Here is a 144,179-nt window from a genome sequence, read left to right as displayed (position 1 = left end):
GAAGCACACTGCCTGCAACAGGCGTAGACTCACCAACTTTAAGGGCATTTAAATGTTCATAGGATAGACATATGGATGAAAATGGAATAGTGTAGGATAGATGGGCTTCGGATTGGTTCCACAGGTTGGTGCAACATCAAGGGCTGAAGTGCCTGTACTGTGCTGTAATGTTCTACATTCTATGTTCAAACTATGCAAAGGAGCAGCAGTGTGTACTATCTACAAATTGTGCCGCAGAAATTCACTAAAGATCCTCAGACAGCGCCTTCCAAATCCACGACCCATTCCATCTTAAAGGGCAAGGACAGCAGATACATGGGAACACCACCCCCTGTAAGTTCCCCTCCGAGCCTCTCACCATCCTGACTTGGAAATATATCGCCGTTCCTTCACTGTCACTGGGTCACCATCCTGGAATTCCCTCCCTCAGAGCATTGTGGGTCCATCTACAGCACGTGGACTGCAGCGGTTCAAGAAGGCAGCTCACCCCCACTCTCTCAATATCCTTGTGCATTTTCTGCACAATGTTTGTGTGCAGTGGTGTTCTGGGGATTCACTTTGATTTCTGGAGACTCAGGGGTAAGGTCTTCAGTGCTGGGGTCTTGCTGATCTCAGTGTTTCTTCAGATATCAGGTGTAAAGGCTTTGTGGGTGCAGGGGGAGGAGCTCCTATAACACACCAGTTGAGAAGTCAGACAATTGAATAACAGAAGTTTGACAATTGGAATAGTTGCATTGATTCCTGGGATAATGCAGTGTGTGCGCAGGTTCTATTTATCCAATGCCCTTATGCTTATTGCCTCAATTTTAAATCTGGAATTGTTTATTTTCCAGTCCTGTCCTCACTTCACTGTCTCTAATTGCCTAAATAATCACTTTCCCGAACACTTCAAGATTTCAATGCCTTGCCCCAGTTCTGTTTATTTTGAGTATCTCCAATTTGAAACACTCAACATTGACGGACATGCCTTTAGCAGCCTGAGCCCTTGTCTCTGTTATTCCTTCCCCAAACCTGCCTGCCTTTCTACCTCTTTAAATTGTTGCTCATTGAGCCATACAACTCAAAGGAAGCATTTTGGCCCATCTGCACCATATTACTTGCACCATGACAAATCTGATTAATCTGTTCGCCAGTCCGCATGGCTCTTTGTGAAGAATTCTGGGATGTTCATTATTGTTGATGTGGACAATTATTGCTCATTCATAGTTATCCAGAGAATATAATAATGCAGGTTTTCCACACTCTATGGTTTGATATCAGCGGTTGCTTTGATTTTGATGTTTAATTTTGATTTGACTTTGAATTTATTGTCATGTGTATTTTACATAAGAATGCACTTAAAATACAGTGAAAAGCTTTCATTTGTTGCCACAATACAGTGTATAGAGTCATAGAGATGTACAGCATAGAAACAGACCCTTCGGTCCAAAACATCCATGCCGACCAGATATCCCAACCCAATCTAGTCCCGCCTGCTAGCATCCACCCCATATCTTTCCAAACCCTTCCTATTCATATACCCATCCAGATGCTTCCAACCTCACAGTCCGAGAACCCCACACTGCCCGATTCTACCTCCTTCCCAAGATCCACAAGCCTGACCACCCTGGCCAACTCATTGTCTCAGCATGCTCCTGCCCCACTGAACTCATCTCTACCTACCTCGACACTGTCCTATCCCCCCTAGTCCAGGAACTCCTGACATACGTTCGAGACACCACCCACGCCCTCCACCTCTCCAAAACCTCTGTTTCCCCGGCCCCCAACGCCTCATCTTCACCATGGATATCCAATCCTTCTACACCTCCATCCGCCATGACCAGGGCCTCCAAGCCCTCTGTTTCTTCCTCTCCCGACGTCCCCAACAGTACCATTCCACCAACACTCTCATTCGTTTGGCCGAACTGGTCCTCACCCTTAACAATTTTTCCTTCGAATCCTCCCACTTCCTCCAGACCAAAGGGGTAGCCATGGGCACCCGTATGGGCCCCAGCTATGCCTGTCTCTTTGTTGGCTATGTAGAATAGTCCATTTTCCGTAATTACATTGGCACCACTCCCCACCTCTTCCTCCGCTACATTGAGGACTGCATTGGCGCCACCTTGTGCGCCCGCGAGGAGGTTGAGCAAGTCATCAACTTCACTAACACATTCCACCCTGACCTTAAATTTACCTGGACCATCTCTGACACCTCCCTCCCCTTCCTGAACCTCTCCATCTCCATTAATGATGACCGACTTGACACCGACATTTTTTACAAACCCACCGACTCTCACAGCTACCTGGATTACACTTCTTCCCACCCTACCTCTTGCAAAAATGCCATCCCGTATTCCCAATTCCTCTGCCTCTGCCGTATCTGCTCCCAGGAGGACCAATTCCACCACAGAACACACCAGATGGCCTCCTTCTTTAGAGACTGCAATTTCCCTTCCCACGTGGTTAAAGATGCCCTCCAACGCATCTCGTCCACATCCCGCACCTCCGCCCTCAGACCCCACCCCTCCAACCATAATAAGGACAGAATGCCCCTGGTGCTCACCTTACACCCTACCAACCTTCGCATAAACCAAATCATCCGCCGACATTTCCGTCACTTCCAAACGGACCCCACCACCAGGGATATATTTCCATCCCCACCCCTTTCCACCTTCCGCAAAGACCGTTCCCTTCGTGACTACCTGGTCAGGTCCATGCCCCCCAACAACCCATCCTGGCACCTTCCCCTGCCACCGCAGGAATTGCAAAACCTGCACCCACACCTCCTCCGTCACCTCCATCCAAGGCCCTAAAGGAGCCTTCCACATCCATCAAAGTTTTACCTGCACATCCACTAATATCATTTATTGTATCCGTTGCTCCTGATGCGGTCTCCTTTACATTGGGGAGACTGGGCGCCTCCTAGCAGAGCGCTTTAGGGAACATCTCCGGGACACCCGCACCAATCAACCACACCGCCCCGTGGTCCAACATTTCAACTCCCCCTCCCACTCTGCCGAGGACATGGAGGTCCTGGGCCTCCTTCACCGCCGCTCCCTCACCACCAGACGCCTGGAGGAAGAACGCCTCATCTTCTGCCTCAGAACACTTCAACCCCAGGGCATCAATGTGGACTTCAACAGTTTCCTCATTTCCCCTTCCCCCACCTCACCCTAGTTCCAAACTTCTAGCTCAGCACTGTCACCATGTCCTCTGCACTTGTCCTACCTGCCTATCTTCCTTTCCATCTATCCACTCCACCCTCCCCCCCCACCGACCTATCACCTTCATCCCCACACCCACTCAACTATTATACTCTATGCTACTTTCTCCCCACCCCCACCCTCCTCTCACTTATCTCTCCACCCTTCAGGGTCTCTGCCTGTATTCCTGATGAAGGGCTTTTGCCCGAAACGTCGATTTTACTGCTCCTCGGATGCTGCCTGAACTGCTGTGCTCTTCCAGCACCACTAATCCAGAATCTGGTTTCCAGCATCTGCAGTCATTTTTTTTACCTGCCTTGTAAATGTTGCAATTGTCCCAGCCTCCACCACTTCCTCTGGCAGCTCATTCCACACACATACTGCTCTCTGTGTGAAAATGTTGCCCCTTAGGTCCCTTTTGTATCTTTCCCCTCTCACCCTAAACCTATGCCCTCTAGTTCTGGACTCCCCACCCCAGTGAAAAGGCTTTGTCTATTTATCCTATCCATGCCCCTCATGATTTTATAAGCGTCTGTAAGTGGTAATAGGGGACTCCATCGTGAGAGGAACTGACCGGGGTTTTTGTGGCAGCAGACGGGATTTAAGGATGGTGTGTTGCCTTCCTGGTGCTAGAGTGAAAGACATCGCGGACAGAGTGCAGGTCATCCTCAAGGACGAGGGTGAAGAGCCCGAGGTGGTGGTACACGTCGGCACAAATGATGTCGGGAAGAAGAGGAGGAACATACTACAGCGAGACTTCGGAGAACTAGGAAGAAGGCTAAAAAGCAGGACGTCCAAGGTGGTTATCTCCAGTTTGCTTCCAGTTCCTCGGGCTAGTGTGGCCAGAAACCGGGAGATAATGGACTTGAACGTGTGGTTGGGGAACTGGTGCAGGAAGCAAGGTTTCAAGTTCTTGGATCACTGGGGTATATTTTATGGTAACCATAAATTCTACAAGAGAGACGGCTTGCACCTTAATAGATCAGGGATCAGCATTCTGGCAGGCAGGTTTTCTGCTGCAACACCGCTACATTTAAACTAAGTAGCGGGGGGGAGGGGACAAGCTGGATGTTTAAAAAGGAAATTGAAGGGGTAGTTAGAACAAGAGAAGTCAAGAAAGACAACTGTATCAAGGAGGCAAAAAACTGGAAAAGGCATCATGCTGTAAAGTTGAGTGAAATAAGGGTTGAGGGGATGGGTGAGAGCAGTAACAGATTAAAAATTCTATATATGAATGCACGAAGCATTAGACACAAGGTGGATGAGCTTGAGGCTCTTTTGGAAATTGGCAGATACGATATTGTGGGGATAACTGAGACGTGGCTTCATGGGGACAGGGCCTGGGAAATGAATATTCAAGGCTACACGTGCTATCGTAAGGACAGACTGACGGGCAGAGGGGGTGGGGTGGCCTTGTTGGTAAGGGAGGATATTCAGTCCCTTGCGTGGGGGGACCTAGAGTCAGGGGATGTAGAGTCAGTGTGGATAGAGCTTCAAAACACTAAGGGTAAAAAGACCCTCATGGGAGTCATCTACAGGCCCCCAAACAGTAGTCTGGATGTCGGATGTAAGTTGAATCAGGAGCTGAAATTGGCTTGTCGCAAAGATGTTACTACAGTTGTTATGGGGGATTTTAACATGCAGGTAGACTGGGAGAATCAGGATGGTATCGGGCCTCAAGAAAGAGACTTTGTGGAGTGCCTCAGAGATGGATTTTTAGAGCAGCTGGTGCTGGAGCCGACCAGGGATAAGGCGATTCTGGATCTGGTATTGTGTAACGAACCTGAATTGGTCAGTGACCTCGAAGTGAAGGAGCCATTGGGAAGTAGTGACCATAATACAATAAGCTTCAATCTGCAATTTGAGAGGGAGTGGGTACAATCGGAAGTGACAATATTTCAGTTGAATAAAGGGAAATATGGAGCTATGAGGGAGCAACTGGCCAAAGTTCAATGGTGCAATACCTTAACAGGGAAGACCGTGGAGGAACAATGGCGGATATTTCTGTGTATTATGCAGAAGTTGCAGGATCAGTTCATTCCTAAAAGGAAGAAAGATCCCAGGAGGAGACATGGGTGGCCGTGGCTGTCGAGGGAAGTAAAGAAACATATAAAGTTAAAAGAGAAAAAGTATAACTTAGCGAAGATAAGTGGGAAAACTGAGGACTGGGTAGCTTTTAAAGAACAACAGAGGATTACTAAGAAGGAAATACGCAGAGAAAAAATGAGGTACGAAGGTAAACTGGCCAAGAATATAAAGGAGGATAGTAAAAGCTTTTTTAGGTATGTCCAAGGCAAAAAAATGGTTAGGACAAAAATTGGGCCCTTGAAGACAGAAACAGGGGAATATATTACTGGGAACAAAGAAATGGCAGAGGAATTAAATGGGTACTTCAGATCTGTGTTCACTGGGGAAGACACAAGCAATCTCCCTGAGGTAACAGTGGCTGAAGGACCTGAACTTAAGGGAATTTATATTTGCCAGGATTTGGTGTTGGAGAGACTGTTAGGTCTGAAGGTTGATAAGTCTCCGGGACCTGATGGCCTGCATCCCAGGGTACTGAAGGAGGTGGCTCGGGAAATCGTGGATGCGCTGGTGATTATTTTCCAGAGTTCAATAGAATCGGGGTCGGTTCCTGAGGATTGGAGGGCGGCTAATGTTGTGCCACTTTTTAAGAAGGGTGGGCGGGAGAAAGCAGGAAATTATAGACCAATTAGTCTGACCTCAGTGGTGGGAAAGATGCTGGAGTCTATTATAAAGGATGAAATTACGGCACATCTGGATAATAGTAACAGGATAGGACAGAGTCAGCATGGATTTATGAAGGGGAAATCATGCTTGACTAATCTTCTTGAATTTTTTGAGGATGTAACTCGGAAGATGGACGAGGGAGATCCAGTGGATGTAGTGTACCTGGACTTTCAGAAAGCTTTTGATAAAGTCCCACACAAGAGGTTAGTGAGTAAAATTAGGGCGCACGGTATTGGGGGCAAAGTACTAGATTGGATAGAGAATTGGTTGGCTAATAGGAAACAAAGGGTAGTGATTAACGGCTCCATTTCGGAATGGCAGGCAGTGACCAGTGGGGTACCGCAGGGATCCGTGCTGGGACCGCAGCTTTTTACAATATATGTAAATGATATAGAAGATGGTATCAGCAATAACATTAGCAAATTTGCTGATGATACAAAGCTGGGTGGTAGGGTGAAATGTGATGAGGATGTTAGGAGATTACAGGGTGACCTGGACAAGTTAGGTGAGTGGGCAGATGCATGGCAGATGCAGTTTAATGTGGATAAATGTATGGTTATCCACTTTGGTGGCAAGAACAGGAAGGCAGATTACTACCTCAATGGTATCAAATTAGGTAAAGGGGCTGTTCAGAGAGATCTGGGTGTTTTTGTCCACCAGTCAATGAAGGCAAGCATGCAGGTACAGCAGGTCGTGAAGAAGGCTAATTGCATGCTGGCCTTCATAACAAGAGGGATTGAGTATAGAAGCAAAGAGGTGCTTCTGCAGCTGTACAGGGCCCTGGTGAGACCACACCTGGAGTACTGTGTACAGTTCTGGTCTCCAAATTTGAGGAAAGACATTCTGGCTATTGAGGGAGTGCAGCGTAGGTTCACGAGGTCAATTCCTGGAATGGCAGGATTGCCTTACACGGAAAGACTGAAGCGACTGGGCTTGTATACCCTTGAGTTTAGAAGACTGAGAGGGGATCTGATTGAAATGTATAGGATTATGAAAGGATTGGACACTCTGGCAGGAGGAAACATATTTCCGCTGATGGGGGAGTGCCGAACCAGAGGACACAACTTAAAAATACGGGGTAGACCATTTAGGACAGAGATGAGGAGAAACTACTTCACCCAGAGAGTGGTGGCTGTGTGGAATGCTCTGCCCCAGAGGGCAGTGGAGGCCCAGTCTCTGGATTCATTTAAGAAAGAATTGGATAGAGCTCTTAAAGATAGTGGAGTCAAGGGTTATGGAGATAAGGCTGGAACAGGATACTGATTGGGAATGATCAGCCATGATCATATTGAATGGCGGTGCAGGCTCGAAGGGCTGAATGGCCTACTCCTGCATCTATTGTCTATTGTCTATTGTCTATTGTCTATTGTAAGGTCAGCCCTCAGCCTCTGATGCTCCAGGAAAACAGCCCCAGCTTGTTCAGCCTCTCCCTGTAGGTCAAATTCTCCAACATCCTTGTAAATCTTTTCTGAACACTTCCAAATTTCATTTAGGATAATTAAGAATAAGAGAAAAAAGTAGTAAAATACAGACTGAAGAGAGTTCATCACTCCTGAGCCAGCTCGTCAATGATGCCCATGCTGTCATCCCTCTGCCATGGTCTCGCCACGTCTTGCACCGGACCCACCAACGTCGAAGTTATGTGTCTCACCATGGGGCCCACCTCAGTGACGTAGCTGCTTTGTTTGGAAGGGTGACCTGGAGGAGGGGAGCCAGGGCATTGGTGGAAGGTAGGGTTCGAGGAGAGTCATGGCAAAGGGCAGGGGCTTGGGCAAGTCACCAGGTACCAGCACTGAGGTAAATAATGGCTGGGCTTGGCACCAGAAACAGAAAACACGGACAGAGGCAGGAGTTTGAGGGAAGAGGTGTTCGGTGATGTCAGCGTGGGGAGATGTTGCACAGGGGGATGTTAAATTCGTTGACGGTTTATGAGCCGAGATGGATTTTTAAAAAAATTCAAGCTCTGATCAGTCTACCCTCATCATTTTGCTGAGCTACATTCTCACAATCTTCCAGAGGGAGTCTCAGACCATCAATATAAACGGGCAGCACGGTGGCTCAGTGGTTAGCCCTGCTGCCTTGCAGCTTCAGGGTCCCAGGTTCGATTCCAGCCTCAGACGACTGTCTGTGTGGTGTTTGCACATTCTCCCTGTGTCTGTGTGGGTTTCCTCTGGGTGCTCCAGTTTCCTCCCACAGTCCAAAGATGTGCAGGTCAGGTGAATTGGCCATGCTAAATTGCCTGTAGTGTTAGGTGCATTTGTCAGAGGGAAATGGGTCTGGGTGGGTTACTCTTCGGAGGGTCAGTGTGGACTTGTTGGGCTGAAGGGCCTGTTTCTACACTGTAGGGAATCTAATCAAACAGACCTTGCAGTTTGAGTGCAGAACTTCTACTTGATCAAGATCTCTTCCTCACTCCATTGAATGTGCAGATGCTGGTTTGATAATCCTCCCATACATTACAGGAGTATTCTGTGCTGAACACATCGAGCCCATTTTCTATTCATCAATTGTACATCTTTCACACTAACCTTAGTCTCCATGATAGCAGCTTGAATCCAAGGCATTTTCTTTAAAAACTCTTTATTTTCAGCCTAGTTGACACAGAGTTTCCCTTAGACTCGGGTAGATTCTCTAATTCCCTCCAAATCTGTCTACACCTGACACTGACACCATCATTTCATCATTATTCATGCTGCTGATGTCTTGTTATGTCAAACATTTCCCCTCCTTCAGTCATTGTCCTTTCAGTTTGTACTGATAACACAGCAGAACAGCAGCTTCCAAGAGCTGCTCCTCACCTCCTACGGTTAGCTACACGGGGAGAGGAAAACCGACCAAAATCTCAGATTGACCAGCAATTGAGATTTTATCGAGGAGAAAGTAAATAAGGGGAGACTGTGCCCACAAGGAGGAGGGTTGATAAGCCGAGGGCAGAGTTTTGAGGCGATTGGCCAACAGCCAGAGTGGGAGATGCCTTCATTGCTGCCTTGTTTTATTCAATGGGACATAGTAACCTTACACAGCAAGCAATAATTAGAAACAGCTCCAAGGAGATCTCTGCAAAGTGCTGCATTAGACCAAAGCCTGCAGCTCTCCGGATAAAAACAAATATATCTAACTGTTCAGCTGGAATCTCAGGGTCTTTAACTGCAGCGAATGTTAAATTGCCTCGAAATGTCAACTTCAGTCAGGCATTCTTTATGAGTTTGACATAAAGGTCATGTTGAATCATTTTGTTCCCAGTTGTGTTTGTGGTTAAGATTGTAACATCACTGAGAAGGGAGGTGGCAGTGAGATACCAGGCAATTCTGGGTTGTGTTCTCTGAAAAAAATACAAGACTGGCTCCCCTAGCCAAGCTGTTCCAGTACAGTTTCAACTCAGGCATCTACCTGACAATGTGGAAAACTCCTCAGATATGCCCTTTATACAAATAAACAGGACAAATCCAACCCAGCCAATCCCTGCCCCATCAGTGTACTCTCGATCATCAGTAAAGTGATGGAAGGGGTCACCAACAGGGCTATCAAGCAGCATCTGCTCAGCAATAACCTGCTCAGTGACACCCAGTTTGGGATCCCCCCAGGGTCACTCAGCTCCTGACCTCATTACAGCCTTGGGTCAAACATGGACAAAAGAGCTGGATTCCAGAGGAGAGGGAGAGGGATAGCTCTTAACATCAAGGCTGCATTTGACCGAGTGTGGCATCAAGGAGCCCTAGCAAAACTGGAATCAATGGGTATCAGGGGGCAAACTCTGCAGTCAGGGAGCCTGCCCTGAGATATCAGTGCAGGGTGTACACAATGGAAGCCTGGAGAAGCCAGCAATGAATGGGAGTGGTCAGGATTCACTCCAGTGCACATATCAGGAATTCCTGGCCTCTCGTTTCAGTAATAAGATTGAATAATAACAAGATGCATGTAAATAGATGCAACCAGGCTGCTGGCTCTTCACCAGCAAGATTCGCATTTCACTGTTCAATACTCATTGGAGATTTGGACTTCGTGTTCTCAACACTGAGGGTCTCATTCCTGCCAATCTCACCCGTTTCCCAACATTCACAGCAATTCCCACATTGGTGATGGAAGGTGCCATTCAATTGAGAATCATAAAGAAAAGTCTTCAGTCAGAGCGTGTTGAGAAGGTGGAGCAGGAAGTGTTTGAAGTAAGTATTCATGGATATGTTTAATGAGGAGCTAAACCACAGAAGGCAGATGCAACAGAGGATTGTGCTGATAAATTGACAGGAGGATCACCATCACAAAGGAGTCAGGCTGAATGGCCTGTTTCTGTGAATTTGAAATAAATTCTGCATTGTTTGAACTCACAGCAATTTCTTTTGTCTCAGAGAGCACAATTCTTTAACTCAAACAAGCATTGCAACTCTCTCTTCCGTAACCTGACGGCATTTTCCACTGCTTCAGGCAGCCTTGCAGCTTCCTGTTTATCTCAAAGATTCACAGAACTGCCCTCCTGCGAGTGACTGAGTGGACATGTTATCTCTTAGTCACCCTGGGAGACTTGTTAGCCAGCACACACCCTACATGAAGCTCTGTTGAGTGTGTGGAGGTCTAATCATGTCTAGCCAGCTAAAGGGCAGACCTACAACTGCCTGTTAAAGCATTCTCTCCCTGGAGACAATTTCTTGTTCTTGCAGGTCTTTCCAACAATCTTGCATTGCTGGAAATATCATCTGACTCTCACACCTTGCAGCTCAGTCACAAGTTCCACACCCCACCACTCTCGCAGTCAGACTGAAACAATGAGAGGGGTCTTGTGGAGCTGTTGGGGGTTCTGGCCACTGGCTGGACAGCTGGAGAAACCCCCGTGCCATCACTGCCTCCCGAGTAACACACAGCCAGTGAAGAACCCAATGGCATTAAGACCACTTTGGCACTGTGCTTTCTTTGCTTGCTGACTACTTTAAGCACAGTAGGCCTGTGACAGTTCTCATTGCTGTTTACCACATCAATGCATCCTCCTAAAAATCAGAATTATTGTATTGCAGAAGGAGGCCATTTGGCCCGTCATGCCTGCACTGACTTCAAACAAGCAACATTACCTTGTGCCAATGTCCTGCTTTCTCCCCATATCCACTAATTATCACCAAATTCCCCACATGAATGCTTCCATTTAACCAGTTTCCACCACACCTGCAAACAGTGCATCCTAGATCTCAACTAAAAAAAAAGACAAAGTCACCATAGCCCTACCAGACCATTAGGCTGTTTTCTCATCAGAGGAAGAGACAACTGGGAGTGGTTTAACCTGGGGGTCACCATTTCTCAGGCAAGGGTTGAGGTTCAGAAGGAGAGTCCTTCACGGTCCCTTCAGCCAGTGAGAGAACTGAACCCACACTGTTGGTGTTACTCTGCATCACAAACCAGCTGTCCAAGCTAAACCAACCCCCAGGCTACATGCTATGGGAAAAGGCTTATTTTTGCACCTCCTGATATTCTTTGCCCAGTTGGTTTAATACACATTGCCTTGTTCCAAAATCTAATCTTATAATTTCTGAATTGCATCCTGTTAGACCACACAGCGTCAGCTACTGAAGAAACCACTTTATATTACTAACAGGATTTTGACTGAACAAAGAATTATGTTCTGAGTAAAAATGAGAGCTGGAGTGAGCTGGTTTAATTATTTAATAGCTGCTCGGTAAAGTTGGTCATTTAGGGAACTGAAGACATTGAAAATGACAAGTAGCATGAGGCTAACCTATCATTCTGTCCCTGTGAAACAGCTTCTCATGAATGTGGATGTGAAATAAATAGGAATTTATTCTCCTGATTTTAACCTGTTAACTCCGAGAGTTTATAAATCACAGGACCAAGTAACAAACCAAATGAGAATGCTAACTATTTACAAACTCCCTCCCAGGGTAATGACATTATGGAGAAAGTGAAGACTGCAGATGTTGGAAATCAGAGTTGAGAGTGTGGTGCTGGAAAAGCACAGCAGATCAGGCACCATCCGAGGAGCAGGAGAGTCGATGTTTCAGGCAAAAGCCCTTCATCAGGATTCCTGACGAAGGGCTTTTCTCCTGCTTCTCCTGCTCCTCAGATGCTGTCTGACCTGCTGTGGTTTAGAGCCCCCAAACTAAACTCATCCCACCTGCCTGCTCCTGGCTCATCTCCCTCAAAACCTTTCCATGTATTTATCAAAGTGTGTTTTAAACATTGTAATTGTAACCATAGCCAGCCTTACGTGAACCACCATCGCTGTAAAAATGTTGCCCCCACATCTTTTTAAAATCTCCCTCCTTCATCCTCAAAATCTGCCCCCTCATCTTGAAATCCCTCATCCTAGGGAAAAGAAAACTACCATTAACTTTATCTATACCTCTCAGTATTTTATCAACTTCTATCAGGTTGCCTGTAAACCTCCTACATTCCAGTGAAAAAGGTCCCAGCCTTTGTTTATAAATCAAACCTTTCATACCCAGCAACATCCTGGTAAATCTCTTCTGAACCCTCTTCCACTTAATAATCAGGATGTGGGGGTGCCAGTGTTGGACTGGAGTGGGCAAAATTAAAAATCACACAAGACCAGGTTATAGTCCACCAAGTTTATTTGGAAGCACTAGCTTTCGGAGTGCTGCTCCTTTACCAGGTAGCTAGTGGGGCAGGATCAGACGACACAGAATTTATAGTAAAAGATCGAAGTGTCACTAAACTGATGCGATGTATTGAACAAACCTAGATTGCTGTTAAATCTTCAATCACTTAGAATGGAGATGCAGGTTTCAATTGATTAATATGTAAATCCCAAAACTTCTTTAAAGTCACGGGCCTGAGATAACTTATGGTTTTATCAGTATCTAAAGAAAAGTGACATTTCAGCTCACACACACACTCACACTCTCTCCCTCACACACACGCACACAGACACATGTAAATCTATGGGGTGAATTTGCATTTACAGATTTGTTTTCATAGAATAGAATCCCTACAGTAAGGAAACAGACCCTTCAGCCTGTAAGTCCAAACCCTCCGAAAAGTAACCCAACCAGACACTATTCCCCTGCTCTATTACTCTACATTTACCCTTGACTAATGCACCTAATCTACATATCCCTGAACACTATGGGCAATTTAACATGGCCAATCCACCTGACCTGCACATCTTTTGCTTGTGGGAGGAAACCAGAGGACCCAGAGGAAACCCATGCAGACATGGGGAATGTACAAATGCCACACAGACAGTGAGTGAGGCTGGAATCAAACCCAGTTCCCTGGTGCTGTGAGGCAGCAGTGCTAACCACTGAGCCACTGTGCTGCCCTTGTATTTGCAGATACATTCTACTTTGTTCAAAAAGCACACAATCTGTCGGCAGTCAGTCCATATGACATTTTATAAATTCTTATCTTGGAAACAGAATCAGTCTGACTCAAGATTGGGATACAGACTCTAGTCTCACACCTTTAATGTATTTGAGCTGATATGTCACCTTTTGTTTTATATACTGATAAACCTTATGTTATCTCAGGAATGTAATTTGAAAGAAGTTCTGGGATTTACATATTAATGAATCGAAATTGGAATGAAATTGCATCCCCATTCTAAGTGAATGAAAACTTGACAGCAATCTTGGTTTGTTCAATACATCGTATCAGCTGTATGACATTTTAATCTTTTACTATAAATTCTGTGTCCTATGATCCTGCCCCACGAGCTATCTAATGAAGGAGCAGTGCTCTGAAAGCTTGTACTTCCTTCAGCCTCTCGAGCAGATTCTATCATTGTGTTAGATCACAGCTAATCTATATCCTAGATTATTTATTTACCTCAGATTGATAATCCTTGATATCTTAATACTGTTGTTTTCTCTCTAATTAGTCCCACTCACCTGCTCTTTCTCACAGTCCTACAACATTTTTGCATTAATGTCTCACATTCTTTTTTGAAAGTTCACATTTAATCTGTTTCCACTGCACTTTCAGAGATAGTGCATTCCAGGTGAAAACAGCTCGTTGTGTGAAAACAATTCCCCTCAATGCCTTTCTTATGTCCATTATTGTTAATGCTTGTCCCTGTGGTTTTCCCTATCATTGGAGATAGTTTCTCTGAGTTTAGAAAAGGACGTCAGACATGGGAGCGGAAGTTGGCCCTGACGCCTGGAGGAAGAACACCTCATCTTCCACCTCGGAACACTTCAACCACAGGGCATCAACGTGGATTTCACCAGTTTCCTCATTTCCCCTCCCCCCACCTCACCCCAGCTCCAACCTTCCAGCTCAGCACCGCCCTCATGACCTGTCCTACCTGCCTATCTTCCTTCCCACCTATCCACTCCACGCTCCTCTCTGACCTATCACCTTCATCCCCACCCCCATTCACCCATTGTACTCTTTGCTACCTTCCCCCACCCTCCCCTCTGACCTATCACCTCCATTCCCACCCCCCATTCACCTATTGTACTCTATGCTACTTTCTCCCCACCCCCACCCCCCCCCCCCCCCCCCTCATTAATCTCTCCACTCTGCAGGCACCCTGCCTCTATTCCTGATGAAGGGCTTTTGCCCGAAACGTCAATTTTCCTGCTCCTCGGATGCTGCCTGAACTGCTGTGCTTTTCTAGCACCACTCTAATCTAGACCCTAATTTGGCCCATTGAGCCTGCTCTACTAGTCAATGAGATAATGGCTGATCTGATAACCCTCACTTCTACTTTGCTGCCTTTCCTCATAACCCATGGTTCACCTTATTGATTAAAAAGCTATCTCAGCCTTGAATGTATTGAATGACACAGCCTCAACAGCCCTTAGTAAAGAATCCCACAGGTTCATTATCTCAGAGAGAAAAAAAACATCCTCTGTTCTGCTCTAAATGGGCAATCCCTTTATCCTCTGGTCCTAGACTCTCCCACAAAGAGTTGAGAGTGCAGCAGGTCAGGCAGCATCCGAGGAACAGGGGAATCGACATTTTGGGCATAAGCCCTTCATCAGGAATGAAGGCTCCCATAAAGAGGAAATAACCTCTCAGCATCTAGAGTTTGGGAGAATATTTGTAGCTTGGGTGCTTGTTGTTGTGGTTCTGTTTGCCGAGCTGGGAATTTGTCTTGCAAACGTTTTGTCCCCTGTCTCGGTGACATCCTCAGTGCTTGGGAGCCTCCTGTGAAGCGCTTCTGTGATGTTTCCTCCAGCATTTATAGTCGCTTGTCTCTGCCGCTTCCGGTTGTCAGTTCCAGCTGTCCGCTGCAGTGGTCGGTATATTGGGTCCAGGTCGATGTGTTTTGATAGAATCTGTGGATGCCTCTAGGAATTCCCTGGCTGTTCTCGGTTTGGCTTGCCCTATAATAGGAGTGTTGTCCCAGTCGAATTCATGTTGCTTGTCATCTGCATGTGTGGCTGGTCGTGTCGTTTCGTGGCTAGTTGGTGTTCATGGATGCGGATCGTTAGCTGTCTTCCTGTTTGTCCTATGTAGTGTTTTGTGCAGTCCTTGCATGGGACTTTGTACACGACATTGTTTTTTGTACACTACACTGAAACACCTGATCAGCGGATCCAGACAATCTATACAATCAACACAGGAATTCTTGGACATCATCAGAAATATACACATAGACAAGGAAGAAAACATGTTCTCATTCGATGTAACGGCACTGTTCACCTCTATCGACAAAACCCTAGCCAGAGAAACAATAGCCAACCTGCTGGACATACAGAACAGACAACAGGACGGTGAACCTATCAACAAAGACTGCATACTCAAACTACTGGACCTGTGCCTCACAACACACTTTACATTCAACAACCAAATAAATGAATAAATCAACGGCACACCCATGGGCTCACCCATCTCTGGACTCATAGCAGAAGCAGTAATGCAAAGGTTAGAACAAACAGTCTTACCGCAAATTCAACCCAAACTCTGGGTCAGATATGTAGATGACACCTTTTGTAATCATTAAAAACACAGAAATAGAGAACACACACCGGATCATCAACGCCACACTGACAGGAATCTGATTCACTAGAGAGGAAGAAAAGGACAACCAACTCCCAATCCTAGACGTGATGGTACAGAGAACACCGAACGGAGAATTCACCACCAAGGTATACAGGAAAGACACACACACAGACCAAGTCCTGAACTATGAAAGCAACCACCCCAACACACACAAACGAAGTTGCATCAAGGGGGCCACAAAAGGGCCACAACACACTGCAGCACACCAGAACTGCAAAAAGAGGAAGAAGAACACCTATACAATGTATTCGCCAAAAACGGATACCCGCGCAATTTCATCAACAGATGCTTAAGGGAAAGACAACGGAACGAGGACATGCCGCAACCCAAAGGACAAGCCACACTACCATACACCAGGAGCATTTCTGAACTGACAGCCAGACTACTGCGACCACTAGGACTCATAACAGCACACAAACCAACAGCCACTCTCAGACAACAACTCACCAGGATGAAGGACCCGATACCCAGCATGAGCAAAACCAATGTAGTGTACAAAATCCCATGCAAGGACTGTACAAAACACTACATAGGACAAACAGGAAGACAGCTAACAATCCGCATCCATGAACACCAACTAGCCACGAAACGACACGACCAGCTATCCTTAGTAGCCACACACACAGATGACAAACAACATGAATTTGACTGGGACAACACTACCATTATAGAGCAAGCCAAACCGAGAACAGCCAGGGAATTCCTAGAGGCATGGCACTCATCCACAGATTCAATCAATAAGCACATCGACCTGGACCCAATATACCGACCACTGCAACGGACAGCTGGAACTGACAACTGGAAGCGGCAGAGACAAGCCACTATAAATGCCGGAGGAAACATCACAGAAGCGCTTCACAGGAGGCTCCCAAGCACTGAGGATGTCACCTAGACAGGGGACGAAACGTTTGCAACACAAATTCCCAACTCGGCGAACAGAACCACAACAACTCTCAGCATCTACTCTGTCACCCTAATATAGAAATCCTTCACAATTTTGAACTCTCTATTGCACTCCGTGTAAACCTCTACCACTCTAACAGGAATAATCGCAGTCTGTCCAGTCTCTCCACATGTACTAAAGCCTCTCTTCCATGACAAATTTGTTTTATAGTTTCTATCTTCCTAAAATAGTGTTCATTATTTTCACTGAAAATTCTTTCTTCAAGGAAGTTTCCACAATGTCACCCAAATCATGGTGTGTGTAGACTCAGGTATGACTGGAAGTTTGGAGACTGCATATTATTAATCGTTGAGAATTTAAACTGTCTGATCAGTGATTGTTCAGGATTGGGAGATCTCAACTTCAATTCAGACTTGTTTTAAATAAATCTTGCATTCTTTCCCTCAAGTGGAAGAATCACACTTCAACCAATCATCCTTTTGAAAATGCCTAACTTGAGAGTGTTTGAACCGACGACAGAGGGGGAGTGAACATCACCATCTCAGAATTAATAGCCATTTCCAGGAAAGCACCGTTGCTCCAATAAATGTCTCCATCAAAAACGACCACCTCATCTCCATTTAATTGTCCAGTGATGTACAATCACTCCTATCCCGACGGGAGCCACTGACTCCCTTTATCCCAGTGATCAATTGAAATCCATTGACCAACTACTCTTTCCTGGTTCTAATCTTATTGAGTCAAATTTTCTTCCTGCCCTGGGATCCCTCCCTCTGGTACGATTGTCCATGCGGTGACAACAGGGAGTGTTCATGCAGAACGAGTAATCTAAAGAGCCAGGCTGAAGTCCTGCGTTCAAATCCCACAACAGCAATTGGTGGAATTTGAATGAGATTAATAAAATTGCTAATAAAATTTCTAATTGCAAAGTAATTTCATGGAAGCATCATCAACTTGTAAAAACCCATCTGGTTCACTAATATCCTTTAGAGAAGGAAACCACCATCCTTACCCAATCTGGCCTACATGTGACTCCAGATCCACAGTAATGCAGTTGAGTCATAGGGATCTACAGCACAGAAAAAGGCTCTTCAGCCCATTGAATCTGTGCCAATTTAAAAAAACAGCCACATAACTATTCTAATCCTGTTTCCCAGCATTTGGCCCATTGTCTTGTATGCCTTGGCACTGCATACACACATACAAATACAACTTAAAGGTGAAGAGGGTCTCTGCCTCTCCCACCCTTACAGCCAGTGAGTTCCATTTTTTTTTAAATGGCAAATTTTTATTAAATTTACATTTTTCCATCTGCTAGAGAGGGATGATGAACCTTGTCTCCTGACGTTTTGGCTTATTAGCCCAGTGGCATTGCCAGTAGGTTCCTGCTACCTCTCAATCTTTCCCAGTAGGGAGGTGAGGTTGGGTCAAGGTAGGGATTGGAAGGGCTGAAAGAGTTGCAAGGAGGTCAAAGAGACCTCCTGGAGTTGTGCTATGAGCTAAAGAACAGGATCTCTAACTCCGCAAAAATCTCACAAATCCTCAGGGACCACTGTGACAACATTCCCATTCACCTTGTTCCAGACCAAGTGGAATTGGTGCATCACAAGCCCTGGTTGGATGAAGGGGCATCGCTATGATAGCTTACAAATTCAAATAAGCCTGCTGCACTATAACTTGGTGTTGTGTGACTTTTGACCATTTCCACCCAGCGCACAGGACCAATGGGAAAACCACATCTCCAAGAACCCAAGAGTGAGACCAAGTAGAGGCAGTAAAATATAGTGTCCTCGCCCCCTTACAACCCTCTGGGACCTCTCGTTTTGGCTCCGGTTTTGGCTTTTTGCGCAACACCACTCCCATTTACTTTGCTTGACTATTGATAGTCATACCCTCAACCAGAGAGGCGTCACCTCTGGAATCCCCTTTTTAAACCTCACTCTCCTCCTGCATGGGAAGGTGCCGGGAGTGGAGGTTGGGTTGGTGGGGGGGTGTGTGGGCCTGACGAGGGAGTCACGGAGGGAGTGGTCTTTTTGGAATGCAGATAGGGGAGGGGAGGGGTCCGTTTGGAGGTGGTGGAAATGATGACGGATGATACGATGTCTATGGAGGTTGGTGGGGTGGTAGGTGAGGACCAGTGGGGTTCTGTCCTGGTGGCGATTGGAGGGGCGGGCTCAAGGGCGGAGGAGCGTTCCAAAAAAACCACTCCCTCCGTGACTCCCTCATCAGGTCCACACCCCCCACCAACCCAACCTCCACTCCCGACACCTTCCCCTGCAACCGCAAGAAATGCAAAACTTGCGCCCACACCTCCCCCTTTACTTCCCTCCAAGGTCCCAAAGGGATCCTTCCATATCCGCCAAAAATTCACCTGCACATCCACACACATCACTTACTGCATCTGCTGCATCCGATGTGGCCTCCTCTATATTGGGGAGACAGGCCGCCGACTTGCGGAACGTTTCAGAGAACACCTCTGGGACACCCGGACCAACCAACCCAACCACCCCGTAGCTCAACACTTCAACTCCCCCTCCCACTTCACCAAGGACATGCAGGTCCTTGGACTCCTCCATCGCCAGACCATAGCAACACGACGGCTGGAGGAAGAGAGTCTCATCTTCCGCCTAGGAACCTTCCAACCACAAGGGATGAACTCAGATTTCTCCAGTTTCCTCATTTCCCCTCCCTCCACCTTGTCTCAGTCCCAACCCTTGAACTCAACACCACCTTCCTAACCTGCAATCTTCTTCCTGACCTCTCCGCCCCCACCCCCACTCTGGCCTATCACCCTCACCTTAACCTCCTTCCACCTATCGCATTTCCAATGCCCCTCCCCCAAGTCCCTCCTCCCTACCTTTTATCTTAGCCTGCTTGGCACACCCTCCTCATTCCTGAAGAAGGGCTTATGCCTGAAACGTCGATTCTCCTGTTCCTTGGATGCTGCCTGACCTGCTGTGCTTTTCCAGCACACATTTTTCAGCTCTGATCTCCAGCATCTGCAGTCCTCACTTTCTCCTACAGTGCTACTCCGTTCAGGGGCACTTAAGGCCTTGCCTGTAGGTTCACAGTCTGTGAATTATGTTTTTTTTAACATGGCTTGGGATGTTTTATTTTCACGGTGCTGCAGAGATGTAGGTTGTAGTTGTTGGTGGAAACAGAAGGTCTTAGAAATGTCAGGTTATTGTTTATCTGGAGGAGCTACTTTGCCCCTCTAAACGAGTGGAATTACAGCAGAAACAGAAACTGGAAGTGATAGAAATCCTGAGCAGGTCTGGCCGTGTCTGTGCAGACAAGAACAGGGTGAACATCTCATTCCAATGTGTCTCCTCTTCTGTATCAATCCCTGATTTTCAGCCCTGTGCCTGGAGTCCTCAACACCAGCTGACACTGAGTACAATACCATCAGCAAAACAAAACCCTGCTCAGACTGTCTCTCTGCCAAGACACTAAATCTTTCTTCTGGCAAGTTTTACAGCAAAAGCACAACCTTTGCAACAAATAATGTTAATGATGTTTCTCACAGTCATCAAGTCACTAAAGTAACCACAGTGCCAACACTAACTAACCGGATTGGGGAAGACATTTTCGCAGAGAGAGAGCTGGGTGGAGTTTGAGCGAACCTTTTACTGAACACTGCACTGCTGGAGGTCAAAGAATCAGAGTCAAGGACACAGACCCTTCAATCCAACTCGTCCATTTAGACCAGGTATCCTAAATTAATCTAGTCCCACTTGCCAGCACTTAGCCCTTATCCCTCTAAATCCTCCCTATTCATATACCCATCCAGATGACTGTTAAATGTTGCGATTGTACCAACGTCCACCACTTCCTCTGGCAGCTCATTTCACTCATGCACCATTCTGTGCGTGAAAATGTTGCCCCTTAGATCACTTTTATATCATTCCACTCTCATCCAAACCTATGCCCTCTAGTTCTGATCTCTCCCATCCCAGGGTAAAGGCCTTCTCTATTTACCCTATCCATATCCCTCATTATTTTATAAACCTCTATAAGATCACCCCTCAGCCTCCGAGGCTCCAGGGATAACAGTCCCAGCCTATTTAACCTCTCCCTTTAGCTCAAAATCTCCAACCCTGGCAACGTCCTTGCAAATCTTTTCTGAACCCTTTCAAGTTTCACAACATCCTTCCAATAGGAAGGAGACCAGAATTGCACACAATATTCCAAAAGTGGCCTAATCAACATCTTGTACAGCCACAACAAGACCTCCGAACTCCTGTACTCAATACTCTGACCCATAAAGGAAGGTATATCAAATGGCTTCTTCCCTATCCCATTGACCTGTGACTCTACTTTCAAGGAACCATGAACATGCTGTCAAAGGTCACTTTGTTCAGCAACACTCCCTAGGGCCTTACCATTAAGTGTATAAGTCCTGCTAAGATTTGCTTTCCCAAAATGCAGCACCTCACATTTATCTAAATTAAACTCCATCTGTCACCTCTCAGCCCATTGGCCCATCTGATCAAGATCACGTTGTACTCTTGAGGTAACCTTCTTCGCTGTCCACTACACCTCCAATTTTGGTGTCATCTGCAAACTTGCTAACTGTACCTCTTACGCTCACATCCAAATCATTTATATAAATGATGAAACGTAGTGGACCCAGCACCGATCCTTGTGGCACTCCACTGGTCACAGGCCTCTAGTCTGAAAAACAACCTTTCACCACCACCCTCTGTCTTCTACCTTTGAGTCAGTTCTGTATCCAAATGGCTAGTTCTCCCTGTATTTTTTGAGATCTAAGCTTGCTAACCAGTCTCCCATGGGGGACCTTGTTGAACGCACTACTGAAGTCCATATAGATCATGTCCACCACTCTGCCCTCATCAATCCTTCTTGTTATTTCTTCAAAAACCCAATCACGTCCGTGAGATATGATTTCCCACACACAAAGCCGTGCTGACTATCCCTAATCACTCCTTGTTTTCCAAATACATGTACATCCTGTCCCTCAGGATACCCTGCAATAACTTGCTCACCACTGCGGTCACGCTCACCGGTCTATAGTTCTTTGGTTTGTCCTTACCACTTTTCTTAAATAATGGTACCATGTTAGTCAACCTCCAGTCTTCCGGCACCTCCCCTGTGATTATCGATGATACAAATATCTCAGCAAGAGGCCCAGCAATCACTTCCCTAGCTTCCCACAGAGTTCCAGGGTACACCTGATCAGGTCCTGGGGACTTATCCACTTTTATGCGTTAAGACATCCAGCACTTCTGCCTCTGTAGTATGGACATTTTCAAAATGTCACCATCTATTTCCCTACATTCCATACCTTCCATGTCCTTCTCCACAATAAACACTGATGCAAAATAATTTTTTAGTATTTACCCCATCTCTTGTAGCTCCACACGTAGGCCTCCTTGCTGATCTTTGAGGGAGCCTATTCTCTCCCTAGTTACCCTTTTGTCCTTAATGTCTCTGTAATAACCCTTTGGATTCTCCTTAATTCTATTTGCCAAACCTATCTCATGTCCCCTTTTTGCCCTCCTGATTTCCCTCTTAAATATACTCCTACTGCCTTTATACTCTTCTAAGGATTCACTCGATCTCTCCTGTCTATACCTTACATGTGCTTCCTTCCTTTTCTTAACCAAACCCTAAATTTCTTTAGTCATCCAGCATTCCCTATACCTACCAGCCTTACCTTTCACCCTGACAGGAATATACTGTCTCTGGTCTATTGTTATCCTGTTTCTGAAGGCTTCCCATTTTCCAGCCGTCCCTTTACCTGCAAACATCTGCCTCCAATCAGCTTTCGAAAGTTCTTACCTAATACCATCAAAATTAGCCTTTCTCCAATTTAGAACTTCAACTTTTAGATCTGGTCTATCCTTTTCCATCGCTGTTTTAAAACTAATAGAATTATGGTGGTAATGCCAGCCTCTTGGCTAGCCCAGGATTTTCACTGCAGTGGCGACTGGATCAAAAGCTGCCTGGGCCCTCAGCTTGGAAAGGCTTTCAAAATCTCTTGGCTTGCCTTCCATAACTTAAAAAAACTCTTTAAACTGACTTCTTTGACCAAGCTTTTAGTCCCCTACCCTAACATCTCTTCATGTGGTTAGTTTTGTTGGATGATCATCCCTGTGACACACTTCGGGATTCTTGGCTTCATTAAAATGTATTGATATAAACTTTAGCTGTTGTTGCAGAAATAGAAAGCTATGATCCTGTCTGCTTCTCAGGCAGCCCTTCATAACAAGTGGGATAAATATTTACCAGGACATAGTGATAAACTCCTCTGGTCTTCAAAATGTGCCTAGGGAACTTCTACATCCATCAGAGAGAGAGGATGCACGGGCCTTGGTTTTAATGCTTCGCCCAAAGACACAGCTTCAGCAGAGCAGCTCTCCCTCGATGCTGTACCTTGAGGACTAACCTAAGATTTTATATCCTCAGCCCTGAAATGGAATTGAATGTTGAATCTCTCCTCATTCAGGGTTAGATTGCTATACTGAGCTAACACTAACACATACGCAGAAAGAATCAATGAGCAGGTGTAGGCACAATGGACCAAATAGTGTTCTGCTCTTTTGTCAGATTCTATGATTTACTTTCCAGTGCCCTCAGTTGGGAAGATATTTATCTCCTTGAATGCAAAGTCATCGAAGGAAGGTGCAGCCTGTGCTCTGATGCCACTGAACCATTTTGTCTGATACCCGACTCCTGCCAATGATGCAAATGAAGATTAACGGCAATTTTAAAAACTGCCCACCTTTGTGGAAACTTGAAAATCCTTACAATGGGGGGATGATTGATCTGAGGTTGACACAAATACACATAGGAGTTTGCTTCCTTTAAACACTAGTATAAGTCTTGGTGAAAAGACTCAGGTTAATTTGTCAGCAGAGATGACCTGGTCTGGATGCAAATGGACACACTCACAGAATATATTCCAAACAAAATCCCATACCTTTACCTGAACTCACACCTCAGGGGATATGGTTCCCCACAATGTCCCTGACAAAACCCTTTCACTATTTTAAACACCTTGACTAGCTCATCCTTCAATCTTTATTCATTTAAGAGAATATAAGCCAGATTTAAGCAGACCGCCATCGTAAATTTTGTAGAACTGACTGATGGATTCTGCTAAATCCTATCCCCAGCTCATTTACAAGTTAAAGGAAGGTCCCATGACAAAAAAGCACACACTCTGTCCACATTGAGGTCGCACCAGTAATTGCACTGATAATTGCTATGTTCAGATCAGTAACCAGTTCAATGGGATAAACATGACCATGTCACAGGGTCAAGGTCAAATAACCCCAATCCTCCCACATCTGAAATACTGCGGCCTAATTAAGGTGAACTCGCTCCAGATTAGTGAACTGAATAACGATGCATTAATCAATTAACTGAGGTGCACCTATCATTTCTGTTAAAATAACTTTTTTAAAAAAACACCTCATTGCCTGTAGTATACAGGAAGTTAAGAACTTTATCAACAGTTTAAAGCAGATTGTTAGTTACATCATGTAAAAGCTCCGACTCTGTGAACAGACCTAGACTTATAGCTAAACTTTGCTGTTGAGTTGTAAAATGATGCATGGGCTTACAATGATATAAATCTAAAAAACAGAATCCTGCAGATGCTGGACGTTACAGCATAAGGTCAGGCAGTACCTGTGGAGTGAGAAACCAAATTAACAGTATGGGTCAACGTCCTTTCATCCCAATTGAACTACATTTATATAACAACGTAAAAGAGTAAAACATTCCCAAGGCATGGCATAGGAGTATAAACGGTCCAAATGGGCCACATCAGGGGCATTAGTTCATCTGATGGATCTGGAGCTAGGGCAGACAGATACATGAACACAGAAAGTACTCATATAAACTCAGTCCTCACAAGGAGATAATGGAGTGATCTTGAAACTCTCTTCAAAAGGTACTGGGAGCAGAACTGTCAAACATTTCCAACTGTTTTATTTAGTTCTGTTCTGTTTTTGTACAGGTCAAAGACAAAAAAAAAGGTTACAGCACACACAGAAATAAAGACGTAAATGAAAATGTTTCCAGCATTTTAACATTGTGGAATAACAAAACACACTTTGAACAGTTCCGACCTGAACAATGTAAGTCGAGAGCTGAGGATCAAGCTTTTAGGAAATTTATCAAACAAAAACTACACATCAATAACAAAGAAATTACCAAGGAACGGTTGTCTTGGAAACAGTTGATGTTTCGAGTACAGTAAATCACTCCAATTTGCTTGCAATCCTCTCTGGCTTGAAGCAATAAATACTAACTGCTAACATTTATCTTACACAATTCAGGGTTAAGTCAAATGTTTGGTGGCATTGATATCTTTGCAATATATATATATTTTTGTGTACACACAGTGGCTAATTTTCAAGTATTTATGCAAGATAGAGGGAAGAAAAGAAAATCATTGGTTGACAATGTGGCCTTGAAATTCATTATCCATTCAAGTGACAATTTGCTACAGTGTGGAACTGCAAGCACTCAATTATGTACACACACTTATCCATTCAAACCCCTCACCATTCTCATCCTCATGAGCTTCATTTACCTACTGAAACAAAGTATTCACACACACCATCACGCACTCAGGTGCACACTCAATTATCTCACAAAAAACAAAACAATAAGTCCACGAAGAACAATCTACAGGGTGCGATTGTCTGCTGTTGTTGCTAGTTTGTGAAATTCTCTTCAGAAATGTCTCCCAGGCAGAGTTCAACCGAGAAAAGATTCGGGTGTGCATACACACACACACACACACACACACATACACTCTTTCTCTGTCAGCCCATACTGTACAGTACCAACTACATACTGAAATTCTCAGATAGTGCAACACATGAACAGATGAGAAATGGCAGGGTCTGAGGGGGCTAGAAGGGTTGGGAGAAAGGAAACAGGGCTGACTGGATTTACACTTTGCGTTCCATCCTTCTGTACTTACATCACATGGGCCACTGCGTGGTTCAAGTTCATAACCATGTAAAGCTAATATAAAGTGCACTTCTACCTTACAGGCTAGTGGGGGGTGGGGGGGGGGGTTACTCGGGAGTGTGTTTGTGTGTGTGTGTGCACAATTAACACTTCAGACAAAAAAAGTGAAGAAAGTGCTTCAAGGCAGCATTCAATGGAAAACAACAAAAAAATCAACAGCTTAGTCACTCTGCAAATATCTCACTGACGTTTTGCAAGGCAAGTGTTTAATCTTCTTCTTTAGCAATCAACTAATGCTTTCCGTTTACTTGTTAATCACCAGACCACAGGGTCCAGGCTGAAGAGTCTTCAGGTAGGCCCAAATGCAATGTCAGAGAGAATTCCCACGGCAAGTATTCCTCTTCCATCAGGTGCCTTGTGAAGAGCTGTTGAAGGCTCCTCTTCATCAGAAGAATTCCACGGAACACAGAAGGTGTTCCTGTAATGGGGCACAGTTCATGAGAGGAGAGGGAGGCGAGCGGGAGGGGAAAGAAGGTTTCCACTTCAAGTCCCCAGTGAGTCACTCGGTTCGCAGGATTACACGATAAAACTCCAAACTGCTCCGAGGGATGACTGGGATGGTTCGGATCCAGTATCCAAGATATCCTGGACACTGCAAAACCCAAGACGAGGGAAAGTGCTCCAGTGTGTAGTGTCACGCGCACAGTCCTGGCTGTAATGCAGACAGTCTGCGTTCAATGCTCTGTTTACCTAGTAACAAGACAGCCAATGACAGTTTCTGTTAGTTGCAGAGGAATAAAGCACAGTGGACCATCAGCTGATATGTTTGCATATGATGTACATTACTCAGTGATCGTGACTCCTTATGAGGACAGGTCCCCAATACAGTACTCAGCAACATTAGATTCCTGACTGTCAGTGACATGAAAAATTTGGAAATGTCTTTTACTCGAAAAGGCTATTGAGATGTCAGTGGGACTGGCAGGCAGGGGGCAGAGGACATTCGACACAGACAAGAATGAAGTAATTAATTTTTATAGGCAGAATCGCAGGAAAGCAGTGTAAATGAAAGGGTACTATTCGAAAGGGGAGTTAAGGGAGCAGAGGAATCTCAGTGTATGTATGTGTGAGTCATTAAAAGTAAGAGAGTGGTGTAAAAGCATTTTTAAAAAATGTACAGTGGTCTTTATGGATAGTTTGTGCCAAAGGGCCTGTCTCCATGCAAAAGTGATGACTGCAGATACTGGAAATCAGAGTCTAGATTAGGGTGGTGCTGGAAAAGCACAGCCAGTCAGGCAGCATCTGAGGAGCAGGAAAATCGGGGAAAAGTCCTGATGAAGGGTTTTGCCCGAAATGTCAATTTTTCTTGCACCTCGGATGCTGCCTGACTGGCTGTACTTTTCCAGCACCACTCTAATCTAAATCCTGTCTCCGTGCAGTAGGACTCTATGACTCAAGGAGCATTGAGTACAAGACCAAAAAGGTTATGCTGAACTCACAGAGATCTCTCCTAACCACACAGATCACCGAAGGCACTACAAAACCCTGGAGTAAGCACGATTCAAACTTGGTCTCCCAATCCAGAGGTAAGGACACTACCACTGTGCCACACAAGTCCCAACTTGAGAAATTACAATTTGAGCTTCATCAAAAGTACTGCACCCCAGAGTACTTGGTACCTGGTTTCAGGAAGGTAAAGAGGGGACAGAAACAATTCTCGAGAATGGTTTCAGGGATGAGAAACTTCAGTGCTGAGGATAAACTGGAGAATTTGGGGCTGTTTTCCCTGGAAAACAAAACCTGAGCAGAGATTTCAGAGAAGGTTTAAAATCAGGAAGTACCTGGTATATGTATGCAGGGAGTAACCATTCTCACTCGTTAACAGATCAAGAACCAGAAGGCAGAGATTTAAACTAATTGGTAAAAGAAGCAAAACTGAGAGAAGGAAAAGCAGGTTCATGCAGCGAGTGGTCAGGTCTGGAAAATACTTCACCTGTAGGTACATCCCAGCCCAAACTTTCTAAAGAGAATTAATCTGTTCGACAGGATGGCACGCCCCCAGTGGCTAACCCTCTGTCAGTGCGGCACTCCCTCAGCACTGACCCTCCAACAGTGCAGCACTCCCTCAGCACTGACCCTTCGACAGCGCGGCGCTCCCTCAGTACTGATCCTCCGACAGCGTGGTGCTCCCTCAGCACTGACCCTCCGACAGCGTGGTGCTCCCTCAGCACTGACCCTCCGACAGTGCAGCACTCCCTCAGCACTGACCCTTCGACAGCGCGGCACTCCCTCAGTACTGATCCTCCGACAGCATGGCGCTCCCTTAGCACTGACCCTTTGACATCGCGGTGCTCCCTCAGCACTGATCCTTTGACAGTGTAGCACTCCCTCAGTACTGACCCTTTGAAAGTGCGGTGCTCCCTCAGTATTGACCCTTTGACAGTGCAGCACTCCCTCAGTACTGACCCTCCGACAGTGCGGCACTCCCTCAGCACTGACCCTCCGACAGTGCGGCGCTCCCTCAGCACTGACCCTCCAACAGTGCAGCACTCCCTCAGTACTGACCCTCCGACAGTGTGGCAGTCCCTCAGCACTGACCCTCCAACAGTGTGGCACTCTTTCACAACTGCCCCTGTGATTGTGCAGTATTGGTTTATATCCAATACAGCAGTATTGGCTTGAATTGGAGGAGTTCAGAGATAGAAGATAGAACAGTACAGCACAGTACACGCCCTTTGGCCCTTGATCTTGTGTTGACCTTTTATCCTACCCTAAGGTCAAACTAACCATATACTCTACATTTTACTATCATTCATGTGCCTATGCAAGAGTCACTTAAATGTTGCTTAGTCGTGTGCAGGGATGAGGTGGCTGGATTGTGTGTCAAATGGGAGGGTTTATAACAGACGGTGAAGTAACAGACTTGATGTATAAGTAGGAACTCTCTATATGCATTGAACCTGTCCTCACCACCCTACCTTATAATATCGGTTTCTGAGCAGGCAGATGAGTGAAATGGAATTGGAATGTTTGCTTAATGAACCTGGTATTCATTGATTGCAGTTAAAATGTTTCTAACAAAACTTGCTCAAGAACAGTATGCTAATCATTGCAAACAAAACAATTGCACTTGGAAAGTTACGCCATTGTAAAACCGTGTTTAGTTTGTGCTTTCAGGATTACATTGAGTCTTGTTAGGATCATGAAGGGCATGTCCGTAAGATATCAGAGCAGAATTAGGCCATTCAGCCCATTGAGTCTGTTCCACCATTCGACCAGGGCTGTCAACCCCATTCTTCTTCCTCCTCCCCATAACCCTTGATCCCCTTACTAATGAAGACCCTATCTATCTCTATCTTAAAGATACTCAATGATTTGCCCTCCACAGCCCTCTGTGGCAATGAGTCCCACAGAGTCACCACCCTCTGGCTGAAGAACTTCCTCCCCATTTCCATTCTAAAGGGTCTTCCCTTCACTCTGAGGCTGTGCCCTCAGGTCCCAGTCTCTCTTACAGGAAACATCTTCTCCACATCCACTCTATCCAGATCTCTCAGTATTCTATAAGTTTCAAACAGATTCCCCATCTCATTCTGCAGCCTCCACCACTTCCTCATGCACCACTTTCTGTGTGAAAAAGTTGCCCCTTTGGTCCCTTTTAAATTTTTCCCCTCTCACTTTAAATCTATGCCCTCTAGTTTTGAACTTCCCCATTCCAGGGAAGAGACTTTGTCCATTTATCCTATCCATGCCCCTCAAAAGGTCACCCCTCAGCCTCTGATGCTCCAGGGAAAACAGTTCCAGCCTATTCAGCCTCTCCCTATAGCTCAAACCCTCCAACCCTTGCGACATCCTTGTAAATCTTTTCTGAACCATTTCAAGTTTGACAACATCTTTCTGATAGGAGGGAGACCAGAATTACACACAACATTCCAAAAGTGGCCTAACCAATGACCATTATAGCCGCAACATGACCTCCCAACTCCTACACTCAATGCACTGACCAATAAAGGAAAGCCTACCAAACGCTTTCTTCACTATCCTATCTACCTGTGACTCCACTTTCAAGGAGCTATGAACCTGCACTCCAAGGTCTCTTTGTTCAGTAACACTCTCTAGGACCTTACTGTTAAATGTATACGTCCTGCTAAGATTTGCTTTCCCAAAATGCACCACCTCACATTTATCTAAATTAAACTCCAGCTGCCACTCCTCAGCCCACTGGCCCATCTGGTCCAGATCCTGTTGTAATCTGAGGTAATCTTCTTCGCTGTCCACTACACCTCCAATTCTGGTGTCATCTGCAAACTTACTAACTATATCTCCTGTGTTCACATCCAAATCATTTATATAAATGACAAAAAGCAGTGGACCCAGTACTGATCCTTGTGGCACACAAGTCACAGGCCTCCAGTCTGAAAAGCAACCCTCCACCAGTACCCTCCATCTTCTACCTTCAAGCCAGTTTTTTGTCTAAATAGCTCGTTCTCCCTGTATTCCATGTGATATGCTAACCAGTGTACCATGAGGAACCTTGTCGAGTGCTTTACTGAAGTTATCCCCTAATCCTTCTAATCTCATTGAATACAGACAGACCCAGTGCCCTTAACCATATCTCATTTGACAAGCCCTTCATTCAAGAGTCATTCTTATAAACCTCCTCTGGACCCCCTCCAACACCAGCACATCCTTCCTTAGACACAGGGCCCAAAACTGCTCTCAGTATTCTAAATGCAGTCTGACCAGAGTCTTATACAGCCTCAGCAGTACATCTCTGCTCTTATATTCTAGCTCCCTGGAAATAAATGCTAATGTTGCATTCCCCTTCCTAACTGCCACCTGAACCTGCATGTTAACCTTAAGAGGTTTAGGGTGTAGGTTTGCTCACTGAGCTGTAGGTTTGATATCCAGACGTTTCATTACCTGGCTAGGTAACATCATCAGTGGCGACCTCCAAGTGAAGCGAAGCTGTTGTCTCCTGCTTTCTATTTATACCTTTCTCCTGGATGGGGTTCCTGGGGTTTGTGGTGATCAAACCTACAGCTCAGCAAGCAAACCTACACCCTAAACCTCAAACTGAGCTACAGACCTTCACAAACTTTGTGAAAACCTTAAGAGAATCTTGAACTAAGACTCCCAAGTCCCTTTGTGTTTCAGATTTCCAAAGGCTTTGCCTTTTTTGCAAATAAACTATGTATTCTTCCTACCTAAGTATTCCATCTGCCCTCTGTCCTAACCTGTCCCCTGGACTGTAATGATTTAATAGAAGACTCTTACATTTGCTGATGTTGTCCACATCTTCCTGTTCCGTGATTATCTGAGAGAGACCCTCCATTAGCAGCAGTGCCTTGTGGTAGCGCTGGATACAGTCCTCTCCCTGCTGAAACATCTCATCCAATGCTGTGGACTGAACCTAAAATCAGACCAAAACACTACCATCATCCTCTTGCTTCAATCTCTGGGTTGGACGTACCTGTCATTTGACTGATATGCAGGTGAGGGCCTTCCAGCCTCTAAACAAATTGCCCTTTAATCTGAAATTGCTGTAAAAACTCCACAGGTCAGGTCGTATGTATTGAGAGAGAAATTGAATTAACATCTCGAGTCTAGTGACCCCTCTTCAGAAATGAAAGGACTTGTGAAGTGGTGGTTTAGTAGCTGCTGACAGAGAGAGGGGAGGAGGAGTGAGTGGAACAGACAGTGAGGGTGCCCAGGGCAAAAGACAAAGGCAGTGGTAAAGGAGTGAAAGAGATGTAAAATAGGTGCAAATGTTAGATTGGAAAGGAGAAAATATGTTATCTCTACCAACAGCAAAGCTAATTAGAGACAAATGAGAGCCAGCTATGGGAGGGTCAGAGTGTGGAAAATGGAGGAGAGGGTTCCTCCTGATTGTGAAACTCAATACTGAATCTTAGAGGCTATAAAATATTTCAGAGCAGAAGCTCTGTACTCCATTCTCCTTATATCCTCCACCTTCCTCAGGTTGTCTTTACTCTCAGCAGAGTGAACACAGTTTTGTTTTTGCAATCTAACATTTACACCAATTTCACATCTCTTTGTTTTTTGCAGCATCGCCATCTGTTCCACTGGCTCCTCCTCCCCGTCTGTTAGCAACAACAAAACTACCACTTTTCAACTTCTCAGGGTCGCTGACTCAAAACATTAACTCTGTTTCTCTCTCCACAGATGTTGACAGCTCTGCTGAGTTTCTCCAATGTCATGTAAAAATGTGAGAGGCACATCTGGGGATAATCCTCCCCTGTCCCTCCCTAAGAATTTGAGAGTTAGAATTCGAGACCTTTCCTGCATCAGGGAAGAAGCATTCACCATGTGAGGCTGTCATTGTTCACACTATTTCCCTGACTATTCCCATTTCTGCCAATCTCTCCACATTCTCTCTCAGGTCTCTGGACCTGTACACCAGCTTGTCATATATACAGACACTGAAAGGTCTCTTCCATATCTGAGTTTCTCATCTTTAAGGAGCCTGTCTTTAATGATTCAAGGTGAATAACCTTTAACTCCCCCTCGTTTATCTCCAGCTGCCAGAGCTTTATCCCTGACTTAATCTGTCCGTTTGTAATTCACTATTTCCAACTACACAGTTAGTGTTGTCTCTTCAGTTACTGTCTGTTTGGTGACAGGGCAAGCAAACAAATTGAGATGGAAGATCAGTCATGAACAGTCTTGAGGGACCGAATGGTCTCATCCTATGTGCTTGTATATAAATCTTTATCCTCTCATCTATGTGCAACTCAGCTCAGACTGTGGCAGCTGAGGGCTCAGTACTAATCCCTGGTGAGTAACATTCATCATGCCCACAGTTAGCTCCCAATACCATCTCTTGCCTTCCAGCCAGTTTCTAACAAGGCTGTCTGTAGCCCTCTGTGCTTTCACTTTTCCTCATTACACTGTTTGAACATTGCTATCAACAGCATCTGGCAACACATTCTAATGCACTGTGCTAGTGAGGTCATCAGAATTCTGCTAAATTCATCAGAAATGACTGACCCTTCACAAATCCACCCTGGCACACTGCAGCAACTTGCAAGGTCAGTCACCCTGACCCTAATGACATCCTCACAGCCAAAGGCAAACAGACACTGAAGTATTTACCAGATTTCTGTCTTATTTCTGGAGTGAGGTTAACAATTTTACCAAATACAATTCCGAACCAAGATTCAAAATAATGAGACAAATGCATTGGATTTTCTCCATTTGTTTTCTCTGATACGTTTGGGTGGAAACCATCAAATCCTGGGGACGGTTCTCCTTAAGTCTCATTACTTTCTCCATTCCTATTCTGCACTTATTTTTAATCCACTCAGTTCCTTCCATCGATTCCTTTTTATGTTCCTTTGAATCGCTGAAATTTTATCCTTTCCTCCTTTGTGGAGACAGATATTGTCATTAAAGTTTCGCGTTTTTTGAACTACAGCTGCGTCTGTTCTTAATGGGGCCACATTTCCCTGCTTTCTGTATTGGTTTTTATTCTTTTATGGGATGTGGGCATCACTGGCAAAGTCGTATTTATTGCCTAGCCCTAATTACCTTTAAGCTAAGTGCCCTTTTCAGAGTTAGTGGGCAGTTACTAGCCCCTTACAGAGGGTAGTTAAGAGTCATCACATCAGTGTGGGTCTGGAGTCACATGTAGGCCTGACCAGGAAAGGATGGCAGATTTCCTTCCATTAGTGAACCAGGTGAGTTTTTACAACAGTTAATAATAAATTCCTGGTCGGTGTCACTGAAATTTGGCATTAATTACAGATTTTCTAAAACTGAATTTTCAAATTCTACCAGTAGCCAAAGTGGAATTTGAACTTGTGACCCCAGAACATTAAAAGCAAAATACAGAGGATGCTGAAACCTGAGACAAGAATGGAAACTCAGCAGGTCTAGCAGCATCTATAGAGACAGAGAGAGAAAGAGAGAGAGAAAGAAAGAGATAGAGAGAGAGAGAGAGCAAGAGCGAGAGTGTTAACATTTCAAGTGCAGTAACCCTCCTTCAGAACTCCCCAGACGACCAGTCTGTGCCTCACAATCACTAGTTCATTGACATTAAGACAACACAACCCTCTGCCCTTTGTTCTCTCAAATATTTATAAAAGCTTTTGCTGTTATTTTTGCAAATGTTTCCCCACATGGGGACAATCTAGAACAAGATTAGATTCCCTACAATATGGAAACAGGCCCTTTGGCCCAACAAGGCCACACCAACCCTCTGAAGAGCAGCCCACCCAGACCCATTCCCCTACATTTATCTCTGACAAATGCACCTAACACTATGGGCAATTCATCTGAATGAATCTTCTTCATCTGACCTGAACATCTTTGGAAACCCACACACAGGGAGAATGTGCAAACTCCACACAGACAGTTGCTTCGAGGCTGGAATCGAAACTGGGACCCTGGTGCTGTGAGGCAGCAGTGCTAATCACTGAGCCACCATACCTATCTAACTAGAGGTGATAGTTTTGGGATAATGAACAGCAGATTTAAAACAGAGTTGAGGTGGAATTACTCCTGTCAAAGGGTTGTGAACCTGTGGAATTCGCTTCCCCCAGAGTGCGATATATACTGGGACATTGAGTAAATATGAGGAGATAGACAGGTTTTTAATTAGTGAATGGTTGAAAGGTTTCAGGGAGCAGACAGGAAAAGGGATTTCAGGCTGAGATTACTCAGCCATGATGCTTTGAATGGCAGGACAGGTTCAAGGGGCTGAATGGCTCCTCCTGTTCCTAGTTCTGATGCTCTCTGGCAACTTGTTTTTTTTTCTGATTTTGCACCATATTCATCTCTTGGCTGTAAACACAAGGATAGGGACTCAAGAGAGAAACACAGGGCTAGTGCCAAGGGCAGAGCTCAGCCCTCTGCACCCTCCAACATTCTGCCCACTCTGCCTCATTCTCACCCCTGAAGCCCTCTCTGCTGCCTCCAGTCTTCCCTCCCTATCTCCCTAGCAGTAGGTTGAGAACGAGTCCTCAGTTGGCAAGGAGCAGTGTGAAAGTGGTTATACCCCGGGTAGGAGAGACAGAGATATTTTTACCATCTGCACAGTATGACTGTAAATCAGCTTTGCCGCAGTGATGCTGTTTATTCTGTCCATGAGCCGTTGTTTATGAATGAAAAAGCGCTGGAGTCTGACCGTGAGACAGCGACAGTGAGACACACAGGATTTGTAGTGTTCGTTCAGCTTCTTCACCACTGCAGAGATACAAAGATCCACTTTCTTATTTCAATTTTAGGTTCAAGTCACGTTCTATTCTGGAATCATTATTACTGAGATAATATACCCTCCAAGCCACTCACCATCCTGACTTGGAAATATATAGCCATTCCTTTACTGTCACTGGGTCAAAATTCTGGAACTCCCCCACTAAGGGACATTGTGGGTCTTCCTACTGCATATGGACAGCAGTGGTTCAAAAGTGCACTTTCATAGTTCCTTGAAAGTGGAGTCGCAGGTAGACAGGATAATGAAGAAGGCGTTTGGTATGCTTTCCTTTATTGGTCAGAGTATTGAGTACAGGAGTTGGGAGGTCATGTTGCGGCTGTACAGGACATTGTTGAAATATTGCGTGCAATTCTGGTCTCCTTCCTATTGGAAATATGTCATGAAACTTGAAAGGGTTCAGAAAAGATTTACAAGGATATTGCCAGGTTGCAGGATTTGAGCTATAGGGAGAGGCTGAACAGGATGGAGCTGTTTTCCTTGGAGCGTCAGAGGCTGAGGGGTGACCTTATAGAAGTTTCCAAAATTATGAGGGGCATGGATAGGGTAAATAGACAAAGTCTTTTTCCTGGGGTCGGGGAGTCCAGAACTAGAGGGCATAGGTTTAGGGTGAGAGGGGAAAGATATAAAAGAGACCTAAGGGGCAACGTTTTCACGCAGAGGGTGGTACGTGTGTGGAATGAGCTGCCAGACGATGTGGTGGAGGCTGGTACAATTGCAACATACCTGGTCAGCATGGGCGAGTTGGACCGAAGGGTCTCTTTCCGTGCTGTAAGTCTCTGTGACTCTCAAAAGAATACAGAGATTCCACCACCAGAGCTTATTTAGTATCTGAGGTACAGTGCTGCACTGCAGAATTGGAACATGATTGAAACTTAGGTTCATGACAGGGATATTAGTAACTTGTCACATTGCACAGTACACGGTGCAGCATCGCTGACTCCACCCTGGCCTCACGTTCAGACCAGGCACAGTGTTGAGCCACTTCAGGACTAGGCTGGAGAAGGTCTGGCAGCTCCCAGGACAGGACAGACCTTTACAGGGCTGACAGCTCGGCTTCAAACCAATGGCCATTTCTTACAAGAAAAAGTGAATCAACTGAGTGAGAAGGGAGAGTGGGATTAATTACCTTTCAAAGAACCAGCAAAGGCATGATGGGGGAATGGCCATCGTCTTTGTGCTCTCATTCTGGTACTCTCTAAGTCCTGGCCAGACTTGCTGAGATGACTTGGTTAGATTTAATGCTGACTAAATGGTTTCTGTAACCTTTCCCAAACCAACTTTCTCCAAAACACACAGAGTGTATCCAGGGCGTTGTTGTCATGGAGTGTTCCATTCGAGCTGGTCCTTTCACTGCTTGTGACCAGTTTGGTACGTGGGCCAGGGGATTACCCACAGTGGGCAGAGCCAGCTTACCTTGTTTGACAGTTGATGATGGACACAGCTTGCCAGCCTTGATCTGATTCTTGCTCATGTGTAAAGCTGATGCCAGGAGTTCCGTCACCTTCATATAGAGAACCAGCTGCTCCGCATAGCTGCAATCATCAGAAACAAACAGGAACAGGGCAGTCAGCAAGAGATACTGCGTGTGCGTGTGTGTGAAAGAGAGCGCGAGACAGAGAATGTGCACATGTGAGAGAGAGGGAGAGAGTGTGTGTTTATTTGACAGAGAGAGCGTATGCACGTGTCAGAGAGAGAGGGAGATAGTGTGCGTACATGTGAGGGTGAGAGTGTGTGCGTGAGAGAGAGAGAGCCAGAGTGTGAGTGTGAGTGTGAGAGAGAGAGTGTGTGTGTGCGTGCGAGAGAGAGAAGGGTGCATATGTGAATGAGTGAGAGAGAGAGAAAGAGAGAGAAAAAGAGAGAATGTGCGCGTGAGAGAGAGGGAGAGAGTGTGTGTAGCATGTGTGTGTAAGAGGGAGAGTATGCACGCGTGTGTGCGTGTGAGGGAGTATGTGTGTGTGAGAAAGAGAGAATGTGTATGTGGGAGTGAGAATGTGAGTGTATTTGTGTGCATGGGAGAGAGAAAGGGGGAGGGGGAGGGGGAGAGAGAGAGAGAGAGAGAGAGAGGGCTGAAGATGTGCATCAGTCCAACGACACGTGAGTGCATCACTGCAAGTTCTTATTCTTGAAAGTAATTTCTGCTGATGTCTTGGAGTCAGATGTTTCTGATTCAATGTCAAAGATTCAATTTCTGTAAGGCCTTTAATGCAGAGAAACATCAGTTGGTTCTCAGCAGGAGTATAATCAGAAAACGTCTAACTCTGAGTAGGGAAGGTGCATGAAAGATTGCTCTAGCAGGTCGGTTCAAGGAGAGTCTCAATGAAAGATAGTGAGGAAGAGAGATTTAAGGAAGGAGTTCCAGAGTTTAGGGCCCAGACAGCTGAAGGCACAGATACCACTGACACAGCGACAGGAATCAGGGATCTCCAGTTAGGGAGGGATGTAGGGGCTGGAGGGGGGTTACAGAGATAGGGAGGGATGTAGGGGCTGGAGGGGGTTACAGTCATAGGGAGGGGGTATAGGGGCTGGAGGAGGTGACAGAGATAGGGAGGGGTGTAGGGGCTGGAGGGGGTTACAGTCATAGGAAGGGGGTGTAGGGGCTGGAGGGGGTTACAGAGATAGGGAGGGGGTGTAGGGGCTGGAGGGGGTTACAGAGATAGGGAGGGATGTAGGGGCTGGAGGGGGTTATAGAGATAGGGAGGGATGTAGGGGCTGGAGGGGGTTATAGAGATAGGGAGGGATGTAGGGGCTGGAGGGGGTTACAGTCATATGGAGGGATATAGGGGATGGAGGGGGTTACAGTCATAGGGAGGGATATAGGGGCTGGAGGGGGTTACAGAGATAGGGACGGAGTGTAGGGGCTGGAGGAGGTGACAGAGATAGGGAGGGGGTGCAGGGGCTGGAGGAGGTTACAGAGATAGGGAGGGGTATGGGGCTGGAGGAGGTGACAGACATAGGGAGAGGTGTAAGGGCTGGAGGGGGTTACAGCGATAGGGAGGGGGTGTATGGGCTGGAGGAGGTGACAGTGATAGGGAGGGATGTAGGGGCTGGAGGAGGTGACAGTGATAGGGAGGGATGTAGGGGCTGGAGATGGTGACAGAGCGATTTGGGAATGAAGGAATGGAGGGGTTTGAAAGACAGTAGTGTGTGATGTACTGGGTCATCCTGAATGACATTGAGCGGATACTGTAGATGCCGGAACCTCCTGCCCCCTGTGTTTGAGACTCACCTCCACTCCTTACTCAGCAGACTAATCTGATCGGCGACCACACTCTCCTGGAGCTGGCTGGCCGAGCTGACTGAGCTGCACACCATCTCAAAGGGGTTACCCTTAGCCGAGGCTATCTCCATTACACAGCGAACAAAGACCAGGGTGAATCGCAGGTTCTTCAGTATCTCGGTGTGTTCCTGCTGTGGATGACACAGACTCTTGATATAAACCCTGGAACTGACAGACACTAAACCCAACAACCAGCTACAGGGAAATCAAACAAGCAACTGCGGACTCTGGGGGTCGGAAACACATTACAACAGAAATCGCAGGAGAAACTCAGCAGGTCAGGCAACTTCTGTGGAGGGAAAGCAGAGTTAATGTTTTGAGTGTAGTGACTGGCCACACTAGCTGTGTAGTCTTCATTATTAAAAACCTGTTATTTGCAAAAGACAAGTCAATGCTTAAAGTTATGAGTCTGCTGTATTTGATTTAATTGAGATTAGCACAGCATGGAAACAGACCCTTCAGTCCATCCCGCCCATGCTGACCAGATAGCCCAATCCAATCTAGTCCCACCTGCCAGCACTCGGCCCACATCCCTCCAAACCCTTCCTATTCATATACCCATCCAAATGCCTTTTAAATGTTGTAACTGTACCAGCCTCCACCACTTCCTCTGGCAGCTCATTCCATACACGTACCACCCTCTGCGTGAAAAGGTTGCCCCTTAGGTCTCTTTTATATCTTTCCCCTCTCACCCTAAACCTATGCCCTCTAGTTCTGGACTCCCCCACCCCAGGGAAGAGACTTTGTCTATTTATCCTATCCATGCCCCTCATGATTTTATAAACCTCTATAAGGTATAAGAAATAAAACGGTTTGTCGCTATCACAGCTCCCAATCTCCCCAGCATTCCCACATGGAGAGCATCATTGAGGTTTTCCCGGGGATGGGATGTGGGAGTTAGATTTGGTAATTCCCCTAATTACCACGGAACTGAATGTCTTGTTCTGCCATTCCAGAGGCTTCATTTAAAAGACAACAATATTGCTGTGGGTCTGGAGCCACATGGAAGCCAGACCCAGGTAAGGCTGGCACATTTCCTTCCCTGATTGCCATTGGTGACCCAACTGCATTTTTAAAACACAGTCACCATGAGGCAAAATTATCCCAATATTGTTGAAGTTAAAGTTCACTGTGTGTCATCGTGGGATTTAAAGTCTGATCCCCTGAACACCTGCAGGCCAGTGATATTACCACGACCACCTTCAGGACAGATGCCATGCTAACTGGTCAGGAGTACATCTCAGTTCAGTTGGATAATACTTGCTTGTTTCTGAGTCAAAGGTAGTGGAGTACATCCCACCCCAGACACGTTAGCTAATAAGTGGGGCAGGCAGTGCCGAGGGAGTGCTGCACTGCTGGGACACGCTGACCTTCAGATCATCCCTACTTTCAAGGTGAATGGAACAGATCTCAGAGCCCTGTTGAAATGAAAAGCAGGGCATTCTTACTGATAACTTGGGCCTTTATTTTTATCCCTGCCCCAAAGTACATAAGATGCATAGGAATCTAATTGCAGTTTATGGGGTTTTACTGTGCGCAAATCATGTTCTTGTTCTTCATTCATTCAACGTGGGTCTCACTGGCTGGGCCCAGCATTTATTACCATCCCTAGTTACCCTTTGAGAAGGTGCTGGTGAGCTGCTTTCTTGAACCCCTGCAGTCCATGTGCTGTAGGTAGACCCACAATGCTCTTAGGGAGAGAATTCCAGGATTTTGACCCAGTGACAGTGAAGGAACAGTGATACATTTTCATGTCAGGATGGGGAGTAGCTCAGAGGGGAACTTGCAGGGGGTGGTGTTCCCATGTATCTGCTGCCCCTTGTCCTGCCCGATGGAAGTGGTTGTGGGTTTGGAAGGTGCTGTCTGAGGATCTTTAGTGAACTTCTGCAGTGTATCTTGTAGATGGTACACACTGCTCCTACTGACCGTGCAGGGAGTGGATGTTTACAGATGTGGGGCCAATCATGCGACTGCTTTGTCCTGGATGGTGTCAAGTTTCTTGAATGTTTCTGGAGCTGCACCCATCCGGATAAGTTAGACTCCTGACTTGTGCCTTGCGGACAGGCTGTGTGGAGTCAAGAGATGACTGACTTGCTGCAGGGTTCCGAGCCTCTGAACTTTTTTTGTAGCCACTGTGTTTATATGGCTAGTCCAACTCAGCTGTTGGTCAATGGTAACCCCTGGATGTTGACAATGGCAATTTCGCATTAGGAAGGCCATTGGATGTCTGGGAGCCATGGTTACTTTCTCTCTGTTTTGAGTTGGTCCTGGCCTGCCACTTGTGTGGTGCGAAACCTACCTTGCCACTTTCATACACTGCAATAGTGGCTGCAATGCAGAGAAAGACTATTATTGGCTGCAAAGTGGCATCCTGAGGTTGCGAAAGGCACCATTGGAATGCAAGTCTTTCCTTTTCCAAAAAACACCTTGAAATAAAACATCCCTCTGTTCGGGTGACAGGGATCATTATTCTGCAGCTTCATGATCTTAGGGAATGTTGTTTCTGATCACGCTCCCTGCTCCTGACTCAAGAGTCATGGAGGTAACTGCGAGACCAGCCTGCACATCTGCAGCTGAGGCAGCTTTACCTACAGCAGCATGGAAACATTCAGAAAGGCTTTGTCAGCTCTATCTCAGGATCTCCCCTACAGCAACAGCTCAGTATCACACCCACAGCAACAGCACAGTATCTCCCCCACAGCAACAGCTCAGTATCTCCCCCACAGCAACAGCACAGTATCTCCCCCACAGCAACAGCACAGTATCTCCCCCACAGCAACAGCTCAGTATCTCCCCTACAGCAACAGCTCAATATCACACCCACAGCAACAGCTCAGTATCTCCCCGACAGCAACAGCTCAGTATCTCCCCCACAGCAACAGCTCAGTATCTCCCCTACAGCAACAGCTCAATATCACACCCACAGCAACAGCTCAGTATCTCCCCTACAGCAACAGCTCAGTATCTCTCCCACAGCAACAGCTCAGTATCTCCCCCACAGCAACAGCTCAGTATCTCCCCCACAGCAACAGCTCAGTATCCCCCCACAGCAACATCTCAGTATCTCCCCTACAGCAACAGCTCAATATCACACCCATAGCAACATCTCAGTATCTCCCCCACAGCAACAGCTCAGTATCTCCCCCACAACAACAGCTCAGTATCCCCCCACAGCAACATCTCAGTATCTCCCCCACAGCAACAGCTCAGTATCCCCCCACAGCAACAGCTCAGTATCCCCCCACAGCAACAGCTCAGTATCTCCCCTACAGCAACAGCTCAATATCACACCCACAGCAACAGCTCAGTATCTCCCCCACAGCAACATCTCAGTATCTCTCCTACAGCAACAGCTCAGGATCTCTCCCACAGCAACAGCTCAGTATCTCCCCTACAGCAACAGCTCAGTATCTACCCCACAGAAACAGATCAGTATCATCCCCACAGTAACAGCTCAGTATCTACCCCACAGCAACAGCTCAGTATCTCCCCTACAGCAACAGCACAGTACCTCCCCCACAGCAACATCTCAGTATCTAACCTACAGCAACAGCACAGTATCTCTCCTACAGCAACAGCTCAGTATCTCTCCTACAGCAACAGCTCAGTATCTCCCCTACAGTAACAGCTCAGTATCTACCCCACAGAAACAGATCAGTATCATTCCCACAGTAACAGCTCAGTATCTACCCCACAGCAACAGCTCAGTATCTCCCCTACAGCAACAGCACAGTATCTCCCCCACAGCAACATCTCAGTATCTACCCTACAGCAACAGCACAGTATCTCTCCTACAGCAACAGCTCAGGATCTCCCCAACAGCAACAGCTCAGTATCTCCCCCACAGCAACAGCTCAGTATCTCCCCTACAGCAACAGCTCAGTATCTACCCCACAGCAACAGCTCAGTATCTCCCCTACAGCAACAGCTCAGTATCTCCCCTACAGCAACAGCTCAGTATCTCCCCCACAGCAACAGCTCAGTATCTCCCCCACAGCAACAGCTCAGTATTTCCCCTACAGCAACAGCTCAGTATCTCCCCCACAGCAACAGCTCAGGATCTCCCCCACAGCAACAGCTCAGTATCACATCCACAACAACAGCTCAGAATCTCCCCGACATCAACAGCACAGTATCTCCCCTACAGCAACAGCACAATATCTCCCACACAGCAACAGCTCAGTATCAACCCTACATCAACAGCACAGTATCAGCCCCACAGCAACAGCTCAGTATCTCCCCTACAGTAACATCTCAGTATCATCTCTACATCAACAGCTCAGTATCTCCCGTACAGCAACAGCTCAATATCTTCCCCACAGCAATAGCTCAGTATCTCCCCTACAGTAAAGAGCTCAGTATCACCCCCATAACAACAGCTCAGTATCACCCCTAAAGTAACATCTCAGTATCACCCCTACAGCAACAGCACAGTATCACACATACAGAAACATTTCAGTATCACCCCTACAGCAACAGCTCAGTATCTCCCCCACAGCAACATCTCAGTATCTCCCCTACAGCAACAGCACAGTATCACACATACAGAAACATTTCAGTATCACCCCTACAGCAACAGCTCAGTATCTCACCCACAGCAACATCTCAGTATCTCCCCTACAGCAACAGCTCAGTATCTCCCCCACAGCAACATTTCAGTATCTCCCCTACAGCAACAGCTCAATATCACACCCACAGCAATAGCTCAGTATCTCCCCTACAGCAACAGCTCAGTATCTCCCCTACAGCAACAGCTCAGTATCTCCCCCACAGCAACAGCTCAGTATCTCCCCTACAGCAACAGCTCAGTATCTCCCCGACATCAACAGCGCAGTATCTCCCACACAGCAACAGCTCAGTATCACACCCACAGCAACAGCTCAGTATCAACCCTACATCAACAGCACAGTATCAGCCCCACAGCAACAGCTCAGTATCTCCCCTACAGTAACATCTCAGTATCATCCCTACATCAACAGCTCAGTATCTCCCCTACAGAAACAGCTCAATATCTTCCCCACAGCAATAGCTCAGTATCACCCCCACAACAGCTCAGTATCTCCCCTACAGTAAAGAGCTCAGTATCACCCCCGTAGCAACAGCTCAGTATCACCCCTAAAGTAACATCTCAGTATCACCCCTACAGCAACAGTACAGTATCACACACACAGAAACATTTCAGTATCACCCCTACAGCAACAGCTCAGTATCTCCCCTACAGCAACAGCTCAGTATCTCCCCAAACAGCAACATCTCAGTATCTCCCCCACAGCAATAGCTCAGTATTTCCCCCACAGCAACAGCTCAGAATCACCCCTACAGTAACATCTCAGTATCTCCCCTACAGCAACAGCTCAGTATCTCCCCTACAGCAACAGCACAGTATCGCCCCCACAGCAATAGATCTGTATCATCCCTAGATCAACAGCTCAGTATCTCCCCTACAGCAACAGCGCAGTATCACCCCGACATCAATAGCTTAGTATCAGCCCCACAGCAACAGCTCAGTATCTCCCCCACAGTAACATCTCAGTATCTCCCCAAGAGCAACAGCTCAGTATCTCCCCTACAGCAACAGCTCAGTATCTCCCCTACAGCAACAGCTCAGTATCTACCCAACAGCAACAGCTCAGTATCATCCCCACAGCAACAGCTCAGTATCTCCCCAAACAGCAACAGCTCAGTATCATCCCCACAGCAACAGCTCAGTATCTCCCCAAACAGCAACAGCTCAGTATCTCCCCCACAGTAACATCTCAGTATCTCCCCAAGAGCAACAGCTCAGTATCTCCCCTACAGCAACAGCTCAGTATCTCCCCTACAGCAACAGCTCAGTATCTACCCAACAGCAACAGCTCAGTATCATCCCCACAGCAACAGCTCAGTATCTCCCCTACAGCAACAGCTCAGTATCAACCCCACAGCAACAGCTCAGTATTACCCCCATAGCAACAGTTCAGTATCACCCCTACAATAGCTCAGTATCATCCCCACAGCAACAGCTCAGTATCACCCCCACAGCAACAGCTCAGTATCACCCCTACAGTAAACAGCTCAGTATCTCCCTACAGCAACAGCTCAGTATCACCCCTACAGTAAACAGCACAGTATCTCCCCCACAGCAACAGCTCAGTATCACCCCTCCAACAGCTCAGTATCACCCCTACAGTAAACAGCTCAGTATCACCCCCACAGCAAGCAGCACAGTATCTCCCCCACAGCAAGCAGCACAGTATCATCCCCACAGCAACAGCTCAGTATCACCCCCATAGCAACAGCTCAGTATCTCCCCTACTGTAAACAGCTCGGTATCACCCCCACAACAACAGCACAGTATCACCCCTACAGTAAACAGCTCAGTATCACCCCCACAACAACAACTCAGTATCACCCCTACAGTAAACAGCTCAGTATCACCCCCACAACAACAGCTCAGTATCACCCCTACCTTAAACAGCACAGTATCACCCCTACAGCAAGCAGCACAGTATCTCCCCCACAGCAACAGCTCAGCATCTCCCCCACAGCAAGCAGCACAGTATCATCCCCACAGCAACAGCTTAGTATCACCCCCATAGCAACAGCTCAGCATCTCCCCCACAGCAACAGCTCAGCATCACCCCCATAGCAACAGCTCAGTATCACCCCTACAGTAAACAGCTCAGTATATCCCCCACAGCAAGCAGCTGTCTCGAAGCAAACCAGGTGGATAAACAACACAGTACAATCAGCAACTTGGCAGTTCGCCTCCATCTGAATTGTACAAAGGAGGCAGGGTCCCTGTCACTGAGGGAATGTCAGCAAAACCACCACCCACTGGTCACACAGCACACCCCACCCCACCCCACAACCCAGGCAGCTGCTGAAACACATCATCAATTAGACAGAGCTGACCTTATAGAGGCTTATAAAAACATGAGGCGTATGGATCGAGTAAATAGACAACGTATTTCCCGGGGGTTTGGGGGTCCAGAACGAGACGGCATAGGTTTAAGGTGAGAGGGGAAAGATTTAAAAAGAACCTAAGGGCCAACATTTTCACACACGGCGTACAGGTTTTTGTTCAGCACTCATCAGGACCAACACAAGAATGCCAGACTTCAAAGTGAACAACAACTTAATCCTGCACGAGAAAAGAGGGGCCAACTGGTTGGAAAATCAACTCTGATTGTTGAAGGAGTTGCCATGGAGCATGCACCAGGGAACTATTGGCTCCATCCCTCCATGCCTTGGTTTAATGGTAAATTGTAATTGTAAAGCCAGGACAAGTTGCTTTTGTGTGCAGAGGAGTCTTTCTAGCTTCCAACGTAAATTATCACACTGAGCCTAACTGTGATCCATTTTCCTTTTTCTTATACTTGCTTGGGATGTGGGGTCATTAGTGAGAATGGCATTTACTCTGCATGTCCCCAATGGGCAGTTAAGAGATGATCACATTGGTGTAGGGACTGAGAGTCATGCACAGGCCACACTAAGCACGGGACACGAGGTTTCCTTGCCTCGGGTCATTACTGAGCTGGCTGGGTTTTACAGGCAGTTTCAATGCGCTCGTGTATTTTTTGTAGTATTTACACCAACCCGACAGATTCACAGTCATTTTGGCCAAGAGCAGCCCTTTGATTTTATTTTTAAGAACCATGAATTCAAATTTTTTATTTTTCGAGAAGTACTTGAACTTTTGTTTTCCGGGTTCCTAGTTTGGTGACACAACGAAAGAGAAAAGTTTGGCTGTGTTGTCACCTTGCCATGACATTGGAAACGCTACAGCCAATGAGTGCACAGCAAGATCCCGCAAACGGTAAGGAGGTAAATGATCAGAAAATCTGTTTTGGCTGCTGGCTGAAGGTGAGACATGGGCCTGAAAAAATTCAGCAGGAGTCGACCACAGCCGGAGTTGGGAATCACAGACTGCTCCGGGAAATTTGCGATGACCTACAGAGTTTCCTCACAATTCTCCATTTCTGGGATAGGTATCTCCTCTGGGCAGACTGAGCTGGCACAATGACCTAGACATCACCACCCCCTCCCCCCACAGCGAGACATAAGTAGCATCAGACTAACGTCAGCACCTTCAATGACACCAACGCCTGAGCACACCATTAGATGGCTTGAAGAGATTTTCTGCGGGGTTCAAAGATGAACAGTCACTATTTCACTGACGACCTGGGGAGTTCTCCACTGTCTTTTGGACTGCACATGCTGAAAGCTAGAGTCAGTGGATGTGAAGGCGGAAGAGCACAGGAGGTCAGACAGCATCCGAGAAGCAGGAAAGTCAACGTTTCACGCTGTTTCCAGCTTCATATCTATTGCGCTCTCCTCTGTTTTCTGGTCAATATTTATCCCTTAATGGACATAATTGAAATCAGATTATCTGCTGATTTATTAGATTGCTCTAAGTGGGATCATGCTGTGTACAAATGGGTTGCTGCATTTCCTTTGTCACTCTTCAAGAAACAGCCTTGGTCAGGCTGTGAAAGGATTTAGGATGTGCTTAGGTCGTGAAAGGTGCCATACAGATACACACACACATTCCCAGTCTGACTCAAGATTGGGATACAGACAGACTCTAACCTTGCACCTAGTGAGATGTCACCTTTTTTTATACTGATAAAACATTAAGTTATCTCAGGAATGGGACTTGAAAGAAGTTTTGGGTTTTGCACATGAATCAATCCAAAACCCTGCATCCCCATGCTAAGTGATTAAAGACTTAATGGCAATCTAGGTTTGTCTAGTAGATTGCATCAATTGTATGGTACTTTGATCTTTTACTATAAATTCTGTGCCCTACTGTCCTGCCCGACGAGCTACACGATAAAGGAGCAGCGCTCTGAAAGCTAGTGCTTCCAAATAAACCTGTAGGACTATAACTTGGTGTTGTGTGATTTTTAACTTTGTTAAAATAAAACCAAAGGTCTAGGGAGGGTTGAGGTGGGGGTGAACTGCAAACATGGAGCTCTGGTAGCTAAAGGCACAGTTCCCAGAGTGATTCACAGTGGAGCAGTCGAGAGGACAACGTGAGAGGAATACAGGGAGAGGATTGTGGGGCCAGAGCAGGTTCCTGAAATAGGGAGGGATGATGGGAACTGAACTCCTGCCTGACCAGGAGGCCACTGTGAGTCATAATGAGAGAATGGAAGCCCGAGTGAGACAAGGCATGGAGAATACGGATGGAGGAAGAGGAGAGTTTCCAGAACTTGCCAGAATGATTCAAGCACTTATCACTGGACAAAAAAAATTAATGGGATGAAAAAGCATGCAAAATATCAAATCTATCCTTAAAAGAGAAAATGCTGGAGAAACTCAACAGCATCTATAAAGAGGGAAACAGAATTAATGTTCTGAGGTTAATATGACTCTCAGCTTCTGAACAGAGGCTGCCAGGCCCGATGATCATTTCTGTCATTATTTCAGACTTCCAGTGTGCAGAGTCTTTTGATGTGTTTTGTTACTGAGGTGTCATCTGTAATTCACCTTTAACCTCAAGATGAGTAGGTAACAGTGGTGTAATCGTGAGTATAGCTGCTTTCCAAGTAGCTGAGCCAAGTTCAATTCCTGGCTGTCTCCCTGCCTGAAGGTGTAAGGGCTGGTCGGCTGGACAGCTGCTCTGTGATATAAAGCACTCACCAACAGCATGGGTTCAAAACCCACACCAAGTGAAGTTATTGTGAAGGACTCTCCTTCTCAACCTCTACTCTCACCTGAGGAGTGATGATCCTCGAGGTTAAACTGGGACTATGGCAGCTTTAGAATAGAATAGAGTTCCTACAGTGTGGAAATAGGCCCTTCGGCCCAACAAGTCCACACCGCATTTCCAGAGACCTCCCACCCAGACCAATCGCCTACTGCTCGACGTTTACTCCAGACTAATACACCTAACCTACACATCCCTTACACTATGGGCAGGTTTAGCATGGCCAATTCACCTAACCTGCACGTAGAGTCATAGAGATATACAGGTTCGGTCCAACTTGTCCATGCTGACCAGATACCCTAATAAAATCTAGTCCCATTTCCAGCACTTGGCCCATATCCCTCTATACTCTTCCTATTCATATTCCCATCCTGATGCTTGTTAAATGCTGTAATTGTATCAGCCTCCACCACTTCCTCTGGCAGTTCATTCCACACATGTACCAGCCTCTGTGTGAAAACGTTGCCCCCTAGGTCTCTTTTATATCTTTCCCCTCTCACCCTGAACCTATGCCCTCTAGTTCTGGACTCACCCACCCCAGGGAAAAGACTTTGTCTACTTATCCTATCCATGCCCCTCATAATTTTGTAAACATCTAAAAAGCCACCCCTCAGCCTCTGATGCTCCAGGGAAAACAGCCCCAGCCTGTTCAGCCTCTCCCTATAGCTCAAATCCTCCAACCCTGGCAACATCCTTGGAAATCTTTTCTGAACCCTTTCAAGTTTCACAATATCTTTCTGATAGGAAGGAGACCAGAATTGTACGCAATATTCCAACAGTGGCCTAACCAATGTCCTGTACAGCCGCAACATGACCTCCCAACTCCTGTACTCAATACTCTGACCAATAAAGGAAAGCATACCAACACCTTCTTCACTATCCTATCTACCTGCGACTCCACTTTCAAGGAGCTATGAACCTGCACTCCAAGGTCTCTTTGTTCAGCAACACTCCCTAGGGCCTTACCATTAAGTGTATAAGTCCTGCTAAGATTTGCTTTTCCAAAATGCAGTACCTCACATTCATCTAAATTAAACTCCATCTGCCACTCCTCAGCCCAATAGTACATCTGATCAAGATCCTATTGTAATCTGAGGTAACCCTCTTTGCTGTCCACTACACCTCCAATTTTGGTGTCATTTGCAAACTTACTAACTATACCTATTATGTTCACATCCAAATAAATGACGAAAAGTAACGGACCCAGCACCAATCCGATTGCGGGAGGAGACCGCAGCAAACCTGCTTAGATACAGGGAGAACATGTAAACTCCACACAGAGAGTCACCCAAGGTGGGAACTGAACCCAGGTCCCTAGCGCTGTGAGGCTAACCACTGAGCCACCATGCCACCCTCTACCTAGAGGTTTAAAGTAACCCTTTCCCTGAAAATTCTATCTGTTGGCACATGCCGTTTTATACAAAAATCTTTAAACTTTAAGCACCTCCATCAGAGTTTCTTCCGGTAGTTCTGGTGCTTCGAAGGTCACCATTGTCTCCATGTTTGTGGTGATGGTGTCAGGGTATGTGTACCGAAGACTTGGGGGTCCCTCATACGCTGTCGGAGGGGACTCTGCGCTGGTCCCTGCTGGTGAACACTGGAACACTGGACTGCTGCTGGAGCCCACTGAGCTCATCGAACTGGAGCAGCCAACTGTGACAGGACGAGAAACAGGCAGAGACACAGGTGAAGCATTTCAAAGCCAAGCTGCGCAGCTGCAGACAAAGGGGAGGATGGTGGGGATGGTGGGGAAGTCTCTGAGCTGGTCCTCCAGAGGCTCAGGCTGACATTCTGAGGATGTGAGCTCGAATCCCACCACAAGCAGCTGGTGAGATTGCAATTTAATTCAAAAAGATCTGGAATGGAAAACTGTTCTCAGCATTAACCATGAAAACAATTGCCAATTCTTGCAAAAACCCATCTAGTCACCCTTCGGGGAAACAATAATATCTGAACAAACTGCAGATGCTGTAAAACAGAAACAAAGATATAAACTTCTGAAAAAGCTCAGCAGGTCTGGCAGCATCCGTGCAGAGAAATCAGAGTTAATGTTTGGGGTCCAATGAACCCTCCTCAGAATTGGGGAAGGGGAGGTTGCAAGAAAGGGTCACAGTCTGAAACGTTAACTCTGATTTCTCTCCACATATGCAACCAGAGCTTTTCCAGCAATTTCTGTTTTTGTATCTGCTTTCCTCACCTGGTCTGGCCTACATGTGACTCCAGACCCACAGCGATGTGGTTGATTCTTAACTGCACCCCGTAAAATGGCTTAGAGAGCTACTCAGTTCAAGGCCATTGAAGGAGGGGTAATAAACCCTGTCTCGACAGTAACATCCCCTGAACAAAACATGAGGAGAAAGCATTTGGCCAATACTGGAGCCTGTGGCTGTGTTGGAATGTCTTCAGTACACACAGGCTCTGACCTGACTGCTGATTGGCTGATTGCAGGCTTCTGTTTGTCTAAAAACATACAGCAGACTTGTCTTAATCCAGCTGTTACCTTGCAATTAATTCACAGCTGATTTTCCAGAAAGTTGCTTGAGTTTAAAGATTTAAGAATTATTTACAAATGATTGTAAAATGATTTTCCTAGATAGATTGGAGATATGTGTAAAATGCTTTTCATTTAATACTCGCTCTCAGGATGTGGGCGTCGCTGACTGGGCCCAGCATTTATTGCCCGTCCTTAGTTGCCCCTTGAGAAGGTGGGGGTGAGCTGCCTTCTTGACCCGCTGCAGTCCATGTGCTGTGGGTAGACCCACAATGTCCCTTAGGGAGGGAATTCCAGGATTCTGACCCAGTGACACTGAAGGAACGGAGATATATTACCAAGTCAGGATGGGGAGTGGCTCGGAGGGGAACTTGCAGGGGGTGGTGATCCCATGTATCTGCTGCCCATGTCCTTCTAGATGGAAGTGGTCGTGGGTTTGGAAGGATCTTTGTTGAATTTCTGCAGTGCATCTTGTAGATGGTACACACTGCTGGTACTGAACCCGGGGGTGGAGGGAGTGGATATTTAAGTTAGTGAATGAGATGCCAATCAAGCAAATTGCTTTGATTTGAATTTAGTTGTAGTTCATTTATAACTCACAGCTGAATGCACTCCTCAAGAATGTTTCATTCTGGTTCTGGCAGTAACAAGGATATAAACGAGGAACTTCACAGCGTATTCTATTGACTTTGTGTTAAATATTAATCTGCTGAAGAATTGCACAGTTGGTTAGATATAGAAATCAAACAGGAAGGTGATGTTGCTGACATCTCTAATGCTCAAAAAGGATTCCCATTGTGGACTCCAACTGCCTTAACAAAATTGAAATGCTGGAGAAACTCAATGGGCCTGGCAACATCCATGGACAGAGAAAACAAAGTTAATGCTTCAAGCCCAGCAATCCTTTTGGAGAACAGTTCTGATCTAGGGTCACTGAACTCGAAAAGTTAACTTTTTTTCTCTCTCCAAAGGATGCTGCCAGACCTGTTGAGTTTCTCCAGCAATTTTGGTTTTTATTTCGGGTTTCCAGCAGTTCTTTGTTTTGTATTAGCTCAGAAGTGGAGTTGAGGATAAAAAGGAATGAGAGACTGAAGTGATGTTGAAATTTAAGTAGAATGCACATGAATAATGGAGGGATTCAAATGGCTAATTTGTAAAGACTAGCTGCTTAAAACCAGCTTATATTCCTTGGAGTTTTGAAAGGTGAGGTGTGATGTTATTAGACATAGATTTAGTTGTGGAAAATTGAGAGGGCTATGGGGAAAGAGCTGGCAGTGGGATAGACTGAAATCTCTTTCCAAGAGCCAATGTAGATGATGGGCTGATTGGTCTCCTTCTATGCTGTAAGATCCTAACATCTGAAGTGCGCGATAACTGGCTGATTGTAACAAAGACCTAACTAAGCATTTTTTCAGGAAGGAAGCAGCTGAACCCCTGATGGAGGGGTAGAAGACGGTGATGGGTGGAAGTAAGGAATCAGGGAATACCTGCTCCCCAGGAGTGGAGTGGATTTCAAACAGGTCACGTGAAGGAAATAAACTTAAAAGCTATGGGAGCAGAGTGGAGGAACAGGCTCATTGGATGGGTGCACAGTAACAGCCACATTTAATGGGTCAAATGCTGTTATTATTTTTATTTGTTCACGACTGGCCAGGACAGACTATCCCTAATTGCCCAGAGGGCATCTAAGAGTCGACCACATTGTTGTGGGTCTGGAGTCAATGTAGGCCAGACCAGGTAAGGACAGCAGATTCCTCAGAGGACAGATGTGAACCAGATGGGGTTTTATAGCAATCACAGCAGCTATATGGTCATCGTCAGTTTTTAATGCCAGATTTTTTTACTGAAGTCAAATTTCGACACTGGAGTGAAACCCTGGGACAGTATCCTGTGGATGTGGATTGCTAGCACAGTGACATTATCACCATTTGCCCTAAGTGATTCTGTGAGCTTCTGAATTGGGCCTTATGTGTGACTCAAGCCTCTTCCTGTTGCCAGGGCAACTGATGATGGGCTAAAAACTTAATGTTGACCACATCCTGGAAATGAGAGAAAACAATATACAAAACCTTCAGCTTTGCTCTGTGCGCTCTAAGTCTGACATTTAATGTTTATTTGGAGAAAGGATGATTCACAGCAGTTTTCTCACTTAGCGTCCAAAAACATCTCTGAGAAAGCACATCACTGTCCGGAGAGGAGAGAGGGAAGGTGACTCACCACACTGTGTCACCAATCCTCCAGGATTGCTTCAGCATTGTCAGGCATTACTGATTATTCCAGGCCAGGCAGGATTGTAGACCACGGCCACGCAAAGTCTTACGTGGGAAGGAAATTTGTGGGGCAGAATGACCTACTGTTAATTGGCACTCTGGCTTGTCATTTGGTTGCTTTGTTCATGGGGCAATATCAATGTTTTTGATAATTGCCCTCCAACTGTAGGACCATTTCAGAGGGCAGTTAAGATTCAACCACATTGCTGTGGGTCTGGAGTCACATATAGGTCTGAGCAGGTAAGGATGGCAGTTTCCTTCCCTAAAGGACATTAGTGAAGCAGAGGGGTTTGTACAACAATCAAAAATGGCTACATGGTCACATTAGGCTAACCTTTAACTCCAGATATTTATGGATTCACCATCTGCCACGGTGGGATTAGAACCCTATCCCCAGAACATTAGCCTCGGATTCTGGCTGACCACAACAACCCTGTCCCCAGTAACAGGATAAAACAATCACAGCGGCATTAGGAAATGTGTTTTCTTTATTATTTTCTTTCAAACGACCCAGTTCAGCTACCAACCCAGGAGAAGGCCATGTGCTTGCAGTGGATTGACCCTGATTAACTTGGTAAAGTGCTACATTGGACTGTCACCACCTTGTGCAGGAAGGCTGCCCAGGGAGCTCTTACAATGCCAATGTCTGGCATCCAGCAGACTTGAAGGAGGTACAGCCAGATAACCACCTACCTCAGCGAGCATGACCCAAACTCAGAGGTTCTGGGTCAGTTACAGGGACACTATCCACCATGAACACTTTATTAGTTAAAACATATATTGGAAAAGGGGGAAGTAACAGCCATTTGATTGGCAACCAAGGCTCAGCCAATGAGGTGAACAAAGAGTTTAAGTAGTTTCTGATCGGTGGGCGGAGAATGGAGACATAACGATCATGGAGTCCCATGCAATTAACAATGGGTGGAAGGTTGGTTTGTGAAACAGATGGTGTGTGGGTTCAGTTCCTGCATCAGCTGAGGCTACCATGAGAGACTCTCCTTCTCAACCTTGCTGGAGGTATGGTGACCCTCAGGTTAAACCATCACCAGAACCCCCCTCCTTCTCTCTCTCTCTCTCTCTGTAATAAGAGAGCAGCTTATGGTGATACAATGGGAGGGAGGGGGCAGTGGGAGGTCAGGCAATGAAACCTCTAGAATGAATAGGCTGAACACTGCTCCCAATGTGGGTGACTCAAAAACAACGAGTCAATGGTTGCCCAATCCCTTACTTTTTAAACAGGCTGAACAAAATAAATCAGGAGCGATCGTACCTGAAAACATTCGCGTTCTGCCCGAGTGCGGGGAGGTGTCACTGGGAGGAGAGCCCACGGTGAACACCACAGGGGCTGGACTGCTGGAGTAGGCTGCCCCTATCCCTGAAGACACGCAGCCTCTGGGAGGACCTGGAGTTGGGGAGAGAGATGGAGACAATAACTCTGTCAGAGATTCCTCAGAGCACCGACAAACAAGGGTCATCACAGGGACTCCCAGAACCACACACAGTCAACCAAACAGAGGTGAAAGGTCATTGTAGCCATTCTTTTGAAACCTTAGGCCATTCAACTGCTCACAACACATCCATCACTCCAACAGATCAACAAGAACCTGTATTTATCTAATGCTCTAGTGCTAAGGAACATAAGAGGAACATTAACAAACACAAGTTGACACTTAGTTGAAGTGCTGGAAAAGCACAGCCAGTCAGGCAGCATCTGAGGAGCAGGAGAATCGACGTTTCGGGCATAAGCTCTTCAGCCCTCACTTTGTCCTCCACCATTTGACACTGAGCTGCATAAAGACATGTTAGGGGAGGCTGATGTTTGGTGTCGGGGGTAGATTGCAAGCAGTCTCGGAAGAGTGAGAAAGAGTCAGAAAGGTCCTGGGAGGGAATTCCACAGCTCAACCCCTCAATATCTGATGGCACAGCTCTCAGTGTTTGAGCATCAGAATTTGGGATAGAACACAGGAGTAGAACTTTCAGCCCTACTCTACCAGAAGACCATAAGATATAGGAGCAGAATTAGGCCATTCAGCCCAGCGAGTCTGCTGCACCATTTGATCATGGCTGATATGTTTCTCAATCCCATTCTCCTTCCTTCTCCCTGTAACCCTTGACCACACCCCCTCCTTACTAATCATTCACCTATCTATCTCTGCCTTAAATACACTCAATGACTTGACCTCCACATCCCTCTGCGGCAATGAGTTCCACACCCTCTGGCTGAAGAAGATCCACCCCATCTCAGTTCTGAAAAGTCATCCCTTTACTTGGAGGCTGTGTCCTCAGGTCTGAATCTCTCCAACTGGAAAAATCTTCTCCACGTTCACTCTATCCAGGCCTCTCAGTATTTTGTAAGCTTCAATCAAATACCTCCTCATCCTTCTAAACTCTATCTAGTACAGACCCAGAGTCCTCAACCACTCCTCATATGACAAACCCTTCATCCCCGGGTTCATTATTGTAAACCTCCTCACAACCCCCTCCAACATGAGCACATCCTCCCTTGGATACAGAGCCCAAAATTGCTCACAATATTCCAAATGCTAGATCATAGCTGATTATCTATCTCAACAACATATTCCCACACTAGCCCCGTATCCAGCAATGTCATGACTAACGAGTCATAGTCATAATCACAGGGAGGCACAGCACGGAAGCAGACCCTTCTGTCCAACCCATCCATGCCGAACAGATATCCCAACCCAATCTAGTCCCACCTGCCAGCACCTGGCCCATATCCCTCCAAACCCTTCCTATTCATATACCCATCCAGATGCCTTTTAAATGTTGCAATTGTACCGGCCTCCACCACTTCCTCTGGCAGCTCATTCCATACACGTACCACCCTCTGCGTGAAAAAGTTGTTCCTTAGGTCTCTTTTATGTCTTTCCCCTCTCACCCTAAACCTATGCCCCAACTTCTGGACTCCCCCACCTGAGAGAAAATACTTTGTCTATTTATCCTATCCACGCCACTCATCATTTTATAAACTTCTATAAGGTCACCCCTCAACCTCCGATGCTCCAGGGAAAACAGCCCCAGCCTGTTCAGCCTCCCCCTGTAGCTCAAACCCTCCAACCCTGGCAACATCCTTGGAAATTTTTTCTGAACCCTTTCAAGTTTCACAACATCATTCCGATAGGAAGGAGACCAGAATTACACGCAATATTCCAACAGCGGCCTAACCAATGTCCTGTACAGCTGCAACATGACCTCCCAACTCCTGCATTCAATACTCTGACCGATAAAGGAAAGCATATCAAACACCTTCTTCACTATCCTGCGACTCCACTTTCAAGGAGCTATGAACCTGCACTCCAAGGTCTCTTTGTTCAGCAACACTCCCTAGGACCTTCCCATTAAGTGTATAAGTCCTGCAAAGATTTGCTTTCCCAAAATGCAGCACCTCACATTTATCTAAATTAAACTCCATCTGCCACTCCTCAGTCATTGGCCCATCTGGTCCAGATCCTGTTGTAATCTGAGGTAAACCTTCTTCGCTGTCCACTACACCTCCAATTTTGGTGTCATCTGCAAACTTACTAACTGTACCTCTTATGCTCGCATCCAAATCATTTATATAAATGACAAAAAGCATGGAACCCAGCATTGATCCTTGTGGCCCTCCACTGGTCACTGGCCTCCAGTCTGAAAAATAACCCTCCACACTACCCTCTGTCTTCTACCTTTGAGTCAGTTCTGTATCCAAATGGCTAGTTCTCCCTGTATTCCATGAGATATAAACTTGCTGACCATGTGGAACACTGTCGAATGCCTCACTGAAGTCCATATACAAATCTCTCAACCTCTCTTTTGAACCTACTCAGCCACCACATCCCTCTGGAATACAGAATTCCAAAGACTCACCATGCTCTGAGTGAAGACTTTTCTCCTCATCTCACTCTTCATCACCTGTCCTTCTGCCAAGAGCGTGCCCAGTTATAGACCCCACAGCCAAATGGACTCATAATTCCTGCATCTACTCATTCTAACCCGTTTAAAATGGCTTACGTTTCTATGAGATCATCTTCCATTTTCCTAAACTCCAGAGAACATATAAACATTGAGAAACTGTTGGAGAATTCGCGACTCCTCTGTTTCTCTGTGACAGTGTCTTATTCCCAATAAATCCAGAATAGTGAGGGAAAAAACCCACCAAGCCTGGCCAGTCTTTCAGTGTTTGTGTGATGTGCATGACTGAGTAAGTGTACTAGAGTGTGTGATTGTGTGTATATGTGTGCTTGAATGTACAACAGTGTCAATGTTTGCATATCTATGTATCTAAGTGTCTGTGTGCGTAAAATCTGTACCATGTGTATGCGTGTTCAACTGTATGCATGTCTGCATGTACGAGCATTTGAATGCATGGAAGTGTGTCTGAATATGTGTGTGTGCGTGAGAGAGAGAGAGAGAGAGAGTGAGTGAGAATGTGTGTGTGAGATAGAGTGCGTTTGTGTGAGAGTGTGTGCGTACAAGAGTGTGTGTGTGACAGTGTGTTTGAGAGAATGTGTGTTTGAGACTCTGTGTGTGTGTGTGTGTGTGTGTGAGTGTATGTGTGTGTGTGAGAGAGTGTGTGAAAGCTGTATGTATGAGAGTGTGTGTGTAAGAGAGTTTGGATGTTTGCACCTGTGTGTGTGTGTACATATGAGAGTGTGCGTGTGACAGAGTGAGTGTGTGTGTGTGTGTGTACCTGTGTGTATAAGTGTGCGTGTGACAGCGAGTGTGTGTCTGCACCTGTGTGTGTGTATGAGAGAGTGCATGTGTGCGAGTGTGAGTGTTATGTGTGAGAGTGTGTGTATGTGTCTGTTATGAGAGAGTGTGTGTGTGTATGTGTGAGAGTGTGTGTGCGTGTGCATGTATGTGTGAGTGTGTGTGTGTGTGTGTGTAACAGTGTATGTGTGACAGTGTATGTGTGAGTGTGCGTGCATGCACTTGTGTGTACAAGTATGTGTGATTTGTTGGTAGTTGGGGAAGCCAGTTGAAAATGTTATAAAATCCAGTGTTTTAACCTTGAAGAAATGGAACCAAAGCCAAAACTCTGAAACCGGCACACACCGGTAGGAACAGAAAATGCCAGGTCAGACTGTTTCACTTTCAACCTGATGCTCAACAACTCCTGAATTTATATGGCACCTTTCACATACTAGATGTTCCACTGGAGTGGAACCAGGCAAAATACAGACAACAAGCAACATGAGGAGCCATTAGGGATGGGTCACCTGAAGGCTTGGTGCAAGGAGAGGTTTGAAGGAGGTAGTGAGATACAGAGGACCAGGATCTCGGTTGACGAATGCCCAGCCAAGAACAGCAGAGCTCTTCAGATCATGCAAGAATCCGCAAGTTACATCCTGCAGCTCAAGTTAAAACGGATGCCTGGAGACAGCTTCTTATGAGCAGATACTTGGGACTCCCTACCTGTTACATCCATTGGTTTCTCGGTGTTCAGGCTATCGTAGCTGACAGGGTCCAAGTTGGGTCCCCCAAATGCCGCCTTCAGCAGTAGATCAGACAGTTTGCCAGCGCTGAGAGACCTGAGGAAATTCATGAGCATTTGGAGCACAAGATACATTATCCTTGGTAACATCTTCCCCATCCTTCTCACACATTCATTCAACATCAGAGGAAGCAATACATCAGAGAATAATCACAGGCTTCCTTTGCTTCAAGAACATTTCATTTGACCAGATGGATGTTTGACTCATTGTCTGAAACTATAATCTCTCTACTGCCCACCACAGTCTCAGGCAGTGCACTCCAGATCCTCAGCACTCACTACGTAAAATAAAACCCCTCATACTGCATCTGTCTTGTGTGTAAGTCACTGTAAACCTGGTTACACAATATACAGGCAGTAGTGGTGTTACTGGACTAATAATTCAAGTTCTTGACTAATATCTTAGTGATATAGGTTCAAGTCCCATCATAGAGAAATTTGAATTCAACAAGAGGCTGGATTTTTTTACACAAAAAATATATTTGCTCAACGGTGACCATTGTTATAAACACCTATCTGCTTCATTAGGGAAAGAAATTTACTGTCTTTCCCCAGTTGGGCCTACATGTGACTTCAGACCCACAACAATGTGGGTGACTCAACTGCAGTCTGAAATGGTCTAGCCAGCCACCCAGTTAAAGGGCCATTGAGAAGGGACAACAAATGCTGGCGTTATCAATTAGGCCCACAGCCATTGGGACATGGACATCATTGGCTGGGCCCAGCATTTATTGCCCCGTCCCTAGTTTTCCTCTTGAGAAGGGGAGCTGCCTTCTTGACCCGCTGCAGTTCATATGCTGTAGGCGGACCCACAATGCCCTGAGGGAGGGAATTCCTGGATTTTGATCCAGTGACAGTGAAGGAACGGTGATATATTTCCAAGTCAGGATGGGGAGTGGCTTGGAGGGGAACTTGCAGGGGGTGGTGTTCTCATCATTCTTCAGACATTGGACAAAAGTCCTGTTTATTTAATCTACCTAGACCCTTCAACATTTTAAACGTCTCCATTAAATCTCCTCTTAACCTTATCTTAGGAGATCAACCATAGCTTTTCCTGTCCATTCATGTAACTACACCAAATATCTTCAATGTGCATCCTCTGATTACCAATCCTGCTACAAAGGGGAACAGTTTCTTCCCATTTTTCTTTTTATCAAAATCCTTCCTCATTTTAAAAGTTTATTTACATTGCTTCTCCAATTCTCTTTTGTGCAATATTATGCAATAATGGTCAGCAGCGGATCCGAATTAACAAAAGAAAACCTCTCTCCAGGCATTCAGCAGCACCGGGGAAGATGGTGGTGTAGTGGGAATATCAGCGGATTAGTGAACCAGGCTGCTGCTCTTGGGATGTGAGTTAAAATCCCACAATGTGCAGCTGAAGGAGTCTAATACAGTCAATACATCTGGAGTTGGATGAATGTTGTACAAAGTCATCTGGTCACTAATACCCTTTAACAAAACTGCCAACTCTTAAATGGCTGAACAAATCGCAAAGTCCAAGGCATAGGTAATAAGTGCAAGCCTTACCTGTGCTGGCCACTTCCCACAAGTTCCCAATTAAAAATACTCACCATTAAATTAATGACTGATTTACTTCTATCGAGGTATATGTAGGGTAAGAGAGTGGGAAGGGTGGAATGTTCTTCAGAGGGTCAGTATGGACTCGATGGTCTGAATGGCCTCTTTCCACATTGTAGGGACTCTGATTCTATGAATGGAGGAGGCCATTCAGACCATTAAGCTCTACTCATCACAACACCCAACTACAGTTGTATTTGTAGTTAATCAGAGCTTGGACTGAACTGTTGGGTGAGTTTTCTGTCACCATTTTCTTTCAGGATAGGCACCTGTATGGTCTCATAGGATACAGACAAATTAGACCACTGACTGGTCCAATCAGAAAAGTCTCTTGTTTTGGACGGGAAATGGTTTACTGCATGTTAGTAACCAGTTACAGGTTACGCAAATATAAGGAGGCGATGGTCTAGTGATATTATCACTACAGTATTAATTAGAGACCCACATAATGTTCTGGGGACCTGGATTCAAATCCAACATTTGGAACTTGAATCTAACAAAATTCTGGAATTAAGAATTGAATGAAACGATTGTTGATTGTCAGGAAAAATCCGTCTGGTCCTTTAGAGAAGGAAACTGCCATCCTTACCTAATCTGAGCTGCACGTGACTCCAGGCCACAGCAATATGGCTGACTCTCAACTGCCCCCTGGGCAATTAGGGATAGGCAATAAATGCTGGTTTAGCCAGCAACACCTACATCCCATGAATGCATTAAAAAAGGAATGGTGGGCATTGGTACAGAGACAATGAGGAGGGCCTGAATGTTTGATCTTACTCCTTAAAGATCCTGAGCTGTGAATCTATATGAGGTCATTATCATAGTGGGAAATGCTCATTGGCTCACTCTTCAACATTAATAACACACACAAGTCCGTCCTGAAAAAAATCAAGTTTTCACCTCTACTTCTTGTCTTCTCATAACCATGAGGAATATACAAGGACATTCACCTAACAATCCTGGAAAGAACTCAGGAATTTATTTTTATATCAAGAGACAGTGATGTGAATGTCGAACTTGCTACCATAGGGAATAGTTGAGGCAGTTGGTGTAGTCACATTTAAGGGACAGGTGCTCAGGGAACAAAGGATTAGAAGAGAATGCTGACAGAATGAGAAGAGGTTGGCAGGAAGTTTGTGCACAGCATAAGTACCAATACAGATGAGTTGGGCTGAATGGCCTGATTCAGTGTTATACAGTCTTGGGAATTCTGTATAAAGTATTGATCATTCTCTGCTGGTGAGGGAAGAACATGAGACCTGAATGTGTCTTTTACTAGTGTCACATCATCACCTTTGTGGCCTGGTCTGATTTTATAGGGACTGTGGCTGTTCAGCTGCTGGTTAGGGTTAATTTACAAACCTGCCAAACGGTCCCTTCATCTCATCGACAGGTTTGAGTCCGACGTTGATGTGCTGGTTCTGGAGGGGGGTCAGAGTTGGCACTGTCCTGTTGCGAACTGGAGCTGGAGTCAGGGAGAGTCCCTGGTGAGTGAGCAAGGTGACTAGGTTAGGAGAGCCAGGCGGCTCAGAGAATTCGAAAGGAGGCCGAACCTGCAAAAACAACATCATGGAGTTTACAGTTTTGTCCAGTTCAAGACTTTTTAACATAGTTTTCAATAAAGGGCACATGATTCTGTAAACCTAGGATTTTCATATAAAGGGAAGGTAAAGTTGTCACAGTTCAACAGGGAGCTTATTAGATGCAGAGAGATGAATGATTGGATGATGGTTTAATCTGAGGGTCACCATGCCTCAGGCAAGGGTGGGGGGGGGGGGGGGGGGGGGGGGTGGGGAGGAGGTTGAATCCTTTGTGGTAATCCTCAACTAGTTTGGGAACTGAACCTATGCTGTTGGTATCAATCTCCATCACAGGACCAGCCATCCAGCCAACTATGCTAAACCAACCCCTTCTCCTCATTAACAACCTACACAACTTCAACGCTCTGTGATTTTACAATTTGTTGAGCCTTGGATTTCATTGATTAATGTTGTGATTTCTACATGGATCAAAGATCAAGTCCCAACAGGGATCCATGGTGATACCAGAAACAAATGGGGCTCTGGTGCAAAACCTCCAACTCCACGTTTGCCTGACACAGCAGGCTCCCCTCCCCGCGCAGTCTGTATCTGGTCTCATCTCCCTCTGGGGAAAGCTGCTCACTGTCCCCTTGTCTCTGCTGCGCTGCCCTGCAGCCCATCACTAACTTGTTCTCCCCTCACTCAAACCTGCACCCGAATCCTCTGGCTCCTCTCCCTGTCAGGAGTTGCCAACCCTGCAGCGAAGGGATAGGGGGAAACAGACAGGAAAGGGGAAATAAGGCCATAATCAGAGCAGGCATTGAGTTCAAAACCTGAAGAAATTCTCCATTCATCTGAAAAGTGAACCAACCTCATATTCTTATGCCTTCAAAGCTCATAGAATCCCAACAGTATGCATAGAGGCCATTTGGCCCATTGAGTCTGCAACAACCCTCCAAAGAGCATCCCACCTAGACCCTCACCCTATTTCCACCTTTACCATGGCAAACCCACCTAACATTATGGTGATTTAGCACGGCCAATCTACCCTAACCTGGACATCTTTGGAGTGTGGGAGGAAATCGGAGCACACAGAGGAAACTCATGCAGACACAGGGAGAGTGTACAAACTCCACAGTCATAGAGTCACAGAGATGTACAGCACGGAAACAGACCCTTCGATCCAACTCATCCATGCCAACCAGATATCCTAACCTAATCTAGCCCCATTTGCCAGCATCCGGCCCATATCCCTCTAAACCCTTCCTATTCATATACCCATCTAGATGCCTTTTAAATGCTGTAATTGTACCAGCCTCCACCACTTCCTCTGGCAGCTCAGTCTATAAATGCACTATCCTCTGTGTGAAAAAGCTGTCCCTTAAGTCCCTTTCAAATCTTTCCCCTTTCTCCCTAAACCTGTGCCCTCTAGTTCTGGACTACACCACCCCAGGAGATGGAATCAAACCTAGGTCCCTGGCGCTAAAAGGCAGCAGTGCTCGACACAATGCCAACTTGGAAAAGGAATTCTGCAAATTCAGCTAAAGAGAATCCACCTCAACATGAACTCCTAAGGAATAGGAACCAACCCTGAACAGCAATTTTCTGGACTCAACCAAAAATCTTGTGAATTAATGCATACATCTTCAATTTTTATGTTTGCTGGAATTTAACTTCTTCCCTTTTCCCCTTTTTCTTGTTTCTTCCTTGAAAGCCTGTTTGTGAGTATGTGCTACAATAACCATCCCCCAGGTTCGAATCTGTGAATAAACCATTTTTCTGTTTTAACTCGAAAGGGTTTGCTGAGGATCATTTTAAAATGGATTGCACCAACAGTGGGCCCCGGGGGAGAATAAAAGGGAAAAGAAAGAAGAATTCTTTTTGAAATGAAAACTCTGCTTATAAAGAGAGGAGAAGAAAACTCAATTTGCCTTACCCTTCTTGTCATACAGTTGAATTCTGTGAAACAATGGCAATCAGGCTAGGTTGTGTCAAAACTGATAAATGATTTCGATTAGACAGTTTGGGGGCGTCCAGGAAGTTAAAGAAGGATAGAACCAACATTAGTAAAAGCAGGGTATCTGATCGTTATCCCACTGCTGATTGTGGGATCTTGCTGTGCATTGCTGACTGCCAGGTTTGCTATATTACAACAGTGACAGCACAGGTACTGCACTGGCTGCAAAGTGCAGTGGGATGTCTTTGAGATTTTGAAAAGCACAAACAAAATGCAAGGCTTCCTTTTTAAATCAATATCTTAGCAACATTAATGGCACAATTTGTATAGAAATCATTCAGCAGAGAAGAGGTCCTTCAGCCCATTGAGTCTGTGCTGACTAATCTACACCAGTCACTCTCTCCAGCCTTGCCTATTATTTCAGAAGTCACATGACACCAGGTTATAGTCCAACGTTCTGAAAACTTGTGTGATTTCAAATAAACTTGTCGCACTATAACCTGGTGCACTGTGACTTCTGACTTTGTCCACCCTAGTCCAACACCAGCACCTCGACATGTTGAATATTAAGAAGGAAAGCTAAACAGTATAGTGTTGGTAATCTGAAATAATAACAGAAACTGCTGGAGAATACTCAGCAGTTCCGGCAGCCGCTATGGACGGAGATGCAGAAATGTTTTAGGAAGAGATGACCTAATTTACAGTGAAACAGAGTTTTCCAATTGGGCGTTACCTTTGTCGGGGATCCCACGATGGTTGGGAGTGGACTCCGCTGAATTAATTCCGAGAGTTTGGGAGAGGATCTCATCTGTCTGCAAGGCTGCAGGAGCTGGCTGTGTGGCATATAGGTCACCATCGGCTCAGAGTACTGTTTCCTCATCTTCTGCTGACACTGGTGTGTGTCCGAGAGATTCGGAGCGCTGTGTAATCTGGGTCTCAAGCCGCGCTGCTGGTGTGGCTCTGTCAGGAAAAGGCCTGTTTGTAACAGGGGAAATCAATCCATTAGCTCAAAACGGCCCACATTTAACACAGCCTCATAGCAACAGTATGGCGGTGACACAGTAAAATGGTGAGATCTCTGGTAGGAGCAGACTTTTGGGCCACCTTTTTATTCGTTCAGGGGATTTGGGTGTTGATAGTCTTTATAGCCCATCCCTAATTGCCCCTTGACAAGGTGCTGGTGAGCTATCACAGTTCATTGAGTATAGGGCCACACAAGGTGCTGTTATAGAGCCACAGAGATGTACAACATAGAAACAGACCCTTTGGTCCAACCTGTCCATGCCGACCAGATATCCCAGCACAATCTGGTCCCATTTGTCAGCACCTGGCTCATATCCCTCCAAACCCTTCCTATTCATATACCCATCCAGATGCCTTTTAAATGTTGCAATTGTACCAAGCCTCCACCACTTCATCTGGCAGCTCATTCCACACACGCACCAACCTCTGCGTGAAAAAGCTGCCCCTCAGGTCCCTTTTAAATTTTTCTCGTCTCACCCTAAACCTATGCTCTTTAGTTTTGAACTCCCCTACACTAGAGAAAAGACTTTTCCTGTTCACCTTAGCTATGCCCTTCGTGATTTTATAAACGTCCATTATGTCACCCCTCAACCTCCTGCACTCCAGGGAAAATAGCCCCAGCCTATAATGTGCCTATGTTTGTATTCGATTCCACTCGCAATAACCAATAACATTCTATTAATTTTCCAATTACTTGCAGTATCTGCATTCCAACTTTTTGTAATTATTCACTAGGACAATCAGTTCCTTCCACATTTCAGAGCTTTGCAATCCCTCACCATCCAGATAATATATTTTTCTTTATTCATCCTGCCAAACAGCGAAGTTGCATTTCCCTCTATTTGCCTAATCATTGCCCTACCTCTATCCCTTTAGTCCCTTTCCTACCTATCATTTGGTCATCAGCAGATTTAGCGACTTGACACGCAGTCTGTCCATCCAAGTCATTTATTGAAAATGTAATGGTCCAGCACTGACTTTGCCAAGCAAAAATTGACCCTTTTATACCAACTCTGTTTGCTGTTAGCTAGCCAATCTTCTCTCCATGCCATCATGTTATCCTTCACATGTGAGTTTTTATTTTCTGCAGTAACCTTTGATGTGTCACCTTAACAAATGCTTCACGGAAATGTAAGTTTGTACACCCATTGGTTCCATCTTTATCCACAGTACATTTGCAAATTCTTTAAAAATCTCTAATACATTGGTTAAACAAGATTTCCCTTTCACAAAACCATGTCGACTCTGCCTGATTACTGGAATTTGTTGAAGTGCCCTGTCATAATGTCTTTATGAATAGCTTTGACCATGTTCCTTATGACAGATGTTAATTAGTCTGTAGTTTCCTGATTTCTCTCTCCCCTCTAAGTAAAGGAGCTACATTCACCATTTTACAATCCAAGGGAACCTTCCCTGAAACCAGGGGACTTTGCAAAATTAAAACCAATACATCAACCATCTCACAAACTGCTTCTTTCAAAATCTCTGGGTATTGTCTACTTGGACCTGGACCTCATTAGCCCACAGCTCAAAAGGTTTGCTCTGTATCACTCCCCTGGGAGAGTGTAGCTTTCTTGCCTTCTTCCATCACTTACATTTCTTGATATGTAGCTACTTCTGGGCTGCTACTTATATCCCTATCATGAAAATATTTGTTCAATTCTTTTGCCATTACCTTTATAATCCATTACTAATTTCCCAAATCACTTCCTATCGGAGCTATGCTCACTTTATTAGCTTATTTCCACAATAGTTATAGAAGCTCTTACTATTTATTTTTCTATTTCTAGCTTGCTTTCTCTTGTTCTCTAATTTTCCCTCCATATTAATTTTTTTTAGACATTCTTTATATTCTGTCTAATCTTCTGACCTGCCACCTATTTTTGCGCAATTATATATTTTTCCTTTAATTTTGATACCAGGACGGTGGGTCCTCGCCTTAGAAGTTTATTTTCTCAGTGGAATGTATCTGTCCTACCTATTCTGAAATATCCCTGCCACAGTTTCTCTCCTATCCAATTCTTCAACTGAAGTTGCCAGCTGACTTCAGCCAACATTGCTTCCATGCCCTCATCATTGTCTGCATATAAGTTTAAAATACTAGTCTTAGATTCACTGTTATCTCTGTCAAGCTGAACATAAAATTTAATTGTGTTGCTTCCTTTGGATGCTTTCATTATTAGGTCATTCATTAACCCTATCTTGATGCACAATACCAATCAGTGTGGCCACCTATCTGCTTGGCTCTAAAAGAGAAACTTAGAATCTTGGAAAGTATCCTGAGAGTAATCTATGAAATCCTCTGCCAATGAGATTGACAGCTGAGGGACTTGCTCACCTGGTGAGGTGTGTCTAACCCGTGTCTCTGTTCCAATAGGAGTGGCGCTAGCAAATTGATCCAGTTGCTCAGGGATTGTGCCAACTTGAACACAGAAAAAAGAAAACATGACCAGGGCTGTGAATTTTGAGAAAAATTACTCAGTGGCACGAGGAAAACAGTAATAAACATTTTAGTTCATGCGCCATCACAATCCTTAACGTTTCGTTGTGAAGTCCCATCAGTGAATGTTTAAGAACAGTAGCACTGGTCGTATAGTACAGAATGAAATGTATATTAACCCCCTCACAATATGATTATTTTTGCAGCTAGAACCCTAGCCCTAAGCTTGAATTCTAGAAGAGCAGGGTGAATCTTTAACTTGGTGGGAGGGGTTGTTGACGAGCAGTTGAGGGTGGGGGAAGGGGGGGTGATTCTCATGAGAAGGTTTGGAGAATGACTTGAAGGTTTGAGGTGGAGAATGCATTTGAGTGATCGGTGACTCTCAGGACCTCTCCTCTATGCAGCCTCTCGCTGTGATTTGGAGGTTGGAAGACGGCTCGGGGGTGGGTGGGTGTGATAACACTGACAGTGGTCTACTCCCCTACCCCACAGAGGACACCATCAGGAGCAGTGCACAATGCTGTGATTGCACGTGGAAGAAATACTTGTCCTGAGAGGGGACAATGGGTTGTTGTGGCCCGGGGGCCAATCTTGTGAGGGGGTAGGCATAGAGTGACCGAAGGCAAGCCACGCCATTGCTACCGTGGGTGACAGAGTGCCATGATAAGGAGATACCCTCCACAATGGGTTTGATGGGAGACATCAAGGTTTACTGAGCAGCTTCAGACTCAGACCACAGCCCCATAGCTTGCTGCTGATCCAACAAACATTAAAGTCACTCAGTTTGCCTCCAGGTGCAAGGACTCTTCCCCCACATCTTCCCATCACTGGTTCCTCCATGCTCCCTCCCACCCTCAACTCCTTGCCAGGTGGTAAAATCCAGCCCATGTTTACTGAACCTGTTGGAACACTGACCCGAACACTGTTGGAGACACTCAGAAAACTGATTGGAGTGCTGGCCTTTATATAGAGAGGATTGGAGTACAAGGATGCAGGGGTTATGCTACAGTTATACAGAACCCTGGTTAGACCTCACTCGGAGCACTGTGAGCTGATCTGGGCCCCACCCCTTAGGAAGGAGAGATTGTCCTTGAAGGGAGTACACTGTAGGTTTACAGGAATGATACCGGGACCTCAGGGGTTACGTTATGAAAAGAAATTACACATATTAGGCATGTTTTCTCGAAGGAGTAGGCGTAGGAGTAGGAGGAGTAGTTTCTCTAATCAAAACCTTCAAAATATTAACAGAAAAAACATGGACAGATAAAGAGAAACTGTTTCCACTGGTTGGGGATTCTAGAGCTAGGGGCACAGTCTGGGAACGAGGGCCAGAGCGTTCAGGAGAGATGTTAGGAAGCACTTCGACACACAAAGAGTGGGAGAGGTTTGGAACTCTCTTCCACAAACTGCAGTGGATGCTGCATCAGTTGTTAATTTTAAATCTGAGACGGGTATATCTTTGTTAAGCAAACTGGTAATAATAAGGAATATGGGCCAAAGGCAGGAATTAAGCCACAAATCAGCCAAGATCTCATTGAGTGGTGGAACAGGCTCGATGGACTGAATGGCCTACTCCTGTTCCTATGTTCCTATTGCCCCCTGAGCATTTTGAACCCACTGATTATCCATGTCAAGGCTCCGGATTCTAACCATGGCCTACCTTGTGGTGACAGCAAGAAAGGTTTCAAGTTTCCGGAAGACAATCTTCGAAATGGTGTTGATGGCTGTTCTCCAGGATGTGGAGAGGATGCCCCTGTCCTGCTGAAACCCAAGTGACTGGTATTGCTCGGCCTTCGAACCCTTCCAGACCTGAGGGGATAAACAAATGTAACTCTGAGTCAGACAAGGAACTGAAGAAGTTTTGTCTTCCCTTAGACTTTGAATCCTGAAGTATCACTCTCAACAGTGATTCCATCCACTTGGAATGTCAGGGAATAAAATGAAGACAGTGTGGCTAGTTGTCTGGGTTCCCTGTTCACCACCCGGATCTTTCAATGGCAACATGAGGAACTGATGGAGCTATGCAGCGCAGAAGCGGCCACTCTGCCCATCATACCCCCATTCTGCCCAGCTTTGAAAGAGTTATCCAATTAGTCCCCCTATTACTTTGCAGAACCCTGCACTTCTCTCCTCTTCAACTGTTCATCCCATTCTTTGTGAAAGTTGCTATTTTATCTGTTTCCAGTGGCGTGCATCTCAGATTATTAAAAGCTTACTGCTTAATTCTCATCTTCATCCCAAAACTTCACCAGAACCCAAGCCTATCCAAACGTTTCTCATCACTTATATTTTCCATCCCCAGTAGCAACCTGCTGAATCTGCAGTTATTTAACAGAGACCACACTTGCTATAGTGCCACTTGTTCCAGACCATATTTAAAGCTCTCTCATGGGATTAGAACATCAGAATTAGGAGCAGGAGTAGGCGGCCTGGCCCATCGAGCCTGCTCCACCATTCAGTCAGATCATGGCTGATCTTCTTGTGGCCTCAGCTCCACTTACCCACCCTCCCACCTAACCCTTCATTCCTTTACTTTTCAAAAAATGACTGATATTAGCTTTAAAACTATTCAGTGAGGAAGCCTCAACTACTTCACTGGGCAGGGGATTCCACAGATTCACAACCCTCTCGGTGAAGAATTCATGAAATATTCCGCCAGACATTTCGGGAAGAACATCAGCCATCCTTACCTGGTCTGTGTGTGACTCCTATCTGTCCCCTGCAATGGGCTTAGCAAATCACTCAATTCAAAGGATAGGTATCAAATATTGGCCCAGTAGTGACAGCCACATCCCATGAGAGAGCTTTAAATATGGTCTGGAACAAGTGGCACTATAGCAAGTGTGGTCTCTGTTAAATAACTGCAGATTCAGCAGGTTGCTACTGGGGATGGAAAATATAAGTGATGAGAAAAGTTTGGATAGGCTTGGGTTCTGTTCATTGGAGCACATAAGACCGAAAGGCCATCTGATTGAGGTGTACAAGATTGTGAGGGGCATAGGCAGGGTGGACAAAGAGCAGCCGTTCCCCCGAGTTGAAGGGTCAGTCACGAGGGAGCATGGGGTCAAGGTGAGGGACAGGAGGTTTAGGGATTTACACAGAGGATGGTGACGGCTTGGAATGCACTGCCTGGAGGGTGGTAGAGGCGAGTTGCCTCACATCGTTTAAAACATTCCTGGATGAGCACTTGGCACATGATAACATTCAGGGCTATGGGCCATGTGCTGGTCAATGGGATTAGGTTGAAAGTCAGGTGTTTCTCATGTGTCAGTGCAGACTCGATGGGCTGAAAGGCCTCCTCCGCACTGTATGATTCTAAGTGTGAGGTGATACATTTTGGAGGACCAAATGCAAGAGGAAAAGGCAGGCCCCTTCAGAACATTGATACAAACAGGATCTTGGAATGACTGCATTGAATGTTGGGTTAGGATCCAGGGGCCAAATAGCCTTCTCCTGATACTATCCCAAATACTCAAATATTCAAATGATTGCAAGTGGCAACACAAGGGGATAAGGTGATAGAGAAGGCTGCCTTAATTGGTCGGGGCATTGAAGATAAAAATTGGCAAGTCGTGTTGTAGCTATATAAAAATTTACTTTGGCCACACCTAAAGTATTGTGTGCAGTTCTGGTGCCGCGCCATAGGAGGAGGTGGAGACGGTGCAAAAGAGGTTGACCAGGGTGCTGTCTAGATTGCAGTATATTAGCTATAAGGAGAGATTGGATAAACTTGGATTGTTTTCACCAGAGGTAAAAACAAGGACTGCCAATGCTGGAAACCAGATTCCAGATTAGAGTGGTGCTGGAAAAGCACAGCAGGTCAGGCAACATCCGAGGAGCAGGAAAATCGACGTTTTGGGCAAAAGCCCTTCTCAGCTCCTCAGATGCTGCCTGAACTGCTGTGCTTTTCCAGCACCACTCTAATCTAGAATTTGTTTTCACCTGAGCATGGGAGGCTGAGGAGATGACCTGACAGAAGCCTATAACATTATGAGAGGCATGGATAGGGTGGATAGTTGGGAGCCTTTTACCCAGGGACATAGGTTTAAGGTGAGGGGGGGAGCACTTAAAGGAGATGTGTGAGGCAAGCATTTTACCCAGAGGGTGGTGAGTGTCTGGAAAGCACTGCCAGGGGCAGGTGTCAGAGGCAGACATGATAGCAATGTTTAAGAGGGATTTAGACAGACACATGATCAGACAGGGAGTACAGGGATACAGACAAACAACACCAAAGAACTGTAGATGCTGGAAAACAGACAAAAACAGTAGTGCTGGAAAAACTCAGCAGAGAGAAAGTGGAGTGAAAGATCTACTGACCTTTCTTCTGAACTGATTGTACCCAGGAGAAGGATAGTATATCTCTTGAAGACGTTGGGGATGTGTTGCTGGTGTCATTAATCAGTGGAGATTGAGGCCAGGGAGAGAGAGAGAGAGACAACCAGTTGGTCAACGATAAAGGTCAGTCTGGGAGAATGAATAGCTGTTAATGGGGACTGTTAGTGGCTAACAATGGATTGTGTGTGGTAGCAGCCCATGTGATAACAAGGCCCAGTGTGTGGGGTTTGGGACAAGAACATGGCAGAAGGTGCTCAGGCTGGGAAATGAGGGATACGATGTGAGGTGTGAGGGATATAGACCATGGGCAGGTAGATGGGATTAGTTTAGAATGGCACCATGGTCAGTGCAGACAATGCTGGGCAGAAGGGTCTGTTGCTGTGCTGTACTGTTCTTTGTTCTAAAGCCACAGGGAGACACAGGGAATATTTCTGTGTAGGGGGTTGTTGTGATCTGGAACACTCTGCTTGAAAATATGGTGACTCACAAAGAGCTGGCAGCAGAGAACTGGATACGAGCTCACAGTGGAAACATTTCCAGGACTATGGGGAAAGGGCAGGGGACTGGCACTAACAGAATTGTTCTCTCAAACAGCTAGCGAAATGCACAATGGCCTGAATCGCTCCCTTCTGTGCTGTGCTGTTTTCTCAGTCCTCTGTGGGATTTTAGAGATCTGGAAACTGAAAGGGCAATGGTATTGACTGATCACAAAATCATATGACCACCATGTCAGGACAACTTGAGAGGGGCAATACATGGCAGTTCCATTTGAGTTGAACTAAAAGTCTACCGGCTGGGGTGACTAATTGGAGGTCAGAGGGTAGTTTTCTCCCATTCTGACCCAGAGAACTTTGCCAGCCAACAGCTCAGGGGTCAAAGGTGGTCTTTTGATCAACCATATGATGTCAGCTAGTTAAACTCCTACAATGCTCTTGTATACACCAAGTGTTCCTCAAACATCAACTCTTGCAACAAGAGGAGACTGCCTTCCTTAACAGAACCCACCCAGTTTCCACTCCATTAGATCCTAAAAGGACAAAGCTCAGGTATGATGGTTCCCTGAGCAATGAATGAAAATGTCTCCCTTACCCTTTTGAACACAGCCCGTTGGTACCAATATATGATCCATATGAACTTCTTTCAGAATGGTTTGGTAAATTCACTCTCACCTGTATAACGAGCTCAGATTTCACTGGAAGACCAGGCTCCTGCCAGACGGAAGTGGGCTTTGGCTTGAAGCACAGGTCATTTGTTACACAGGCTCCTGCCACTCACTGGGAGGACTCACCTTGGAGAGCTGCAGGCCTTTGGAGCCTGAAGGTTCTGCTCTATTCGCTGGTAATTGAGAATCTGTGTAGGCACAGGGATAGGGACAGTGTCTCCATAGGTGCTGACGGATTCCTGGCACAGCCGGCTGCAAGGCACAGGAAGAGTTTACGTCATGAGGTTCTTATAAAGGGTGCAACAGGAGGGTTTATCATACAGCACCGCTCATTACATGAACTCCTGCTCATCACTGCACTGACAGAATAGGCAGAGCCTATATCCCTGGAACTAAAATGGTGAGAGATGATCCCACTGAAACTTAAAGGTTTTTTGGCAGCTTCCCAGCACAGACACAGTGAGATTGTTTCCTCCTGGATCGAGAGCCTGTTTCCATTAGGAGCCACTCAGTCCCTGGAGCCCGCTCCACCACCCAATAAGATCACAGCGGATCCAAATACTCCACGTTCCCAGCTACCTCCAACAGCCTTTCCCAGGGTCACACTCTCAGGAGAATGGGGCGACTGTGTACGACTGAGATGGTGAGAAATTTCTTCATTCAGAGAGCAGTGAAACTTCACCATTCTCTACCTCCAAGGACTGTGGGTGATCAGCACATTGTTGTGTTCAAGGTGGAGGTTGGTACGAAGAAAGCTAAGGGATACCCCGTACGAAGACGGAGATGAGGTAATGATCAATCATGACTGCACTGAATGTTGGGTGAGGCTCCAGGAGCCAAATAGCCTCCTCCCGATCCTATCCCAAATACCCATATGTTCAAACCGATGCCAGAGAGTGGAGACTGGAGTCCTGTTCACAATTCTGCACTGGCACCATGTGGGTGGGAGTGGTTCCTTTTGCTTACTGATGGGTAGTCAGAACCCAGGATGACACTCCATCAGTAACAGAGCCATGGGAGGGGGGCTCACGGTGTGAGTTCTTGCAATGTTAGGTCAGTGTCTACCTCCAGAGTTCTCGAAGATGGGCAATACAGAGAACAGTTGACCTAAGAACTCAAAGCAAGAGTCCTGAGGTCGGCCAACTACAACGACACAAGGACTGTATATTGTCAGGGAACCCAATAATACCAACCATCCAGTCCTCTGTTCAAAATAATAGATTAGATTAGATTACTTACAGTGTGGAAACAGGCCCTTCAGCCCAACAAGTCCACACTGACCCGCCGAAGCGCAACCCACCCATACCCCTATATCTACCCCTTACCTAACACTACGGGCAATTTAGCATGGCCAATTCACCTGACCAGCACATCTTTGTGACTGTGGGAGGAAACCGGAGCACCCGGAGGAAACCCACGCAGACACAGGGAGAATGTGCAAACTCCACACAGTCAGTCGCCTGAGGCAGGAATTGAACCCAGGTCTCTGGCGCTGTGAGGCAGCAGTGCTAACCACTGTGCCACTGTGTCGCCCAAAGTTCAAAGTTTGTGAGAAGATTTATAGCTCGGGTGCTCGTTGTTGTGGTTCTGTTTGCCGAGCTTGGAATTTGTGTTGCAGACGTTTCGTCCCCTGTCTAGGTGACATCCTCAGTGCTTGGGAGCCTCCTGTGAAGCGCTTCTGTGATGTTTCCTCCGGCATTTATAGTGGTTTGAATCTGCCGCTTCTGGTTGTCAGTTCCAGCTGTCCGCTGCAGTGGTTGGTATATTGGGTCCAGGTCGATGTGCTTATTGATTGAATCTGTGGATGAGTGCCATGCCTCTCGGAATTCCCTGGCTGTTCTCTGTTTGGCTTGTCCTATAATAGTAGTGTTGTCCCAGTCGAATTCATGTTGCTTGTCATCTGAGTGTGTGGCTACTAAGGATAGCTGGTCATGTCGTTTCGTGGCTAGTTGGTGTTCACGACTGGGACAACACTACTATTATAGGACAAGCCAAACAGAGAACAGCCAGGGAATTCCGAGAGGCATGGCACTCATCCACAGATTCAATCAATAAACACATCGACCTGGACCCAATATACCGGCCACTGCAGCGTACAGCTGGAACTGACATCCGGAAGCGGCAGATTCAAACCACTATAAATGCTGGATGAAGGATCACAGAAGCGCTTCACAGGAGGCTCCCAAGCACTGAGGATGTCACCTAGACAGGGGACGAAACGTCTGCAACACAAATTCCCAGCTCGGCGAACAGAACCACAACAAAATAATAGTGCTATTCATAATTCACTTAATTGTTAATTAAGTCATAGATGCTGAGCAGAAATACCTCAATATTCATAGCCCCTTACAGAACCTCAGAGCGTGTTCCAGCCAACGGAATGCACTTGAAGTACAGTGACCTGCTATCATGTAGGAAATGCACAGCAAGTGTGGGGGAAGGGATAGGATAAATAGACAAGGTGTATTCCCCACGGTGGTGGAGTTCAAAACTAGAGGGGCATAGCTTTAAAGTGAGAGGGGAAAGATTTAAAAGGAACCTGAGGGGCAACTCTTTCACACCGAGGGTGGTATGTGTATCGAATGAGCTGCCACAGGAAGTGGTGGAGGCTGTACAAATACAACATTTAAAAGGCACCTGGATGGGGACATGAATAGGAAGGGTTTGGAGGGATATGGGCCAAGTGCTGGCAAATGGGACTGGATTAATTCGGGATATCTGGTCAGTATGGATGAGTTGGACAGAAGGGTCTGTTTCTGTGCTGTACATCTCTATGACTTTAAGCTTCCATAAAAACTGATGTAATAAATGACCAGATTGTAGAGCATTAGGGAATCAGGTTCAGGGACAAATATAGACAAGGACATTGGTGAGAGCTTCCACACTATTCCTCACAACTTTGGGTGGGATCTTTCCATTCAACTGAAGTCAGCAGCTGGGCATTAGTCTAATGCCTTACCCAAAAACAACATCACCGACAGTGCAACACCCCTTCAGTACTGACACTCTGACAGTGCGGCATTCCCTCAGCACTGACCCTTTGACAGTGCGGCGCTCCCTCAGCACTGACCCTCCTAGCAGTGCAGCACTCCCTCAGCACTGACCCTCTGACAGTGCGGTATTCCCTCAGCATTGACCCTTTGACAGTGCAGCGCTCCCTCAGCACTGACCCTCCAACAGTGCGGCACACCCTCAGCACTGACCCTCCGACAGTGCGGCACTCCCTCAGTACTGATTCTCCAACAGTGCGGCACTCCCTCAGCAATGACCCTCCAACAGTGCGGCACTCCCTCAGCACTGACCCTCCGACAGTGCGGCACTCCCTCAGTACTGATTCTCCAACAGTGCGGCACTCCCTTAGCACTGACCCTCCAACAGTGTGGCACCCCCTCAGGACTGACCCCCACAACAAGTGCAGTGCTCCCTCAGCACTGACCCGCCAACAGTGCAGCACACCCTCGGCACTGACCCTCCAACAGTACGGCACTCCCTCAGTACTGACGCTCTGTCAGTGCAGAACCCCCTCAGTACTGACCCCCCAACAGTGTAGTGCTCCCTCAGCACTGACCCTCAGACAGTGCAGAACTCCATCAGCATTGACCCACCGACAGTGCGGCACACCCTTGGCACTGACCCGCCGACAGTCCGTCTCTCCCTCAGTACTGTATCAGGTGACTGGGTGTGGTTTGAATATACCATCCCCTGAATTGTTGACAAGAGGGTATTGTACCTAATGCTAGGGGTGACACAGAGGCTCAGTGGTTTGCACTGCTGCCTCACTGCGCCAGGGACCTGGGTTAAATTCTAGCCTTCACAGGCAATCGTCTATGCGGAGTTTACATCTTCTCCCTATGTCTGCATGGGTTTCCTCCCACGGTCTAATGATGTGCAGGTTAGGGTGGATCGGCCATTGGAAATTGCCGGTAGTGTCCAGGGATGGGTGTGTTATCCATGGGAAGCAGGGTGACAGGGATAGGGGAGGGTGAGTCTAGTGTGATGCTCTTCAGAGAGTTAGCGTGGACTTGATGGGCCGAATAGCCTGTCTCTACACTGGAGGGATTCTATTCAATTAAAAACCTGCTCAGTTAAAGAACTCAGCCACACAGCCAAGAACACAAACTGTTAAGAATTTAGCTGTGAGATTTGAAATGCCTGGCAGACACACCGTTGGCAAATTTCTAACTTGTTAAATGTCAGGAGTTGGGGCAATGCTTTTGAGAAAATGTCAGCAAACTCATATGGCAGGAAGAAATCTTACTAAAACTTGGGATTTGTCCAACGTGGCAGAGGTCTTACCCGGAAGGGCTTGGTGAACTGCTGCACGACCCAGAAGGGGATGATGGTCTCCCGTGACTTGCTAACCCTGCTGAGGTCAGGACTGAGCCACTGGTAAACAGACAGGAGAGAATGAGAGAATTACACACAAAACAGAGCATCACAGTGACACTGAAACTGAGTAATGCTAACGAGTGAAACGCAAGGGTTTTCAATGCAGACACTGACTAAAAATAAAGATATGCATTCACATAGCACCTTTCACAACCAGCGGACATCTCAAAGCACTTTACAGCAGTGAAGAATATTTGAAATGGAGGCGCTATTGTAATGCAGCAGATAGACAAACCAATTTACCCTCAGCAAGCACTCACAAACAGCAATGTGACAATAAGCAGGTCATTCACCGGGTTGTGATGGCAGGATTAAATACTCTCTCGGGAGCAGGAACACAATGACATGACCTACCCTTCTGTAAAACTGATGCATGGGAGGTTTCACCCCCACCAAACAGCCAAAAAGCCACTCAACATACTGTTTCATAAGAAAGTAAAAATTCCCACAGGTTCTTCAGCACTGACCCTCCAACAGTACGGCGCTCCCTCAGCACTGGCCCTCCAACAGTGCGGCGCTCCATCAGTCCTGACCCTCCTTGCAATGTGGCGCTTCCTCAGCACTGACCCTCTGACAGTGCCGCACTCCCTCAGCACTGACCCTCTGACAGTGTGGCGCTTCCTCAGCACTGACCCTCTGACAGTGTGGCGCTTCCTCAGCACTGACCCTCTGACAGTGCGGCACTCCCTCAGCACTGACCCTTTGACAGTGCGGCACTCCCTCAGCACTGACCCTCCGACAGTGCGGCATTCCCTCAGCACTGACCCTCTGACAGTGCAGCACTCCCTCAGCACTGACCCTCCGACAGTGCGGCATTCCCTCAGCACTGACCCTTTGACAGTGCAGCGCTCCCTCAGCACTGACCCTCCAACAGTGCGGCACTCCCTCAGCACTGACCCTCTGACAGTGCAGTGCTCCCTCAGTACTGATCTTCCAACAGTGTGGCAGTCCCTCAGCACTGACCTTCCAACAGTGTGGCACTCCCTCAGCACTGACCCTCTGACAGTATGGCACTCCCTCAGCACTGACCCTCCGACAGTGTGGCACCCCCTCAGCACTGACCCTCTGACAGTGCAGCACTCCCTCAGCACTGACCCTCCGACAGTGCGGCGCTCCCTCAGTACTGACCCTCCGACAGTGCGGCGCTCCCTCAGTGCTGTTTTGAAGTGTCAATGTTTTGATTTGCTGTGTATCTCAGAGAGCTGTGATGTTCAGTCAGTGAGCACGATGGTAAATCTTTGGGATTTTTGGATACAAAGGAGATTAAGGAACATGGGGATGATGATGGGTAGCGGGGCTGGATATTCACTCCTGCCCCGATCATTTTCCGATCACGTTTAGGGAGTTCTGCCTGGTCTCGAAGAGAAGGAGAGCCAGTTGAAAGCAGACAGATCAGTATTGAGCTGATCTCAGGGTGACATCTGTAACAATGATCGATACAGAACTGGCTCTTGTCAAAGAGACTGGGGAATTTGTGTCCAGTTTCCCACTGCGTTTGACAGAGACCAACAAACATTACCTGCTGTAATTCAAGCTGTCAATCAGTGTCCTTCCTGCCATTGTGTCACTCAGCAGCTCACCTGAAAAGCAACACAACAAATAAACACACTCTCCTTTCAAAAACACAATTGACAAAACACTCACGGGTGATTCAGAATCATTTGCAACACAGCAGGAGGCCATTTGGTCCATTGAGTACATGTCGGTGTCACCTCCCTGTTTTATCCCCAGGAACTGCAACTTTACTGCCCCACAAGTTCACAGAGTGATGCACCACAGAAAAGGCCTTTCAGCCCATCCTTTCCAAATCTTCCTCATTGTCTGCAAACCCACCCTCACTGGGAGCAGCGCCCAGCTCAATTTTTTAGGTCATGTCTGCTCAGTGGTTAGCACTCCTGCCTCGCAGCGCCAGGGACCCAGGTTCAATTCACCATTGAGTAACTGTGTGGAGTTTACACATTCTCCCTGTGTCTGTGTAGGTTTCCTCCCACAATCCAAAGACGCACAGGTTAAGGTGGATTGGCCATGCTAAATTGTTCAGGGATGTGCAGGCTAGGTGGATTAGCCATGGGAAATGCAGGTTTATAGGGCTGGGGGTGGGTCTGGGTGGGTCTGGGTAGGATGCTCTTTGGAGGGTCAGTGTGGATTTGATGGACTGAATGACCTACTTTCACACTGTGGGGATTCTATGATGATCCCTTGATTACCTTATGCAACAAATAACCGGCGATGTCAGCAATTTCACAGACTGGCCAGGATTCTCAACTCTCTCCCAGGTACAAGTCTGAGCTTGGTATCACAATATTTACTGCTGCTTTGCTGGATTTAGTTCTTTCCAGTTTCAAAGGACACAAGTTTGGACATCTTCACAGCCAATCACTATGTTAATCACTCTGAAAACATAAGGAGATAATGGATGTATGCCACAATTCACTGCTGGGCTACTCAGGATTTTGTACGATGGTAACCAACCCACGTTTGCCCCACTTTGATAAGGGGGCAGACGTGAGGTGCACACGTCCAACTGTGCACTCAATTTTGACAATCAGTTCGGATCAAAGACATTACAAGGACAATTTGCATTTTTTGGGACCTTGAATACTACAACACAAAAGAAATAAGGGACGTACAATAAATACTAATACCACAAGCTAAACGGAAAACGGTTTAATGGTGTGTCACAGCTGTATGAGCAAACAAATCTGACATCAAACTTGAGGTAGTCTTTGACTGCTGCAAAGTCAGAGAGTTGTGTGAGAGGGAATCCCAGCGCTGACGACTCAGTGTTAGTACTGTGCCTTTTCAGCTCTGTTCGAATCCCTACAGTTTAGAAGTGGGCCATTCAGCCCATCGAGTCCACACAGACCCTCTAAAGAACATCCCACACAGACCCATCCCCTGACCCTGCATATCCCTGCCACAGTAGGGCAGTTCAGCTTGGCCAATCCATCTGACCTGTACATCTTTGGACTGTGGGAAGAAACCCATTTAGACACAGGGAGAATATGCAAACTCCGCACAGACAGTCACCTGAGGGTGGAATCGAACCCAGGTCCCTGGTGCTGTGAGGCAGCATGCTAACCAAATAAGACACTATGTGTCCCTAAATCTGTGAACTGCAATGAGAACACACTGGTTTTAAAAACAGGGATTTTACCAGGGTGGCTGAATAATTTCACAGCAAGGAATTTGATTACAATTGTGCAACTCTGATTTAGTGACTGTGGGCTCCTGCAATGTGCCAACAATCAGGAGCTGAGGAGTTATTTACAAACGAAACTGCTTGGCTTTCAGCTGCTGGAGTAAGTTGGAACAGGAAATAAGTTATAGAGAGAGAGACATACACACACAGACAGAGAGAGAGAGAGAGACACAGAGGGAGAGGCACAAAGGGTTTGTTCTGTTGTTGCCTCCAGCAGAAGCTGCCTATTCTCTGGAATGAAAATCTCAGTTTAAACTTGAAGAATAACCCTTCCCTTTCCTGCAGCAGTTGCTGCGACTGTTGAATTGATAAATCAGAGACATTTTCCAAATGAATTAGTCCCTCTTTACTTTTCACACACCAGTGGATGCTTCCAGAAAGAAGCAACCGAACACCATGCGCCTGGCTAGCTGCAGACGGATAATCTCAACATCAGAATTGGGAAGGGACCACTGGATGGACTTTATGATTAATCTACTTTGACCAATAATCTACTTTCCCCATTTGTTTGTCAACATATGTATGTGTACATGTATTTCTATGTGAGTGCGTGTGTGTACGTGCCTGTATTTGTGTGTGCACGCCCATGTGTCATTACGCATGATTGTGTGTGTGATTGTGGGTGTGTGATTGTGTGCGTGTGTGTGATTGTGTGTGTGATTGTGTGTGTGTGTGTGTGTGTGTGTGTGTGAGAGTGTGTAAAGAGGAGTTTAAAAGAACTTTCGAATTTTGGTTAATAGTGTGACATGCCATTGTTTTATATCTGTTTGCTTGTAGCTGTGGTCTAACTACTTACAATAACGATAATTCTTGTTTAGTTAGAAACCTACTTTGTGCTTTCTATCAACTTTGGTCTGAAAGTCAGGGAAATTGGGAAGTGTATGTATCTTAAAAAGAAATTAGGTAGGGTTCTGGGAACAGTGGGGAGCGGTTTTGAGGGTGTTATCCAGGGATGGGAGTGATAATGTGAGGGTCCTGCAGAAAGCAGACTTACCAGAGTACTGCGTGGGGCTGTTGTAAGGTACCAGCACAAAGTCATCAATGTCACAGGAGGAATTCTTGCTGCTGCCGCTGCCTGAATCCTTAGAGCCCTGCAGGAAGGCTGGGCTCTCCTGGGTGGGGGGAGTGAGAACCTTCTCAGAGAGCTGGTGCACATCAGCTAGTGACTGGGTACAAAGGAGAGGAAAGTGTTAAAGGGACATCTTCAGCATCAACACAGCAACATTGCTTCAGCGACCCTTGGTGTGGAGTTCATCTGTCAGTGTGAATCTCCAAAACAACCAAAATCAACACAAAGAGAGAGGGAAGGAAAAAGAGAAATAGGATGAGCAGTCACAACAGTAGCACCTGGAGATATTGGGGGTGTTGTGACACAGTGATGGGTACACACATAAGAGTGGTTACTGCAATACTAACCCAGATAATGTGAGTTGATTTGCTAAGAGTTTAAGAAAGTGAATTCCATTCATATACTGTGGGTCTCTGTAGAAGTACCTACAAAGGTCACAGAATCCCTACAGTGCAGAAAGAGACCATTTGGTCCATTGAGTCTGTGCTAACCCTCTGAAGAGTATCCCACCCAATCCCTGGGACCCTGCATTTCCTATGGCTAATCAACCTATCCTACACATCTTTGGATTGTGGGAGGAAACCCACACAGTCACAGGGAGAATGTGCAAACTCCACAGTCAATCATTTGAGGGTGCAATCAAACCCTGGTGCTGTGAGGTTGCACTGAGCCACTGTGCCACCCAAGTTACTGAAGGATCATAAAGACCACAAGTTCACGAATGATTTTTAGGGAAGGTAAGGTGCCATAAGACCACCAGAAATAGGAGCATTAGAAGACCATTCAGCCCATTGTGTCACCATTCAGTATTATCATGGCTGATCTTAGGCTTCAACTCCAATTTCCCACTTGCTCTCCATATCCCCTCAAATCCACATGGGACTAAAATCGGTTTATCGTAGTTTTGAACATATTGAGCAATACCCACAGCCTCTGGGGACAGAGTTCCAAAGATACCTGACCTTCCCGAGCGAACTCATTTCTTCTCATTTCACTCCCAAATGATTGCCCTCTAATCCTGAGCCCACATCCCCCCCCCCGCCCCACCCCCCCAACCCTGTGTCCCAGATTCTCCAAACCCCTCAGGGAGGGACGGGAGAGTGCATTGTGTCAGTGTCCATCCTGTCTAGCCCCATGAAGGTTTCAAGGAGATCACCTGTGCATCTTCTAAACTCCAAGGAACACTGACCCATTTCCTCAACCCCTCGTCACAGAACACCCGTCTCATCCCAGGAACTCATTTAGAAGCCGTTACTGTACTATCTCCAATTCAAGGCTTTTAGTTCCTTCAAAAGTGGAGATCCAAACCTGTGCACCTTCAGCCTAGACTTTTATTCCTGTCCTTTGAGCTCACTTCCTCATCTCCCCAGCTTTGAGACCATGGCCCCGGGTTCTTGCCCACGTGCCAGAGGTGGGCACACTACCAGCTCTTTCCCAAATTCCCCTCCACCATCATTCCCAGCCCCTTCTTCCGTGCAGCACCCTGCTCCTCCCCCACCTCGCCCGAGTCCCCCACACTCTGCTGGGACTTACTGGAGAGCAGTGAGGATTCACATGGACTTACTGGAGATGAAGCAAGGTGGGAGGTGGAGGAGCTGCTGCAGGAACTGGTGGAGGCTGAGCTGGCGTAGACTGGCATAGGCACTGGGACAGCTGTCAGCAGAGAGCAAAGCCGTGAGTTACCATCATCATCGCGAATGTCCTCTTACACAAAGCAGTTACACAGCTCCATTCACCACATTCAGCATATAAAGTAGCACTGTAACATCACAACCACTACACCGGGGAGCTGATGGCCTAGTGGGCTTATTACTAGGCTAGTAATCAAGTCACCCAGCTAATGTTCTGGGCACACGTGGTCAAATCGCACTGTGTCAGATGGTTAAATGTGAATTTAATAAATGAAGATAACCATGAAATTGTTGGTGGGGGAGTTCCCATCTGGCTCACTAATGTCCTTTAAGGAAGGAAATCTGCCATCCTTACAGGTTTTTTTTTCTTTATTTACTCAGTCATGAGATGAGGGCATCACTGTTTAGGCCAGCACTTATTGCCCGTCCCTAATTGCCCAGACGGCAGCTAAGAGCTGACCACATTGCTGTGTTTCTGGAGTCACAATTAGGTCAGACCAGGTAAAGACGGCAGTTTCCTTCCCTAAAGGGCATTAGTGACCCAGGTGGATTTTTCTGACAATCGACAATGGTCCATTATTTGACAGTTAGTTCCAGATTTTGCCTCCATGTGTCTTCAGACCCACAGCCTCTGGGCAATAAAATGCAGGCCAGGCCAGTAATGCCTATATCCCGGGAACAAATTCTAAACCAAAACCCAACAAACAGTCACGTTAAAGATTATCAAGTATAGATTATCTGGTCACTGTTTATGGGATCTTGCTTTGTGCAAATTTGCTGCAGCATTTTCCCATGTTTGTCACAGGGACTACTTTCCAAAAGTACACCTTTGGCTCTGAAATGTTTTTGAGACACCCTTAACTCATGGACGGCACTACCAAAACATATTCGTTAATGTTTTCCTCACCCTTTCCTTCCAAAAGCACCACTTGCCAGAAACCGGTTCCTGTTTCAGGATAAGTACTCCCACCTGTCACCTCACTCCCTCCAGCAGCACCCAGGGGTGCCACTGTATCTGGCTGCCAATTGGGAGATGCTAAACTACACGAGAGGATTGTGAGGCTGAAATACAGACAGCAGGGTCAAACTATCGCAGATGGCCTCTACAGCATCATCTCGGATCACTGCACATATGTCAGCTGCCAACACAGATCACCCGCTACCCCACTTACATTTCTTCATGGAAGAACTGGCATCTAAAAACGGATGATGAAAAAATTCACCTGTGGAAAGAAATACAATGAGGAAAAAGATGTCAATTGCATTGGGTAAGTGCTGGGGAAACGTTCCGTCAACATCCAGATGAGCCTAGGTCAGCTTCTTGTTAAAACCAATGTAAGATATTCTTGTAGAGAAAATGTGTGAGAGGAACCATCACTCCACTTTCAATTGTTTGGAGCACAAAAGCGGTGTTCTGATTGTAGGATCCAGCCACTAAGGAGTTAACAGGACTGCTTTCTCAAGAACAGGAGGAGGTCATTCAGCACTGAGTTGGATTTTTAACCAGGAAGGGAATCGAGGGTTGTAGGGATCAGGCAGCAATGTGGAGTTGAGGGTTATCAGATCAGCCATTGAATGTGGGAGTAGACTTGCTATGGACACATTAATAGGCAGAAGTGGGGACTGCAGATGCTGGAGATTAGAGTCAAGATTAGAGTGGTGCTGGAAAAGCACAGCAGGTCGGGCAGCATCCGAGGAGCAGGAAAATCAATATTTTTGGACAAAAGCTCTTCATCAGGAAGCAGTCCTGTTAACTCCTTAGTGGCTGGATCCTACAATCAGAACACCGCTTTTGTGCTCCAAACAATTGAAAGTGGAGTGATGGTTCCTCTCTCACATTTTCTCTACAAGAATATCTTACAGTGGTTTTAACAAGAAGCTGATCTGGACACATTACTGTCAGCTACATAGAACTTCAAACTGGTTAGCTCTCCCAAAGACACTCCTGTATATCCTGATGGGTGGAGCTTCTCTGACAATTTCTGTTAACCCTTTCAGGTACTATCTGCCTTATGTAGTGTATTCAGAGACTGAAGGGTGTTTGAACACTAAAAGAATTGAAGGACACAGGGATAAAGCAGGAAGGTGGAGCTGAGTGGAGGATCAGCTGAAGGTGATTTGACTCAATGTGGGACCAGGTTTGGATTGTGGGGTGGGGGAGAATGGTTGATTCCTGCTCCTATTCGCTACGCTGTATCCAGTGAGAGGGAAAACTGGTCACTTACTGAATTCCATGCGGTCCTTATGGTTACGGAGCAGGAGACCCAGGAGTAGGTGACGCAGCTGGCTGGACGTCTCTCTCGGAATGCTGTTGGCAAGAGAGAAAACAAATGACATGAGATTCAAGTTCAAGCCCCAGGCTTCCACATGAACTCTGCTCTGAATGGTCTTACATCTCATAATTCGCCAATGGACGGTGCACAACAACGTACATTTCACTTCCATAGAAACAACAATGCAGAACCTGCAACTACGGCCTTCCTCTCACACTGACATCATCTCACTCTCTCCCTCTTATTCCTTCCTCCCTCATCTGTTTATCCAGCTTACGCTGAAGAGAATCTCTATGATTCACTTCAACTACTCACACCTGGTAGCAAGTTCCACAATCTCATCATTTTTTTTAAGAGAATGGAGTTTATTCTGACATCACCTAGATTTATTAATGACCGCCTTATATGTGTCAGCTCCAGTTTTGGAATTCCCTTTCAAGTTGAAATATTTTACACATTCACAGTCATTTTCAGCACAGAAAGAGGACATTTGGCCCATCACATCCATGTTGGTGAATAAAGATCTGACTACACTAATCTCACTTTCCAGCCCATGACCCATGACCCTGGAGGCTAAGGACAAAACAAGTGATTATCTAAATATGGCTTATATTAGATTACTTACAGTGTGGAAACAGGCCCTTCGGCCCAACAAGTCCACACCGCCCCGCAGAAGCGCAACCCACCCATACCCCTACATATACCCCTTACCTAACACTACAGGCAATTTTAGCATGGCCAATTCACCTGATCTGCACATCTTTGGACTGTGGGAGGAAACCGGAGCACCCAGAGGAAACCCACGCAGACACGGGGAGGACGTGCAAACTCCACACAGTCAGTCGCCTGAGGCGGGAATTGAACCCAGGTCTCTGGCACTGTGAGGCAACAGTGCTAACCACTGTGCCACCGTGCCGCCCTACAAGAGCTTCTGACACAGCCACCCTGAGGCAGAGACTTCCAGACTCCCACCATCTTCTGGATGAAAAAATTCTTCTCAAATCTCCTTTAGCCTTCTACCTCATGTCTTACATCTCTGTCCCCTGGGTATAGACCCCTCTACTAATGGAAAAGTGTCCCTCCCTATCAATCCTACCTTACACATCTCTATTAAATCCCCTCTCCAACTTTGCTACTATGAGGAAAACAATGCCAGTCTCTCCAATCTCTCCCCAGAGCTCAGACCTTCCCGCCAGCCCAGGCAGTATCCTGGTAAACCTCCACTGCACCTTCTCCAATGAAATCATATCTTTCCTAGAGGATAGTGACCAGAACTGCACATTGTACTTCCACTGTGACCTAACTTGCATTTTACACAGTTCCAGCATAACTTCCTGCTCTAGGATAGTGTGGTGGCTCAGTGGTTAGCACTGCTATCTCACTGCACCAGGGACCCAGGTTCGATTCCACCCTCTGGTGGCTGTCTGTGTGGAGTTTGCACATTCTCCCTGTGTCTGTGCGGGTTTCCTCTAACAATCTAAAGTTGGGTGGATTGCCCACAGGAAATTGCCCCATAGTGTTCAGGATAGATATGATGGGGGGGGGGGTGGGATGCTCCTCTTTCGAGGGCTAGTATGAACTCGATGGGCCAAATGGCATCTACCCACATTGTAGGGATTCTATGCCTTGGCTAATGAAGGTAATTATCCTATTTGCCTTCTTAACCACCTTATTTAACTACAATCTACCAAGATTCCTGTCATCTTCAGACCTTACCAGGGTTCGGTCACTCAGGATGGTAAACAGTGAGGGGTACAGCTTTAAACTCTAGGAGGACATCAATGGACTGGGCAGAGTAGTGGCAACTGGACTTCAACCTGGGAAAGTGGGAGGTGACCCTCTGGGAGGGGGAGGTGGTTAGCCCTGTTCCTGATATCTCCCTTCGGCAGTCAGGTACACAACCCATTCTGACCCACAGGTTTATTCACTTTTAAGACAACTTTATGACTTCCAGTTTTTGAAGCTGTCTTCAGCACAGGCAGACCAACACCCTCCATGTTAGCACTGGCCAGAAACTGAACTGCACCAGCCATTAAATACTGTGGCTACCACAGCAGGTCAGCGGCTCCAAACTCTGTGCTGACTGACTCACCTCTTCAGAAGAGGACTCAGAACAATAACTGTTTCTCTTGCCTCAAATACGTCCAGACCTGCTGAGTTTCTCCAGTACTGTCTGGGTTTGTTTCAGATCAGGATTATTTTTCCCCAGGTCACAGACACACACTGGAAAGCCTTCCGGAACAGCTGCAGGAGCTATCTGAAAGCACTTTCGCTACAGCAGCCAGTCGCACTGAGCTTCCCTTCAGTTTGAGTCCAGTGAAAGGCCAGAGAGCAGCAATACCAGCTCCACCTCCTCCCAGGATCGAGTGGCAGTGAGGAGCTCTGAATGTTCCAGTCAAAATCAACTGGCTATAGTCAAACCTTTCCCAAACCCCTCACCCCCTCCTCCATATACCCTCCCACCACATCCTCCCCATCCTATCCTTCCCACCTCTCACCCCATCCTCTTCACTCCCTTCTCTCCACACCCTCCTCCCCGTTGCCCCACCTCATATACCCTCCACATCCTCCTTGGCCCCTCACCACTCCTCCCCACCCCCACCCCCTCCTCCCCAACCAATCCTCCTCACCCCCCCACCCTCCCCAACCCTCACCCCCTCCTCCCTGCCCCCACCTCCTCCTCCCCAACTAATCCTCCTCGCTCTGGAGCTGGAGGAGGTTAGAGAGGGAGGTGTGTGTAGGGGCTGGAGAAGGTTAGAGAGGGAGGGGTGTAGGGGCTGGAGGAGGTTAGAGAGGGAGGGGTGTAGGGGCTGGAGGAGGTTAGGGAGGGAGGGGTGTAGGGGCTGGAGGAGGTTAGAGAGGGAGGGGTGTAGGGGCTGGAGGAGGTTAGAGAGGGAGGGGTGTAGGGGCTGGAGGAGGTTAGAGAGGGAGGGGTGTAGGGGCTGGAGGAGGTTAGGGAGGGAGGGGTGTAGGGGCTGGAGGAGGTTAGAGAGGGAGGGGTGTAGGGGCTGGAGGAGGTTAGAGAGGGAGGTGTGTAGGGGCTGGAGGAGGTTAGAGAGGGAGGGGTGTAGGGGCTGGAGGGGGTTCGAGAGGGAGGGGTGTAGGGGCTGGAGGAGGTTAGAGAGGGAGGTGTATGTAGGGGCTGGAGGAGGTTAGAGAGGGAGGGGTGTAGGGGCTGGAGGAGGTTAGAGAGGGAGGTGTATGTAGGGGCTGGAGGAGGTTAGAGAGGGAGGTGTATAGGGGCTGGAGGAGGTTAGAGAGGGAGGTGTATGTAGGGGTTGGAGGAGGTTAGAGAGGGAGGTGTATAGGGGCTGGAGGAGGTTAGAGAGGGAGGTGTATGTAGGGGCTGGAGGAGGTTAGAGAGGGAGTGTGTGTAGGGGCTGGAGGAGGTTAGAGAGGGGGGGTGTAGGGGCTGGAGGAGGTTAGAGAGGGAGTGTGTGTAGGGGCTGGAGGAGGTTAGAGAGGGGGTGTGTAGGGGCTGGAGGAGGTTAGAGAGGGAGTGTGTGTAGGGGCTGGAGGAGGTTAGAGAGGGGGGGTGTAGGGGCTGGAGGAGGTTAGAGAGGGAGGGGTGTAGGGGCTGGAGGAGGTTAGAGAGGGAGGGGTGTAGGGGCTGGAGGAGGTTAGAGAGGGAGGTGTGTGTAGGGGCTGGAAGAGGTGAGAGAGGGAGGGGTGTCAGGGTGTATATACGATTGGAATATTCCTCATGCTGTTTACATACCTCAGACACCCTGACAAATCAAAAAGTGATCTAGTGATCCTGGGATACATACTCCAGCCTAAATATTCCACATGTATAATCTGTTACCTCATCCCATCCAAACGGCACTTGTTCCCTCTGGGAATGCCGTGTGCAGTGCCAAGCTGTCTGTCTGAATACTCTCAGCAATCTGTGAGGAGAAGCCTTAGTAAATATAGCAAACACAAGCTTGTGGAGACATCGAGAAACACACGTGGCTTACTTTGGAACAAGGGTTTTGTTTTTCTCGTAAAGTAGCCGCAGGTTCTGTGGACTGCTGGCCTGGAATAGAAAATGTCCGTTACTTTCAGCCCTTCCGACTTTATCTGACAGTAAACACATGGGTTCCTCAACTGCACAACAACAGCTTACATTGCTATTCACACAGATAGACACATTGCCTGCATTTATATAGCACCTTTAACATAGTTATAATCATTCTGAGGCACACCACAAATGCATTATTAATAACAAAAACAAACTCCGACACAAAGCAAGAGATTATGAAGGTGAGGTAACCAAAAGGGAGGTTTTTAGGAGTGTATTAAATGTGATCACATTTGGAGGACTGTGGGAAGTACTGGTCTCTTTATTTAAGGATGGAAATGCATTGGATTCAGTTCAGAAAAATACCTTGAATAAGTGGATTGTTTTATGAGGAAAAGCTGGACAGGCCAGGAGTTTAGAGTAAAAGGTAGAGGGAGATCAGTGGACGGAGAGTTGGTGAGTGGATAGTGAGTGGACAGTCAGTGGACGATCAGTAGGTAGTGAGTCGGCAGTGATTGGACGGTCAATAGGTAGACAGTCAAGGAATGATCAGTGGACAGTAATTCAATTTATTTAATTACATCATTTATTTAAAGAAATCAGGAGGCATTTGTTTGCCTCAGGTTCAGCTTTACTGAGACACAAGCAGGTCACTGGCCAATGGTGTGAGAGGATATCAGTGAATCAGGAACAAGAGAAAAGGACAATTTGCTAACAGGAACTTTACTTCGAGTAGTCTGAAGGAATTAACGGACAATTATAGAACGGTGACACTAGAGCTTAAATCATGAAGAAAATATTAACCGTTTGGCAGAGGCTTGGCTTTGTTTTGGGGTTTTGCCGTGGGTGACATAGAGTCCCTCTGTCCAGCACATGTCCTGAGTGAGATGATGCAATTGCTTTCACTCAAGTGGTGTTCCCCAAGCTCGGTCAGACTGGGAGGGTGTCGACTTCCATCAGTTTAGCTTGAAACCCATATGCTCCACTTGCTGCGTTTCCCAATGACAAAACCAGTCGTAGGCGCTATTTGAAGTCCAGATGGGCTTCAGCTAGTAGGTGCTTTGCATGGTTACATTATTCATCCCACCTACCAGACACTGCCTCCACTTCTTATTAATGGTTAAACCGAAGTCACATGCCTCTGTCAGTTGTCTTAACCTCGTCAAAAATCCTGATATATATTCCCCTGGTTCACCAATTGCTGAGTAAAATCGACAGCATCTCAGAATTAGAGCAGGCTTGGGGGTCATAATATTCCTTAACTAAATCCGTTAAATCTTGGCACAGAGAAAGTTAGGCTCCTAATAACCAAAACAGCTGTGGGTCCGTATGCTGTCAGGAGAAATGCACATTCCCAGAAAAATGTAGGTTGCCCAGAAAAAACTAAGGCATTGTTTCCACACACTGGGCCCAATGTTCGACAGCAGGATTGAATGAGTCAAGTTTCCCAAATAATGGCATGACTCCAGAAATGCTCTCCCCAACTCAAAGAAGACTGTTGTGAGCGAATTTCTTCAGAAGTGTGCTTTACTCATGTTGCCCTTGAAATAACTCCCCAGAGGCTGGCATCCCGTCACCGAGTCCCCCTTTATTTACACAGGGAGAGTCCTTGACACTGATCCAGCTCCCTCAGAGCCAGGTCTCAGAGTAAACTGAAGCTCTGACACTCCTTTTTATTTTTTTGGCAATACTGTGTGATCAAACAGTGAAAGAGGAGGGCAGGGACTAAATCAAAATTGAGTTGGACACTCCACTTTTTTTTTCTTCTTCTTTTTATTTTTTTTAAACCCCCACACTCCCGCCTAAGTGCGGTAGTGCTTATTTTTTCCCCAGCACCCATGGTGTGTGTGTGTGTGTAGGTGTGAGACACAGTGAGAGACACAAAGTGCACAAATCTTTATTCAATTTCCACCACCAGGAAGATAGGAAAAACACCCAAGTGGCCAGTGACAAGCACTGCCCTTCAAACCAAAGGGCAATGCTGTGTGAGCAAAACAGTGAAGGGGAGGGTAGGGACTAAATCAAAATAGAGTTGGAGGGAGAAATGATGCACTCCACTCCCTGCAGCGCCCACCTCTCCCTGAACGACTCCAGGGTGTTGGTGGACACCACGTGCTCCTTCTCCAAGGACACCCGGAACACTCCTGTTTATATCCGTCAGCCAGTGCTCCCTGCTTGGACCAGATTAACAGCCTCAATCAGGGAACTCCTATTCTAAGAGGTCCACCTGGCTGAGCCCGTTACATTCACGACACTTACAAACACACACAGCCTGACAGACAGGCAGGGTAAAAATATGGGTGCTATGATGGAGGGAAAGACTGGGGAAGCAGTTCAGAGGTTCCTGAAATGATTCTAATGCTACATCTCAGTTGTCTCCCTCAGGATGCTTCCACCAATTTACAAGAACAGAATGGCTACTTCACTTCTGAAAAGCTTTCAGACTTATCCATTTGAATTCACGCCTTACAACTGCTGACTAAAGGTCAAATGGATTTTCTTCAGGGCTTATGCTACAGAGAACAGAGAGAGCTCCTGAACTTAAGGGAATGCAATTGCTTCTCCTGATCTTGTTCACAGCACCAAGCTGGCAGGCAGAAGGCCGTTATCAGCGATAAGTGGTCACTAGCCCAATCAGCTATTGTACAAACTCCAACTGCATCCAAGCCCTTGACTCCAGTTCATCTGCAAACTACACTTTAACCACTGCTCATATAAATACCTGTATAAAGAGTGCTCATAATCAGTGTTAGGTTTCTTGTTTCAAATCATGCAGAAATTCTTGGTTTTAAAGCAGTTCTTTTCTCATTTCAGTCCACAATTGAAAATGCAGAAAAATAAAGACACGGTCTTTACAATATTCACCCCAAAGGAAAAGCAGGGCCTCCATCTTGCCCTGACTCCCTTGGTATTCCCTAGAATTTCTGCACAGGTTTCTGGGGGGGACTTGAACCAATGATCTTTCTGAAGATTAGGGGGTGTGAGGTTTTTTTTCCCCCAACGTGGCCCTTCCTTATCTTCCTGCTTTAAGATACTCTAACAAACACAGGTGTCAACTACCAAAGACAACTCTTCACTTCAAATTATTCTCACCCTGTCTTATGCAATGGTATTTTGTTAAATGAATAAAATGAATATTAATTACAGGAACCTTAACTGAAGGAAGCATGCTTTGGTCTGTCGCCCTCAGAATATCAGGAAGTCAGAGGGCTGGACCATCCAAACCCAGTCATAATGCTCTCTTTGCACACAGAGAGAAACTAAACAGGTTTCAGCACATTCACTTTAAACAAGAACAATTCATTCTTCTCTCAGTGACACAGTCATGCAACTAATTGCATAGCAATTAACTTGGCAAAAGAAAATTCCCTCTGCCACCTCCCTCTCACATTGCTAGAATTATGAGCAGTAACAGCAATAGTTTCAGTGGGAATTCAGTAGAATTAGGACAGGTAATATCAAACTGAGTGATCGGGGATAGTTCACAGGTTCTCTTTCTTCCTCTGTCATTCAAAAAGAAACTCCAGTCATCTAAATAAGATCACAACAAATTGGAAGCTGCTTTCTGCACATCTCAGCAGAAACCACATGTCAAAAAGTACTTCACTTGACTGTAAAATACTCTGGGACATCTCAAGATTGCATAAATGCAAGATTTTCTCCCCCCTCTTCCCCAAGTCGAAGAAATGTACCCCTCACTGATTGCATAAGGTAAGTACTTGTATCTATGCAGTCCATCATACGGCCTCAGGAGACCTTTGATCACCTGGAAATGGAGAACACAGGTGAATACATTCAGCCTCTTTGGAGGGTTTGAACTTGAAGTGTCAGCCACAGTGTTTCCAAATCTTGTTCCAACATAGTCCTGTAGATGTCATCACATGACCTTCTATCTCCAACTGCCATGACCTCACAAATCCTGCCATTGGTTGTCCATGTTCACCTTCTCAACCAATCAGAAAGTCAACAGCCTCTTTATTACCTGACTGGATGATTTTTGATTGTTCAACAAACAGCTTTACTAAACCCCACCCCCCCACAGTATCTTAAAGAATTCTGAAGCAAAAAGTATTCAAATAACTTATTTGTCAGAAGCACGTATTTTTTAATGTGCCTTTTACTTTTTTCCCTGTGTTCTTCTGCTTGTAGCAAAGCCCCTTAGATTAACATTCGATTTTTAGACACTCCTGGGCAACCAAGGAACGTTGGCAAACTGAAGCCCCATGTGTCCAACAACACATAGGTGGTGGTGGTGGTGGTGATGATGGTGGTAGTGGTGGTGGTGGTGAAGAGGGTAGCTTACCTGGAAGGGAGCTTTGCCAGTCAGGCACTGGTATACAATGGTTCCAATACTCCACAGGTCAGCCTTAGCATCGTAATGTTGGGACATGATGACTTCTGGGGCCTGGTGATGAAAGACAGGAGTTAAGCACATGAAGAACATAAGAACTAGGAGCAAGGAGTAGGCCATTCAGCCCATCGAACCTACTCTACCATTTAATACAATCATGGCTAACCTCATCTAAGTCCGTTCTCCATAACCCTTCAACACATTGCTAATTAAAACTCTGTCTGTCTCCTCCCTCAATTTACTCGCACTCTGGGGTAATGAATTCCACAGATTTACGATCCTTTGGGAGAAGTAATTTCTCCCCACCTCTGTCTTAAATCTGCTGCTCCTTATCCTAAAACATGACCTCTTATTCTAGATTTCCTCACGTGAGGGAACATCCTCTCTACCTCTACTTTGTCAATCTCCTTTAGCATGTTACACACCTCCATTAGATCTCCTCTCATTTTTCTAAACTCCTTCTAAACTGCTCAATCTCGTAAAGCAACCCCCTCCCTCCCACCTCTCCCCATCTCTTGAAAGTTAGAATTGTAGCTTCACCAAAAACACACTAGATATCCCCATTTCTCCAGAGAATTCACTCAGACTTGGATATTGAAATGGGGTGGACTGAAGAAAAGTAGGATAAATGGGAGCCTGTTGTAGAGATGGTACTGAAACGACCAATTGGAGAAAGAGTAGGCCATTCAGCCCCTTTGAGTCGACTCTGACATTCAGTTTGATGGTCTTTCATCTCAACTTTGCCCATCCTCTTTACTCTATATCATGCTAACCTGCTCCAACAAAAATCTGTAAGTTGTGACAAGTCAAATTGTCACCCAGCATTTACAGCCTGAGTCCTGGGTGAAATGAAGCACAACACCACCAGGAAGTTATTCAGGCTTATAAAAAGGTTAAATTAATGGGTTATGTATGAGTGTATTCTCTTGAACGTAGAAAGTGAAAGACGATTGTGTTTTGACAAAGATTCATTCCTGGGACACAGGTGTCGCTGGCTGGGCCCAGTATTTATTGCCCGCCCCTAGTTACCTATCAAGAGGGTAGTGATGAGCTATCTTCATGAACTACTGCAGTCCATGGCAATGTAACGACAAATCATAAGGCAATTCTGGATCAAATTGATTCAGCGTGTTTAATCGTGCAAGGTGGATGGATAGCAGAGCTCTTGTAGTGCAGTGGTAATGTTCCTACATCTGGAAAGAAGGCTTCAAGACTCACTTACTCCAGAACTGTGTCATATAATTTCTGAACAGATCAATTTGGAAAATATCAAGGGTGAACCTATCAGGAGTGTGAGGGCTTCATTTTAAATTAAGCTCTGAGCTAGTCTAGAGTAAATAATGGCAACGCACAATCAGATAATGGAAATCCAAAATGTCTCTTGTTGATGATTATGGGAGTGTGGAGTCTCTCTGTCTGAAAATTGGTTGCTGCATTTTCTACAATAGGCGCTACAACCAAAAAAATGTAAATTATTTAGTTTGAATGAAAACACTTTGGGATGAGGTCAGGAAAGTTGCTAGGGAAATTCCAGTGCTAACAGACATGAATGCAAGAGAGAGGGAGAGAGCAGGGCCCTCACAGATGTTTTTTAGATTCATTTTAGTGGGATCAGGGCAATGTTGGCTGGGCCCAGCATTTATTACTGTCCTTAGTTGCCCCTTGAGGAGGTGGGGGTGAGCTGCGTTCTTGAACCGCTGCAGTCCATGTGCTGTGGGTAGACCCACAATGCGCTGAGGATCGGAATTCCAGGATATTGACCGAGCAACAGCAAAGGAACAGTGATGTATATTTCCAAGTCAGGATGGTGAGTGGCTCAGAGGGGAACTTGCAGGCAATGGTATTCCCATGTACCTGCTGCCCTTGTCCTTCTAGATGTAAGTGGTCGTGGGTTTGGAAGGATCTTTGGTGATTTACTGCAGTGCATCTTGTAGATAGTACACACTGCTGCTACTGGGACTCAGTGGTGGAGGGAGTGGATGTTGGTGGATGTGGTGCCAATCAAGCAGAGGCTGCTTTGTCCTGGATAGTGTCGAGCTTCTTGAGTGATGTTGGAGCTGCTCCCATCCAGGCGAGTGGGGAGTATTCCATCACACTCCTGACTTGTGCCTTGTAGATGGTGGACGGGCTTTGGGGAGACAGGAAGTAAGTTACTTGCCACAGTATTCCTAGCCCCTAACCTGCTCTTGTAGCTGCTGTGTTTAGGTGGTGAGTTTCTGGTCAATGATAATGGGGAACTCCATGATGGTAACACCATTGGAGGTCACGGGGTGGTGGTTAGATTATCTCTTATTGGTGATGGTCATTGCCTGGCATTTGTGTGGCGCGGATGCTACTTGCTACTGGTCAGCCCAAGCCTGGACAGTGTCCAGATCCTGTTGCGTTTGTATAGAATACCTCACTGATCCACCACCCCCATATGGTTGTTGTTGTCTAATCTTTGGTTTGTGTGGTTAAACTGGTAAACAAGGTCAGCTGATGCTTTCCTAATGAATCATAATGACCTGTTACAGTATCTGAGGAGAATTACATCAGCCAGTACACATTGCTCCATGATTCATAACTTGAGGAGAAGGTTAAACTGTTTGCTTCCTGGACAGTTTTCATTGCTTCTGTAATGACAGAGTTGCATCAGAAATGTTGATGTTTGTTTTTCACAAACTGTGTCCCAACAATGTATTCCCACTGCTTCATGCCTTTATTCTGTAACAGAGCGTGGGTATCACAGGCAAGGCCAGCATTATTGTCCATCCCTAATTACCCTTGAACTGAGTGACTTGCCAGGGCCATTTCAGAGGGCTGTTAAGAGTCAACCATATTGCACAGTGTGCCTGGAGTCTCATGTAGGCCAGACCGGGTAAGGACAGCAGATTTCCTTCCGTATAGGCCATCAGAGAACCAGATGGATTTTAACAACAATCATGTCATGGCATAGATACTGAGGAGTATCACGAGGTAGCTCAGTGGTTCACACTGCTGCCCCCCAGGTTCGATTCTAGCCTCAGACAACTGTCTGTTTGCACATTCTCCTTATGTCCTAGGGAAGGGTTACTAGACCAGAAACGTTAACTCTGATTTCCTTTGATGCTGCCAGACCTACCAAGCTTTTCCAGCAGTTTCTGATTTATACAGTACCCACAGTTCTTTTGGTTTTTAATCAAACAGACACACGCCCCTGGGATGGGAGATGGAGGGATGGTAGCTCCAAGGAATTCTCAACAGAGAATTAGAGTGGAGGTGATGGTCCTATGGTATTATCACTACACAGTTAATCCAGAGACCCAGGTAATGCTCAGGAGACCTAGGTTCAAATCCCACCACAGAAGATGGTGATGTGTTTAAAAAAAAAGTCTGGAGTTAAAAATCTAATAATGATTGTCAGGAAAACCCCCAGCTGGTTCACTAATGTCCTTTAGGGAAGGAAACTGTCATCCTTACCTGGTCTGGGCTACATGTGACTCCAGAGCCACAGCAATGGAGCTGACTCTTAACTGCCCTCAGGGCAATTAGGGATGGGCAATAAATGCTGCCTAGCCAGTGACACCCTCATCCCATTAATGAAGGATTTACAAAAATCTAGGGGCTGCGTTTCTCAAACTTCTCACCACACTGCACCGATAGATGACTGATCAGATTACTGGGTGGCAACAGAATTAGGCATTGTTATTTCAGCCACTCCCATGTTACCAGTGCTAACAAGACACTGCGTGTTCACGGTCTGGGCCAGCTGACGGTGTATATTTACAATTCATTCCAGGAACATGGGCATCGCTGGCAATGTCAGCATTTACTGACAATCCCTGGGTGCCATGAGGTGGTGTTGGGGACCCACCCTCCCTTAAACCACAGGTGTCTGGGAAATCTGTATTTATTTATTAGATGGTCACATGGGATCTTGCTGTGTGAAAATAGAGAGCTGGGCTCGCGACATTACAACAATGATAGCACATCAAAAAACAATTCAAATGTTTGTAAACCGCCTTGCAGCACCTTGTAAATGGAAGTCTTTCTCTCCAATGAGCTTCTCGTGAACCAGTGAGTGTTCAGGAAATCCAACAAATTCCTTTCAACTCGTTTCTCTTTTAGCTGTAATCCTGCAGATGCTGGAAATCAGAGATGAACACAGAAATTGCTGGAGAAACTCAACAGATCTGGCAGCATCTGTGGAGAGAAAGCAGAGTTAACATTTCCAGTCCAGTGACTCACTCAACACACACTAATTCTATTTCTCTCTCTACAGATGCTAAAATTTTGTTAATTGAGTCACTGGATCTGAAACGTTAACTCTGATTTCTCTCCACAGATGCTGCCGGACCTGTTGAGTTTCTCCAACAATTTCTGATTTGATTTCTTTTGGCTAAAGCATACTTTTTAAAATATCTTTCCATGTTTTGAAACCACAACTCTCAAAGCTGTTGTGGTGAGATTGAAAGGCATGTTCTCTGGATGATGTAATCGCCACCAGACAACACAAATAAACCAATGGAGAAATCCATCAAGATGGTACTCACCATATACATGGGCGATCCACACAATGTTGCTGCTAACATGTTGGTCTGTAAATATCGGGCAAAGCCGAAGTCAGCTGTGGGGGTGGGGTAAAGGAGTGAATATTATTGCCAAAGCAAGCCTACATTGTGTTTGCAATTTAAACATTACAACAGTCTCTCAACCAAGTAACACAAAGCTGAGTGTTTAGAGAACATTCAGTGTTATCGAGACAATAATTTCTTTCAATTGGAAGTGAATGGTTAAATCACTCCTGTTAATTGCTATCATCATGAAGAGATCACCACCAAATCCTTTGAATTGCTCTCTTGATGATTCACCCTGTGTACAAATTTGTGACAACAATTAAAAAAAAGTGCAAAGTCGCTGTGGCATGACAAAAGTAGTTCATCTCTTCATTTGTCGACTCCAATTTAAGACTATTGCTAAGGACAGAAACTCAGCCTGGTGTGTGTGTGTGTCTGTGTGTGTGACAGTGTGTGAGAGTGCGTGCGTATGCACTTGCAGGTATGTGTGGGTAGGTGTCTATGTGTGCAAGTGCATGGATAGGTGTGTATGTGTCATTTTGGAAACAGGAAACCACCATTTCTGACCACAGCCAATACAGTCATGTGGTAGATCTTTTGTAATTAACCTGTTCAGAGACACTATCACACACTTCTCAAGCAGCGGGGACCTGAACCTGGGACATCTGGTTCAGAAGTACGGACACTATCACTACACCACATAGGTAGTGTTAGAGAAAAAGGTAAAGTCACCGTAATCCCACCAGGCTGTGGGACCGACCTCTCAGAAACAGAGAGATGACGGGTGGAGGTTTAACCTGAGAGTCACCACATCTTGACAAGGGGAGAAGTTCAGGACAAGAAACCTACATGGTAACCTCAGGTGGCACTGGAATCAAACCCACTCTGTTGGCATCACTGTGCATTGCAAACCTGCCATCCAGCCAACTGAAGGGGGAGTGGGGTGAGGGGGGTATGGGGTGATGGGAGTGTGTGGGGTGAAGGGGGAGTGGAGTGAGGGGGGTGTGGGGTGAAGGGGGTGTGTGGGGTGAAGGGGGAGTGGAGTGAGGGGGGTGTGGGGTGAAGGGGGAGTGGAGTGAGGGGGGTGTGGGGTGATGGGAGTGTGTGGGGTGAAGGGGGAGTGGAGTGAGGGGGGTGTGGGGTGAAGGGGGTGTGTGGGGTGAAGGGGGAGTGGGGTGAAGGGGGAGTGGGGTGAAGGGGGTATGGGGTGAAGGGGGTGTGTGGGGTGAAGGGGGTGTGTGGGGTGAAGGGGGTGTGGGGTGAAATGGGAGTAGGGTGAAGGAGGAGTGGGGTGAGGGGGTGTAGGGGGAGTGGGCTGAGGTAGCAAACAAGGACGAAAATAAGATGATGGTAAAACCTAAATGTGCTGGATTAATTTGCTTTTCTCGCGGGGCAGCGGTTATTAATTTTGAGGAACAAGTGTCAGATAAGGGCAGCAAGGCTCTCTCCAGCAGAAATAACTACTTGATAGAGTAACCGTGCCAAGAAAAATATTGAGGGCAGGGGTAGAAGCTCTCACACTTCCATTTCTTGGCAACTTCCAAGTTTCAGACAGAAAACTAGCTTCCAGCTCAGAAAAGAAGCAAAGTTTCCCCTTGTCTGGAATGAAGCTTACAGCTTTCAGTGAAACCTTCCTGAAACCTTCATCTGTTTGTAACATCTCACAGAAATACAGCCTCCTGTCAACACTCTTCATTCGAAATATTCCTCTTTCAATCAATGTTAAATATGGCAAAGGAAGCAACAACATTTACAGATAGATTTCAGACAAGCTGGGAAAGAATATCATTTTGCATTTATGTAACACCATTAAGACCATAAGACCTTGGAGCAGAAATTAGACCATTCAGCCCATCCAGTCTGCTCTGCCATTCAATCAGGGCTGATAAGTTTCTCAACCCCATTCTCCCGCTTTCTCCCTGTAATCCTTGATCCCCTTGATAGTCAAGAATTATCTATCTCAGTCTTAAATATACTCAATGAGCTGGCCTCCACAACCTTCTGCGGCAGTGAATTCCATAGATTCCCCACTCCCTGTCTGAAGAAGGTTCTCCTTATCTCCATTCTAAAAGGTCTTCCCTTTACTCTAAGGCTCTAACCCTTAGGATCTAGTCTGCCCTACCACTGGAAACATCTTCTCAACATCTACTCTGTCCAGCGCTTTAGGGAACATCTCCGGGACACCCGCACCAATCAAGCAAACTGCCCCGTGGCCCAACATTTCAATTCCCCCTCCCACTCTGCTGAGGACATGGAGATCGTGGGCCTCCTTCACCGCCGCTCCCTCACCACCAGACACCTGGAGGAAGAACGCCTCATCTTCCGCCTCGGAACACTTCAACCCCAGGGCATCAATGTAGACTTCAACAGTTTCCTCATTTCCCCTTCCCCACCTCACCCTAGTTCCAAACTTCCAGCTCAGTAACTGTCTCCTTGACTTGCCTGGACTTGTCCTACCTGCCTATCTTCTTTTCTACCTATCCACTCTACCCTCTCCTCCTTGACCTATCACCTTCATCCCCTCCCCCACTCACCCATTGTACTCTATGCTGCTTTCTCCCCACCCCCACCCTCCTCTAGCTTATCTCTCCACGCTTCAGGCTCACACTGCCTTTATTCCTGATGAAGGGCTTTTGCCCGAAACGTCGATTTCGAAGCTATTTGGATGCTGCCTGAACTGCTGTGCTCTTCCAGCACCACTAATCCAGAATCTACTCTGTCCAGGCCATTCAGTATTCTGTATGTTTCAATTAGACCCCCCCTCATCCTTCTAAACTCTATCGAGTATAAACTTAGTTACCTCGAGTAAAACTGTCATGAAATGTTACACTGCAATGTCAATATTCTGGTATGTATGGAGATATGAGAGGTTCAACGAGGACACTGTTGGAGAAGGGAGGGTAGAGGGGTTTCGTCAGAGAATGCCAGAGCTCAGGCAGCTGAAGGCACGGCTGCTAATATTTGGGAAGATAAAAAGTCAGGTAGGCAAGAGGCCAGGATTAGAGGATGCAGAGATCTTGGAGCATTGTGGGAGGTTACAGGAATCGGGAGGGGGTTAGAGAGGCCATGGAGGGACTGGAAAACATGGGTGGGAATTGTAGAACTGAGATGTCTCCGAGCCAAAGCCCACGCGGGTAAGGTGAGCACAGATACGGGGAGTGAATGGAATTTGGTGCGAGTTAGGAAATGGGCAGGGCGAGCTCAGACTGAGCATCGGAATACTGCCTATGGTGGGTGGGATTTCGGCAGAATGTAAAATATGGCGAAGAGACAGTGGGTGAATCATGAGCTCACTTGGGCTATACATGGCTTTTGTCCTTGCAATGCGGAATCAGAGAATGTTGCTCATCGCTGCTGGCCCACCCCATGAGAAGCCTATGAAGTTGAACATTACCACACTTGACACGCACCGATCTTGATCCGGATATTGCTGGGGTTGGATTTACGACCCCCCGTACAAGACAGCAGGATGTTCTGGGGCTTCAAGTCACGATGGATGACCCCCTTGCTGTGCAACATCTTCATGGCCCCAGCTATCTGCTGCAGGAACAGTCGGATGGTGTCCTCACTGAGGGTCCCCTTCGCTGGAAAGGAAACATAATGTCAGGCATTCGTTTCCGGCTGGACTCCAGACTGTGTCCGAACCAGCAGCAAAACACACTCATCAAATCGCAGCAACTGAAATCAATCACAGTGATACAGTGCACTGCACTCTGGGATGGGACAGTGCTCAGCTTCCACGTCACGCTGTAATCCCATCAATATGTCTGTACCAAACATCCCTTCGCAACCATGGTGCTTAAAGTTGTTTTGGGTTAAAATGGCAACTTGTAATCACCAAAGCTCTAAAGCAGACTTCTTGCACACCCCAGCACAGTGTATTTTCTCTGCATGCAATCTCCTGTCACCACCTTAAACATCCAAATGCACAAAGCAATTCTTCAGTTTCTATCAGACTCAGGTATATGTTGCACAGATGCCTCTAGGACAGAGTTTAATCTTTAGGCACTTAACTCCATTCCCATGGCTGAACACCCCCTCATTACCAGCAATGTTACTAGTGCAGCTCAGTGGTTAGCACTGCTGCCTGACAGCGCCAGGGACCCAGGTTTGATTCCAGCTGCTGACTGTCTGTGTGGAGTTTGCACATTCACCATGTGTCCCCCGGGTGCTCTGGTTTCCTCCCACACTCCAAAGATGTGCAGGTCAGGTGAATTGGCCATGCTAAATTGCCCAAAGTGATAGGTGCATTAGTCAGAGGGGGGGTGGGTCTGGGTTGGTTGCTCTTCGGAGGGTCAGTGTGGACTTTTTGGGCTGAAGGGCCTGTTTCCACACTGTAGGGAATCTGATCTAATAATTCTGGATATCATCCCTGATCAGCAACTTCAACTGGACCAGCCATTTAATTACCATGGCAACAAGTCAGGGGCTAGGAATTTTGTGATGAGTAACTCCCCTCCTGATTCCCCAAGTCCACCATCTACACGGCACAAGTCAGGAGTGTGATGGAATACTCCCCACTTGCCTGGATGGGGCCAGCTCCAACAACACTCAAGAAGCTCAGCACCATCCAGGACAAAGATGTACTGCAGAAATTCACCAAAGACCCTCAGACAGCACCTTCCAAACCCACAACCACTTCCATCTAGAAGGACAAGGGCAGCAGGTACATGGGAACACCACCCCCTGCAAGTTCCCCTCCAAGCCACTCACCATCCTGACTTGAAAATATATCACCGTCCCCTCAGTGTCACTGGGTCACAATCCTGGAATTCTCTCCCTAAGGGCATTGCACCTCTACCTACAGCACATGGACTGCAGCGGTTCAAGAAGGCAGCTCACTCCCACCTTTTCAGGGGGCAACTAGGGACAGTAGTAAATCATGTGAAATAATACGTTTTTCTAGTATTAATTTGAAAGCTAGTGTTTGGTGTGTGCTGAGATTTTAGGTATTTAGATTCAGAGGGAAAGGAAGGATCAGTCGGCTCACTATCCAGTGTCTCCCTGCAAGTTGCAAGGTGTAGATGTGAGTGAGGAGAGAATTGTGTTGCGTTCAGCCTCTCGGGGGGGCCATCCCTCCCGATGGCTGAGAAGGTGCAGATGTGCTGCCCTTCAACTACTGCAGTCAATTGTGGTGCCCTTAGGGAGGGGATTCCAGGAGTTTGACCCAGTGACGTTCAAGGAACAGTGATTTATTTCCAAGTCGGAACGGTGAGAGGCATGGAGGGGACTTAGTAGTTTGCTGTCTTGTTTGCATCCATGACTCAAGCCAGTCCTATGTAAAAAGCCGGGGGCAGCAGCTAGGTGGGAACACCACCTGCACGACACACTTTTGCCGTCTATGGGAGTTTGCTGTGCTCATTTCCTTGTTTACAACAGCAAGTCCACAAGTACTTCATTGGTCGATAACGTGATTAGACACAGTTGGGATGGTGGGAAAGGTCTTTGTTCTGCCTTTTTCAGGAGGTGGACCTCTCAATCACCCCTCAGGGTGAACACAATTCTACTCTCCCGAGTAAATCCAGCCAGACGTAACAGCCATAATCATTGCCTGCCACTCTACTGAAGCGATCTTTATTGTAGACTTACAGTGGAGATAATCAGCAAGGTCGCCCCCATTACAGTACTGGAAAAGACAAAAACACAAAAGGCTTAGTGAGTAAAGCTCTATTTGTAGTTATCCAAATCCAACATTGTTTATCAGCTGTAGCATCATGTGAAAACAGACAGCATGGCGTAGACCCAGTGCATGACCAGGATTTCGGCTACTTCCGTTTGCTGTCAACTCTAAATCACGTTTAACAGTAAAGCTGCGTCTGGTGACATCACTGAGGCTGTTGGTCATACATTGTGTTGTGGAAGTTCAGGAAAATCCAGGCACTGCCTGCCCCTACCCCCGCTATGGCCGCTGCTATGGACCTGAGGAGAATCTGTTCTCAAATCCAGCTCTTCAGGGTAGCACGATGACTCAGTGGTTAGCACTGCTGCCTCAGAGTGCAAGGGACCCAGGTTAGATTCCAGCCTCAGGTGACTGTCTGTGTGGAGTTTGCACATTCTCCCCATGTCTGCGTGGGTGTGCTCTGGTGCTCCAGTTTCCTCCCACAATCCGAAGATGCGCAGGTTAGGGTAGATTGGCCATGGGAAATGTAGTGTCTGTCCCTGTGCAGGCTGGGTGGGTTGGCCATGGAAACTCAGGGTTACAGGGATGGGGTGGTCTGGGAGGGATGTTCTTTGGAAGGTTGATGTGGACTCAATGGTCTCTTTCCGCACTGTAGGGATTCTAAATACTTGGTATCTGGGATGGGCAGCTGTTAGCCTTGGAGCAATAATTCCTGAAAATTAACCTTTCCCTGCTGACCCCCCCACCATCCCACCACCAGCGTAGCCAGTGCCTACTATATAACTCACCTCCATCACCAGATAGACAGAATTTGCCATCTCCTGTAAAATGGAAAGATGACGATTAGAAATAGCAATATTTTCATACATTATATTTGTGTGTAAGATGCCATATCTGGTTCGCAAGCCTTTCTGGCTGTGGTTTTTAAATGGTTTGCCTATTTCCCATTGTGAACTGCTATGTCTATATTTTCCATTCATCATGGTAATGTCAACTGTCACAATGTAGTTACACACTCTGACCATTAGGCTGGTGCCTTGAATTAAGACCATAACACCCATAAGGAACAGGAAGAGGAGGTGGCCATTCAGCCCCTCAAGCCATTCAGCCCCACCATTCAGTAGGATTGTCACTGATCTGACGTTCCTCATGTCCAGTTTCCTGCTTTAGCCTGCGAAGTTCCTTTCTCTCTTTCTAATCATGTTGACCATCTTGTGTGTAGAAAAATAAAATGTCATTCATGAAATGTCCTTGCACAACATCACTGTCAAGTAAAGTTTACAAAAAGTTATAAATCATCCAATTTGTTTGTTTTCACTTTTGAACATTGCTGGGGGTGGGGGGGAGGGGGGGACCTTTGGTTGGGTTACTAACCAACTCCTACCATTCACTACCTGTCTACTGATTTTTTTGTTAAATTTATTTGAGACAAAGGCAATGTGCAAATTCTACATTTGTTGCCCATTCCTAATTAGACTTGTGAGTATGGTAGTCAGCGAGCATCTTGAATGTAACGAAGCAGCTTGCTTGACTATTTCAGAGGGCAACTGAGAAATCAGCCACATCTGGAGTCACACATTGGCCAGAACGGGGTAAGGCTGGCAGATTTCCTTCCCTCTGGGTAAAGATAAAGGTAACGTCAGAGGCTTTCTGGAGAAGCTCCACTGTGTTGATCCTGGATTTGGAGGGACTCTCTTGCGAGGGGAGGTTGAGTAGGTTGGGGGTTTGGGTTTGTGGCCATCCTGCCACAGTCTCAAAGGGAAGACTGTGCAAGGTTACAAGAAGGAGATGGGAAAATGACACTTAGTCACCAGAGAGAGACAGCACAGACACGGCACAACAGGTTAATGACCTCCCTCTTGCATGGGTACAATTTGGTGATGGGGAAGGTGGCAGAACCACCAATGTCCACCCCTCTCTCCCTCCCAACTATCCAGAGGAAGGGTCCCCGGGGACTGTCTTATCAGGAGAGTTGGAGTTGGTTGGGCCTGTACTCATTGGAATTTGAAAGAATGAGAGGTGACCTCAGTGAAACACAAGTTTATTTAGGGAGTTGACAGGCTGGATACAGACAGGTTGACAGCCTAGGACCAGATGGCATCATCTCAGAGTAAGGAGTCCCATATTAAAGACAATGATGAGGAGGAATTCCTTCTCTCCAAGGGGAGTGAATCTGTGGAATTAATTAGTGTAGAGAACTGCCCAGACTGGGTCATTAACTGTGTTCAAGGCTGAGATAGGCAGATTTTTATTCAGGAAGGGAACCCGGGGTGATGGGGAGTGCAGGATGAGCAGATCTTGACTTCACTAACCCTACGGCAGCAAAGAGCTCGATGGGTCAAATGGCTGACTTATGATCCTACATCGCACTACCCTCTGGTCTTTACAGTGACATTAACTGGCTGCCAGATGGGGGCTAATTGAATTAAACACATAAAACAGATGCCTTTGTTAGATTACGTGATCTCAAGACATGCACGTGAACTTTCACCTTTCTGTGGGTTTGGCAGTAACATGATAAGTGGAAGAGCTTTAGGAAGGTGTGACTAATTGCCTCTCTTTGTTACTGATTGCTGGCGGCTGTCATACATGTGGTGAGTTTGTACCTGCAGAGCCTAAGAACCACTGCTGATTACAATTAATTCTTGAAGCTGCAAGGATGAAATGGTAGAGTCTGGATACAGTTTGTCAGTATTTTTTACTGGATGAGCTCTAGCCTATACAATGCTGACGGTCACAGCATATATGTGCTGAAGTAAGGACAAGGAGAGAGGACTGTATAACCCTCCCCACTGCCACTTTTCTCAGGAACCAAACCATGTCTTGCCCCGGCTGATCAAAGTCAAATTAAAGTCTCGACCCGAGGGCAGACCAGCACAGGATGAACTACATAGAGCCATTTATAATGAACATTAGCAGTATTTGCTTATTTAAATCTGTACACAGCCCAGACTGGACTCTGCATAAAGGAAGGTCACATTGTACTCTCTAGACTCAGTTGTTTTTAACCACAAGATTGTTTTTTAGAGAGGGTGCAATTGCAGGGTTGGATGTGTATTAACAAACTACATTTATATAGCACCTTTCATGTAGCAGAGCCACAAGTCATGAGATAAGAGCTTATTATCTAAATAATGTTTGACACTGAGCCATACAAGAGGACAGTGGGTGACCAGAACCTTGGTCAAAGACATACGTTTTTAAGGGCAACTGAAAAGAGAAAAGAGAGGTTGGGAGGTCGAGAGGTGTCGTGATGCAATTCTAGATTGTAGGCCCCAGGCAACTAAAGGTGGAGCAATGAAAATCAGGACATCCAATATATCACCTCGAGACAAGGGCAAATCCATCAGAGAAGTGGAGGGACTAGAGGAGGGTTACAGAGATAGAGAGGGGTCATAGGGAATGGAGGACGTCACAAAAATAACGTGGGGTGTAGTGGCAGGAGGGGGTGACAGGCTTAGGCAGGGCTGTGGGGGCTGGAGGCAGGTTACAGAGTTAGGGAGGAATGTAGGGGCTGGAGAAGGTGGCAGAGATAAGGAGGGGGTGTAGGGGCTAGAGGGGGTTACAGAGATAGAGAGGGGGTGTAGGGGCTGGAGAAGGTGACAGAGATAGGGAGGGGGTGTAGGGGCTGGAGGAGGTGACACAGATAGGGAGGGGGTGTAGGGGGTTACAGAGATAGGGAGGGAGTGTAGGGGCTGGAGGGGGTTACAGAGATAGGGAGGGGGTGTAGGGGCTAGAAGAGGAGACAGGGAGACAGGGAGGGGGTATAGGGGGTTACAGAGATAGGGAGGGAGTGTAGGGGCTGGAGGGGGTTACAGAGATAGGGAGGGGGTGTAGGGGCTAGAAAAGGAGACAGGGAGACAGGGAGGGGGTGTAGGGGCTGGTGGAGGTGACAGAGATAGGGAGGGGGTGTAGGGGGTTACAGAGATAGGGAGGGGGTGTAGGGGCTAGAGGGGGTTACAGAGATAGAGAGGGGGTGTAGGGGCTGGAGAAGGTGACAGAGATAGGGAGGGGTGTAGGGGCTGGAGGAGGTGACACAGATAGGGTGGGGGTGTAGGGGGTTACAGAGATAGGGAGGGGGTGTAGGGGGTTACAGAGATAGGGAGGGGGTGTAGGGGCTGGAGGGGGTTACAGAGATAGGGAGGGGGTGTAGGGGCTGGAGAGGGTTACAGACATAGGGAGGGGGTGTAAGGGCTGAAGAGGTGACAGAGATAGGGAAGGGGTGCAGGGGCTGGAGGAGGTGACAGAGATAGGGACGAGGGGTAGGGGGTTACAGAGATAGGGAGGGGATGTAGCTGATGGAGGGGGTGTAGGGGCTGGAGGGGGTTACAGAGATAGGGAGGGGGTGTAGGGGCTGGAGGGGGTTACAGAGATAGGGAAGGGGTGGAGGGGCTGGAGGGGGTTACAGAGATAGGGAAGGGGTGTAGGGGGTTACAGAGCTAGGGAGGGGGTGTAGGGGCTGGAGGAGGTGACAGAGATAGGGAGGGGTTGTAGGGGCTGGAGGGGGTTACAGAGATAGGGAGGGGATGTAGGGGCTGGAGGAGGTGACAGAGATAGGGAGGGGGTGTAGGGGGTTACAGAGATAGGGAGGGGTCATGGGACTCGGGGGGAGGGGTTGACAGAGATATGGAGGAGTGTAGGGTTGGGGGGGGGGGGCGTTAAGATAATACCATGTAAAACCATCCACTGGGTTGATATTACATTTGAAAGCGAAATGTCTCTTGCTTCACCATCTTTAATTAAGTTTACTGCCTACTCTACACACAGCACCCAAAGCCAGGCACAGCTTTCACTGTCGTCTCTTTTGAATTTGGACAGGTACGTGAGTAGGACAGAGATATGGACAAAACACATGGAAATGGGACTAGTTTAATTTGGGAAACCTGGTTGACATGGATGAGTTGAACTAAAGGGTCTATTTCTGTCCTTTATGACTCTGTATGGGCTAGACTGTTAAGGATGGCAGATTTCCTTCACTGATGGACAAGTCGGCCTGTGTTCTATTCACAAACTCTCTTTGCCAGTTGATTAAAAACTGATTTTTAAAAACGACATTGTACAGAGATTAGAGCATTTTCCAAATCAATCAGTGGTGAGCATTGTTGCAACAGAACAGACAGATTACAAAATCCTCATGATGTAATCTCAATGATGCTGCTCCAAGACTGAGATAAGGGGAAGTGAGGAGGCATGTTTGTGGTATGAGCAAGCAGGGAATTGTTGGGCCGAATGGCATATTCTTGTGCTGAATATAACGTTCATTTCTAAGTTGCCACAGATTTGGTTTAGATATTTAACTAATACAAACGAACCTTGAGTTCCAATGTTATCAAGAAGATTGGAGGGGTCTTTCTTTCCCACAGTATCAGAGAGAAATGTTCTGATAACAGCCCTAACTTACTGATCTACCTAACTCAGAGTAAAACAAAACCACTTACACAAAGCAGGACAATAGTTCAGGGTGCCTAAATGTCAAAAGAATTAAAACTTGGGCAAGGTACCAACAAAAAGCTGTGAGCTACCTCTCTGAAAGGTAAAAACTAGTCCCATTTGTCGGCGTTTGGCCCCTCTCCCTTGAAGCTTTTCCTATCCACATGGGAGCAACATTCCAATTAAGGTTTCGTTGTCAAGTAACTTGAGATCAAGCAGGATCTCACTGGATAGTAGACATGGCTTGAGGAGCTGAATGGTCTCCGCCCTTCCCTAAGTGAATCGGAGACATTGAGATTAGTAATTTGATGTTCCATCCTCCAAAATTAATTAATGTCAATTAATAGAGGCTTTAGAACGCTTTATCACACCTCCCACAGAGACTTTGGCCATTCCAACCTCACTTTATGACACAATCATAGAGTATTTATTACACAGAAGAAGACCATTTTAGCTCATTGTGTCAGTGCTGGTTCTGCACGAACAATTTCACTGGTCCCACTCAGTCATCCTCTCTCTGGCGCCGCACAATTTGTTTCTCTTCAGTTGCTCCACCCTTTGGAAAGCGATGTTGAGCCTGTATCTAGCACCCTACACTGGAATCCCAAAGCACATTATTGCAATCTTCTGACATTGTGAATTAAATTCTCCTCATTTTCAAATCCTTCGGTAGCCACCAGTAATTCCCATCAGTTTTACAATCAAACAATGTCAAATTGCTTAGCCCAGCTCTCAAAGCTCTGGGATTCTCTCCATAAAACTCTTTAACCCTTTTACTCTTTCTTCTTTTCACTTATCTCTTTGATCAAGTTTTTAGATAATGCAATGCTCATCATTTCTCCTTCTGTGTTTATGTTCTTTGGTAACTCTCCAGTAAAGTACCTGAAGTGCTTTTATAACTTCGATGACTGCACAATGTTCAACACATTTCATGGCTCCTCAGATACTAAAGCAGTCCATGTTCATATGCAGCAAGGTCTAGATAATATCTAGGCTAGGGCTGACAAGAGGCAAGAAATATCTGCGCCACACAAATGCCTAGCCATGCCAATTGCCAACAGGAGAGAATCGAACCACAGCTCTTTGTCATTCAATGGTGTTACCAGCACTGAAACCCCCACTATCAACATTGTAAGGAGTACCATTGACCAGAAACTGAACTAGACTCACTACATAAATTACAACAGCAGGTCAGAGGCTGGGAATACTGCAGTGAGTAACTCACCTTCTGACTCCCCAAAGCCTATCCACCATCGACAAGACACAAGTCAGGAGTGTGATGGAATACTCCCCACTAGTCTGGATGGTGCAGGCCTAACAACACTCAAGAAGCTTGATACCATCCAGGACAAAGCAGTCCAGTGGATTGGCATCAAGCCCACAAATATCCACTCTGCTCAGTAACAGCAGTGTGTACCATCTTCAAGATGCACTGCAGAAATTCACCAAAGATGCTTAGAGAGCACCTTCCAAACCCATCTAGAAAGACAAGGGTAGCAGATACATGGGAACACCACCCCCTGCAAGTTCCCCTCCGAGCCACTCACCATCCTGACTTGGAAATATATTGCCGTTCCTCCACAGTGGCTGGGTCAAAATCCTGGAATTCTCTCCCTCAGGCCACTATGGATCTGAACATGGACTGCAGAGGTTCAAGAAGGTGGCTCAGCCCATCTTCTCAAGGGGGCAACTAGGGACGGGCAATAAATGCTGGCACCAGTGACAACCATATCCCAGGAATTAATTTTAAGAAGTTGCTATATAATTGCAGGTTGTTTTTTTATCTGACGTCAGTGGGGATGGGGATACAGTACAGGTATTGACTGCAGATGGGAATATGATTCATAAGGATTTTATTTTACGTGGCGCTGCAGTAGTGTCCCTACCTCTGGGCCAAGAGGTCCAGGTTGAAGTCCCATCTGCTCCAGAGGTGTGCAATAGCACCTTTGAACAGGGTGGTTAAAAATCTCTTCCAGGTTTACAATCATCACAAAGCCACTACTGTTTGATGATGGAGTGCAGCAGACTGTGGGAGTGGGGACTTTCCCACCATTAAGCAAACACGTTGTCAGTTCAGGGAGAGGGAGGGGAATGTGGTGCAGGCTACAACCTCCATTTGTTCAGCTGGCTTTTCCCAGGTCATACAGTCAGCAGTGAGAGTGCAGCTCCCTTGCTTGTCACCAGCCAGAAATAAAACACCAGGCCATTGTTCGAACAAAAATTACACACAAACCATCTGGCTCAGCCCGGACAGTCACAATGTTTTCTGATCACTTCCAGGGGAGTATAGATAAACAGCTTGTGGGTGTGGTTGACTTGGGGTCAAAGGTCTTCCTCAGTGGGAGAGCTACCATGGCCTGCAATATCAAAGTAAACACAGCCTCTGTATGTTTGCTCTCATCTCAGGGCCTACGAGCCCAAAGTATCGCACTCTCACCTAGTGCTATCACAAGGTTGTGGAGTCAAATCCTGCTCCTGAAATTTGAGCCCAACATTTATGCTGACACACATACAATAGCACAGAAGCCAAAACATCCCCACTGTGTTGGCTAATATTTACCACTCAACCAACATCACTATGAACAGATGGTCTGACAATTGTTAAAAAAAAATTTACAGGGTGTTGGAATCGCAGGCAAAGTCTGCATTTATTCTCCATCCCCCAATTACCCTTGAAGAGAGTGGCTTATTAGGGCCATTTCAGAGGGCAGTTTAAGGGTCAAGCACATTGCTGTGGGTCTGGAGTCACATATAGGCCAGACCAGGTAAGGATGACAGATCTGAAAATGTGTCGCTGGAAACGCGCAGCAGGTCAGGCAGCATCCAAGGAGCAGGAGAATCGACGTTTCGGGCATGAGCCCTTCTTCAGGAATTCCTGAAGAAGGGCTCATGCCCGAAACGTCGATTCTCTTGGCTCCTTGGATGCTGCCTGACCTGCTGCGCTTTTTCAGCGACACATTCTCAGCTCTGATCTCCAGCATCTGCAGTCCTCATTTTCTCTAAGGATGACAGATCTCCTTAAAAGTGCGTCAGTGACCCAGAAGGGTTTTTATTTTATTCCGTGAACTTTCTGGGCACTGTTACTGAAATTTTATTGAAATTCTTAAGTGTCCATGTGAGGATGTGAACTAATGTTTCTGGACTGATAGTCTAGGCCTTTGGATTACCAGTCCATTTCTTTTTATTATCACATTGGGATCTTATGGAATGATTTGCCCCTCCCTGAAGACGGTGAGATGTGGAAATAACTCGCTGGGTTTGTCCTGAGCAGAATCTTTTTCTCACCAACTGAGTACTAGGAGAGAATCTCCACGGGTAATCTTTGTGACTTGCCAAAGTAAAAGCCCTTCAGTGGTCAATTAATGGCTGCTTGAAGGTCTCAGGTTACAACCTCTTCACTCTTCTCCTTCACACTCACTCTCTCTCTGCCACTGCATCCATCAAGGTTCACGTTCTACCCTCCCACTGTCGTTGACAATGTCTTCTTCCTTCACCCACTCTCACACACCGAATTCCCCCATCCCACTGACCCTGCATGGTCTCTGTGCTGCCTACTCACACACTCCAGACACCTCACCACTTCCTTTCCCCCATCGGCACTAAAGCCAATAGCCGTGCCAGACTCTCGCATCTCACTCAATCTTTCCCCTTCCCTTATTCCACCTAGTTTCCTCTGCACACAGCCAAGAGTCACATGCTGCAGTATTCCTAGCCTCTGAGTATTGATGGGTGAGTACTAGAGACTTGACTGACGTAATTCTGGTGCTGTCAGTCCCCTGTGATTAGGTGGGCACCTACCATCTCCCCATCAACACCCCCCAGACGCAGCACAGGCTGGAAGCTTGTGGCTTAAGCAATTGAAAGGAATTTATGCCAAGGATGAGCAGCTGTGAAGGCGAGACTGCGGTTCCTACGCCTTCAACCCTCCCCCAAGTGAACAATCACAAACATCAGACAATTAACAAATGTCTCCTGAACTTTCAATGGCATTTAGTCAGGCCCAGAAAACAAACAACAAGCAATTACAGATTGAAACCAAATTACAATCATCTTCTCTGCATGTAGATGGACCATGTTCCATCATGTACATAGCAAATTATTACACAGAATACAAGAGCAATTGTAAGTTACAATAGAGGGAGACACAAAGATGGCAAGTATAATCACAGTTTAAGCTTATCTGTATTAGAACAGCTTAAAGGACACATTCAGAGCTACAGGAAATCCAGGTCATTTGAAGTCTGCTTAGAATAGGTTCCTTAGAATAAGTTTAGAAGTAAAGAAAGAAGCTGCATTCCAAATGCAGCTAAGACTTTGTTTATAACCTACTTTTAGTTTGAGGAGTTGACAGTGGATGAGTTACAATTTTGTGAAATGGATAAATTGCCAAGATAGTGAGCCATGACCTCACAGGGAGCTACATGGGGCTCTTGAGCTTTTACAAAACCAAAGGAACGAAACACAAGCAACGCCTACCTGCTTTTACATTGTTAAAGTCTTGCTTCACAAAAAGAAACAAATCAAACTCAATTTAATTGGAAACAAAACCAGAAATTGCTGGAAAAGTTCAGCAGATCTGGCAGTGTCTGTGAAGCGAAATCAGAGTTAATGTTTCGGGTCCAGTGACCTTTCCTCAGACCTTTCTTTCTAGTCCTGAGGAAGGGTCACTGGACCTGAAACATCAACTCTGATTTTTCTCCACAGATGCTGCCAGATCTGCGGAGCTTTTTCAGCAATTTCTGGTTTTGTGTCTAAATTACAGCATCCACAGTTCTTTCGGTTTTTAAACTCAATTTAATATGGAGCTGGATAAGGGAATCTGGTGGAGGGAGTGGATGTTTGTGAATATGCTGCCAATCCAGCGGGGGCTGCTTTGGCCTGGATGGTGTCGAGCATCGGGGGTTGTTGGAGCTGCACCCATTCGGCTGGGGGTTAGGGTGGTTGGGTTGGGGCATGTTGGGGGCGAGGTGGTGGCATTTGTAGGTGTGAAGGAGCACTGTAAAGGACAAGAGACAGAAAAGGCAAAGGAGCTTAGCGAGGGAATTCCTGGACTGCTGGAGGAAGGGCAAAGGCCAATGTTCAGAACGAGCCAGAGGTGGAGAAATAGAGAGGTCTCAGAGTGGTCTGGGGCTGGACAGGCTTAGAGGGTCGGTGGAGCAGTGTTGCAGGGGGAGAGGGGGAGATGCAGGTCGGAGGGACGAGAATTTGAAAGGAAGGTACTGATGGAGTGAGCAGGACACACAGATTCACGCTGAGGGGGTATGTTCAAATGACATCGGCAGTATCAATGTTGGAGTGACTGCCCTGACAATTGAAGATTTAGGAAACATTTGCGAGGGGCAGTTCCTTTAGACTCAGTACAGGTAATTTTTCCACTTTAAATCACACTCCGATATTGCAATGGAGGTGAGCAACTGCAAACCATAGAGAACAGAACAGTGCAACACAGAAACAGGCTATCCAATCCGTCATGTCGGCATAGATCATGGTGAAAGGTTTGATTCCACATGGTATCGCACAACTGACATGTGGCTGAATACTGCTGGCTGCTGAAGAGGGAGCGTATCCATCATACTAAGCTCCTTAGAGCAATAAAGACTGAGAAATAGTGAAGGGCCAGTGCTTTATGAGACAGTTTCCACACACTGGAACGTGGCTAAGAAACCAGGAACAGAGCATGAACCTGACTCTAAGCACAAGGCCCTGATAAGGACAGATACTGGTTTGGTTATAGACAATCTAAATCTACTTTCGATATTACTATTAGCCCTAATCCATTGCTGTGACACATCTCCCAAACATTTGGGCCTTGAGGCCAGGCCTCCAGGCCCAGACGTAGGGCCACTACCACTGCACCACAAAAACACTTATCTTAAAGATGTGAAAGAATTTGATAATTAATGAAAACTGTCCACAACCAATGAACTACTTTCGGAGTGCATTTCCAGTTGTAAACTAGGAGAAGTGAAAGCCAACTTGAATGCAACAAAGCACCATTAACACAATTAATAATCTGTTTTAATAATGTAGGTAAGAGACAATTTATGTCCAGGACATTAGTGGATACAGTCCTGCTCTCCTTTGAATGATTTGAAGGGATTTATTTTACATCAACACAACAGTGCGGCACTCCCTCAGCACTGACCCTCCGACAGTGCGGCACTCCCTCAGCACTGACCCTCCGACAGTGCGGCACTCCCTCAGCACTGACACTCTGACAGTGCGGCACTCCCTCAGCACTGACCCTCTGACAGTGTGGCACTCCCTCAGCACTGACCCTCTGACAGTGCGGCACTCCCTCAGCACTGACACTCTGACAGTGCGGCACTCCCTCAGCACTGACCCTCTGACAGTGTGGCACTCCCTCAGCACTGACCCTCTGACAGTGTGGCACTCCCTCAGCACTGACCCTCTGACAGTACGGCACTCCCTCAGCACTGACCCTCTGACAGTGCGGCACTCCCACAGCACTGACACTCCGACTGTGTGGCGCTGCCTCAGCACTGACCCTCCGACAGTGTTGCACTCACTCAGCAGTGAACCTCCAACAGTGAGGCGATCCTTCAGCACTGACCCTCTGACAGTATGGCACTCCCTCAGCACTGACCCTCTGACAGTATGGCACTCCCTCAGCACTGACCCTCTGACAGTATGGCACTCCCTCAGCACTGAACCAGCATTTTGCTTGGTTATCTGGAGTGTGTCCTTTCCTAGAGTGTGTCTTAAGTCTTTGACCTTCTGACTCAGATGTCAGAGGGTAACCTACTAAAGTCGAAATCAGCACAAAACTTTGCAGTACCCAGTGAGGAATCTAAAGCTACCATAGGGATTCGATGATTGAACAATAAACATTTACATATTAGTAGAGTGTACACACCAGTATTGGAACATCACAGCAACAACTGGTTCAACACAACGACCCATACTGGTCTATCGGAAACCGGAATTACAATTAAATTACAATTTGCTATAAATTCTGTGTCTTACGATCTTATACTCCACAACTATCTGATGAAGAAGCATCACTCTGAAAGCTCGTGCTTTCAAATAAACCTTTTGGGCTATAACCTTTTGGGGCGGCACGGTGGCTCAGTGGTTAGCACTGCTGCCTCACAGCGCCAGGGACCCGGGTTCAATTCCCGACTCAGGTGACTGACTGTGTGGAGTTTGCACGTTCTCCCTGTGTCTGCGTGGGTTTCCTCCGGGTGCTCCGGTTTCCTCCCACAGTCCAAAGATGTGCAGGTCAGGTGAATTGGCCATGCTAAATTGCCCGTAGTGTTAGGTAAAGGGGTAAATGTAGGGGAATGGGTGGGTTGCGCTTCGGTGGGTGGGTGTGGACTTGTTGGGCCGAAGGGCCTGTTTCCACACTGTAAGTAATCTAATAACCTCGTGTTATGCGATTTTTAACTTTGTCCACCCCAGTCCAACACCAGCACCTCCACATCAAGGGAAATGAATGTCAATTGGGAACCGCCATAAAGATGGTTCCAGAAAATAAACATGAATCTACAGAAGAAAACGTCTTTGCACTGATTACTTTCCCTGGTCAGGTTCTAAAACACATACACACAACACCCCAGTAATTGAAATTTTAGGATACTTCAGGGGTCAAGTTATGAGGAGAGATTATACAAACTAGTCCTCGAATTTAGAAGGTTAAGGGGTGATCTGATTGAAGTCTTCAAGATATTAACCAGAAAAGACAGGGTCAGATAAAGAGAAACTATTTCCACTGGTTAGGGCTTCGAGAACTAAGGGCACAGTCTGAGAATGAGGGCCAGAGCGTTCAGGAGAGATGTTAGGAAGCACTTCGACACACAAAGGGTGGGAGAGGTTTAGAACTCTCTTCCATAAACTGCAGTGAATGCTGGATCATTTTAAATCTAAGATAGATACATCTTTGTTCAGTGAAGGTGTTAAGGGATATGGGCCAAAGGCAGGTATATGGGGCTAGGCCACAGATCAGCCATGTTCTGAGTAGCAGAACAAGCTTGAGCGGCTAAATGAGGTCTACTCCTATTCCTACGTTCTTTATCTGAAGATAGAATTTAATTCACAGCACAGAAATTAGACAATAACTAAACAGGTAGCAAATTCTAATTTTACTTGGAGCTTTAACAAGTTATAGATTGGAGAATTCAGCACCATTTTCCTTGGGTGACAGCTGACAGCAGATTGGACTGAGGTACACAACTTCATGAGGGATCCAGACAGAGAAAGAAACTGCCAAAAGATGCAAACAATAGGAGTGCAGCAGAAAGTGTAGGTCATTTCAATCTACATATTGATGGGCAAATCACATTGGCAATACTGCAAGGAACACAAAAGCAGACTGTAAGAGCTTCCATGTGTATGCAAAACGAAAAAAGATTATTAAAGTCAAATGTAGATCCCTCACTGTCTGAGTCAGGAGAATCGATAATAGAGAACAAAGAAATGACAGAGCAGTTAAATAACTACCTTTGTTCCGCCTTCAAGGAAGAAGACAGAAAAGAACTGGCCAGAAATGCCAATCAAATAAAGGTCTTTTGTGCAGAAGAATTGAAGGAAATTAGTGCTTGTTAAAAAGTAGTGATGGAGAAACCAATGTGGCTGAAAAATGACAAATGCCCAGGGCCTGAAAATCCACATCATTGGGCAGAAAAGGAGGTGGGAGTGGGAATAATGCATGTGTTAATTGCTGTCTTCCAGAGTTCTGCAGATTTGGGGCAGCAAGTGTAACCCCACTGTCTAAAAAAGGGAGATAGAAACCAGAAAATTACAGACCCCTTAGTCTGATATCAGTCATAAGAACCGTGCTGTCATCTATTATAAAGCATGTGATAACATTACATTTAAAAAATATCAACAGTATTACGCAAAGTTAACATGGATTTATAAAATGGAAATCATGTTTGACAGATCCACTGGAATTTATTGAGGATGGGTCTGTGCCATAGGCCTCATGACTCATGAGGGACAGCCAGTGTTTGTGATGTATGTGAATTTTCAGAAAGTTATGGCTAACTTTTCACAGAAGAGGTTAATTCATAAAATCCAAGCACATGAGACTGGGGGTAATATACCTGTATTGGGAAAACGTGAGGACTGCAGATGCTGAAAAATTAAGAGTTGAAAAGCACGATGCTGGAAAAGCACAGCAGGTCAGGCTGCAACGGAAGAGCAGGAGAGTTGACGTTTTGGGCATAAGCATGGACTGACAATGGCTAATAGACAGGAAACAGAACAGGAATGAGTGGGTCCTTTTCAGTGGAAGATGGTGACCAGTATCATAGGGTTCTGTGCTTAGGCTCCAGTTATTCATAATATATATCAACGACTTGGATGATGCAATTGAATGTATTATCACTGACAATACAAAACTATGCAAAAATGTGGCAGCACAGGTTTGGAGGGCCGAAGGGCCTGTCCCTGTGCTGTATTGTTCTCTGCTGTTCTTTGTTCCAACTAGCTGAAAGTGTGAGAGGTGATGAAGGCTTAGAGGGGCTTCAGGGCAATTTAGACAAGCTGAATGATTGGGCAAATAGGTGGACGAGGGTTTGTGGGGACACAGTCCCACAATAGGGAGTGAATGGGAGAATGGTGTTGAGATGGAGGATCAGCCATGATCATGCTGAATGGTGGATAGGGTTTGATGGGCCAAATGGCCTATCACTTGCTCCTATTTTCTATGCCATGCTATGAGTAGTTAAGATTGAGAACGCCACCGCCAGAGAATGTATTGGAGGCAAGTTCATTCAATGAACTCCAAGGCAGTTAGATTGTTACTGGGAAAGGAACAACACTCAGGAATAATGGTGAGGAAGCAGATGAATGGCACTCAGTCAATTGCTCACGGAGAGAGAGAGAGAGAGAGATGATGTGAACATGATGGGATTAATGGCCTCTCTCTGTGCTCTAACAATTCTGTGATGGTCATCCCTTCACTAAACAGTATATGTATGTAAACACTGACATGGAACCAATAAAGACATCAGACTGGACACTGCACAGTTCCCACTCCATTAACTTCAACAGTGATATTGGGCATTTGTAATTTTTGACTTCTACAAGAAACTTACCAAGGAAACTCCAACTGCTCGTTATTGCTGTTTCCACTCCCCTTCCTCTTCTCCCTCTCACCCTGTGATCATCTCCACCTGTTACCTTCTCCCTCAAGCATTTATCCAGCTTGCTCCTTGAAGGCAACTGTACAACACAGCTTATCTCACACCACCCCCCATCCCAACCCCTCTCCTCTGGGTGGGGGGGTGGGGAGCAGGCCTCACTGTTTCCCCACCCTCAGGGCTTTCTGAAAGGTTTGTCCTAAAATCCCTGTTACTCATGCCCCTCTCGTTCCCATGGCCCCGATTCTGTCCTCCCCCACAAGGGGGGAACATCAACATTTACCCCAGATTCTCATTAGCCAGGAGAATCTAAGGGTATTCGGCAGAGATGGGAATGTGGCATCAGAGACTGATCAACCATGATCTTATTGAGTGGTGGAGCAGGCTCAAGGGGCTGAATGGTCTACTCCAGCTCCTATTTCCTATGTTTGTACTAACTCTTTCAGAATATTAATGACCTCTATCAGGTCACTCTTCAGCCTTTTCTTCTCTACAGGAACAAAGGGCCCTGTCAGGTCCCCCACATTGTGATCACACTCTCAGTTCACATTCTCTGACTTTTATTTTTTAATTCGAAACCCAGATTCCATTTGGGACCTGGGACTAAAACAAAACTGTCACAATGAAAGAGAAAACATGTTGCCAGGGCTGGAGAGTTTGACCTATAGGGAGAGGCTGAATAAGCTGGGGTTGTTTTACCTGGAGTGTCAGAGGCTGAGGGGTGACCTTATATAAGTTTAGAAAATCATGAGGGTCATGGTTAAGGTGAATAGACAAGGTCTTTTGGCCGGGTTGGGGGAATCCAGAACGAGAGGGCACATGTTTAGTGTGAGTGGGGAAAAATTTAGAAGAGACTTAAGTGGCAACTTTTTTCACACATAGGGTGGTACGTGTATGGAATGAGTGGCCAAAGGAAGTGGTGGAGGCTGGTACAGCTGCAACATTTAAAAGGTGTATGGATGAATAGGAAGGGTTTGGAGGGATACAAGCCAAATGCTGACAAATGGGACTAGATTAATTTAGGGTATCTGGTTGGCATGGACAGGTTGGACCAAAGCGTCTGTTTCCATACTGTACATCTCTATGACTCTATGCTTTTTAAATAAAATCCCTTCCCTTAGTGAGACTTGGGTCCTGGGAGCCTGTCCTCACTCTGGAAGACAACTTCATTCAAACTGTATCTTTCATTGATGTGATACGCAAAGATCAGCATTGAGGGGGTTTTGAATCTCCATGAACCCACCATCTTCTACTTCCGTCTGGTTTCTCAGAGAAGCATAATGGCTGTAAGCAATTCCTTTCCTGAATCCACAGGGATCCAGAGATATGACGTAAACGTGGGACAATGGGATTGAGAAACTTATCAGCCATGATTGAATGGTGGAGCAGACTTGATGGGCTGAATGGCCTAATTTCTTCTCCTATGTCTTACAGTCTTTTTTTAAGATTACAGAGGGATTTGATGGAGAAGAGATCAAGTAGGTATTGTCACTTGAGAGAGTCAAAATTATGTTTTTTAATTCATTCATGCAATGATGCTTGGTACATAGAACATTACAGCGCAGTACAGGCCCTTCGGCCCACGATGTTGCGTCAACCTGTGAAACTAATCTGAAGCCCATCCATTCTACACTATTCCATTTTCATCCTTTTTTTTTATCTAATGACCATTTAAATGCTCTTAAAGTTGGTGAGTCATGCTCATCCCTAACTGTCCCAAGGGCAGCTAAGGTAAAAGTCAACCACATTGCTGTGGGTCTGGAGTCACATGTAGGCCCAAGACCAGGTAGGATGGCATTTCCCTTTCCTAAAGGACATTAGTGAAGCAACTGACAACAGTTTCATGGTCAATATTTGACTCTTAATTCCAGCTTTTTATTGGATCCAAACCCCACCACCTGGGTCTCTGGGTTAATAGTCTGGTGATAGTACCACTAGGCCATCACCTTGCCTGCAGAAGACCATCAATTATAAATCCAATCAGAGATTTAGGAGTACCCCGAGTGCAGTGAAAATGTGGAACATTCTGTTACATTTGACTGAGATCCTCAACAATTCTACAACACTGTTCCCTGATTTCGCCCCTCCATCCAGTGTCAGCTGTAATCCAACACAGCTCATACATCATTGCACACACTAAATCCCATACCCATCGCCTCTCTGCATCTGTGTCTCATCATGGTGCCGTGAAGTTCAATGCACTAGATCAATGGTGCATTATTGTTACATTTTAGTCCCCAAAATGACAAAAACCCAAAGCACCAGAAACATTTAATTTCTATCTAGAGTGTCCCAGTTTCTTCAGAGTGGGGCCACAGGTAGATGTGTTGAAGAAGTAATTTGCTTTCATCGGTCACAACTTTGAGTACAGGAGTTGGGATATCATGTTATGTGTAAGGCCACATTTGGAGTTCAGTACACAATTCCGATCACCCTGCTGTAGGAAGGATGCAAAAAAAAAAATCCACCATGATGTTACCAAGGGTTTGAGTTAGAAGGCTGGGTTGGGTCATTTTTTACCAGAGTGTAGGAAACTGAGGGGTGACCTCATTGAGGTTTATAAAATCATGAGGGGACAGATAAGGTAAATAGCCAAGGTCTTTTCCCCAGGGAAGGAGTGTCCAAAACTAGAGGACATTGGTTTAAAGTGAGGGAGGAAAGATTTAAAAGGGACCTGAGGGCCAACCTTTTCACACAGAGGGTATATAAGCGAGCTGCCAGAGCAAGTGGTAGACGCAGGTAGGTACAACTACAACATTTAAAAGACATTTGGACAAGTACATGGATAGGAAAGGTTTAGAGGGATATGGATCAGACTCAGGGAAATGGAACTGGTTCAGTTTAGGACACTTGGTTGGCATGGACAAGTTGGGCTGAAGGGCCTGTTTCTGTGTTGTATCACTGAACGACCTCTACAAAGTCACACTTTAAACTCCTACATTTTTATTTTGCACCTGTCGGAAAGTGAGCATTCTTATATTCTCCACATACTCTGATGCAGAGCAAACACGACGGTTGGAGGAAGAGCGCCTCATCTTCCGCCTAGGAACCCTCCAACCACAAGGGATGAACTCAGATTTCTCCAGTTTCCTCATTTCCCCTCCCCCCACCTTGTCTCAGTCAAATCCCTCGAACTCAGCACCGCCTTCCTAACCTGCAATCTTCTTCCTGACCTCTCCGCCCCCACCCCCACTCCGGCCTATCACCCTCACCTTAACCTCCTTCCACCTATCGCATTTCCAACGCCCCTCCCCCAAGTCCCTCCTCCCTACCTTTTATCTCAGCCTGCTGGACACACTTTCCTCATTCCTGAAGAAGGGCTTATGCCCGAAACTTCGATTCTCCTGTTCCTTGGATGCTGCCTGACCTGCTGCGCTTTTCCAGCAACACATTTTCAGCAAAGTATTAATGACACAAGTGTAAAATTCTAACATTTATTTCAAATTTTCAAAATCAAAAACTTTCTGATCGTGCCCTGAGCTAATTTGTTGTGAGTATAAAAGATTACAGTATGGTGCTGACAATTGAACATGGCATCTCAAGCAAACTGAACGTCTGAGGGTGGACTCTGCACAGCTCCCACCCCATTAATCTCAGCAGTGATACTGTGAATGTGTAGGTGGCAGATTCCTGATGAAGGGCTTATGCCCGAAATGTCGATTCTCCTGCTCCCTGGATGTTGCCTGACCTGCTGTGCTCTTCCAGCACTACACTCTCAACTCTGATCTCCAGCATCTGCAGTCCTCACCTTCTCCGAGGTGGCAGATTGTGACTGATGTAGTGGAGTGGCTAAAATCAGCTGCACAAGAGGCCAGAGTCGGAGGAGCACAGATATCTCAGAGGCTTAAAGGGCTGGAGAAAGTTACAGAGATTTGGAGATGCAAGGCCAGGGATGGTTTAACCAGGATGTAAAACTGCAAAATTGAGACAGGTAACAAGCTCCCATTAAGCACAATAAACTAGAGGTACGCAATGGTGAATAACTGTACTGATGCTTTTTGTGAGACTCTGGCTGAATAGAATCCAAAACCTTCAGAGACCTTCATATCAATGCTGTGATGTAAATTGTGCCACCTGAAATGGCAGTGCAAAGATATTCAATTTGTACTTTCCAAATAATTGAGTAAGGACTTGGAAAGGATAACAAATTGCAGGTGGAATGGGACTAATTGGATAGACCTTTCGAAAGGACAAGGACAGTAGATACATGAGAACACCACCCCCTGCCGCACATCATCCTGACTTGGAAATATATCGCAGTTCCTTCAGTGTTCACTGGGTTAAAATCCTGGAAATCTCTTGCTAACAACATTGTGGATCTAACATAGCACATAGACTGTAGGGGTTCAGGAAGGCAGCTCACCACCACCTTTTACAGGACTGTTTGATATGGGCAATAAATGCAAGGCTTGCCAGCAATGTCCATATCCTCTGAAAGAATAATTTAAGAAATAGCTGGCACAGGCACATTGGGTTGGACAGTCTCCTGATGTGTGACAAATGGAAAGAAATGCCTTCTGGTCTCAGTGAGTCATTATCTCCATGAGCGTCATTCGGTAAAAATCACAGCTTATTTTGACAAATGGCACAAACGTAATGAATGTTTGGCTGCAGTTGTTAAATCAGAAAACATCACCCCAGCTAAAACTTTGCACAGGTAAACCAAAGAAATGTATTATGTGCAATCCTCAACAAAGAGCGGAAAGATGCAACTTGCATAAAATTTACAACACAAAATTCAGCCCAACTTGTCCATGCAGCATAGCACTCTGCAAATTCTTCCTTTTCATATGAGACAGTAAACCAAGACCCTCTCTACTCTTTCAGGTGACATAAGGATTCCAAAACAATTCAAAAGAGAAGGGAGATTTTTCCTGGTACGGTGAGGTGTCCAATCTGATGATTATAACATTGCTATGTGTGGGATCTTGTTATGCATAAAGTGGCTGCTTCCTTTCCCTCATTACAACAATGCTGGCACCAATTATTTCAGTAGCGAGTTTTGAGAAGATTTGTAGCTCAGGTTGAGGTTCTGAATGACGTTTCGTCACCATACTAGATAACATCATCAATGAGCCTCCGGACGAAGCACTGGTGATATGGCCCATTTTCTATTTATGTGTTAAGGTTTCCTTGGGTTGATGTCATTTCCTATGGTGACATCATTTCCTGTTCTTTTTCTCAGGGGGTGGTAGATGGGATCCAAGTCAATGTGTTTGTTGACAGAGTTCAGGTTGGAGTGCCATGCGTGTGTGTCTCTGTTTGGCTTGTCCTAGGATGGTTGTGTTGACCCAGTCAAAGTGGTGTCCTTCCTCATCTGTATCTAAGGATACTAGTGAGAAAGGGTCATGTCATTTTGTGCCTAGTTGATATTCATGCATCCTGGTGGCTAGTTATCTTCCTGTTTGTCCAATGCAGTATTTGTTACAGTTATTGCAAGGTATTTTGTATATGGCATTAGTTTTGATTGTTGTCTGTATAGGGTCCTTCAAGTTCATTAGCTGCTGTTTTCGTGTGTTGGTGGGTTTGTGGGCTACCATGATGCCAAGAGGTCTGAATAGTCTGGCAGTCATTTCTGAGATGCCTTTGAGGGGAGAGTGGCTAGGGTTGCTGGACGTGTTTTATCTGCTTGTTTGGGTTTGTTGCTGAGAAATCTGTGGAACTGTGCTCATTCGGTCCCCGTTCGTTTTGTATAAACTGTATAGGTGATTTTCCTCTGTTCTTCGTAGTTCCTCTGTTGATCCTAATTACCACCTCCTGAGAAAAAGAACTTAACATGACGTCACCACAGGAAATGACATCACCAACCCCAAAAAAACCTAAACACATAAATAGAAAGCGGGAAATACCACCAGTGCTTCATCCGGAGGCTCACTCATGATGTTACCTAGTATGGTGATGAAACGTCTGAAAACGAACCTACATCCATTTCAGTAGCTTTAAAGCAGTTTCAGATGATCCAAGGACACAAAAGGTGCTACAAAAATGTACTATTTTCCTGTTTACATATCCATCTATTTTCCTTTTCCAGCTTCCCCTTAAATCACTTTAACCACTCCCCATGGAATTTCTAGTGAAAGAGGGTTCTCCTGAACCTCTGGATTAATGAGGGAGTGCCTTTTATTCAGGGCCCCTAGTTCTACTCTTTGCCTTTGTCCCAGGAACTAATGTAATGTTCAGGAGGTTACAAGCAGTTCAATCAAAAGTGCAGCTCTGGTTATTTTTGGTACCAGCTAGTACAGTACATGCAATGGGTAACCTTAGTCATGTTTCCTACAAAACTGTCACATAGGGAGACCCTGCTTTGCCCAATCAACCCCGGCTCTGTTTGCAACAGCCCATGTTACGTGTTGCTACACGGGCGCGCACAGCTGCCCTGGGGGTTGTAGTTCTGCGCGAACCGGGCCCCATTGTCGTGGAAGGAGCAGTGGACTACATTCCCCAGGAGCCTCTGCGAGAGGTCGTCAACCCCCTTGCGCAAGCGCAGTGAAGCTCCGGGCCCTGGAAAAAATATCAACAATCGATCAGCTGTCGGCTCCCCGCGCATGCGCGAACCCGAAACAACACAAACCAGAAGATTCTTCGACAAAGGCATTCCAGAGCTCGGGGGTAAATAATCCCAAACCAGGGGCAGAGGGGGTAATCCCATCAATCCAAATACAGAGGGTAAATATCTCAATCAAACCAGGGGCAGAGTCCCATCAATCCAAACTCCAGGGTGCAAATAATCCCAAACACATCTGAGGCATATTGGAATATTTGTTCCAGCAATCTTCCATCCCTTTATGAACCATTGAAAATCAATTTAATCCAATCCTTAGAAAGGTCTATATATTACTTGTTTGTGATACATAAGATTACCATGAAGGTATTTTCCTGATTAACCTTTCAAAGCTGTTATAACAATCTCGACCAGGTGGGATTTGAACCCTGATCCCTTGGTACAGAGCAAGAGACACTACCATTGCACCACAAGAGCCCTCTTTTATCACTGTGAATAAGTGCAGTGTAAATTATCTGGATCTGACCCTCAAACTAAATTACAAATAAAATTAGGACATTCTCTGTTTTTAAAAAAAAACACTTGCCTAAAATAAGAAACTTTGGCATTGACTTTATCAAAAATAGCATGCAAATACCTGAAAGTCATACAACGCCACAATATTGTCATGTTTCAGTTCCTGAAAGAGAACATAAAACCACAGGATTAATAGGCTAAACTTCACCACCAGCATTCCAGATGGTAGCACTGACTGTATTATTGCTAAAAATCGAAAAATTAAGAAGCATCAAATGAAGTGATGTCCTTACCTTCAATATTTTAATTTCTTTTCCCAGAAGGGTTTGTGACTTTGCTAGGTTTTTCTTGTTGATACATTTAATGGCAACTTCCCAATCGTGTTTCTGAAATAAAGTTTGTAATTGTTGAAATCAGTTCGACTTCTTCTATTGGAAACAAATGGAACCCTCCCCATTTTTCCGTGCACCTGGGGATGGGTAAGAAGTATGGCATATGTGAGGTTAGTTTGTATTGAGGATTGAGTGGACACGTACAGGGCGAGCTAAAACAAAGAACTGCTGGAGACCTCAAACAAACAAAAACAGAAATTGCTGGAGGAACTCAGCAGATCTGGCAGCATCTGTGCAGAGAGAGAGAGTAACCTTCTTCTGAACTGTTCATGTTAATGTATGCTGCCGGACCTGCTGAGTTACCCAGCAATTTCTGTTTTTGTTTTGTTGTGCAGATTGAGCTGGGAGCTCCTGCTGTATAAAGCTGACTGGGGAAAATTAGCCTCAGCAGCACTGCAGAACCTCAGGCCCATGTGAAAGCAGACTTGCCCTAACTTGCCCCGGCCTGGTGCAGACAGAGTGTCCTCCAAAAGCCCAGCTAATAATGCGACCGGGCGAAATTCAGACACTTTTCGAAAATATTAGACAGACATCCAGTGGAAGTGCAGAAAATCTGCTGCAATCCGAGAAGGCAACTCGAGAAGGAACAGAAAGATCCAACACGGATGGACAGTGTGTCCAAGGCCCGCAGTATCCCCCCCCCCGAGGGACTCTGACCACTGACATTTACCTCGATGTAACGGCCTTTGAAAACTACAGCGAAAGCCCCATGCCCGATCAGATCCTGCCGGTTGAATTCGAATTTCCCCACACTCTCCATCGCCTCTCCTCTCAATACTTCTTTTGTTTTGTTTTGCTGAAATTATTTGGTGCTCTGGTTTATCTGAATTCCTCTCTCCCAGTTCTCAGCCACGCCAGGGAGGTTCCGATTAGGGATTGGATGGAGCAGGGCAGATCTCTGGGCAGTCAGACCAGAAAGCATCCCTCTCTCCTGCCATGTCCAGGGGCTGTTTCTCTCTCTCCGCCGATGCCTTTTCGTACATTGTTTTTTTTTTGTAATAACAGGTCGATCTGCTTCTCCTGAGTGATCAGAGTTGGCTGGCGTTTCTCAGAGCCCTCTTTGTCTCCATGGTAGACTGCAGTGTGGACATATGTGTATGTGTGTCTGCAATCCCGAGCTGGAGACTGTTTGTATACAAAGGACAGCTGAGATACCGAGGTAAAGAGACAGACTCCTCGCTGGTTACTGTTGCAAAGTATTCTGCTACACTGGGGGAGAAAAGGGAGCCACGTTTCCACTGAAGTCGATGTGCACTCTGCCAGTAAGCTGATCCCACAGTATCTGAGCTCTCTCTCTGGGTGAGAAACACTCGCAACGATGAGACAAAGAACCCTGTTTGTTATTTTCCTCTCCCTCTGTCTGTCTGTGCAGCTTAGCTTTTCTGGAAACGCGCAGGCGCTTTTTGTGTGTAAGCCCAGCCTGCTCTCTCTCTCTCTCTCTCTCTGTCGCTGATGAGCGGAAACTGCAGCAGAGTCAACACAGCAGCCAGACTGTTTAACTCTTTCCCTGCAAACACACACGCACACAAATTTCAACAGCAGACCAGATTAACCACGCGCAGCTGGCCCAAAGAAAGAATCCATTCGGCCCGTCTCGTATGTGCTAGCTCTTTATTCATTCACGGGATAGCAGGATCACAAGCACTTATTGCCCATTCCTAACTGCCCATAAGGCGGTTCAGAGTCAGCACCATTGCTGTGGGTCTGGAGTCTCATGTAGTTAGACTAGGTAAGGATGACAATTTCCTTCCCTAAAAGACATGAATGAACCAGATGGGCTTTCCTGACAATCAACAATGGATTCATTGCCATTGTTAGACTCTTTAATTCCAGCTTTGTATTGAATTCAGATTTCACCACCAGAGATCTGTCTTGCTCCATCCAAACTACAGGGGATTCAAAGCTGGGTCCCCAGAACATTACCCGGCCCTCAGGGTTATATATTACAGCAATAATACCATTACATCATCACCTCCCCACTTCCCCTTTGGAATAACTTTTCAATGAGATCAATTCCAGCCGCTCGGTATCCCCCTTGACCCACCAAACAGTTGCCCCTAAGTATTTATTCCAATTTCCTGTGTTATTGAAATCTAACCAGACAGTGCTGGGAATCCTCAACAGCTCCAGCAGCCTCTGCAGAGAGAGAGATCTGGTACCCTCCACTCCCCCTGTCCCAATGACGGGTTGGTGGGCAGTGGGTGCAGGGCATTTAATCATAAGACCATCTGACATAGGGGCAGAAGTAGGCCATTCAGTCCATTGAGTCCGTTCTACCATTCAGTGAGATCATGGCTGATCTGTTAACCCTCACCTCCACTTTCCTGCCTTTTCTGCATAATGCTTGATTCCCAGCCTTACTGGTTAAAAACTCGTCTATCTCAGCCTTGAATATGCTTACTAACCCAGTCTTGACCACCCTCTGTGGTAAAGAATTCCACAGATTCACTCCTCCAGAGATAAAGAGTTCCTCCTTATATCTATCTTAAATATAGGAGAAAGTGAGTACTGCAGATGCTGGAGATTAGAGTCAAGATTAGAGTGGTGCTGGAAAAGCACAGCAGGTCAGGCAGCATCTGAGGAGCAGGAAAATTGACGTTTTGGGCAGGAGCCCTTCATCCTGATGAAAGGCTTTTGCCCGAAATGTCAATTTTCCTACTCCTTGGATACTGCCTGACCTGCTGTGCTTTTCCAACACCACTCTAATCTTGACTCTGATCCCTAGCATTTGCAGTCCTTGCTTTTGCCTCTATCTTAAATGTGTCATCCCTTATTCTGAGATGATGCCCTCTGGTCCTGGACCCTCTCCACATCAACCCTGTCAACTCCCCGAATAAACCTTATATTTCAATAAGCTTGTTGCTCATTCTTTTAAATTCCAATGAGCACACAGTGTGACTCAGTGGTTAGCACTGCTGCTTCATAATGACAGGGACCCGGTTTCGATTCCAGCCTCAGATAACTCTCTGTGTGGAATTTGTACATTCTTCCTGTGCATGTGCGGGCTTCCTCTGGGTGCTCTGGTTTCCTCTCACAATCCAACGATATGTGGGTTAGGAGGATTGGCCATGCTAAATTACCCTGCTTGGTAGGTCAGCCATGGGAAATGTGGGGTTTTGGGGGTGGGGAGGGTGCGGAATGTGATGCTCTGTGGAGGGTTGATGTGGGCATGATGGGCTGGATGGGCTGAATGGTCTGCCCCCAAACTGTAAGGATTCTATGACCGTATACAGTATTGATCTACTGAACCTCATATCATAAGACAATGCCTGAGGAAGCTTTCTCTCTGAATGAGCATTATGACTGAGTGCCATTCTGCCATCTTCTCCTTGCAACCCTGCACATCCTCTCTTTACGGTCTGTGAGAGGAGGGCCAAACAGATATGACCGCTCCCCCCTCCCGCTCAGCCACCACTTGCCCAGTTGAGGCCTCCATTCTGCCCTGCTGGTATTAGGCCCTGCAGTGAGTGGGACTCTCAAGTGGTGGGCAGCTTGTGAAGTGTTCCTATTCTGGGTGCGTTGGCATGTGGATCCCTGACGGATTTGGTCCCTTTGTCAAAGACATCCAGTGCCTGATGGCGGATCCAACCATCAGAAAAAGGGGGGAGGGGGCAGGGGGTGAACACTGAGAGCCACAACCCGTGCTTCCCCTCCCCAGACTCCCTTCCTGTCATCACTGTCTCTGAGACTGTCCTTGAGGCTTTGAGTGGGAATTGATGCTACTGCAGCCACTCCCCTCTCCCTCCCCGTGATGATCTGATTGGTCTGATTGGTTAGCAGCTCTTGGTGGGTGGAATGCTCCCCCCTCCCCAGTTTGGGATCACCATTCACCTGTTAAAATACTGGAGTGTTTGACACAGGGTTTGGTAGACAAGGCTTCGCCCAAAGAGAGGCTATGCAGCGTCAAACCTGCTAGAACACTCTTGGTCATTTCAACAAGATTCCCCACTAAGCTAACATCTCAGGTCAACAGCCAAACATCAGAATGTCAACTCCATTCTTCCTCATTGATATTGTCAGAACTTTGAACATTCTCAGTCTTGATTTCAGATTTCCAGTATCTGTCGGGTATTGCTTAGCTTTTGCTGAGCCAACTTCCACTCTGCTGTCCAGAATGCAGTTCAAAAATAAAACACCAGCATGTCCATTGCACTGCCTGAGAAGTGGGAGAAAATCTCATTTTAATGTCTGAGAGACAGCATGGTATTTCCTCTAAGCCTTGGAGAGAGGAATGATAAACCTGAAATGATCTGATTGAGAGCTGAGAATGTTACACCTGATAACATACTGATAACATGCACCAGGTTTGACCTAATTTCCACTTCTCCATCCATCAAAGTAAATACTTGGGTGCAGCAGGGAGCCAGAGTCACCAAATAAATAATGTCTATAAGAGGCTAGGAATACTGCAATGAGTAACTCACGTCCTGACTCCCCAAAGCCTGTCCACCATCTACAAGGCACAAGTCAGGAGTGTGATGGAATACTCCCCACTTGCCTGGATGAGTGCAGCTCCAACAACACTCAAGAAGCTTGACTCAATACAGAATACAGCATCACTTTTGAATAGTAAAATCCACCATTTTAAGCATCCCCTCCCTCCATCACTGACACTCAGTAGCAGCAGTGTGTACTATCTACGAGATACACTGCAGAAATTCACCAAAGATCCTTATACAGCACCTTTCAAACTCATGACCACTTCCAACTAGAAGGACAAGGACAGCAGATACATGGGAACACCACCCCCTGCAAGTTCCCCTCTGAGCCACTCACCATCCTGACTTTGAAATATACCACCATTCCTTCAGTGTTGCTGGGTCAAAATCCTGGAATTTCCTCCCCAAAGATACTCTGGGTCTACCGACAGCACATGGACTGCAGAGGTTCAAGAAGGCAGCTCACCCCCACCTTCTCAAGGGGCAACTAGGGACGGGCAATAAATGCTGGGCCCAGCCAGTGATGCTCTCGTCCCATGAACAAATGAGTTCTTCTACAACTCTCCCTCTCCCAATCTCTGTAACCCCCTTCAGACCCTCCCAATCTCTGTAACCTCTCCGTCCTCTCCCAATCTCTATAACCTACTTCACCCTCTCCCAAACTCTGTAACCTCCTTCACCCTCTCCCTATCTCTGTGACCTCCTTCACCCTCTCCCTATCTCTGTGACCTCCTTCACCCTCTCCCTATCTCTGTGACCTCCTTCACCCTCTCCCTATCTCTGTAACCTCCTTCACCCTCTCCCTATCTCTGTGACCTCCTTCACCCTCTCCCTATCTCTGTAACCTCCTTCACCCTCTCCCAAACTCTGTAACCTCCTTCACCCTCTCCCTATCTCTGTAACCTCCTTCACCCTCTCCCTATCTCTGTGACCTCCTTCACCCTCTCCCTATCTCTGTAACCTCCTTCACCCTCTCCCAAACTCTGTAACCTCCTTCACCCTCTCCCTATCTCTGTAACCTCCTTCACCCTCTCCCAAACTCTGTGACCTCCTTCACCCTCTCCCTATCTCTGTAACCTCCTTCACCCTCTCCCAAACTCTGTGACCTCCTTCACCCTCTCCCTATCTCTGTGACCTCCTTCACCCTCTCCCTATCTCTGTGACCTCCTTCACCCTCTCCCTATCTCTGCAACATTCTCCAGTCCTTCCCACTCTGTAATCTTTTCCTCCCTTGTGTTCCTTTGAGATCCTTTGTTCCCATAACTCTGACCTCGCACATGCACCCCATCATCAGTGGCTATGCTTTCAGCTCCTGGCTCCACTCTCTGATGTTTGGACACGTCTGGATTGATTCAGAAAAGCCAGCTGTTAAATCATATTTCATCAACTTGATTGAGGTGTTGATGAAGTTGCAGGAATGGTTCATGAAGGGTGATGTTGTGTGTGTGGATTTCTAAAGGCATTTGATAATGTGCCATGTAACAGATTCATCAGCAGCTTTGGAATAGAAGGAGCAGTCATGTCATGGGTCAGACGTTAGCTGAACAAGAGCAAAGCAAGCGTTGTGGTGAGCAGTTGTGTCTTGTGGACTTCCCCAGGGTTGCTTGAAGAACTACTGCTTCTCATAATCCATCTGAATGACCTAAATCTGGACAGAAGTTTAAAATTTACAATGATGCAAAACTTGAAAGTCTTGTAAACAGTGAGCAGCAGAGTGAGATACAGACAGACTGGCAGATACTCAGCAGATGACATTTAATGCAGAGAAACGTGTGATGTTCTACTTTTTAGCACGAAGGACATTGAGAAGCAGTATCAAAAAGAAAGTGCAATGATTTGAGAGACAGTAGTGGCCCATTAGTCATGTCCCTGGGCTAGTAATCCTGATCTTCAGGTAACAGTGGTTCAGCATCCCACCATGGCAGACAATGAAATGTGCATTCAATAAAAAAACTCTGCAATTTAAAAAAAAAGTTAGCCTCATGGTGACCATTTTGTTAATCTCCTGCAATTATTATCCAATGTGATGTCTGCTTACATAATCATGATTGCAGAGGAGATTCACCGGGATGTTGCCTGGGATGGAAAGTCTCAGTTATGAGGAGAGACTGGATAGGCTGGGTTTGTTTTACCTGGAGCAGAAGAGACTGAGGGGTGGATCTGATTGAGGGAGACAAAATAGAGAGAAATAGGCAGGATAGATCATTAGAACCTTTTCCCTGTGACAAGCATGTCTAAGACCAGAGGGCAAACGTTGAAGGTGAGGAATAAGTGGTTTGGAGGAGATCTGAGGAACGTTTTCTTCACCCAGAGTGTGGTACAATATGGAACACACTGCCAGCGAGCTTCTGGGTAAAGACTGAAAATGCCAGGCCATAGTACGCTATGGGTGTAGTGTGGTTTGGTATTTGTTGGTTGGATTAGACAAGGTGGGCCAAAGGGCCTGTTTCTGAGTTGTGATTCCATGACTCTGACTCTAAAACAAATGCAGGAACAGAGGAGCTGGGAGTTTACATATACAAACAGTTTGCAGAGCAGGACAGGTTAGGCAAGTGGTTAGGAAGGTATGTGGCAAACTGGGTTTAAGAATCAAAACACAAAATGCATAAGCAAGGAAGTTATGATGCAACTTTGTAAAACATTGGTTCAGCCTCAAATGGAGCATTGTGTCCAACTCTGAGTACCACACTTTAGGACTGATGTGAATGTTCTCGAGCATTGAGGGATTTCAGTGACACAGATAGATTGGAGAAGCTGGCATTGTTAAAGAAGAGATGGTTGAGTTGATGGAGTTGTTCAAAATCATGAGGCATCTGGACAGAGTAGATAAAGATAGACCAATCCCATTGATGGAACGATTGCAAACCAGGGACCACTGATTGAAGGCAAATGATCAAGGAACACCTGGAGATACTTTCTGAAAGTGGTGAATGGGTAGGAGCTGAGAGTGCAGTGGGACCACCGAGACTGGGAATAAATGTGGATACAATGGACCATATCATCCGCTTTTACTCTTCAGACAGAAAGCCACAAAAAATGCCGAACAGCCTGTACAAACACAGATTAATAATATAACAGAATCTTATATAATAAAACAGGAACTTAATAAGTTAAAACAGCATTGTCCAGGCTGATGATACATACCAGTGTTGAGAGTGTGTTGCTGGAAAAGCACAGCAGGTCAGGCAGCATCCGAGGAGCAGGAAAATCAACGTTTTAGGCAGGAGCCCTTCATCAGACCAGCCCTGAGGTGCCCAACATACTCTGAAGACCCCTCTCGTACTGGGGAGCACCTCATCACCACCTTCCATGCTGGAATCCTCCATGATTCTATGACATCCTCCCTAAAACTCTCCAAACATCCACCCATCAGCTTAAACTGCCCTTTAGTCAGCTCTACTGACAGCTCATGTTAACATTGTTTTCATGTCATGTCCTGTGAGCTTTTATCATGTTGAGAAAACACTATGTAAATCTAAGTTATTGTTGTTCTCATCATTGTTGCCTGTTGGCCTGAACATCCTGTCGGTCTCTTCCCAATTGTTCCAGTCTGTCTCTGCCACCCCCATCATCCTGCCATTGATTTGTTTTCTAATTTGATGTGGAATTTTACCCCTCACTCTGTCTTCCGTATGTATGTCAGGTGATATTTGTAATCTGTGAGGGTATCTTCAAACTTCTCTTTTAAAAGAAGCCTCTTTGACAGTGCCTTAAAATATCTGTTCACATGTGAGAAACTCCCTTATCTGCTTGATTATGTTGCCAGGTACCAGTCTTGACGTTTGACCTTGACTTCTTGCTGTCTGCTCTCCTTTACATTTGTTTCCGTCCTGTACAGAGGGATGTGTTTATTTCAAAGCTAACACTTTTTTCCCTTGTCAGAATACGAACTGTACTGTTCGCTCCCAGCACTTGCAGTTTACATTTCAGAGGCACAACATTTGCATATTTTCTCCCCTTTTTGCAAGTCAGTTTTGAGCTCATTGGACACAGCAATGTATCCTTCTAATGGATTACCCCAATGCTGCTTTTAACTATTTCCAGCCCAACAACCCTCTATGATAGCTGGTCTTCTTCAATCCTGGTTCATCTCTCACATCACTCACTATTGGAGGCGTGGTTCTAAACCCTCAGTTCACTCTCTCGATTTCCTTAACTCAACTTTTAGACATTTGTTAATACAGGACACATCAAACCATTGAAAGTTCATGCCACAGAAAGAGGCTATTTGTCCCATGATATCTGTGCTGGCTGCACAATATTATCCATCAAAAATCCTGCCTATTTGGGCCATGTTTAGGCCTCATATAGCTTAGTGTCAAATTCCATTGGCTGTGAAGCACCTTGTGGAACATATAATTGCAGTAAAGGAACAAGACAACTGCAAGTTGATGTTGTTTTCAAAGCACTGCTCCCACATTGTGTACTCATCCCCACCACATGTCGTAAAAAATGACAAAATCGCAGTTTCACGCAACAGCAGAAAATTTATTGCATTATTACACAATGAAAATTGCAAAGGGTGAATGGTTTGCAATTGGTGTGATGAGTTTTGTGACAGAGGAACATTAGAAATGAATGTTTCAATCAGCAGGAGCACAGTCTGCCAACTTTGTATTGCTTCTTCAAATCCCTTTTGAAATACAGATAATTAAAGGGAGCCAGCAGTAATGGTAACAACACTGGCAAGTGATTCACAAACACAGACAATGCTGGAGAAACTCAGCAGGCCTGGCAGGATCTGTGGAGAGAGAAACATTTTGAGTCTGGTGTGACTCTTCAGAGCATGAGTTCTGCTTTCTCTCTCCACCGATGCTGCCAGATCTGCTGAGTTTCTCCATCTTTCTCTGTGTTTGATTTCCACCATTAAGTATTTTGCTTTTGTTATAACTTGGAGGTGCCGGTGTTGGGCTGGGATGGACGAAGTTAAAAATCACACAACACCAGGTTATAGTCCAACAGGTTTATTTGGAAGCACTAGCTTTTGGAGCGCTGCTCCTTTATCAGGGTGACAACCACCTGATGCAGAAGCGGTGTTCTGAAAATTAGTGCTTCCAAATAAACCTGTTGGACTATAACCTGGTGTTGTGTGATTTTTAACTTTTATTATAGTAATCTAGAGACCCAGATTAATGCTCTGGGTACATGGATACAAATCCCACCGTTGGCAAATGGTGGAATGTAAGTTCCTAAAGCAAATCTGTAACCGGAAGCCAGTCTAGTAGTTGTAATCACAGTGTCATAACTGATTATTGTAAAATCCATCTGGTTCCCTAAGAACTGAAATGTAACCTCGCTTTCTCTCCCACATGCAGCCTTATCTGCTGAGTTTTTCCAACATCTGATCGATTGGGTCAGAAAATGAAAGTGACTGAAACCAACATAAGGTATATAACATGTGGCTAAAGTTCTCTTTTGAATGTTCCTCAACAGGCTCATATCAATGGGAAGAAATTGCAACAAATTGAACAAATGAACAAATTGAAGCAAGGAGGTGATGCCCTATCACTGGACTGTTGACCCAGATAAAGTTCTGGGGACCCAGGTTCAAATCCCACAATGGCAGATGGTGGAATTTGAATTCAGTATGAATCTGGAATTAAGAGTCTTATGATTGTCATGAAAAACCCATCTGGTTCATTCATGCCCTTTAGAGAAGGAAACTGCCATCTTTACCTGCTCTGGCCTACATATGACTCCAAACCCATGGCAAAGTGGTTGACTCTCAGCTGCCCTCTGGGCAATTAGGGATGGGCAATAAATGCTGATCTAACCTGTGAATGATTTTTTAAAAAGCCATTCATAGACCTTTGAATTTCCCAGATGAGTTTTAAAGTAGTTATGGAAAAAGACAGGTCTGGCCCACAAGTTAAAGTTCTAAATTGGGGCAAGGCCAATTTTGATCATATTTAACAGGAGCTTTCAAAGGTTTGTTGGGGGAAGGAAAAGGGACATCTGGAGAGTGGGAGGCTTTCAGAAACATGATAGCGAGAGTTCGAGGCCAGCATGTTCCTGTTATTGTGAAGGGCAGGGCTGGCAGGAGTAGGGAGCACTGAATGTCTGGATGTTCTGGTCAAGAAAAAGAAGGGAGCATGTTTTAGATATAGGCAGCTGGGATCAAGTGAATCCCTTGAGGAGTATAGGGGGTGTAGGAATATGCTTAAGAGGGAAATCGGGAGGGCAAAAAGGGGACATGAAATAGCTTTGGTACATAACGTGAAAAAGATTCTACAAGTACTTTAAGGGCAAAAAAGTAACTAGGAAGAGAATCCCAACCATCAGCGAAACTGTCTATGTGAGGAACCGCAGGAAATGGGTGAGATCCTAAAGAAATATTTCTCGTCAGAAAGGCATGGAAGCTAGGGAACTTGGGGAAATAAAGAATGATATCATGAAAATAATCCACTTTACAGAAGAGGTTGTCTTAAAACACAAAAATCTGGATAAATCCTGGGACCATGATCAAGTGTATCCCAGGATGTTGTGGGAAACCAAGGAAGAAATTGCACGACGTAAACATTTGTCTCATCCACAGCCATGGGTGAGGTGCTGGAAGACTGGAGGGTAGCTAATTATTTAAGAAAGGCTGCAAGGAAAAGCCAGGAGATTATAGATAGGTCAACCTAACATCGGTTGTGGGTACATTATTGGAGGATATTCTTAGAGACAGGATTTGCATGCATTTAGAAAGGCCTGATTAGGGATAGTCAGCATGGCTTTGTGCACGGGAAATCATGTCTCACAAATTTAATTGAGTTTTTTTGAAAAGGTGATGAGGAATATAGATGAGGGCAGTATGGTAGATGTTGTCTACATGAACTTTAGCAAGGCCTTCAACAAGGTACTGCATAGTACCCTGGTTCGTAAGGTTAGATCACATGGGTTCCAAGGAAAGTTAGCTAATCGGATACAAGATTGGCTTGATGATAGGCGACAGAGGATGGTGGTAGAGGTCTGCTTTTCACACTGGAGCCTGTGATCAGCGGTGTGCCGCAAAGATTGGTGCCGGGTCCACTGTTTTCGGAATTTATATAAATGATCTGGATGAGAATATTGGAGGCATGGTTAGTAAGTTTGTGGAAAGACACCAAAATTAGTGGTATAATGCACTATGAAAAAGGTTAGCTAAGAGTACAATGGAATCTTGAACAATTGGACCAGTGGACTGAGGAATGGCAGATGGAGTTTAATACAAACAAATACGAGGTGCTGCATTTCGATAAGACAAACGAAGGCAGGACTTACACTGTTAATGTTAGGGCCCTGGGCAGGTTAGAGAACAAAGAGACCTAGGGGTTTAGCTCCAAAGTGGCATCATGGGTAGATGGGACGGTGAAAAATATATTTGGCACACTTGTCTTCATTGGTCAGTATATTGAATATAGGAGTTGGCTCATCGTGTTGTGGCTGTACAAGACATAAACAAGGCCATTTTTGGAGTACTGTATACAATTCTGGTCACCCTGCTATAAAAAGGATGTTATTAAACTGGCAAGGGTACAAAAAAAGATTTACAAAGATGTTACTGAGACTGAGGGTTTGAGTTACAAGGAGAGGCTGCATAGGCTGGGCCTTTTACCCTGGAGTGTAGGAGTCTGCAGGGTGACCTTATAGAGCTTTATAAAGTCACAAGGGGCATAGATAAGGTGAATAGCAAAGGCCCTTTTCGCAAGGGTATGGGGGGTTCAAAGTTAGAAGGCAGAGGTTTAAGGTGAGAGGTTAAAGATTTAAAAGGGACCTGAGGGGCAACCTTTTCACACACAGGGTGGTGTGTGTATGGAATGAGCTGTCAGAGGCAGTGGTGGAGGCTGGTACAATTACTACATTTAAGAGATATTTGGCAGGTAAATGAATAGGAAGGGTTTAGATGGATATATGGGGCAAACACAAGTGAATGGAATTAGTTCATTTTAGGAAGCCTGGTCAGCATGGACGAGTTGGGCCAAAGGGTCTGTTTTCGTGCCGTATGACTCTGTGACTCTATGTGGTTAGGCCTTACCTGGAACAATTCTGGAATGTCCAGTCCCACACCTGGGGAGACCTTGTATTCCTTTAATTCTGGCTTCTTGTGCATCCTTAATTTAGTCATTCCACCAGTGCAGGCTGTGACTTAGAGTCATAGAGTCATAGAAATGTGCAGCATGGAAACAGACCCTTCGGTCCAACCTGTCCATGCTGACCAGATATCCCAACCCAATCTAGTCCCACCTGCCAGCACCCGGCCCATGTCCCTCCAAACCCTTCCTATTCATATACCCATCCAAATGCCTCTTAATTGTTGCAATTGTACCAGCCTCCACCGTATCCTCTGGCAGCTCATTCCATACATTTACCACCCTCTGCGTGAAAATGTTGCCCCTTAGGTCTCTTTTATATCTTTCCCCTCTCACCCTAAACCTATGCCCTCTAGTTCTGGACTCCCCAACCCCAGGGAAAAGACTTTGTCTATTTATCCTATCCATGTCCCTCATAATTTTGTAAACCTCTATAAGGTCACCCCTCTGCCTCCGACGCTCCAGGGAAAACAGCCCCAGCCTGTTCAGCCTCTCCCTGTAGCTCAGATCCTCCAAACCTGGCAACATCCTTGTAAATCTTTTCTGAACCCTTTCAAGTTTCACAACATCTTTCCGACAGGAAGGAGACCAGAATTGCACGCAATATTCCAACAGTGGCCTAACCAACTCCTGTACTCAATACTCTGACCAATGAAGGAAAGCATACCAAACGCCTTCTTCACTATCCTATCTACCTGCGACTCCACTTTCAAGGAGCTATGAACAACAAGACATGGGAGCAGAAGTAGGCCATTCAGCCCATTGAGTTAGTTCCAATATTCAATGTTGGTCTGATCATCTGCAACTCCACTTTCCTTCTTTTTCCCTGTAACCCCGATTCCCTTCCTGATTAAAAATCTCTCCATCTCAGCTTTGAATATACTTATTGATCCAGCCTTGACAGCCCTCTGTAGTAGCGAATTCCACAGATTCACTCCCCTCTGAGAGAAATAATTCTACCTCTCTGTCTTCAATATGTGACTCCTTATTTGGAGATGGTGCCTCAGGTTCGAGACTCTCCTACAAGAGGAAACATCCTTTCAACATGTACTTTCTCAAGAATCATATATATCTCAATATAATCTCCTCTCATTCTTCTAAACTCCTACTCAGCCCTACTTAACATCTCCTTAGAAGAAAATCCCAGGTCAAGCTAATGAACTGTCTCTGCACTGTCTCCAAAGCCAATATAATTTTCCTTCAGTAGGGGATGCAAAACTGTTCGCAATATTCCAACCCTGATCTGACTACTGCCTTGTATAGTATTAGCAAAGCCTCTCTACATTTATACTCTGTTATGTTTAAGATGAAAGCCAACATTCTGCCTTCCTTTGCAATTGCCCACTGAATTTGGATAGCAGTTCTTTGTGAGTCATGTAGTGGGATTCCCAAATCCCTCTGTGTTGCAATTTCCTGCAGTCTTTCTCCAGTTAAATAATATTCTGCTCCTCTATTCATCCTGTCAAAGTGCATAACCTCATAATTTTCCACATTACTTTCTGTCTGCCAAGTGTTTGCTCATTTGCATAACCTGTCTCTCTCTCTCTCACTGTCAGCAGATGCTTTACATAATCCTGACCACTTGCGTTCCTTTCAGTTTTTGTGTCATATGTAAACCTGATGACAGTACGTTCAGTTCTGCCAGCCAAATCATATATTGTATATTGTAAATAATTGTGACCCCTGTGCTGATGCCTGTGGCACTCTACTCATTACGCATTGCCATCCTAGAAATGTCTGCATTATCCCAACTGTCTTTCATTTATTAATTAGCCAATCCTCCATCCATGCTATTGTATTACTCCAGTCTATGGGCTCCTAACTGATAAAGTACCCTCACATAAGGTACCTTATCAAATGCCTTTTTGAAATCCAATATATTACATCTACTGGTTCCCCTTTATCTATCCTACTTGTTTTTTCCTGGAAGAATTCTCATAAGTTTGTCGGACACGATTTCCCCTTCATAAAGCCATCATATTGATCATATTGTGCATTGCTAAGTACTCTGCTATTGCATGTTCTATAATAAACTCTAATTAGAATTAGAATCCCTACAGTGTAGAAACAGGCCCTTCGGCCCAACATGTTCACACTGACCCTCCAAAGAGTAGCCCACCCAGACCCATTCCCCCTACCCTACATTTACCCCTGACTAATGCACCTAGCCTGCACATCCCTGAACACTACGAGCATTTCAAATTGGCCAATTCACTTAACCTGCACATCTTCGGATTGTGGAAGGAAACTGGAGCACCTGGAGGAAACCCACGCAGATACGGGGAGAACGTGCAAACTCCACACAGACAGTCAGCCAAGGCTGGAGTTGAACCCAGGTCCCTGGCGCTGTGAGGCAGCAATGCTAACCACTGAGCTACCGTACTACCCTAATGTTTTCCCAATAAAAAAACATTAAGCTAACTGTTTCTCTGCTTTTTTGGATAATAATGGCAGTTTTCTAATCCTCTGGGACTTTTTCAGAATCTAAAGATTCTTGGATGATTACTCCCAGTGCATCCATCATCTCATAGTTACTTTCTTGACGATCCTAGGCTAATTCCATCAGGTCCAGGGAACATATTGGCCTTTAGTTCCATTGGCTTCCCAAGTTTCTTTTCCCTAGTGATACTTGTCATTATTTCCTCTCCCACTTGTTCTTCTTGATCATTCAGCACTAGTTTTGGAATGTTATTAGCGTGTCCTCCTATGCAGATCTGAAAACTGATGCTTGGATTTCTCTCCCAAAACCTCTCTGCCTCTCTCTTTTTCCTTCAGCTAGTCCCTAAAACCCATCTCATTGACCATGCTTTTGTCAATTGATCTCATATCCCCTGATGTGGCTTGGTGTCATTTTTTTTAATGCTCCTGTGAAGCAACTTGGAACATTTTTAATTATGTTAACAACACTATAGAAATGTGTAGCGGTTGGAACAAGGGCCAAGTGGATCTTATTAAGCATGAGACCCTTGATTGGGGCTGTTAACCTGGCTCAATCAGGGAGCCCTGGCTGACAGATATAAACAGGAGATTTAATGAGTTTCCTCATTCTAGGGGCTGGCTCTGAGGCTGGCTGGTCAGAGCTCATATACTGAACATGTGTAAATAAAGAATGACTTGGTGATAGGATTCCAGCCTCTGTGCCGTTATTTTAAAATGTAGGACGTTAGGGAAGGAATTCCAGGACTTTAGCATAGTGAAGGAAATTCCAAGTAAGGATGGGGAGTGACTTGGAGGGGAACCTACAAGGGATGGTGTCCCCATGTATCTGCTACCCTTGTCCTTCGAGGTAGAAGTGGTCGTGAGTTTGGAAAGTGCTGTCTGATAATCATTGATGAATTTCTGCAACGCATCTTGTGAATGGTACACACTGCTGCTACTGAATGTTGTTGGAGGAGGAAGTGGATGTTTAAACCTTATTCCAGAATAAATTGAGCAAACAAACCAAAAGCGATGAGATGCACGTATCTGATATGTTGGTGTGTGAACTCACCAAGTTGGGAGCTACACACACCCAGACAGATCCAGAGCAGTAACAGCGCCCTGAAGTAAGAGAGGTGAATGCAGGCAGGTAGAAACCTTCAAGCCAGTTCCCAAGGGTAATTAAGGGTCAGAAGCAAATCCTAGCCTTGCCAGCGATGCACATACCCCATGAAAGTATATGTTTTTAAAATGCTGTGATTAATGTGTGGGGAGATTAAGAAGCTGACATCTAGAATGGATTCCTTGGCACTTGTTAAGAGAAAAGATTATGCACAGGGAAGCAAACTTGCTTTGAGGAAATGATGCCTGATTTGTTATGTTAGTCAAGAACATCCAATTAGATGTATAGGGCAGCAAGATCAGTTGCATGGAAACGAACAAAAGCAGACAGCCTGACAGCAAGGGGTGAAAGGGCACAGGAAGTGATGTTTACTATAAAGTCTTAAAACTATTAATAGCAGGCTTTAAATTGGAATCATAAGCAGGAGAGCTGTGACTGAAGATTCAGAGAGAGAGTGAAACTAGCCTCAGTTTGAAAATCTCGCAGCAGAGTCATTACTTGATAAAAATGCAAATGCAATAACAATTTCAGTCCTGACAACTGTCAAATTCTTATCTCAAAATATTGGCGAACTGTTGGAAGTAATCAGTAATAACTAGTTAATCTGAGATGGCATAGGGCCTGATAGATCTGCTTACTGAGCCTTCTGACCCGGGGAATTGTTTATTCTCACTCCACGTTGCACTCTTTATGATTTAAACACTTTCATTAGTTTGCACCTTCCCTGCTTCTGTAGTTTAAGGAGTGAAGTCTGACTGTGTCAAATGCTAATGTGACACTATACACTGCCTCAGAGAGTGATGCTGTATCATTTGATCTTGCTCGCACTCATGTCAAGCTGGAGCCACATTAGGCTGTTTCTTAAAAAAACTGAATGCTTTACTTACCTCAGCAGACTCTGTAAATATTCTTTAGACCAAGACTATTAGTGACTGTCAGGAGAACAACCTCTGTTTTTCTCATCTCTCCACATAAACAGAAGTTCCTTGCAGGTAGTACCATTCCAGTAAGTCTGGTCCATGGATGTACATAGGAGAGATAGTACTGAAACAGCCCATTCAGCCCCATAGGTGCCTGATGGTGTTTACACACTTTTCAACTCCTGTCATGTTTTTGCTCATCTAAATCTGTCATCATTTTTGTCATACTTGCTTAGCTCCCCTTATCTATATAGGTGCGAGTCACTTCAACCCCTCCCTGAGGTAACAATTCCACATTCTCTCCGTAAAACCATGGGATGAAGGAGCAGAAATAGACCATTCAGTCCATGAAGCCTGTTCCAATAGTTAACCAGGCCATTGGCTGATCTGCTAATCTGCAATTCCACTTTCCTGCCTTTTCCCCTTGCTGATTAAAAATCTGTCTGTCTCAGCCTTGAATACAGTTAACATCCCAGGCTTGACAGCCCTCTGCAGTAAAGAATTCCACAGATTCACTCCCCTCTGAGAGAAGAAATTTTTCCTTATCTCCGGATAGGATGCTTTCTATGGTGCATCTATGAAATCCTTGTGGACATGTCGAGTTTCCTTATTGCTGTCTTAAACGTGCAACTACTTATCCTGAGATAACGGCCTCTGGTCCTAGACTCTCCCACATGGGGGAACAACCTTTCTGCATCTCCCCTATCAAGCCCCTAGGAATTAATGTCTTTTGATGTCATCACCTTTCATTTTTATAAACTCCAATCCCAACTGACTCAACCTCTCCTCATAAGAGAATCGCTGCAGACCTGGAGCAGCCCAGTGAACCTTTTCTGGACTGTCTCCCAGGCCAGTCTATCTTTCCATAGTTAAGGGACTGAAACTATTCACAGTGTTCCAGCTGTGCTCTGATACCACACACTAACTATTTGCTCTGAATCTTGTGTAATGCCTCCATATCCTTCC

The 144,179-nt window shown here is 46.0% G+C and overlaps 1 protein-coding gene across 2 annotated transcripts; it reads right to left on the bottom strand.

Moving 5' to 3' along the window:
• Nucleotides 1–24,751: 24,751 nt before the first annotated feature.
• Nucleotides 24,752–127,675, bottom strand: ulk1b (unc-51 like autophagy activating kinase 1). 2 transcript variants are annotated; one of them, XM_072587686.1, is made up of 28 exons: nt 126,930–127,675; nt 126,161–126,253; nt 125,989–126,030; nt 104,102–104,134; nt 103,283–103,319; nt 101,104–101,277; nt 97,670–97,743; nt 93,111–93,212; nt 88,764–88,822; nt 84,757–84,839; nt 83,704–83,754; nt 82,465–82,553; nt 80,826–80,997; nt 78,149–78,209; nt 76,537–76,626; nt 72,367–72,492; nt 68,404–68,552; nt 66,642–66,725; nt 64,014–64,255; nt 61,166–61,356; nt 58,144–58,259; nt 53,999–54,130; nt 49,412–49,620; nt 38,223–38,401; nt 36,410–36,528; nt 34,808–34,965; nt 31,036–31,171; nt 24,752–26,511 (listed from the first exon to the last, which is right to left on the bottom strand). In XM_072587686.1, exons 1-28 carry the CDS (start codon nt 127,017–127,019, stop codon nt 26,456–26,458), a joined length of 3,147 nt encoding a protein of 1,048 aa, XP_072443787.1. In that variant the 5' UTR covers nt 127,020–127,675; the 3' UTR covers nt 24,752–26,455. The 2 variants fall into 2 exon arrangements, with proteins under 2 accessions (XP_072443787.1, XP_072443786.1); XM_072587685.1 differs by having other exon boundaries at nt 38,223–38,404; nt 126,930–127,674.
• Between the last annotated feature and the right edge of the window lie 16,504 nt (nt 127,676–144,179).

Source organism: Chiloscyllium punctatum, chromosome 17, assembly GCF_047496795.1.
Source record: "Chiloscyllium punctatum isolate Juve2018m chromosome 17, sChiPun1.3, whole genome shotgun sequence".
NCBI classification, from domain to species: Eukaryota; Metazoa; Chordata; class Chondrichthyes; order Orectolobiformes; family Hemiscylliidae; genus Chiloscyllium; species Chiloscyllium punctatum.
The sequence above is the reverse complement of the archived record's forward strand: the minus strand, read 5'-3'. Positions and strand labels throughout refer to the sequence as shown.

Coding starts and splice junctions, on each gene's coding strand:
- ulk1b (XM_072587685.1), bottom strand. CDS start 127,019: ATGGAGAGTGTGGGGAAATTCGAATTCAACCGGCAGGATCTGATCGGG. Junction 78,210..80,825: donor CAGCCCCACGCAGTACTCTG/GTAAGTCTGCTT, acceptor GTTGCTTTTCAG/GTGAGCTGCTGAGTGACACA. Junction 68,553..72,366: donor AAGGCCTGCAGCTCTCCAAG/GTGAGTCCTCCC, acceptor TTATCCCCTCAG/GTCTGGAAGGGTTCGAAGGC.